Source organism: Oncorhynchus keta, chromosome 35 (assembly GCF_023373465.1).
Source record: "Oncorhynchus keta strain PuntledgeMale-10-30-2019 chromosome 35, Oket_V2, whole genome shotgun sequence".
In the NCBI taxonomy this organism is placed as follows: domain Eukaryota; kingdom Metazoa; phylum Chordata; class Actinopteri; order Salmoniformes; family Salmonidae; genus Oncorhynchus; species Oncorhynchus keta.
Window position 1 is genome coordinate 14,140,716 of NC_068455.1, and position 144,179 is coordinate 14,284,894.

The 144,179-nt window shown below is 45.9% G+C and overlaps 1 protein-coding gene and 1 long non-coding RNA gene across 6 annotated transcripts; both read right to left on the bottom strand.

Annotated features, from left to right (window-relative positions):
- Positions 1–16,708: 16,708 nt before the first annotated feature.
- On the bottom strand, positions 16,709–86,957 carry LOC118381962 (pleckstrin homology domain-containing family H member 1-like). Its single transcript, XM_052496613.1, has 32 exons — positions 86,636–86,957; positions 79,634–79,846; positions 62,781–62,843; positions 61,539–61,688; positions 61,162–61,245; positions 60,886–60,967; positions 59,875–60,476; positions 57,619–57,895; positions 57,302–57,516; positions 56,922–57,131; positions 56,529–56,607; positions 56,116–56,201; positions 55,849–55,996; positions 55,595–55,734; positions 55,258–55,368; positions 54,765–54,851; positions 53,080–53,241; positions 50,478–50,558; positions 50,150–50,329; positions 49,102–49,213; positions 48,573–48,685; positions 36,984–37,160; positions 34,938–35,035; positions 34,618–34,795; positions 33,043–33,198; positions 32,745–32,842; positions 32,510–32,651; positions 32,052–32,197; positions 31,644–31,773; positions 30,561–30,644; positions 23,312–23,458; positions 16,709–19,562 (listed from the first exon to the last, which is right to left on the bottom strand). Exons 2-32 carry the CDS (start codon positions 79,784–79,786, stop codon positions 19,353–19,355), a joined length of 4,701 nt encoding a protein of 1,566 aa, XP_052352573.1. The 5' UTR covers positions 79,787–79,846; positions 86,636–86,957; the 3' UTR covers positions 16,709–19,352.
- LOC127915874 (uncharacterized) lies at positions 19,770–23,292 on the bottom strand. 5 transcript variants are annotated; one of them, XR_008092704.1, is made up of 4 exons: positions 22,611–23,292; positions 21,863–22,372; positions 21,489–21,726; positions 19,770–21,318 (listed from the first exon to the last, which is right to left on the bottom strand). It is a non-coding gene; the product is annotated as an uncharacterized LOC127915874 (long non-coding RNA). The 5 variants fall into 5 exon arrangements; XR_008092703.1 differs by having other exon boundaries at positions 21,863–21,964; positions 22,135–23,292; XR_008092701.1 differs by having other exon boundaries at positions 21,659–21,726; positions 21,863–23,292.
- Positions 86,958–144,179: the final 57,222 nt, after the last annotated feature.

A 144,179-nucleotide genomic window follows, 5' to 3' on the forward strand; every position in this document is an offset into this window, starting at 1 on the left:
GAAGGGATAATGAAATTGTAAACAACACATTCCAAACGAGTTCAGTTGTTTCTCATGATCAAATATGACCTCTTCCTCTGCCAACGTCCTCTTCCTAAACCCATGTCATCCTCTACACGCTCCACCTCACACATAATCTAACATGCCTATACATTTGAGCTTACCTAACCAAAGCCTCGTCGCAAGATGCTCTTACACACACACACACACAACTCTCACCACACACACAGGATATTTCCCCCATGCAGTAAAGATACAAATTGGCTCCCGAGCACAACAAATCACATTGTGATTACTGCACTGGCCTAAACACTCATCATCTTGATACAGTTAACAGAGGGGATGAGGTAGGGAAAGGGGTGTGTGTGTGTGTGTGTGTGTGTGTGTGTGTGTGTGTGTGTGTGTGTGTGTGTGTGTGTGTGTGTGTGTGTGTGTGTGTGTGTGTGTGTGTGTGTGTGTGTGTGTGTGTGTGTGTGTGTGTGTGTGTGTGTGTGTGTGTGTAGGGGTCTGTCTGCATGGTGGGACTGAGAGCTAAATGAAGAGGCTGGATCTTGGCAGGGGCTTACTGTAAAACCTGTGTTCTCCCAGTGTACAGCTCATCCAGAGAAACACACACACACACACTCACACACACACACACACACACACACACTCTCTCACACACACACACACACACTCTCACACAGTGCCAAGGGTTCTTTCTTTGGGTCTTTTTTTGTTGTTGACAGTACTTATGTTTATTTATATTTCTTCATTTCCAGTAGAAACACAAGGTTGGTAATTATCTGAACTTTAGATTTTTGCATCAAAATCAGTTGAAAATATAGGCCTTAGTTTGCCCTCAACATTTTTGCATCACAAATCAAACAAATTGTTTAGGCAATCACATGCCATAAACATGTTATTATGCTTCATCTCAATCTGAACAATCACTGATAATGCACAGTTAGTGGTCTATAGTACACTATCACAGATGCCATAGTTCAGCAAGTTCACTGTCAATTTCTAGCTGAATTCCATGGCTTTGCATACCACCCTGCATCCCATTGCTGGCTTGCGTCTGAAGCTAAGCTGGGTCAGTCCTGATTGTTTTCTAGATGGGAGACCAAATGCTGCTGGAAGTGGTGCTTGAGGGCCAGTAGGAAACATTATTCTCTCTGGTCTAAGGAGATCCTAATGCCCCATGGCAGTGATGGGGACATTGCCCTGCGAAGGGTGCCACTGTCTTTTGGATGGGATGTTAAAATGGTGTCCTGACTCTCTGTGGTCATTATCCCATGGGACTTATCGTAAGAGTAGGGGAGTTAACCCTGGTGTCATGGTTAAACTCACAACCTGGCCACCTAATCACCCCCCTCATATATCACACCTCACCTGGACGTGGTGAGTTTCCCCCTTACTATGTAAAGCACTTTGAGTACCTCAGTTGGTTAAGATCTTGTTAGAGAAGAGCATTGTTTGAGCCAGTTTGCTACAGAAGGAAAATAATCCTGCAGAAACAGGAAATGTTAATTATTATGTGGAACATAATTAATGGAAATGTTTTGTAGGGGTTGATACTAGGCTTGGGCAGTATAGCATATATACCATATGCCAGGGTATTTGCAAATAGCCATGGGATGGTTTTTCAATACCATCAAAAGTATATATATTTTATTTTATGAATATTTGTACCTACTTTTTAAGTAAATACCTGCAGTCAACTTTTGTAATACATTAGGAGATAAAGAAAATTGCGTTCTTCATTTCACCTGTCAAATGATTATCGGTAGTCCCCAGTCACGTGGTGTTTACAAGCACACAACGACGAGAGACCAGAGTCTTCTGAGTCACTCACTGTTGTGCAGCACGTGCCAGATGATCTAGTTACAGTATGGAATTCACAACTAAATATTTGCCAGTTAGCTATCTTATAACTATTAAGTTAATTGTCTAAAATGTGCTAAATGCTCTGCAGTTGTGCATTTGGTTTACTAATTTAGTAGCTAGTTAGCTATCTTGCTAAGTGATTAGCTTCTTCCAAAATCAAGCATTTTTTATTTTTTATTTAACCTTTATTTAACTAGGCAAGTCAGTTAAGAACAAATTCTTATTTACAATGACAGCCTACCAAAAGGCAAAATAGGACAAACACACATCACGATAAGAGAGACAACACAGCACTACATAAAGAGAGACCTAAGACAACAACATAGCAAGGCAGCAACACATGACAACACAGCATGTTAGCAACACAACATGACAACAACTCACTTGGTAACAGCAGAGAATCCCCTCCTGGACTAAGAGCCTTGTTGGTTTATATTTGTTCTGTGTGTGCAGAAAACTGTGAGTAGCATTTTGAGTCACTTGTATAGTTTAGGTCAGAAACTGTACAAAATATTCACAATGCACACGTTAGCATTTAGTTAGCATTCTCTATGGGATGTGACATACATTTGTTAGCATTGCTAACCTTCAGATTGAGAGTATCAGTGGGGTTTAGTTCAGGTATTACCGAATATCCCGGTATGGCAGAAGGTCGGTATGAAGGTAAGATAACCTGGATACGGCCCAAGCCTAGTTGATACATTTTACGTTAGAGCAAATCAAGTTTGAAATTTTAAAATGGAAATGATCAACTTTAGAAGCCTTTTTAAACCTTGAATACACTACAAGTTTGCATGTCCTGCTGATCAAATTGAGATCCTATATCTATACACAGTAGGTCTGGGATTTGCCAGGGACCTCACGATACAATATTATCACAATGCTTAGGTGCCGATACAATATGTATTTTGCGATTCTTACAATTATATGTTTATTGCGATTTGATACTGTGATTTTATTGCAATTTGATGTTCCAAACATATTCCTCGCCATATTTCTGCTGCTCCCTATTTAAAAAGAAGATGTAGAACAAGCTATGAAGGAAGAATACTGGAGTTTTGGTGCAGGCCCAGCCAACTAGTGCAAAAACAATAATGCAATATTGTCAAAATGATACGATATAATATATCGTCCAAAATAATATCCCGTTTTATCTACAGTGCCTTGCAAAAGTATTCACCCCCTTGGCCTTTTTACTATTTTGTTGCATTACAACCTGTAATTTAAATCTATTTTGGGGGGGATTTCATTTAAAGGACATACACAAAACAGTCCAAATTGGTGAAGTGAAATGGAAAATATAACAAAAAAATTAAATAAAAATGTAAAACTGAAAAGTGGTGGGTGCATATGTATTCACCCCCTTTGCTATGAATGTCCTAAATAAGATCTTGTATAACCAACTACATTCAGAAGTCACATAATAAGTTAAATAAAGTCCACCTGTGTGCAATCCAAGTGTCACATGATCTGTCACACGATCTCAGTATATATACAGACCTGTTCTGAAAGGCCCCAGAGTCTGCAACACCACTAAGCAAGAGGCACCACCAAGCAAGTGGCACCATGAAGACCAAGAAGCTCTCCAAACAGGTCAGGGACAAAGTTGTGGAGTACAGATCAGGATTGGGTTATAAAAAATATCAGAAACTTTGAAAATCCCACGGAGCACCATTAAATTCATTATTAAAAAATAGACAAACAACACACCTGTCAAGAGAGGGCTACCCACCAAAACTCAGGACCAGGCAAGGAGGGAATTAATCAGAGAGGCAACAAAGAGACCAAAGATAACCCTGAAGGAGCTGCAAAGCTCCACAGCGGAGATTGGAGTATCTGTCCATAGGACCACTTTAAGCCGTACACTTCATAGATCTAGGCTTTACGGAAGAGAGGCCAGAAAAAGTCAGTTTCTTAAAGAAAAAAATAAGCAAACACGTTTCGTGTTCACCAGAAGGCATGTGGGAGACTCCCCAAACATATGGAAGAAGGTACTCTGGTCAGATTAGACAAAAATGTAGCTTTTTGGCCATCAAGGAAGACGCAATGTCTGGCGCAAACCCAACACCTCTCACCACCCCGAAAACATAATTCCATCACAGTGAAGCATGGTGGTGGTGGCATCATCCCGTGGGGATGTTTTTTTATCGGCAGGGACTGGGAAACTGGCCAGAATTGAAGGAACGATGGATCTCTTCCAGAGATTTAAGACTGCTTATTTTCCAGCAGGACAATGATCCTAAGCATACTGCTAAATCAACACTTGAGTGGTTTAAGGGGAAACATTTATATGTCTTGGAATGGCCTAGTCAATGCCCAGAACTCAATCCAATTGAGAATCTGTGGTATGATTTAAAGATTGCTGTACCAATCCAAATTGAAGGAGCTGGAGCAGTTTTGCCTTGAAGAATGAGCAACAATCCCAGTGGCAATATGTGTCAAGCTTATTGAGACATACCCCAAGAGACTTGCAGCTGTAATTGCTGTAAAAGGTGGCTCTACAAAGTATTGACTTTGGGGGGTGAATAGTTATACACGTTCAAGTTTTCAGTTTTTTTGCCTTATTTCTTGTTTGTTTCACAATACAAAATATTCTGCATCTTCAAAGTAGGCATGTTGTGTAAATCAAATGATACAAACCCCCCCAAAAATCCATTTTAATTCCAGGTTGTAAGGCAACAAAATAGGAAAAATGCCAACGGGGGTGAATACTTTCACAAGCCATTGTAACTGTATCAATCCCCCCCATCACTACTACACAGGTTTAGTCATATACACACGCACACAGGAGCATAAACACTCACAAACACACACAGGAGCATAAACTCTCACAAACACACACAGACAGACGTGGAAACACACGCACACAGGAGCTTAAACACTCACAAACACACACAGACAGACGCGGAAACACGCACACAGGAGCATAAACACTCACAAACACACACAGACAGACGTGGAAACACACGCACACAGGAGCATAAACACTCACAAACACACACAGACAGACGCGGAAACACACGCACACAGGAGTATAAACACTCACAAACACACACAGACAGACGTGGAAACACACGCACACAGGAGCTTAAACACTCACAAACACACACAGACAGACGCGGAAACACACGCACACAGGAGTATAAACACTCACAAACACACACAGACAGACGCGGAAACACGCACACAGGAGCATAAACACTCACAAACACACACAGACAGACGTGGAAACACACGCACACAGGAGCATAAACACTCACAAACACACACAGACAGACGGGAAACACACACACACAGGAGCATAAACACTCACAAACACACGCAGACAGACGTGGAAACACACGCACACAGGAGCTTAAACACTCACAAACACACACAGACAGACGCGAAACACACGCACACAGGAGCATAAACACTCACAAACACACACAGACAGACGCGGAAACACGCACACAGGAGCATAAACTCTCACAAACACACACAGACAGACGCGGAAACACACGCACACAGGAGTATAAACACTCACAAACACACACAGACAGACGCAGAAACACACACACACACACTTTCTACCAGGGTCACTCTCACCTTGCCCCTTGACTACTTAGACTAAGTGCTCAATTAAGCATGGCTTGTTTAACTGATTTCTCTCCCAGGTCTGCTTTGTTTCCATGTATTCTGTATGTATTCCTTCACTTTTCTATTACAACGGAATTCACTAAGATGGTCTCACTGTCTTTTCCCATGTACATTACCGGTACAATTTCTTCTGAATGGAATATATTATTTTAAAAAGCCACAAAGATGAACTACTTTCATTGAATAAGAATTTCACCTCTACTTCCCGATAGTCACATCACCCCAGCACTATATGTCTGCCAATTTTCTAAAATCTGCATAAAGAAAACATGTGGAAATCCCCACCAGTGGTGTTTCCAGCAAAGGACTTGTTGCAGATGAAAATCAGTGTGTGATGAAAGTAGTTTCCATGTACTGAATAAAAATCTAAAGTTCATTGTGTTTTCATCGCAAGCAAGAACAGGTTACACCTGAAGCATGAGGACTTGCAACGAGTGGTGAACTCCATCAACAACTATGCAGAGGATAATGCATTAGTTTTACCAGGACGCCACCCAGGACACAAACACTCTGGTGGAACGCTGCTAACATCTCATGTGACATAAGTAGCAGTGTGGATGACAACAACACTTGATATGTAAAAGCATAAACAACACATATTTTGATTATTTCATTTACCACCAACATGATTCGCACTAATTTTATTAATCTTACATTCTTTATAAAGTGTATTTTTACCTAGAGTTTTTCCTTATTTTAGGCTACTACTTTCACCATTTATGCTTGAAACCTTTGTTTACTACACTACCTTACTCACTCTGATTAGCACATAGACTCACGTGAATCCTTAAAGAGATGGGTGGGACTAAGGCTTAAGACGGTGTGAACAATGAAGTGTAAAAACTGAACTGGAACTTTTCAAGGGCCATTTCTCAAAAGTGGGGTTACTAGTTTATCAACAGTACTTTCCAATTGTCCCTCCAGTTGCAGTGTATGATATACAATTGTGACGCTCTGAGTCTGATACTGGCAATGTTTTGTACTGTACACGCAGTATATGTTTAGTGTATATTAGTCTACTCAGTCTGTATACACCCTGTATTACAGACCTGTGTTTTGTGGCATCCCTCTCTCTCTTATCCCCTCAGGTATGTGTTGCTCCCCAGACCAGTGTTGAGGCAGGGATGGACAACACTGTTCATCTGAGCTTGCCCCTCTCCTCTGCACTCAGTGATGTCCAACCCCCATATACACTCATTGACTCGGTAAGTTCGGTAAATCATGCATAGAACTTCGAGCGACAAGGATTTGAAGTTGTGATTCAGCCCTTCAACTCCATACTAAATCTAGTTCCATCTTCTGTATTTTTCTGTGCTGTCTATAGATTGTGCTGATGTCCCACTGTAAGAACTTGGAGATGTTCACTGGTTCTGAGGGAGGTGACCTGGCCACCAATGGTTCTGAGGGAGGTGACTTGGCCACCAACGGTGCCTAGGACACGTTCCAGCATTACCGCTGTCTGAGCGTGTAATGCTCAGACAGCCAGAGCGTGGTCAAGAACCCCTCCACAGACATCTGCCACAAGAAACATCCTGTCCTCTCAGCAGGAAACATCCTGTCCTCTCGCAAGAGACATCCTGTCTTCTCGTGGGAGACATCCTGTCCGCTAGCAGGAAACATCCTGTCCGCTAACAGGAGACATCCTGTCCTCTCGCAGGAGACATCCTGTTCGCTCGCAGGAGACATCCTGTCCTCTCGTAGGAGACATCCTGTCCTCTCACAGGACCCATACTGTCCGCTCGCAGGAGACATCCTGTCAGCTCGCAGGAGATATCCTGTCAGCTCGCAGGAGACATCCTGTCAGCTTGCAGGAGACATCCTGTCCGCACGCATGACCCATCCTTTGCGCTCGCAGGAGACATCCTTTGCGCTCTCGTCTAGTCTGTGCTCTAGCGGCACTCATCCTCTGCTCGCGGGACCCATCCTCTGCTCGTGGGACCCATCCGCTGCTCGCGGGACCCACCCTCTGCTCGCGGGACCCACCCTCTGCTCGCGGGACCCATCCTCTGCTCGCGGGACCCATCCTCTGCTCGCGGGACCCACCCTCTGCTCGCGGGACCCACCCTCTGCTCGCGGGACCCATCCTCTGCTCACGGGATCCATCCTCTGCTGCGGGACCCACCCTCTGCTCGCGGACCCACCCTCTGCTCGCGGGACCCACCCTGCTCCTCTGCTCGCGGGACCCATCCGCTGCTCACGGGACCCACCCTCTGCTCGCGGGACCCACCCTCTGCTCCTCTGCTCGCGGACCCACCCTCTGCTCGCGGGACCCATCCTCTGCTCGCGGGACCCATCCCTCTGCTCGCCCATCCTCTGCTCGGACCCACCCTCTGCCCACCCTCTGCTCGCGGACCCATCCTCTGCTCGCGGGACCCATCCTCTGGGACCCATCCTCTGCTCGCGGGACCCATCCTCTGCTCGCGGGACCCATCCTCTGCTCCCTCTGCTCGGGACCCATCCTCTGCTCGCGGGACCCACCCTCTGCTCGCGGGACCCATCCTCTGCTCGCGGGACCCATCCTCTGCTCGCGGACCCATCCTCTGCTCGCGGGACCCATCCTCTGCTCGCGGGACCCATCCTCTGCTCGCGGGACCCATCCTCTGCTCGCGGGACCCATCCTCTGCTCGCGGGACCCATCCTCTGCTCGCGGGACCCATCCTCTGCTCGCGGGACCCATCCTCTGCTCGCGGGACCCATCCTCTGTGCTCTCGGCTCAGTGTTTGCTTGCTCAATGATGTTTCATCGTGCTCAATAGAGCCATCTTGTGTGCAATGGACTTTAGAGGCTCATTTGACGCCATAAACAGATCGCAGATACAGATAAGATGATGATATTGTGGATAATATGTTTATTTGTCAAAGGGCAGTCAAGCATCTCACCAGAATAATACCTTGGATATTTATTGGAACAGAGCATCAAGCTCATCACCGTGCACTTTCACCACCCTGTGAAGTTCATCATAACTTATTTTAATCTGTAGCCTAATAAACTGCATGCTTCCTGAATTGTAGTGGGAGGACCACACACCATATCATTGCGTGACTCTAAGTTTACTTCGATATGATCATTATATCAATATCTGCTCATAAAAGTGTTTCCAGCGCCATTCCTCGCATAATTAATTTTACAGACACAAAAAACACCACACCATGTCAAATGAACAAATGATCTGTCGGCATTTACAAAATTCTACCGAAACTTCCTGTTTCCATCACAGCTGTCGCATAAAAACTACGGATGAGAACGAAAGAGAGAACATCCAAGTACACATTCACAAAATGACCCAAAACGTTGTCCCTACAAGTTACAACCACAGACTGGCTGCATTTCCCTCAACTCATTGTAATAAATGTTCCTTGGTAAATGAGACTAGCGATAGTCCAGGCACAGCCTCCCATGTCGAACAATCATAATTATCCTGCTGATTATGCTCCTAACATAACACCGCAATTATCCTTACTGCTCACAGCAACCTAACATGCATGATTGATGGCCTGTGTGTGCATGTGTGTGTGTCTGTGTGTGTGTGTCTGTGTGTGTGCGTTTACTGCTATCTTGAACTATTTAGTGATCACAATAGAGAAGTTTCCTCCTACACACTGCGCGCTCCGCTCCCCCACTCAGTCAGTGACCTAGTTCCATTAATCATGTCATTAAGATAACGTCAGCGGCTGGTCTGTGGGTTGTACATCACAGCACTGACTAAATCTCCACTAGGCCACCCAACCACTCTCTCCTCACACAAACTGCTCATTAACAGGTCCTCATTTATGCGAACATTAAATATCTATCAAATGGCACAATATCTCCTTTGAGACAGATATTAACAACCAATTTACTGCAAAAAATAAATAAATGCTGTAAATCATGACAGACATTTTTTCCCCCAATCAATGACATCAGTATGTCTCACAACCAAGATGGCATGGGTTGGTATTTCTACTTTAAAACATGAAGCATTTCAGCTTTGCCCGTTTTAGCTGGATCTTATACCTACCTGTAAGAACGCTATCAGATCTATTTCAGGAAGCATGGCTTTCATGTGTCCATGCTACACTTGTTCCCATTACACCTCAAGCCTGGTTGCAGTCAACTTTTTTCCCCATTCTAAAATCTAAATGAGGTAGTTTCTGTCAATTACGCTAGGTTACACACGACCAAATGGCCCCCTATTTGTTTGCGTAGTGTACTACTTTTGACCAGGGCCCATGGGACTCAAAAGTAGTGCGCTATATAGAGCTCCACAGTGGAGGTGTCATAATACCCATAAAACCTAGCAGTCAAATAGGGAAATGGTTCCAATAATTTTTTCCATTGTTCACTTAAAATAAGGGCTGTGTTTCGTGTAGTGTTTCCCTGGAGTGAAGTTTTGATAAATATGTAAATCTCTCTCGGACAAGGTGACTTTAATCATTATATTCGCCTCCATTTACTCTCAGATTTGAAAAATGCTAATTAGCATCAAAGTAGACATCATGCAAGACTAGAAATCCCTGCAAGCTCCTGCTCGTCATCTCTAGCTGACACCTTTGCTAACAGGTACTGTTAGCAAAGGTGTCAATTCCAGAATTGTCATTTCTAAGACATTTTGTCAATTTATTCATTACAGAATTTAGCTAATATTAGATAGTTAATCCAGAGATTCTTACCTTTGCCTCGATTCGCAGTCTTGTCCAGATCAGCTTTGCATTTGTAGTGCTAATAGCCACATTAGCAGCTAATTAGCATTTCATTTTTGGGGGTAAATACAGGTGAATTTACTGATAAAAGTCACCTTGTCCCAGACAGTTAACTGGTTATCTAAACATCACGCCAGGGTGAGCCTACTTAAAAAACAGCCCTTAATGTTTCTAAAATCCCCTATGGGAAAAATGAATGGTGGAAAAACGGAACCATTTCCCTGTTTGACCAATAGGTTTTATGGGTATTATGACTCACACTGTGGTACTCTGTAGGGAATAGGGTGCCATTTGGGATGCAACCAGAGTCAACAGAGTAACATGCAATAGAATGGCTGCTTCATAAAGGAAGAACATCAGAAGAATGAATTTACCCACAGAGAGTTAAATGACATAATTTGTATTCTACTTTGTAGTCTGGACAGCTATTTATCTGTAGATTGCATTCACACAATGTGCTGTTTGTTAGACAACCCGTCCCAGAACTATGTTGATGGCTTGTCATACGCCAGTCAGGCTTCATTTTTACCCAGCCACCCACAACCCTACTGACATCTGTCTGTCAAAGAAATTGTTTCAGAAATGTAAATATCTCCTCTTCCTCCCTGAGCCAAAACAACTCCCACTCGACTGTGTGTGACCATTATGAAGGATGTACCTCTCCTCTCTGTCTGAGACACATAGTCTAGCAAAGGGAGCTGGGGGGTTCGGAGGGGGTTGATTTAGAGAAAGAGCCAAGCAGCACCCCTTCCATAATCAACATTACTTCAAACATGAGGTCATCTAAACATCTGTCTACAGCATGTCTGCCGGGAGTTCAATCAAAGCACCCACAAAAACATGTACAATTGTTTCTGGAAATAAATATTAGGCCTAATTCAGCTCTGATTGTAGCAGCCAATCCAATAGCGGGACGGGTCCCGTCTGGAACTGGAAGGAAAGAGAAGGCTCATTTGTAACGACCATCTCTCTCTCTCTGTCAGTTGAACGATCCTCAGACTTCCACCACTCACTCTGTTTATTATATTTATTTCATATTTTATTTTTTACTTCTCTTCTTTATTTAAGCTAAGTGGGATTTATTTGTTAAAATGCCACCTCGTCTTAGGTTTAAAACCAATTAAAATGAACCTCGTTTTAAATGAGGTTCTGACAGTCTACTACACAGACTTCGTCTGGGACGTATCTAATCATACTTAGGGCGTCTGTCTAGTATCAACGCACTCCATTTGCTAGGGAAGGATTGGTTTCCACTAACGGAAAAAAACAAAGGTTATGAAGTTCCATTGTCAGGTTGGAAGGACAAGGAAATACTCAATACTAGAATAACAAAATGGCAGACATATGAGTAGTTATACAATATTCACTTCTGGGGGCACCTTGGGGGCAACATAGCTACTTCTGTTATAACATCAATATTTGAAATGTAACATCAGTATTTCTCACATTATACATTTGCATTACTTCACATCAGATAAAAGTCCATGTAATTTTGCAGTTTGCACATCCACAAAATGATCCTGAACAGTTACACAAACATATACCTATGCTATAGACATTAACTTGGTGTCAATTGTGCAAGCCAAAGTATCAGCTTGAAGAATGAGCAGAACGTTGTAGTGTATCCTCCTCTCTTGTGAAAAGTGAAAGAGTAGGTTATTGCTGCCCCTTTGTGGTGAATTGAAACCATGCCACTTCTAGGTACCAGAACTTTGGCGACAAGGAGTATTTTTAAAACCTCCTACTTCGGGTTGGATATGTCAATGTGTAGTTCATACATCTACGAGCAGAATTACCTCATATTAGCCACGAAATCCCTAGTTTGAAACAACTGTTTTTCTGGAAGCTGTGATGCGCCATTTTCCCTACAGCTCCCTGGCATTTTGAGTTCAACCGATGAGCTTCAGCCCCTCGTCATATGAGCGACAGCTAGCAAAGCACAGATTATGCAATGACCTGGTGCACATATCTGCACGTATGTGACATAATAAGACATTTTATGGGACCACTTTTGGCTCGTGAGCGCTAGTTTCAGAACTACTGGCTAAAAGAACCAGAGAATCCTTTTAAGTCCATCAGCAGCATGGCTCTCTAACCCTGTTCCTGTAGCTCTCTAACCCTGTTCCTGTAGCTCTCTAATCCTGTTCCTGTAGCTCTCTAACCCTGTTCCTGTAGCTCTCTAACCCTGTTCCTGTAGCTCTCTAACCCTGTTCCTGTAGCTCTCTAACCCTGTTCCTGTAGCTCTCTAACCCTGTTCCTGTAGCTCTCTAACCCTGTTCCTGTAGCTTTTCCCTCCAAACCCATTTGTAACTAATCTTATTCAGTGTATCAACCAGTTAATTATTACAATCAGCTGTGCTTATATTAGGGTTGGAGTGAAAACCTACAGGACGGTAGATCTCCAGGAAAACAAGGTTGGAGAGAGCTGATCAACAGTATAGGTGAAACGCAATAATCAACAGTGAAACCCTACACCCCCTCTGAAGAAATAAGATTTCAACATATATCATCAATCTTCATCGTTGAACAGAAATTACGGAATAGAATAAAAACGATATTTCATTGTTTTCTTTGGCGTCACTGTACAAGAAGGATCACATTCACATAATACAGTGCCTTGCAAAAGTATTCATTCCCCTTGGCATTTTCCTATTTTGTAGCATTACAACCTGTAATTTAAATGTATGAAATAATACATTTTTATTTATTTCTGATTATGTTTATTAGAGTCCTGCATATCTATGGGGGCAGATACATACCTGATGTCGCCTCCTCTTGCCTCCATTGAGTGGTCACTTTTTTTCTACCGTATTATTGACGGTATGTTTGTTTATTCCATGCGTAACTCTGTGTTGTTGTATGTGTCGAACTGCTTTGCTTTATCTTGGGCAGGTCGCAGTTGTAAATGAGAACTTGTTCTCAACTAGTCTACCTGGTTAAATAAAGGTGAAATTTAAAAAAATACAGAGTCAACATAATAGACAATCTGTGGGTCTACTATCCCTAGCTAGCTATATATATAAACAGCGGGCACCAGGTCCCCCTGTTACATTAAGTTGTTGGCACAAAACCACCCTATGTGTGGCTAAAAAGGACAACAGGTTTAGGTATGTATCAGGAAAGGGAAATATGACAATAAACATTTGGATGAGAATTACAAACTCTAGCCTTCTCCTTCGCATCTGCAGAAATGATCATTTCTAAACTTTATTCCTGCGCTGCTCTTGGCACTCACGTCTTGACTACAATTTATGTTTTTCCTGATACTGGAATAAATAACTACAATTACTGAAAGTATCATCAACAACATTTCTTTAGCCTAATTATCTACAATGATAGGCCTATCCTATGTAGACTATGGTCAGATTGTGAATTAAACCCTGCCATCCTGGGGGGTCTCAACATTTTGTTAGGGGCCCATTAATAAAGATGTTACTTCAACTGTAAAAATGAATGAACTTTTATTGTGTCACGAACAGAACCAGTCATGATATTGTCATCTGATTGTCAAACAAATCACTTCAAACAATAGGCGACATGGACATGTTCCTCCACTCCAAAAGAATTCCAGCCTCCAAACTGGATGTATACTCTCGCCTAACAACATTCAGCGCATGCAATTTACTGGGCCTGCGTTAATGCATGTGTCTTGCTGACATATTGACCTTGCTACAGACATCTATATTGGTCCACTAATACAGGACTAGTAAAGGACTAGTGCACCACATTTGTAAAAAAATGTATAACTAAATGTATTTCTACGTGAGTGTTTACCAGCATTTGTAACTTGAGTCTGATAATTATCTGTACCAAACAGTTAATACTTGTGGAATACACAAATTGCTGCTTGATAAATGTTTCATTTGATCTTTTAGTAGAAGCTCTTATGCAGAGCAATTTACAGTAGTGAGTGCAGACATTTTCATACTGGTCCCCCGTGGGAATTGAAACCACAAACATAACGTTTCAGGCGACATGCTCTACCAACTGAGCCACATCATCACATCACACCATTGCAAATCACTTGATGTTTCATTGTACTCAATTTCTGTATTGTGCATATTTTTATCTCCATGGTGATAGAAAGTCCACAGGTACAAACCTAGATGCCCAGCCTCTGTACAATACAGTAAGTGGTTTGTAAGGATGGTAAATTAATAATGCACAAAAAGTGTTTTCTATGTTATTTGTTCAAGAAAAATATTTAATTTGATATGGATGTTTTGGGTCTTTTCCCATAAATGTACACCTTTTGATGTAAATGTTTGAGGACAGGGTTAGTTCTTTCTAGATTCCATTACAATGACATCATATAGAAAGACACAGGGCAACAACTCCTACAATTCCAACTATTGAATCCTGTAAGACACTGTTCTTAATTATACAACTACATTTTTTGCCAAAGTGGAGATGCTGACATTTTTTTTACATATCCTGCCTGCAGATGTTTATATAGGACCAGAAAAGACCAAGTTCACTAATTTTGGGCAAACATCTATTATTATTATTTGTATTTAATTCTTCTTTTTCAGGGGTTGCTGCAGCACCTCTACTTCCCGAGGCTATTGTTCTCATGGGCACACAAATCCAGAATAGTGTAGGCCTATGCCATTGCTAAATCAATCTAATGCTTCGAAACCAAATTGGATGCGCATTGGTGTCTAGCTGTAGGCTAGTTGTCTAGTGATATTGTCAACCATCGTCAACTGATTCAGGAAAGAAAACAAATATTGATAGAAAATAATCAAGCTATATAAATGGTTCTACTACTTCTGGTCACGGAGAACACCAGTACCCATGGTGCACCTGAAAAACAACTCAATGAGCGCTCTAAACCGCTGACTGACTTAAGCAAACAATTATAAATCTAATGCATTAGAATAAAGGCAATTTTTAAAATCAAGGATACATGGCAAACAAATGGTGAAACACATGGCAAACACATGGAAACCTACAAAGGAGAATCTATGTGTACAGGAGCTCAGCTGAGACCGAAGTTCAGCGTCTCCACATAGAAATAAATGGTTTAAACCATGACAGAGGTGGGTGTTCATTTCATTTGTAAGCTTTTATTTTCATAATTACCACTGTAAAACATATTTACCATAACATTTTAAACAAATAGAGAATTGGTTAAATTAGCATTATTTTGAGACCCCCCCCAAAAATGTATTTTTGGACTTTTGTTTAGAGGAGCTAATATCTCATTCAGAAGAGCTGAGCCCCCACTGGCTCCCTGTAATTTGCACCTTGCCTATGGCTGAGACTTTCATATTTTTGGTCAAATAGCAGCAATAGTTGCTTTCTCTCAGATATCATACTACCAAAAGGCTAGGGCTCTGACTGCATGTGTGGGTATGGATGTGGGTACACAGACCCGCAAGCCACTGAGCCCACCCCCATCAACGTTGCCCAGCCCTGCTTTAGAGGCAACAAACAATGCAACATACTTTTAAAACACCAGTGTGGGACCTGAAGTCCACATTTTCAAAAGAGAATGTCTGTCTTTGGCAACGTTAGAGTTTCCATGGAAACGGCGGGCTACCTTCACAGGGCTCATAGTCACAGACTATATTATGGCCCCAGACTACTGTGTTTTTGTTCTAGTGCTCTCTCGCTCAACCTCTTCCCAACTTTCTGCTCCCAAGTAGGCTTACACTTGTTGACCTACTGAGTTTTCCAAAAATCACCAGCTCACCTATTTCCTGCTTTGCTGTTAAACAGATAAATAAGTGATGTCCCTTGGTGAATTTATGTTGTGCTGTAATTTGCGAGTTGGAGAGCTTCAAAAACTTAATTTGAATTCACATCAAGCTAAAGCTGTTATTTAACATCTCAGAAGGCTGAAATAGAGATAAACATAAGCAATGTTAAGGAATGGAACGTCAAACAAGCCAAGCTACCCCTCTCTTCAACATTTTTCCTGACGAGCCACTGTGGGGCCTAGGGCAGGGGTCGGCAACCCTGGTCATGTTTTTTGGTTTAACTGACCTGGAAGACCAGGTGTGTTGAATTTAGGCAATCACTGAACTGATCAATTAGCTCGGTTGGTCAGGTGTGGTGCCCAGGTGAGGTGGAACAAAATCCTGCAGGACCTGTGGCACTCCAGGAACAGGGTCGTCTCACCCTGATGTAGTGTAACCAGGCTCAGAGAAGAGACTGTGTCTGTGTAGTGGTGTGATATTAGGAAAGACATGGACAAGGGACTGACCAGCGTCTGCCCTGCCCTAGGGGCTATGATGCACAACAAGTTAGCAGAGTTTCCAATAATGAGTATTTTTGGTCATAATAGAGTAACTACAACAACAGTTGTTGAGTAATCATTAAAAAAAGGAAAGATTTATAGCAATACTGTTGGCAGGAAAATATCTTTACCACTTTGATCTGTTTGGATGAAGCAACATCACACTGGTACATTTGCCAAAGTCTGGGGATAGTTTGTGTGTAAAAATATAACGAGAGAAAGGAACAAGCATATTGTAAGAGCTTTAGTATTCACCAGAATGTTGAGCGTAAATGTTTATAGGTGAAAGCCATGCCAAATACTCTTCTGTATATAATGCACTTTTTTATTTCATTTTAAACACAACACTTCATAACAGCTAAGCACATCGTCTCTAATCTGTTTCATTGAGTTAACATCCCTATTTCACAATTCATACAGCAGTCATACAGCTTTCATACAGCTTTCATACATCTTGCATACAGCATTCATACAGCATTCATACAGCATTCAGACCACATTCATACAGCATTCATACAGCATTCAGACCACTTTCATACAGCTTGCATACAGCATTCATACAGCTTTCATACAGCATTCATACAGCATTCAGACCACATTCATACAGCATTCATACAGCTTTCATACAGCATTCATACAGCATTCATACAGCATTCATACAGCTTTCATACAGCTTTCATACAGCATTCAGACCACATTCATACAGCATTCATACAGCTTTCATACAGCATTCATACAGCTTTCATACAGCATTCATACAGCATTCAGACCACATTCATACAGCATTCAGACCACTTTCATAAACATTCATACAGCTTTCATACAGCATTCATACAGCTTTCATACAACATTCATACAGCTTTCATACAGCATTCATACAGCTTTCATACAGCTTTCATACAGCTTTCCTACAGCGTAAAACTGTCAAGTTCAATTATTCAGCTACTAGAGACAAACAAAGTCAAGGCCATTTTGAACGTTTCAGTTCAACATTTAACAGTTCTGCCAAACAATTTTCAGCATACAAAAAAGCAACAAAATATCAGGAAATTAAATAAATAAGACTTAAATGACCAAGACAGTGGTTTCATCCAAAACAATTCAAGTCACTAATAACATTTGAATAGCTCTAATCATACCAGTCCACTCTTATGTGGCTGGACCTCTCCATTTAAATCAGTCCTACCTGGCTGAATTAACAGTACCTTCCACCGTGTTGTCAAAAAGGCTGGAGGTTAATTCCATTTCAATTCAGTCAATTCTAGAAGTAAACTGAAATTCCCATTTTAAATTCTCTAATTGAAAGGCAATGTGGAAAACTGGATTTGGAATTAACATGGGATTTAAAATTTCAGTATAACTGAATTGAAATGGAATTGATCCCAACCCTGGTTGTCAAGGCAGGTAGTAAATGGAGGAGTAGGAACATGCCACCAAATGAGTTGATACATCTCAGACTACGCCTCATACAGCGGACAGACACATTGTATTCCATCTCTATTCTTCTCTATCAGCTTAAAAAATATTGTTACTCTGTACTTCATAATAAAAGTATGTGGTCAAAATTGTTATAAAACATTGCTTGGTCAGAATGTTACCATTATCAGTACCATAAGTCATAGCGCCTTGCCTCCCACGGGGCACAGACATCAGTTCAACGTCTAGTTTTGATTGACATTTGGTTGTCAACTACCGTGAATTCAACGTGATATTGACAAAAACATTCAACCATGTCATTCGATTTAGTTTAAAAGTTGGTGACTTTTTCCAAATCCAATTAGTTTTCCAATTCAATGTCATCACGTAGATTGTTTGGGGTTAAAATGTAGTGGAAACATTGATTCAACCAGTTTTTACCCAGTGGGCTGTTCCTCCTCAGGCTCTGGCCTGCTGTGATCTATAAGTCAGACATCTTGTTCAATTGCTTGATGAAAAAATCAAGTACAATTTGATGTCAGAGTATAAGTCTAAGTATTTTGTACTAGTTTAATGCAGTGTCTTCCGTCAGATAGCGTCATTCCAACGCGACGGCGTCTCCAGAAGCCAGTCAGGAGAAGGTAGTGAGCAACAACTAGTGCTCTGTAGTCGAATAGATTCCCTCAGAAACCGGTTAACGCCACTTCAAGCCTCCATCGTTTAACGAATACGTAATTCTTCCTAGCTCCATATTAGGTACCAAAGAGCCAGAATAAATTCATAGTCTTTCCTTGATTAACAGCTTTTTTCCCTTTAAAAATGACAGAGGGTATGTGAAATGGCACCCTATTCTTCATGGGCCCTAGTCAAAAGTAGTGCACTATATAGGGAAAAGGGAACCATTTGGGATGCAGAGTATCTGGAAGAGACGAGTGGCAGGGAAGAGTTGAGGCTGTGTGGATAACGGCCAGACAGCCGAGGTCAAGAAGTAGGGTGTGTATTGGTCCTATTTCAAGGCTCAATTGTTTTTCAAATAGCATATTTTTCCTAAATTAAGCACGGACTAAAACTCAAACATTTGAAGAGCGGCATCTTCATATAAAGTGAACCACAAATTATTATATCTTGCATCTCCCATTTCTTCACGGTAAATGTTTTTTTCTTTCAGAAATGAAACGTCCTGTGTATATGGAACAGAATCCACTTCAGGCTAGAGGGGATGAGGATAACATAGAAGAACCACAGCCAATGACAGTGACGTAACATATGTGGAGCAACAGCCTGTAGTAGTTTCTCAGTCCTGGGTCATGTCCAGTAGGGAACACCGTTGCAAAAATGTTTTGAAATGGAAAACAAACATGTATCATTTGACCAGGTCCAGGTATAGATTCTCCATGTTTTCATCTGTTTTCTTCTTTAAGGAGCGTACTGGACACAGCCGTCTTGTCCCGAAGATAAACTGGAGCAAGGGTGTTGATTGTTGCTGCTGTTGTTGTTTGACATATTCACAGTAGAGTGGGACCCTTGGTGGTGTAAGTCATGGAGGGGAAGTGTCTGCTGTCTAAGTTCCACATCTTTGCAGCCCCTGTCCCGGTCCCACGGGGCCCCAGAGGGGAGACGGGTCCTGGGGACTTGTGCTGGGCTATAGGGGGGCCAGGGAGGCTGGGCGTCCAGTAGTTAATGTAGCTGGCCATCAACAGAGTCAACTCCAAGATCTGGGAGGAGGGAGAGAGGAAGGGGCGGGGGGGAGGAGGAGAGGAGGATGAAGGAGAGGAGAAGAGGGAGAGAAGAGTGGAGGGGACGGGGAGAGGAGAGGAGGACGAAGGAGAGGAGAAGAGGGAGAGAAGAGTGGAGGGGACGGGGAGAGGAGAGGAGGATGAAGGAGAGGAGAAGAGGGAGAGAAGAGTGGAGGGGACGGGGAGAGGAGGATGAAGGTGACGAGAAGAGGGAGAGAAGAGTGGAGGGGACGGGGAGAGGAGAGGAGGATGAAGGAGAGGAGAAGAGGGAGAGAAGAGTGGAGGGGACGGGGAGAGGAGAGGAGGATGAAGGAGAGGAGAAGAGGGAGAGAAGAGTGGAGGGGACGGGGAGAGGAGAGGAGGATGAAGGTGACGAGAAGAGGGAGAGAAGAGTGGAGGGGACGGGGAGAGGAGAGGAGGATGAAGGTGACGAGAAGAGGGAGAGAAGAGTGGAGGGGACGGGGAGAGGAGAGGAGGATGAAGGAGAGGAGAAGAGGGAGAGAAGAGTGGACGGGACGGGAAGAAGAGAGGAGGATGAAGGAGACGAGAGAGGACACAGAGTAGGGAGGGGGAAATTGTTTTACCATTTGATATTATTGTATTTCATTAGCTCCTAGGGAGCTGGAGGCCCATTTGCTCACATTTAGAAGTTCAGTTTAAAGCCAATGAGAAAACCATAGAAATGACTTGATAGTGATCTGCCTGACATGAATACAGAGGGACCTTATTAGCATGTCCTACAGTAGTAATGTGACTCTATGCTTCGACCGGGATTCAATCCAACACAGATTAACGACTGGCGGCTCAAGCCAAAACCATCTTTTAAAGTCAATTTCAGTGCACAGGTAACTTATCTGCTTTTTAAAAAAATCCCTCCCTTAGGTTCCTCGGAGGCTGAACACATAAAATAGAGAATCAACCTGCTTTCTACATCAGCCCAAGGAAGAGGGTAACCTTCATATATATATATATATATATACACAGTGCATTCAGAAACTACTGAGACCCCTTGACTACTTCCATATGTTGTTACATTACAGCCTTATTCTGAAATTCATTAAAAAGTTTTTTTCCCTCATCAATCTACGCACAATACCCGATAATGACAAAGCAAAAACAGGTTTAGATTTATTTCCGAAAATGTATAAAAAATATAAAAAATGAAATGAGGTTAACCTTCCTATATGCTCTCAGAGCGACACTGAACTGACAGGTGGACAGAGCCACATAGCAGGAGCTCACCCTTAACTCGTCACCCTGGCTCCCTGATCTGTACAGTAAAATCCTTCATCAACACCACCACCCACCCTTTACTTTTCAGTCTTTGGAAAATCCAGCCAAAGTAACTGTGTGACCTTAACTTAATCCGAGCGCTGACTGAAAGTTGGCAGAGCTGTTGTGGTCCGTGGTGATTATTATCCACTAATAGTTTTCACTGACCATTTGCACTTGGCCAGAGGTAAAGACCACCTACTTTAAACATTTCTATGGCCTTACCTTGGGTTTAGACATAGAGAAGACTATACTTTACCTTGGGTTTAGCCACAGAGAAGACTATACTTTACCTTGGGTTTAGACATAGAGAAGACTATACTTTACCTTGGGTTTAGCCATAGAGAAGACTATACTTTACCTTGGGTTTAGCCACAGAGAAGACTATACTTTACCTTGGGTTTAGCCACAGAGAAGACTATACTTTACCTTGGGTTTAGCCACAGAGAAGACTATACTTTACCTTGGGTTTAGCCACAGAGAAGACTATACTTTACCTTGGGTTTAGCCATAGAGAAGACTATACTTTACCTTGGGTTTAGCCATAGAGAAGACAATACTTTACCTTGGGTTTAGCAATAGAGAAGACAATACTTTACCTTGGGTTTAGCAATAGAGAAGACAATACTTTACCTTGGGTTTAGCCATAGAGAAGACTATACTTTACCTTGGGTTTAGCCATAGAGAAGACAATACTTTACCTTGGGTTTAGCAATAGAGAAGACAATACTTTACCTTGGGTTTAGCAATAGAGAAGACAATACTTTACCTTGGGTTTAGCCATAGAGAAGACTATACTTTACCTTGGGTTTAGCCATAGAGAAGACTATACTTTACCTTGGGTTTAGCCATAGAGAAGACAATACTTTACCTTGGGTTTAGCCATAGAGAAGACTATACTATACCTTGGGTTTAGCCATAGAGAAGACTATACTTTACCTTGGGTTTAGCCATAGAGAAGACAATACTTTACCTTGGGTTTAGCCATAGAGAAGACTATACTTTACCTTGGGTTTAGCAATAGAGAAGACAATACTTTACCTTGGGTTTAGCAATAGAGAAGACAATACTTTACCTTGGGTTTAGCCATAGAGAAGACTATACTTTACCTTGGGTTTTGCCATAGAGAAGACTATACTTTACCTTGGGTTTAGCCATAGAGAAGACAATACTTTACCTTGGGTTTAGCCATAGAGAAGACTATACTTTACCTTGGGTTTAGCCATAGAGAAGACAATACTTTACCTTGGGTTTAGCAATAGAGAAGACAATACTTTACCTTGGGTTTAGCCATAGAGAAGACAATACTTTACCTTGGGTTTAGCAATAGAGAAGACAATACTTTACCTTGGGTTTAGCAATAGAGAAGACAATACTTTACCTTGGGTTTAGCCATAGAGAAGACTATACTTTACCTTGGGTTTTGCCATAGAGAAGACTATACTTTACCTTGGGTTTAGCCATAGAGAAGACAATACTTTACCTTGGGTTTAGCCATAGAGAAGACTATACTTCACCTTGGGTTTAGCCATAGAGAAGACTATACTTTACCTTGGGTTTAGCAATAGAGAAGACAATACTTTACCTTGGGTTTAGCAATAGAGAAGACAATACTTTACCTTGGGTTTAGCCACAGAGAAGACTTTACTTTACCTTGGGTTTAGCCATAGAGAATACTATACTTTACCTTGGGTTTAGCCATAGAGAAGACTATACTTTACCTTGGGTTTAGCCATAGAGAAGACTATACTTTACCTTGGGTTTAGCCATAGAGAAGACTATACTTTACTTTGGGTTTAGCCATAGATAAGACAATACTTTACCTTGGGTTTAGCCATAGAGACGACTATACTTTACCTTGGGTTGAGCCACAGAGAAGACTTTACTTTACCTTGGGTTTAGCCATAGAGAATACTATACTTTACCTTGGGTTTAGCCATAGAGAAGACTATACTTCACCTTGGGTTTAGCCATAGAGAAGACTATACCTTGGGTTTAGCCATAGAGAAGACTATACCTTGGATTTGGGCATAGAGAAGACTGACTATACCTTGGGTTTGGGCATAGAGAAGACTATACCTTGGGTTTGGGCATAGAGAAGACTATACCTTGGGTTTGGGCATAGAGAAGACTATGCCTTGGGTTTGGGCATAGAGAAGACTATACCTTGGGTTTTGGCATAGAGAAGACTATACATTGGGTTTGGGCATAGAGAAGACTATACCTTGGGTTTGGGCATGGAGAAGACTATACCTTGGGTTTGGGCATAGAGAAGACTATACCTTGGGTTTGGGCATGGAGAAGACTATACCTTGGGTTTGGGCATAGAGAAGACTATACCTTGGGTTTGGGCATGGAGAAAACTATACCTTGGGTTTGGGCATAGAGAAGACTATACCTTGGGTTTGGGCATAGAGAAGACTATACCTTGGGTTTGGGCATAGAGAAGACTATACCTTGGGTTTGGGCAATGCGAAGACCAGTTTTTCCACACTCTTCTTCCCTCCACCCTGTTCTTTGGTCTGGCTCACTACCACCATCAGGTCGTCACGGCAACCGCCAAAGGTGATCACTGATTGGTAGGAGTAGGTGACCAGAAGGTGCTGTAAAGGAAAGGATGATTTATTTCAGTAGTTTAAAAGACGTGTGTGAATAGGACACTTTTCACATTACCGTGCCAACCTGAACCAAACTGTGCTGGCTTTGATCATTTCTGTTCACTTTTGGTTTGTTCTGTTCAGTAGTGTCTGTATCATGTCTCTTCCTTTCTTAATAATATAAACAAATATTTTGTTTTTTGTTTTTTTACACTCCAAAAACAAACTTGTACATACAAACAACAACTTACATTCAGACACAAACAAGGACTACGTCCCCTCTGCCCAGACCCGCATGCTCACACCTCCATCTCTAGTGCCTGCTCACACCTCCATCTCTAGTGCCTGTTCACACCTCCATCTCTAGTGCCTGGTCACACCTCCATCTCTAGTGCCTGCTCACACCTCCATCTCTAGTGCCTGGTCACACCTCCATCTCTAGTGCCTGGTCACACCTCCACCCCTAGTGCCTGGTCAAACCTCCATCCCTAGTGCCTGGCCACACCTCCATCCCTAGTGCCTGGTCACACCTCCATCTCTAGTGCCTGGTCACACCTCCATCCCTAGTGCCTGGTCACACCTCCATCTCTAGTGCCTGGTCAAACCTCCACCCCTAGTGCCTGGTCAAACCTCCATCCCTAGTGCCTGGTCACAACTCCATCCCTAGTGCCTGGTCACACCTCCATCCCTAGTGTCTGGTCACACCTCCATCCCTAGTGCCTGGTCAAACCTCCACCCCCAGTGCCTGGTCACACCTCCATCTCTAGTGCCTGGTCAAACCTCCATCCCTAGTGCCTGGCCACACCTCCATCCCTAGTGCCTGGTCACACCTCCATCCCTAGTGCCTGGTCACACCTCCATCTAAAGTGCCTGGTCACACCTCCATCACCAATGCCTGGGCACACCTCCATCACCAGTGCCTGGGCACACCTCCATCCCTAGTGCCTGGTCACACCTCCATCTCTAGTGCCTGGTCAAACCTCCATCCCTAGTGCCTGGTTACACCTCCATCCCTAGTGCCTGGTCACACCTCCATCTCTAGTGCCTGGCCACACCTCCATCCCTAGTGCCTGGCCACACCTCCATCCCTAGTGCCTGGCCACACCTCCATCCCTAGTGCCTGGTCACACCCCCATCCCTAGTGCCTGGTCACACCCTCATCCCTAGTGCCTGGTCACACCTCCATCCCTAGTGCCTGGTCACACCCTCATCCCTAGTGCCTGGTCAAACCTCCACCCCTAGTGCCTGGTCAAACCTCCATCCCTAGTGCCTGGTCACAACTCCATCCCTAGTGCCTGGTCACACCTCCATCCCTAGTGTCTGGTCACACCTCCATCCCTAGTGCCTGGTCACACCTCCATCTCTAGTGCCTGGTCAAACCTCCATCCCTAGTGCCTGGCCACACCTCCATCCCTAGTGCCTGGTCACACCTCCATCCCTAGTGCCTGGTCACACCTCCATCTAAAGTGCCTGGTCAAACCTCCATCCCTAGTGCCTGGCCACACCTCCATCACCAGTGCCTGGGCACACCTCCATCCCTAGTGCCTGGTCACACCTCCATCTCTAGTGCCTGGTCAAACCTCCATCCCTAGTGCCTGGTCACACCTCCATCCCTAGTGCCTGGTCACACCTCCATCCCTAGTGCCTGGTCACACCTCCATCCCTAGTGCCTGGTCACACCTCCATCTCTAGTGCCTGGCCACACCTCCATCCCTAGTGCCTGGCCACACCTCCATCCCTAGTGCCTGGTCACACCTCCATCCCTAGTGCCTGGTCACACCCTCATCCCTAGTGCCTGGTCACACCTCCATCCCTAGTGCCTGGTCACACCTCCATCCCTAGTGCCTGGTCACACCTCCATCCCTAGTGCCTGGTCACACCTCCATCCCTAGTGCCTGGTCACACCCTCATCCCTAGTGCCTGGCCACACCTCCATCCCTAGTGCCTGGCCACACCTCCATCCCTAGTGCCTGGCCACACCTCCATCCCTAGTGCCTGGCCACACCTCCATCCCTAGTGCCTGGCCACACCTCCATCCCTAGTGCCTGGCCACACCTCCATCCCTAGTGCCTGGCCACACCTCCATCCCTAGTGCCTGGCCACACCTCCATCTCTAGTGCCTGGCCACACCTCCATCCCTAGTGCCTGGCCACACCTCCATCCCTAGTGCCTGGTCACACCTCCATCTAAAGTGCCTGGCCACACCTCCATCTCTAGTGCCTGGCCACACCTCCATCCCTAGTGCCTGGCCACACCTCCATCCCTAGTGACTGGCCACACCCCCATCCCTAGTGCCTGGCCACACCCCCATCCCTAGTGCCTGGCCACACCTCCATCCATAGTGCCTGGCCACACCTCCATCCCTAGTGCCTGGCCACACCTCCATCCCTAGTGCCTGGCCACACCTCCATCCCTAGTGCCTGGCCACACCTCCATCTCTAGTGCCTGGCCACACCTCCATCCCTAGTGCATGGCCACACCTCCATCCCTAGTGCCTGGTCACACCTCCATCTAAAGTGCCTGGCCACACCTCCATCTCTAGTGCCTGGCCACACCTCCATCCCTAGTGCCTGGCCACACCTCCATCCCTAGTGCCTGGTCACACCTCCATCTAAAGTGCCTGGCCACACCTCCATCTCTAGTGCCTGGCCACACCTCCATCCCTAGTGCCTGGCCACACCTCCATCCCTAGTGCCTGGCCACACCCCCATCCCTAGTGCCTGGCCACACCTCCATCCCTAGTGCCTGGCCACACCTCCATCCCTAGTGCCTGGCCACACCTCCATCCCTAGTGCCTGGCCACACCTCCATCCCTAGTGCCTGGCCACACCTCCATCTCTAGTGCCTGGCCACACCTCCATCCCTAGTGCCTGGCCACACCTCCATCCCTAGTGCCTGGCCACACCCCATCCCTAGTGCCTGGCCACACCCCCATCCCTAGTGCCTGGCCACACCTCCATCCCTAGTGCCTGGCCACACCTCCATCCCTAGTGCCTGGCCACACCTCCATCCCTAGTGCCTGGCCACACCTCCATCTCTAGTGCCTGGCCACACCTCCATCCCTAGTGCCTGGCCACACCTCCATCCCTAGTGCCTGGCCACACCCCCATCCCTAGTGCCTGGTCACACCCTCATCCCTAGTGCCTGGCCACACCTCCATCCCTAGTGCCTGGCCACACCTCCATCCCTAGTGCCTGGCCACACCTCCATCCCTAGTGCCTGGCCACACCTCCATCCCTAGTGCCTGGTCACACCTCCATCCCTAGTGTCTGGTCACACCTCCATCCCTAGTGCCTGGTCACACCCTCATCCCTAGTGCCTGGCCACACCTCCATCCCTAGTGCCTGGTCACACCCTCATCCCTAGTGCCTGGCCACACCTCCATCCCTAGTGCCTGGCCACACCTCCATCCCTAGTGCCTGGCCACACCTCCATCCCTAGTGCCTGGCCACACCTCCATCCCTAGTGCCTGGCCACACCTCCATCCCTAGTGCCTGGCCACACCTCCATCCCTAGTGCCTGGTCACACCTCCATCCCTAGTGCCTGGCCACACCTCCATCTCTAGTGCCTGGTCACACCTCCATCCCTAGTGCCTGGCCACACCTCCATCCCTAGTGCCTGCATTATTGTTTGCCACTTGGCCTTAAATTGTACCAATTGTTTTTTCTCGGTCGCCCATGTTATTTCAATAAAAAATCATTTGATTTTTCCACTGCGTTAATGACGGCGGACTGATTGACTTCCATGTTTTTTGTAATATGTTTTTTCAAGATGAGTGATGAGAAGAGAATCATCCAGCCCATTGTGTATCTCTCACTACACCCCCATATGCCATGTTTTAAAATATGCAGACAGATTAAAGGTGTGTTTTACATTGTAATACTTCTGACAGCCAACTTTCTAGCTCCACCCACAACTTCTGAACTTCGTAGCATTCCCAGAAAGCATGGCTTATTGAGTCATTATTAGTTTTACACTTGAGACATGACTCTGTCGTTGTTGAATTTGTATCATACATGATACAGGCCACAAGATCCTTGTTTCGGAAATTGGTTTTGTGTTGTTTTCTCAAGAGGCAAATTCAGCAAGAGGCAATGTAGCAGCACAACGTTATTTCTGCGGCTTTATTTCAAATGTTCCTAAGAACTAGTGAATGTATTGGAGCATGAAAAGACACCAAACTAGAAATGACTAGTGTTTTAGGTCTAACTGTGTTTATATCTCAGTCAATGTTTGGATCTCTCTGGGTAGACCCAGACACGGTTTCAAATACGATTTGAAATCTTTCAAATACATGAAGTGTTTGTTCTAGCCTGCCATGAGTGCCAGATGGGCGGGATTTGCACTGTTTGATATTTCTTATTGTTTCCTTTAACCCAAGCAAGGTCAATCAAGTCCCGCTTAAGTATTTGAAATGATTTCAAATATTATATGAACCCGGGTATGAGTGTTAAATCAGAGGTTGGCGTTGACCAGTTTCTGTTACCCGGTGGGGATCTGGTGTTTCAAACATTGTATCAGAAAATCATTCCACACCAGTAGTTCAACAAGTCTCTGTGTCCTGGCCTCAGACTGGTAAAACTAAATCCCAAACCTTAAGTTTGAGTGCTCTGAATCAAATACTTGTTTAACCTGAAAAAAAGAAAAAGAATAAACAAAACAATACAAGTCTGGTTGGATTCTGAGAGGTTGCTGCCTTGGCTTTGATTTTGTTTTCATAATTAGTAATGCTATTGAAATATTCTATTCAGATATCTAGAGCTCACTTCTGATGGCAGTCCCTTGATCACTACTGAATCACTGAAATAAGCCCTCTGCTGGACACATTTAGTACCAGTAATACCACATATTAGTTGGATTTTAGGCCAGCATGCTATGAAACCTTTACATCATCACTTGAACTATGGTAAACGCGCTAAGGAAGCAGACATACAAACAGCTACCTAAACAGACACTTACCATGGTATAGTCAAGCACACACAGTCCATCCTCATTAACAGCTACCTAAACAGACACTTACCATGGTATAGTCAAGCACACACAGTCCATCCTAATTGACAGCTACCTAAACAGACACTTACCATGGTATAGTCAAGCACACACAGTCCATCCTCATTGACAGCTACCTAAACAGACACTTACCATGGTATAGTCAAGCACACACAGTCCATCCTCATTAACAGCTACCTAAACAGACACTTAAAATGGTATAGTCAAGCACACACAGTCCATCCCTCATTAACAGCTACCTAAACAGACACTTACCATGGTATAGTCAAGCACACACAGTCCATCCTCATTAACAGCTACCTAAACAGACACTTACCATGGTATAGTCAAGCACACACAGTCCATCCTCATTGACAGCTACCTAAACAGACACTTACCATGGTATAGTCAAGCACACACAGTCCATCCTCATTAACAGCTACCTAAACAGACACTTACCATGGTATAGTCAAGCACACACAGTCCATCCTCATTAACAGCTACCTAAACAGACACTTACCATGGTATAGTCAAGCACACACAGTCCATCCTCATTAACAGCTACCTAAACAGACACTTACCATGGTATAGTCAAGCCTCATTAACAGCTACCTAAACAGACACAGTCCATCCTCCATCCTAACAGCTACCTAAACAGACACTTACCATGGTATAGTCAAGCACACACAGTCCATCCTCATTGACAGCTACCTAAACAGACACTTACCATGGTATAGTCAAGCACACACAGTCCATCCTCATTGACAGCTACCTAAACAGACACTTAAAATGGTATAGTCAAGCACACACAGTCCATCCTCATTGACAGCTACCTAAACAGACACTTACTTACCATGGTATAGTCAAGCACACACAGTCCATCCTCATTAACAGCTACCTAAACAGACACTTACCATGGTATAGTCAAGCACACACAGTCCATCCTCATTAACAGCTGCCTAAACAGACACTTACCATGGTATAGTCAAGCACACACAGTCCATCCTCATTAACAGCTACCTAAACAGACACTTACCATGGTATAGTCAAGCACACCACAGTCCATCCTCATTGACAGCTACCTAAACAGACACTTACCATGGTATAGTCAAACAGACACACACAGTCCATCCTCATTAACAGCTACCTAAACAGACACTTACCATGGTATAGTCAAGCACACACAGTCCATCCTCATTAACAGCTACCTAAACAGACACTTACCATGGTATAGTCAAGCACACACAGTCCATCCTCATTAACAGCTACCTAAACAGACACTTACCATGGTATAGTCAAGCACACACAGTCCATCCTCATTGACAGCTACCTAAACAGACACTTACCATGGTATAGTCAAGCACACACAGTCCATCCTCATTGACAGCTACCTAAACAGACACTTACCATGGTATAGTCAAGCACACACAGTCCATCCTCATTGACAGCTACCTAAACAGACACTTACCATGGTATAGTCAAGCACACACAGTCCATCCTCATTAACAGCTACCTAAACAGACACTTACCATGGTATAGTCAAGCACACACAGTCCATCCTCATTAACAGCTACCTAAACAGACACTTACCATGGTATAGTCAAGCACACACAGTCCATCCTCATTAACAGCTACCTAAACAGACACTTACCATGGTATAGTCAAGCACACACAGTCCATCCTCATTAACAGCTACCTAAACAGACACTTACCATGGTATAGTCAAGGACACACAGTCCATCCTCATTAACAGCTACCTAAACAGACACTTACCATGGTATAGTCAAGCACACCTAAACAGACACTTACTTACCATGGTATAGTCAAGCACACACAGTCCATCCTCATTAACAGCTACCTAAACAGACACTTACCATGGTATAGTCAAGCACACACAGTCCATCCTCATTAACAGCTACCTAAACAGACACTTACCATGGTATAGTCAAGCACACACAGTCCATCCTCATTAACAGCTACCTAAACAGACACTTACCATGGTATAGTCAAGGACACACAGTCCATCCTCATTAACAGCTACCTAAACAGACACTTACCATGGTATAGTCAAGCACACACAGTCCATCCTCATTAACAGCTACCTAAACAGACACTTACCATGGTATAGTCAAGCACACACAGTCCATCCTCATTGACAGCTAGCCAGACCTGGGACTGCTCTACAGACGACAGGGGTAAAGGCTGCAGACAGAGACAGGGTAGAGGTATGGACTTTTGTAGACACACAGATAATACTAGATACAGGTATATCTGCATTAACATAGGTTTCTATTGGAATGGGGCTCTGCTCTGAGTAAATACTGAAATAGCAGGCCTTTCAAAAGGAAAGAGGATCACAACATCTATTTGATTATAGAGATATCGTCCAAGTCGCTGGAGACACCGAACTCAGATTCAGCTAAAGCTGTAAACATACAGCACCACATACACTCTATACTGGACACTTCTGGTAGAATACAGATTCAGGAAAGCTGTAAACATACAGCACCACATACACTCTATACTGGACACTTCTGGTAGAATACAGATTCAGCTAAAGCTGTAAACATACAGCACCACATACACTCTATACTGGACACTTCTGGTAGAATACAGATTCAGGAAAGCTGTAAACATACAGCACCACATACACTCTATACTGGACACTTCTGGTAGAATACAGATTCAGCTAAAGCTGTAAACATACAGCACCACATACACTCTATACTGGACACTTCTGGTAGAATACAGATTCAGCTAAAGCTGTAAACATACAGCACCACATACACTCTATACTGGACACTTCTGGTAGAATACAGATTCAGCTAAAGCTGTAAACATACAGCACCACATACACTCTATACTGGACACTTCTGGTAGAATACAGATTCAGCTAAAGCTGTAAACATACAGCACCACATACACTCTATACTGGACACTTCTGGTAGAATACAGATTCAGCTAAAGCTGTAAACATACAGCACCACATACACTCTATACTGGTTTTAGAATACAGATTCAGCTAAAGCTGTAAACATACAGCACCACATACACTCTATACTGGACACTTCTGGTAGAATACAGATTCAGCTAAAGCTGTAAACATACAGCACCACATACACTCTATACTGGACACTTCTGGTAGAATACAGATTCAGCTAAGCTGGAATGGTTTTTCAGTCTTGTTCCATTCCCACTAACCTTAGCATGGAAGAGCTTGGCACCGAACAACGGCCACTTCCTAGCAACAGTCAGGTAGATTCTGACACACTCTGAGGCACTGCAGCTGCGCAGGACTGACCACTTAGTGGCCAGACGCTCCGATAGATCTCTGAGGGGAGATAGAGGATCAATTATTAATTTGTAAGTAGTTTATAACTCATTATTGAATAAATAACAGGAGAGCAAATTTAGCTCCCTTTTTGTCAAGTGTGTGTGTGTGGGGGTTTGGGTGTATGTGTGTGTGGGTGTGGGTATGTGGGTGTGGGTGTATGTGTATGTGTATGTGTATGTGTATGTGTGTGTGTGTGTGTGTGTGTGTGTGTGTGTGTGTGTGTGGGTGGGGGAATGTGTGTGTGGGTGTGGGTGTGGGTGTGTTTCCATTATTACCTGAGCTGGTCCATGCTGCAGTCTTGTTTGTAGTGCTTGGGGTAGAAGCGTCCCAGGGCCTGTAGGAGGATTTGTTGGGTTTTGGGCTGAGGAGAGCTGCAGCTAGCAGAGGAGGGGGCTGGACGGTCCAGATCCCCATGCTCCACCTGGGGAGGGAGGGTCATTTGAACTATTTGTTTTATTATACATTTTTCTATTTGTAGTCATTTTTGTCTGACAATTTTAAAAACACACGTGTGCAAAAACAAAATAATAGAACATTACACAATAAGGTGAAAGACCATTGTGGTCACAAACAAACCTTAACATGCAGGTATATCATCTGCTGTTCACACAGCATAACCCAAGACACACACACCTGTACCCCTCATACTGTCCCCGTCAGTCCCCTCCATCCCTCCAGCACCATGTACTACCGTACCCATAATGCCCCTCTCCTCTCCAAAACCACTGCCCACCTGTGCCATGAGAGCAGCCACCTCCAGAGCCAGCTCCTTGTTGACGGGGAAGTGTCCCTGGTGGACCTCGTCATTCACCTGGTAGGCCAGCAGGAGGCGCTCACGCTCTGTCTCTCCTTTAGCCTGGGCCCGGAAACACAACCTACACAACAGACATCACACTGGTCAACGCGTGATGTCAGCAGCTGGTCTTCATCTCTACGGATGGAGTCAACTAAAACAAGGTCAATCCTACCTGCTCTTGTACATCAGACGGACGATGCGTGTGCCCTCGTATTTCCCAGGATGCAGTTCTTTCAGGGCCTGTTCCCACTTGGAGATGACATCACAGATCTGTTGGCAGGGGTGAGAGGTCAGTCAGTTAACAGGCAGACCCTGGTCCCTCGTACATTATTCCCTAATCCATGTTCTGATTCCACTCTTACCCCTCGGTTTACTGTTTTATACTTAGTCACAGGCACTAACACGTGAGGTTGTGTGTGCTGCAATCCATGGCCAGCTACAGTCATGAGCGAGTGTTGGTCCACACGTACTTTGACGCTGGGCTGCAGGCAGTGCTCCAGGTCTCTCCCTGAGGGGTCGTCAGTGAAGAGAGCGAAGCCTGACAGGTGTGGTTTCCTCATGCCCACCCTCTGGGTCAGGGTGCTCAGGAACTCGTCTACTGTGGTGGAGCCATCGAAGCCTACCACCTAAAGGACAGGTAGGACGGGATGGGGGTCACTGAGACATGGCATGAATGACAAGTGTGTGTGACTGTGTGTGACTCTGTGGTTGTGTGTGTGTTTGTGTGCATGCGGATGTGTGATTGTGTGTGTGTGTTTGTGTGCATGCAGATGTGGATGTGTGATTGTGTGGGTATGTGTGTGTGTGTTTGTGTGCATGCGGATGTGTGATTGTGTGTGTGTGTTTGTGTGCATGCGGATGTGTGATTGTGTGGGTATGTGTGTGTGTGTTTGTGTGCATGTGGATGTGTGATTGTGTGTGTGTTTGTGTGCATGCGGATGTGTGATTGTGTGGGTATGTGTGTGTGTGTTTGTGTGCATGCGGATGTGTGATTGTGTGGGTATGTGTGTGTGTGTTTGTGTGCATGCGGATGTGTGATTGTGTGGGTATGTGTGTGTGTGCATGCGGATGTGTGATTGTGTGGGTATGTGTGTGTGTGTTTGTGTGCATGCGGATGTGTGATTGTGTGGGTGTGTGGGTGGAGGAACTATTGAACCCCACCACCTAGGAGACAGGACTGGACAGGAGGGCTCACTGAAAAATGATTACTGAAATGTGTCTGTGTTACCTGGTAGGTGTGTGTCTGTGTTAATTGGTAGGTTAGTGTGTGTGGGTTAACTGGTAGATTAGTGTGTCTGTGTTTTCCCTGGTAGGTGTGTGTCTGTGTTAATTGGTAGGTTAGTGTGTGTGGGTTACCTGGTAGGTTAGTGTGTCTGTGTTACCTGGTAGGTGAGTGCCTGTGTTACCTGGTAGGTTAGTGTGTCTGTGTTACCTGGTAGGTGAGTGTGTGTGGGTTACCTGGTAGGTGTGTCTGTGTTGCCTGGTAGGTGTGTCTGTGTTACTTGGTAAGTTAGTGTGTCTGTGTTACCTGGTAGGTTAGTGTGTCTGTGTTACCTGGTAGGTGAGTGTCTGTGTTACCTGGTAGGTTAGTGTGTCTGTGTTACCTGGTAGGTTAGTGTGTCTGTGTTACCTGGTAGGTGAGTGTCTGTGTTACCTGGTAGGTTAGTGTGTCTGTGTTACTTCATAGGTGAGTGTGTCTGTGTTATCTGGTAGGTGTATGTCTCTGTTACCTGGTAGGTGAGTGAGTGTGGGTTACCTGGTAGGTGAGTGTCTGTGTTACCTGGTAGGTTAGTGTGTCTGTATTACCTGGTAGGTGAGTGTGTGTGTGGGTTACCTGGTAGGTGTGTGTCTGTGTTACCTGGTAGGTGAATGTGTGTGTGGGTTACCTGGTAGGTGAGTGTGTGTGGGGTTACCTGGTAGGTGAGTGTCTGTGTTATCTGGTAGGTGTATGTCTCTGTTACCTGGTAGGTGAGTGAGTGTGGGTTACCTGGTAGGTGAGTGTCTGTGTTACCTGGTAGGTGAATGTGTGCGTACATGTGTGTTACCTGGTAGGTGATGTTCATAAAGTGGACAGGGATGCTGAAGGGTAGTGAGTGGTGGTAAGGGTTCCTCAGCAGGATAGACAGGACCTCCATACGTGATGGTTTTGCCTCTCTCTCTCCATTCTGCAGGGTACGCTCTACAGACCTCTGACAGTACACAGCATACTTCCCCACCTCACTCCTACACACATGGAGACAGAGAGATGAGAAAAAGAGAGAGACAGACATAGACAGTGTGTGTGTGAGAGAGAGAGGGGGGGGGGATCATCATTGTGAAGGTTTGATGTTTTCTGCTCAGGAAAGTAGGGATGGTGTGTGTGTACCTGGGGTCTGCATGACGCTGCAGATACTGTCTGAGGTACCACAGGAAGTGTTGCTGAGGCAGAAAGAGAGCCACACACACAGCCAACAGCTGCCAGCACTGAGGAGAGGACAGACAGACAGACAGACAGACAGACAGACAGACAGACAGACAGACAGACAGACAGACAGACAGACAGACAGACAGACAGACAGAGACAGACAGACAGAGACAGACAGAGACAGACAGACAGACAGACAGACAGACAGAGACAGACAGACAGACAGACAGACAGACAGACAGACAGACAGACAGACAGACAGACAGACAGACAGACAGACAGACAGACAGACAGACAGACAGATCACTACAATGTAAACAATACCTGAGAAAAAAAACTATGACAGGTAACACAATATCCCCTAGATACATCCCTAGATACATCCCTAGATACAAAGTATCTACATCCCTAGATACATCCCTAGATACATCCCTAGATACAAAGTATCTACATCCCTAGATACATCCCTAGATACATCCCTAGATACATCCCTAGATACAAAGTATCTACATCCCTAGATACATCCCTGGATACATCCCTAGATACATCCCTAGATACAAAGTGATAAGTGGGAGGAATAAACAATAACGTTGAACCTCCCTCTTTGCTTCTGAAAGACCAGCTGTTATTGTAGTCATATTACTCGTACCTATTGAATCCTCTCAGATCTCCACAAGTGCTTAGGGGGTAACGACTAGGGGGTAGGGACTGGGTGGTAGGGACTAGGTGGTAGGGGCTAGGGGGTAGGGACTAGGGGGTAGGGACTAGGTGGTAGGGACTAGGTGGTAGGGACTAGGGGGTAGGGACTAGGGGGAAATTTCAGCTTCAGGGCCAGGCTTATACGGACATGAGTGAGGGAGGAGTTGAGGTGTGTAACGTACCTGAGTGAGGGAGGAGTTGAGGTGTGTAACGTACCTGAGTGAGGGAGGAATTGAGGTGTTTAACGTACCTGAGTGAGGGAGGAGTTGAGGTGTTTAACATACCTGAGTGAGGGAGGAGTTGTGTGGTGTGTAACGTACCTGAGTGAGGGAGGAGTTGAGGTGTGTAACGTACCTGAGTGAGGGAGGAGTTGTGTGGTGTGTAACGTACCTGAGTGAGGGAGGAGTTGTGTGGTGTGTAACGTACCTGAGTGAGGGAGGAGTTGTGTGGTGTGTAACGTACCTGAGTGAGGGAGGAGTTGAGGTGTGTAACGTACCTGAGTGAGGGAGGAGTTGTGTGGTGTGTAACGTACCTGAGTGAGGGAGGAGTTGTGTGGTGTGTAACGTACCTGAGTGAGGGAGGAGTTGTGTGGTGTAACGTACCTGAGTGAGGGAGGAGTTGTGGTGTGTAACGTACCTGAGTGAGGGAGGAGTTGAGGTGTTTAAGGTACCTGAGTGAGGGAGGAGTTGTGTGGTGTGTAACGTACCTGAGTGAGGGAGGAGTTGTGTGGTGTGTAACGTACCTGAGTGAGGGAGGAGTTGAGGTGTGTAACGTACCTGAGTGAGGGAGGAGTTGTGTGGTGTGTAACGTACCTGAATGAGGGAGGAGTTGTGTGGTGTGTAACGTACCTGAATGAGGGAGGAGTTGTGTGGTGTGTAACGTACCTGAGTGAGGGAGGAGTTGAGGTGTGTAACGTACCTGAGTGAGGGAGGAGTTGTGTGGTGTGTAACGTACCTGAGTGAGGGAGGAGTTGTGTGGTGTGTAACGTACCTGAGTGAGGGAGGAGTTGTGTGGTGTGTATCGTACCTGAGTGAGGGAGGAGTTGTGTGGTGTGTATCGTACCTGAGTGAGGGAGGAGTTGTGCGGTGTAACGTACCTGAGTGAGGGAGGAGTTGTGTGGTGTGTAACGTACCTGAGTGAGGGAGGAGTTGTGTGGTGTAACGTACCTGAGTGAGGGAGGAGTTGTGTGGTGTATCGTACCTGAGTGAGGGAGGAGTTGTGTGGTGTGTAAGGTACCTGAGTGAGGGAGGAGTTGTGTGGTGTGTATCGTACCTGAGTGAGGGAGGAGTTGTGTGGTGTGTAACGTACCTGAGTGAGGGAGGAGTTGTGTGGTGTGCGGCGGTTGGTCTGTTTAATCAGCTGACAGTACATCTCGTTCTGGAGCTCTGGGTGCGTCAGACACACCTGCAATGCATTCTGGGCCAGGGACATGTGGTAGTCAATGGAGGGAGACTCCACCAGTACGTTGATGAACAGCTGACAGGACTGAAGAAAGGAAGGATGAAAGAGGGAAGGTTTTACCTTTTATTTATTTTTATTTATTTTTTATTTCACCTTTATTTAACAGGTAGGCTAGTTGAGAACAAGTTCTCATTTACAACTGCGACCTGGTCAAGATAAAGCATAGCAGTGTGAACAGACAACACAGAGTTACACATGGAGTAAACAATTAACAAGTCAATAACACAGTAGGAAAAAAAAGAGTCTATATACATTGTGTGCAGAAGGCATGAGGAGGTAGGCGAATAATTACAATTTAGCAGATTAACACTGTAGTGATAAATGATCAGATGGTCATGTACAGGTAGAGATATTGGTGTGCAAAAGAGCAGAAAAGTAAATAAATGTAAACAGTATGGGGATGAGGTAGGTAAATTGGGTGGGCTATTTACCGATAGACTATGTACAGCTGCAGCGATCGGTTAGCTGCTCAGATAGCTGATGTTTGATGTTGGAGAGGGAGATAAAGTCTCCAACTTCAGCGATTTTTGCAATTCGTTCCAGTCACAGGCAGCAGAGAACTGGAACGAAAGGCGGCCAAATGAGGTGTTGGCTTTAGGGATGATCAGTGAGATACACCTGCTGGAGCGCGTGCTACGGGTGGGTGTTGCCATCGTGACCAATGAACTAAGATAAGGCGGAGCTTTACCTAGCATGGACTTGTAGATGACCTGGAGCCAGTGGGTCTGGCGACGAATATGTAGCGAGGGCCAGCCGACTAGAGCATACAGGTCGCAGTGGTGGGTGGTGTAAGGTGCTTTAGTAACAAAACGGATGGCACTGTGATAAACTGCATCCAGTTTGCTGAGTAGAGTATTGGAAGCTATGTTGTAGATGATATCGCCAAAGTCGAGGATCGGTAGGATAGTCAGTTTTACTAGGGTAAGTTTGGCGGCGTGAGTGAAGGAGGCTTTGTTGCGTAATAGAAAGCCGACTCTAGATTTGATTTTCGATTGGAGATGATTTATATGAGTCTGGAAGGAGAGTTTACAGTCTAGCCAGACACCTAGGTACTTATAGATGTCCACATATTCTAGGTCGGAACCATCCAGGGTGGCGATGCTAGTCGGGCGTGCGGGTACAGGCAGCGAACGGTTGAAAAGCATTTGGTTTTACTAGCGTTTAAGAGCAGTTGGAGGCCACGGAAGGAGTGTTGTATGGCATTGAAGCTCGTTTGGAGGTTAGATAGCACAGTGTCCAAGGAAGGGCCGGAAGTATACAGAATGGTGTCGTCTGCGTAGAGGTGGATCAGGGAATCGCCCGCAGCAAGAGCAACATCATTGATATATACAGAGAAAAGAGTCGGCCCGAGAATTTAACCCTGTGGCACCCCCATAGAGACTGCCAGAGGACCGTACAACATGCCCTCCAATTTGACACACTGAACTCTGTCTGCAAAGTAGTTGGTGAACCAGGCAAGGCAGTCATTAGAAAAACCGAGGCAACTGAGTCTGCCGATAAGAATATGGTGATTGACAAAGCCTTGGCCAGGTCGATGAAGACGGCTGCACAGTACTGTCTTTTTCGATGGCGGTTATGATATCGTTTAGTACCTTGAGCGTGGCTGAGGTGCACCCGTGACCGGCTCGGAAACCAGATTGCACAGCGGAGAAGGTACGGTGGGATTCGAGATGGTCAGTGATCTGTTTGTTGACTTTTGCTTTCGAAGACCTTAGATAGGCAGGGCAGGATGGATAATGGTCTGTAACAGTTTGGGTCCAGGGTGTCTCCCCCTTTGAAGAGGGGAATGACTGCGGCAGCTTTCCAATCCTTGGGGATCTCAGACGATATGAAAGAGAGGTTGAACAGGCTGGTAATAGGGGTTGCGACAATGGCGGCGGATAGTTTCAGAAATAGAGGGTCCAGATTGTCAAGCCCAGCTGACTTGTACGGGTCCAGGTTTTGCAGCTCTTTCAGAACATCTGCTACCTGCAATGATCGTGATATATGTTGAGAAACAATAGAAGCAGCATGTTCATGAGGATCAGTTTAAGCAAGGGGCTGATCACTGGTCTTGATCATATGATCACTAGTCATGATCACATAATCACTAGTCTTGATCACATAATCACTAGTCCTGATCACATAATCACTAGTCTTGATCACATGATCACTAGTCTTGATCACACAATCACTAGTCTTGATCACATGATCACTAGTCTTGATCACATAACCACTAGTCTTGATCACATAATCACTCGTTTTGATCACATGATCACTAGTCTTGATCACATAATCACTAGTCCTGATCACATAACCACTAGTCTTGATCACATAATCACTCGTCTTGATCACATGATCACTAGTCTTGATCACATGATCACTAGTCTTGATCACATAATCACTAGTCTAGTCCTGATCACATAACCACTAGTCTTGATCACATAATCACTAGTCTTGATCACATAATCACTAGTCTTGATCACATAATCACTAGTCTTGGTCACATGATCACTAATCTAGTCTTGATCACATAATCACTAGTCTTGTAAGTCGCTCTGGATAAGAGCGTCTGCTAAATGACTTAAATGTAAATGTTTAACGAGCTCAATGTAGTCAATCAGTCTTTAACGAGCTCAATGTAGTCAATCAATCTTTAACAAGCTCAATGTAGTCAATCCATCTTTAACGAGCTCAATGTAGTCAATCAATCTTTAACGAGCTCAATGTAGTCAATCAATCTTTAACGAGCTCAATGTAGTCAATCAATCTTTAACGAGCTCAATGTAGTCAATCCATCTTTAACGAGCTCAATGTAGTCAATCCATCTTTAACGAGCTCAATGTAGTCAATCAATCTTTAACGAGCTCAAGCCATGTCAGTGTTATGCCTGTTTACAACCAGAAGGTGGAGGCCAACATACATAGAGATAGAGTTCCAAGTTGTATTAGTCGTATGTACGGGATACACATGGCATAAACCGTCCAACCAAATGTTTACTTACATGTTTGTTCTTGACAAAACAACAACCATGAGGTATAATAAAAGGTAAGATTATGAACATAAATTAAATTATGTTCGTATTGTAGACCACACCTCAAACAGAGCTATAGTAATGAAAGTCCAGAACTGGCCATTCTGCCGCCCTCCTCATATAAGCAAAATGACGTTGAAAATACATATTTTACCCGAATATTGAAATTAAGTTAATTTTCAGTTCTGAATGAAGGTCCAAAAATACATCATTTATAAAAGTCGATGTTTGAACTAAATCAAGACCGGTCCAGACCGAACAAAATCTTTACCTAAAAATATGTCTATGATTGGTTAAGATTTACATCTGTGGACGTGGAAATCAAGGCCGGTCCGGATTGCAACAAAAAAAGACGTCCAAATGACGTCGCCGTCGGCCTGTGCTTACTGGGGTGGAGCCTACAGTGTCGGCCTGTGCTTACTGGGGTGGAGCCTACAGTGTCGGCCTGTGCTTACTGGGGTGGAGCCTACAGTGTCGGCCTGTGCTTACTGGGGTGGAGCCTACAGTGTCGGCCTGTGCTTACTGGGGTGGAGCCTACAGTGTCGGCCTGTGCTTACTGGGGTGGAGCCTACAGTGTCGGCCTGTGCTTACTGGGGTGGAGCCTACAGTGTCGGCCTGTGCTTACTGGGGTGGAGCCTACAGTGTCGGCCTGTGCTTACTGGGGTGGAGCCTACAGTGTCGGCCTGTGCTTACTGGGGTGGAGCCTAACAGTGTCGGCCTGTGCTTACTGGGGTGGAGCCTACAGTGTCGGCCTGTGCTTACTGGGGTGGAGCCTACAGTGTCGGCCTGTGCTTACTGGGGTGGAGCCTACAGTGTCGGCCTGTGCTTACTGGGGTGGAGCCTACAGTGTCGGCCTGTGCTTACTGGGGTGGAGCCTACAGTGTCGGCCTGTGCTTACTGGGGTGGAGCCTACAGTGTCGGCCTGTGCTTACTGGGGTGGAGCCTACAGTGTCGGCCTGTGCTTACTGGGGTGGGGCCTACAGTGTCGGCCTGTGCTTACTGGGGTGGAGCCTACAGTGTCGGCCTGTGCTGTGGAGCCTACAGTGTCGGCCTGTGCTTACTGGGGTGGAGCCTACAGTGTCGGCCTGTGCTTACTGGGGTGGAGCCTACAGTGTCGGCCTGTGCTTACTGGGGTGGGGCCTACAGTGTCGGCCTGTGCTTACTGGGGTGGAGCCTACAGTGTCGGCTGCAGTGGAATGCAGCCGTTGTTGTGGAATTGTCACTAAGCACTAGCATTTCGCTACACTCGCATTAACATCTGACCAATAAAATGTTATTTGAATGTTATGTGGAATGACTATCGTTTGTTAAACAGAAAACTCCCGGACAGCGGTTATGAGCAGCCTGATGGTCCATTCCATACGGTCCATTTTCCTTTGACCTGTCCATGTTTTACCATGTCAGCTTCTTTATTGGGCACCATTTAGGTTAGGCTATTTGATCGGAGAAACCTGCATGATGTAAAAAGTGTCTGTCTCATTACATTGTCATTACATTATATCTCCAGCCTGTCGGCTACAGAAAAGGCCACATACTCTTTCTACCATATCCTATACCCATATCAAATCAAATCAAATCAAATTTATTTATATAGCCCTTCGTACATCAGCTGATATCTCAAAGTGCTGTACAGAAACCCAGCCTAAAACCCCAAACAGCAAACAATGCAGGTGTAAAAGCACCTATGATTTACATTAGACCATTTTTTTGACAGAACGCTGGTGGAGCGCTGCAGAGATGCACCTCTCCAACAGAACCCTGGAGAGGCACGCTGGGAATGGACAAGCAAAATATTTTGCGCCCCTGCCTGTTTGTTTGTGTTGATTCATGTGTCGGTCAGTTTGACTGGGAAAATGCCACCCTTGTCAATCTGCTGCCGTAGGCAGCCACCTAATCCTAACTAATGGGCGGCCCGGCCCAGCATGCACAAACTTCAGTGTGTTTCCCACTCCCCATCCCATCCCTGTCTTCGTCTCACTCCCCATCCCATCCCTGTCTTCGTCTCACTCCCCATCCCATCCCTGTCTTCGTCTCACTCCCCATCCCATCCCTGTCTTCGTCTCACTCCCCATCCCATCCCTGTCTTCGTCTCACTCCCCCCATCCCATCCCTGTCTCCCCATCCCATCCCTGTCTCTCACTCCCCATCCCATCCCTGTCTTCGTCTCACTCCCCATCCCATCCCTGTCTTCGTCTCACTCCCCATCCCATCCCTGTCTTCGTCTCACTCCCCATCCCATCCCTGTCTTCGTCTCACTCCCCATCCCATCCCTGTCTTCGTCTCACTCCCCATCCCATCCCTGTCTTCGTCTCACTCCCCATCCCATCCCTGTCTTCGTCTCACTCCCCATCCCATCCCTGTCTTCGTCTCACTCCCCATCCCATCCCTGTCTTCGTCTCACTCCCCATCCCATCCCTGTCTTCGTCTCACTCCCCATCCCATCCCTGTCTTCGTCTCACTCCCTGTCCCCGTCCCTGTCTTCGTCTCACTCCCCATCCCATCCCTGTCTTCGTCTCACTCCCCTTCCCATCCCTGTCTTCGTCTCACTCCCCATCCCATCCCTGTCTTCGTCTCACTCCCCATCCCATCCCTGTCTTCGTCTCACTCCCCATCCCATCCCTGTCTTCGTCTCACTCCCCAACCCATCCCTGTCTTTGTCTCACTCCCTGTCCCCGTCTCTGTCTGTCTCACTCCCTGTCTGTCTCACTCCCCATCCCATCCCTGTCTTCGTCTCACTCCCTGTCCCCATCCCTGTCTGTCTCACTCCCCATCCCATCCCTGTCTTTCCCATCCCTTCTTCTCACTCCCTCCCCATCCCTGTCTGTCTCACTCCCCATCCCATCCCTGTCTGTCTCACTCCCCATCCCATCCCTGTCTGTCTCACTCCCCATCCCATCCCTGTCTTTGTCTCACTCCCTGTCCCCGTCCCTGTCTGTCTCCCCATCCCCCATCCCATCCCCATCCCATCTTTTTCTCACTCCCCATCCCATCCCTGTCTTCGTCTCACTCCCCCATGTCCCCGTCCCCATCCCATCCCTGTCTGTCTCACTCCCCATCCCATCCCTGTCTGTCTCACTCCCTGTCCCCGTCCCTGTCTGTCTCCTCCCCATCCCATCCCTGTCTTTGTCTCACTCCCCCTGTCCCTCCCTGTCCCATCCCTGTCTGTCACACTCCCCATCCCATCCCTGTCTTTGTCACCCTGTCCCCCTCCTGTCTCACTTCCCATCCCTGTCTTTGTCTCACTCCCCATCCCATCCCTGTCTGTCTCACTCCCCATCCCATCCCTGTCTGTCTCACTCCCCCCATCCCTGTCTGTCTCATCCCCCTGTCTGTCTCACTCCCTGTCCCATCCCTGTCTTTGTCTCACTCCCTGTCCCCCTGTCTGTCACACTCCCCCATCCCTGTCCATCCCTGTCTGTCTCACTCCCCATCCCCGTCCCTGTCTGTCTCACTCCCCATCCCCCCTGTCTGTCTCACTCCCCATCCATCCCTGTCTGTCTCACTCCCTGTCCCCGTCTGTCACACTCCCCATTCCATCCCTGTCTGTCTCACTCCCTGTCCCCGTCTGTCACACTCCCCATCCCATCCCTGTCTGTCTCACTCCCCATCCCATCCCTGTCTTTGTCTCACTCCCTGTCCCTATCCCTGTTTGTCTCTCCCCCTGTCCCTGTCTGTCTCACTCCCTGTCCCTGTCTGTCTCACTCCCTGTCCCTATCCGTTTGTCTCACTCCCTGTCCCTGTCTCACTCCCCATCCCATCCCTGTCTGTCTCACTCCCTGTCCCCGTCCCTGTCTTCGTCTCACTCCCCATCCCATCCCTGTCTTCGTCTCACTCCCCATCCCATCCCTGTCTTTGTCTCACTCCCTGTCCCCTTCCCTGTCTGTCTCACTCCCTGTCTGTCTCACTCCCCATCCCATCCCTGTCTTCGTCTCTCTCCCTGTCCCCGTCCCTGTCTGTCTCACTCCCTGTCTGTCTCACTCCCCATCCCATCCCTGTCTTCATCTCACTCCCTGTCTCACTCCCTGTCTGTCTCACTCCCCATCCCATCCCTGTCTTCATCTCACTCCCTGTCCCCATCCCTGTCTGTCTCACTCCCCATCCCATCCCTGTCATTGTCTCACTCTCTGTCCCCGTCCCTGTCTGTCACACTCCCCATCCCATCCCTGTCTGTCTCATTTCCCTGTCCCCATCCCTGTCTGTCTCACTCCCTGTCCCATCCCTGTCTGTCTCACTCCCCATCCCATCCCTGCCTTTGTCTCACTCCCTGTCCCCATCCCTGTCTTCGTCTCACTCCCTGTCTCACTCCCTGTCTGTCTCACTCCCTGTCTGTCTCACTCCCCATCCCATCCCTGTCTTCGTCTCACTCCCTGTCCCAGTCCCTGTCTGTCTCACTCCCTGTCTGTCTCACTCCCCATCCCATCCCTGTCTTCGTCTCACTCCCTGTCTCACTCCCTGTCTGTCTCACTCCCCATCCCATCCCTGTCTTCATCTCACTCCCTGTCCCCATCCCTGTCTGTCTCACTCCCCATCCCATCCCTGTCATTGTCTCACTCCCTGTCCCCGTCCCTGTCTGTCACACTCCCCATCCCATCCCTGTCTGTCTCACTCCCTGTCCCCATCCCTGTCTGTCTCACTCCCTGTCCCATCCCTGTCTGTCTCACTCCCCATCCCATCCCTGCCTTTGTCTCACTCCCTGTCCCCATCCCTGTCTCACTCCCATCCCTGTCTGTCTCACCCTGTCCCCATCCCTCTGTCTCACTCCCCATCCCATCCCTGTCTTTGTCTCACTCCCTGTCCCCATCCCTATCCCATCCCTATCTGTCTCACTCCCCATCCCATCCCTGTCTTTGTCTCACTCCCTGTCCCCGTCCCTGTCTGTCACACTCCCCATCCCATCCCTGTCTGTCTCACTCCCTGTTCCCATCCCTGTCTGTCTCACTCCCTGTCCCATCCCTGTCTGTCTCACTCCCCATCCCATCCCTGCCTTTGTCTCACTCCCTGTCCCCGTCTGTCTCACTCCCTGTCCCTATCCCTGTTTGTCTCACTCCCCATCCCATCCCTGCCTTTGTCTCACTCCCTGTCCCTGTCTGTCTCACTCCCTGTCTGTCTCACTCCCCATCCCATCCCTGCCTTTGTCTCACTCCCTGTCCCCGTCTGTCTCACTCCCTGTCCCTATCCCTGTTTGTCTCACTCCCCATCCCATCCCTGCCTTTGTCTCACTCCCTGTCCCCGTCTGTCTCACTCCCTGTCCCTATCCCTGTTTGTCTCACTCCCTGTCCCGGTCTGTCTCACTCCCTGTCCCTATCCCTGTTTGTCTCACTCCCTGTCCCGGTCTGTCTCACTCCCTGTCCCTATCCCTGTTTGTCTCACTCCCTGTCCCCGTCTGTCTCACTCCCTGTCCCTATCCCTGTTTGTCTCACTCTCTGTCCCTGTCTGTCTCACTCCCTGTCCCTATCCCTGTTTGTCTCACTCCCCATCCCATCCCTGCCTTTGTCTCACTCCCTGTCCCTATCCCTGTTTGTCTCACTCCCTGTCCCTGTCTGTCTCACTCCCTGTCCCTGTCTGTCTCACTCCCTGTCCCTATCCATGTTTGTCTCACTCCCTGTCCCGGTCTCACTCCCCATCCCATCCCTGTCTGTCTCACTCCCTGTCCCTGTCACACTCCCCATCCCTGTCTGTCTGTCTCACTCCCTGTCCCTGTCACACTCCCCATCCCTGTCTGTCTGTCTCACTCCCTGTCCCTGTCACACTCCCTGTCCCTGTCTGTCTCACTCCCTGTCCCTGTCACACTTCCCATCCCTGTCTGTCTCACTCCCTGTCACACTCCCCATCCCATCCCTGTCTGTCTCACTCCCAATCCCTGTCTGTCTCACTCCCTGTCCCTGTCACACTTCCCATCCCTGTCTGTCTCACTCCCCATCCCTGTCTGTCTCACTCCCCATCCCTGTCTGTCTCACTCCCTGTCCCTGTCACACTTCCCATCCCTGTCTGTCTCACTCCCTGTCACACTCCCCATCCCATCCCTGTCTGTCTCACTCCCTGTCCCTGTCACACTCCCCATCCCATCCCTGTCTGTCTCACTCCCTGTCCCTGTCTGTCTCACTCCCTTTCCCTGTCCCACCCCCTGTCCCCTGTCTGTCTCACTCCCCATCCCTATCCCTGTCCCTATTCCTGTCACACTCATTATCCCTGTCACACTCTTTATCCCTGTCCCACTCCCTGTCCGTATCCCTGTCACACTCATTATCCCTGTCCCACTCCCTGTCCCACTCCCTATCCCTGTCCCACTCCCTATCCCTGTCCCACTCCCTATCCCTGTCCCACTCCCTGCCCATGTCCCACTCCCTTCCTCTATCCCTGTCCCACTCCCTATCCCTGTCCCACTCCCTATCCCTGTCCTTGTCTCACTCCCTCTCCCTGTCCCACTCCCTGCCCATGTCCCACTCCCTTCCCTGTCCCACTCCCTATCCATGTCCCACTCCTTCCTGTCCCATGCCCCCTCTGTCCCACTCCCTATCACTGTCCCACTTCCTGCCCATGCCCCCCCCACTCCCCACTGTCCCACTCCCTCCCCCCCTCACTGTCCCACTCCCTGCCCATGCCCCCCCCCCTGTCCCACTCCCTATCCCTGTCCCACTCCCTGCCCATGTCCCACTCCCTTCCTCTGTCCCACTCCCCCACTCCCTGCCCATGCCCCCTCCCATGTCCCACTCCCTTCCTCTGTCCCACTCCCTATCCCACTCCCTGCCCATGCCCCCCTCCCCTGTCCCACTCCCTATCACTGTCCCACTCCCTGCCCATGCCCCCCTCCCCTGTCCCACTCCCTTCCTCTGTCCCACTCCCTATCCCTGTCCCACTCCCTATCACTGTCCCACTTGCCCCCTGCCCATGCCCCCCCCCCTGTCCCACTCCCTATCACTGTCCCACTCCCTGCCCATGCCCCCCCCATCTCCCCTGTCCCACTCCCTATCACTGTCCCACTCCCTGCCCATGCCCCCCTGTCCCACTCCCTTCCCTGTCCCACTCCCTGCCCATGTCCCATGGCCCCCTCCTCTGTCCCACTCCCTATCTCCCACTCCCTGCCCATGCCCCCCCCTCCCATGTCCCACTCCCTGCCCATGCCCCCCTCCCCTGTCCCACTCCCTATCACTGTCCCACTCCCTGCCCATGCCCCCCTCCCCCTGTCCCACTCCCTATCCCTGTCCCACTGCCCCCCATCCCCCCTCCCCTGTCCCACTCCCTATCACTGTCCCACTCCCTGCCCATGCCCCCCCTCCCCTGTCCCACTCCCTATCCCCTGCCCCCCTCCCCTGTCCCACTCCCTATCACTGTCCCACTCCCTGCCCATGCCCCCCCCATGTCCCACTCCCTTCCTCTGTCCCTGTCCCACTCCCTGCCCATGCCCCCCTCCCCTGTCCCACTCCCTGCCCATGCCCCCCTGTCCCATGCCCCCCTCCCCTGTCCCACTCCCTTCCTCTGTCCCACTCCCTATCCCACTTCCTGCCCATGCCCCCCCTCCCCTGTCCCACTCCCTACCTATCACTGTCCCACTCCCCTGCCCATGCCCCCCCTCCCATGTCCCACTCCCTTCCTCTGTCCCACTCCCTATCCCACTCCCTGCCCATGCCCCCCTCCCCTGTCCCACTCCCTATCACTGTCCCACTCCCTGCCCATGCCCCCCCCTCCCATGTCCCACTCCCTTCCTCTGTCCCACTCCCTATCCCACTCCTGCCCATGCCCCCCCCACTCCCCTGTCCCAATCCCTATGCCCATGCTGTCCCCTCCCCTATCACTGTGCCCATGCCCCCCCCATGTCCCACTCCCTTCCTCTCTCTGTCCCACTCCCTATCCCACTCCCTGCCCATTCCCCCCAATCCCTGTCCCACTCCCTTCCTCTGTCCCACTCCCTATCCCACTCCCTGCCCATGCCCCCCCCCCTCCCCTGTCCCACTCCCTATCACTGTCCCACTCCCTGCCCATGCCCCCTCCCCTGTCCCACTCCCTATCACTGTCCCACTCCCTGCCCATGCCCCCCTCCCCTGTCCCACTCCCTATCACTGTCCCACTCCCTGCCCATGCCCCCCCCCCTGTCCGAATCCCGCTGTGCTGTCTGTCTGTCCCACTCCCTCATCCGACTATTACATCCACAGAGACGGTCTCTGACCCCCTAACAAGAACAAGGACAAGAGAAACATTATCTCTCTTCCACACTTCTAATGAGCCTCCGAGGCTTTGATCTGTGAGTGGCGGTAGGGTGGAGGGGCATGGAGCACATCCAAGAGGAGAGGGGGGTGATGGACAGAGAAGGGGAAGCCCCTAACAGACAGACAGGCTGGGGGTCTCCGTCAGATCAGCAGACAGGAGAAGAGAAAGACACAGGGATTTGAAGAAATACAATGTAATGAAGTAATGAAGGGACCAACCTTGAAGAGTTTGAGGGCTTCAGTCTGCAGAGCTTCAGAGGGTAGAGTGGTGAGAGGGGAGCGCAGGCCATCTTTACAGAAACATAGAGACTCACTCCTCCACAACGCAGAGTCTGAGAGAAGACAGACAAGACAGACAGACAGACAGACAGACAGACAGACAGACAGACAGACAGACAGACAGACAGACAGACAGACAGACAGACAGACAGACAGACAGACAGACAGACACACACACAGACACACACACACAGATTGACCAGAAACAGACTTACTTGAGCCCAGTCATTAACACTAACTGCAGATTGCAGACTGGATCAAGATATTTCGGTAGTCTGTCCTGGTTAATGTAACATGAAAGAGCTACTGACTGAATCTGAAACCTTATGTAATACAGTATAGCACGTGCTAGACCAGTCTGTTAACCACTAGTCTATCTTCAAGGCATTGCTAGACATTAACCTTCTCAAGTAGTGTACTTGTCTGTGGTGTTGACAGACAGACTGAGTTGAATGATTAGATGACTTACCTGGATCTCCCTCTACGTCTAGGAGGTTCCCGACCAGCTGCTCGTACTCTGTGCCCACCTTGAAGCTGGCACTGCTGCCTGCCGCGACTGTCAGGTGGTACAGCCAGGTGTCCTGTACAGAAAGGATGGAGGAGATAATGGAAACAGGTAAGTCTGTGGGTTGTAACTTACAATTATGGGAAATTAGGGGTGTTTGAATAAGTGTATTTTTAGGGTGCTGTACATTCACTTGCTGCCTATGAGCAGGTAGGTGGGGTGGGGTGGGGGGGTTATGGGTAGTTTAGTTTTAGAGTACTGTACCTTCTCTTGCTTGGTACCTATGAGCAAGTAGGTGAAGGGGTGTATGGGTAGTGCAGTTTTAGAGTTCTGTACCTTCCCTTGCAGTGAGGGGGTATATGGGTAGTGTAGTTTTAGAGTGCTGTACCTTCTCTTGCAGTGAGGGTGTATATGGGTAGTGCAGTTTTAGAGTGCTGTACCTTCCCTTGCAGTGAGGGGGTATATGGGTAGTGTAGTTTTAGAGTGCTGTACCTTCCCTTGCAGTGAGGGGGTATATGGGTAGTGTAGTTTTAGAGTGCTGTACCTTCCCTTGCAGTGAGGGGGTATATGGGTAGTGTAGTTTTAGAGTGCTGTACCTTCTCTTGCAGTGAGGGGGTATATGGGTAGTGTAGTTTAGGGGTGCTGTACCTTCCCTTGCAGTGGGGGGGATATATGGGTAGTGTAGTTTAGGTGTGCTGTACCTTGTCTTGCAGTGAGTGGGTATATGGGTAGTGTAGTTTAGGGGTGCTGTACCTTCCCTTGCAGTGAGGGGGTATATGGGTAGTGTAGTTCAGGGGTGCTGTACCTTGTCTTGCAGTGAGGGGGTATATGGGTAGTGTAGTTTAGGGGTGCTGTACCTTGTCTTGCAGTGAGGGGGTATATGGGTAGTGTAGTTTAGGGTGCTGTACCTTCCTTTGCAGTGAGGGGGTATATGGGTAGTGTAGTTTAGGGGTGCTGTACCTTGTCTTGCAGTGAGGGGGTATATGGGTAGTGTAGTTTACAGGTGCTGTACCTTCTCTTGCTTGGTCCCTATGAGCAGATAGGTGGGGCTCTGCTCTCTGGGGTGGACCACTAGGGTACAGTGAGATGACAAGAAGCCACGCCCACCGGCCTCGTAGTCCTCGTCAGAGTCACATGACCTGTCCACCTCCTCCACCACCGCCTCACGCATCCGCAGCTGGCCTAGGAGGAGCTGAGAGGTGACAAACGCATACAGTATACACACACACACAGTTAGAGTGTGTGTATATAATATAATGATATTCAGTTATACTACAGATAGAGTCTGTCAACAGCAATGACACTGACATAATGAGGGTAAATTTAGGAGGAGTTTAAACCTTGTCATCCTGGTTCCTGTAATAATAGAAGACCTTGTTGACCAGAGAGCACCATACCAGCTTAGAGTGGCCATGCTTCACCTGGAGGAGAGAGACAGTGTGAGAGAAAGAGAAGAGAGAGAGATAGAGAGACAGAGGAGAATGTGTGAGGTTTATAGATTCAATACCACTCAGACTGTATATAATATTTCTAATTTGAACAGCAGGCTGCAGTAGAGAGTGGATGTGTGTGGACTACTGGCTTCGTCTCATGACTCATAATCCGAGCTGTACATCTCTTCATCGGGGTCGAAGGTCAAATATGCAGAGAGAGAGGTAGTGAACCAACTCCATCACTCCAGAGTTCTGAGGTGCATAATGTCATAGTGTAGAGATCAAAGCCTCTTTACAGATAGTTAATCTGTCAGTCAGTCATCACACACCTCTGTGATCTAGGGGTCTCCTAGCCCCAGTCTCAACCATACTGACAGACACACCTCTGTGATCTAGGGGTCTCCTAGCCCCAGTCTCAACCATACTGACAGACACACCTCTGTGATCTAGGGGTCTCCTAGCCCCAGTCTCAACCATACTGACAGACACACCTCTGTGATCAAGGGGTCTCCTAGCCCCAGTCTCAACCATACTGACAGACACACCTCTGTGATCTAGGGGTCTCCTAGCCCCAGTCTCAACCATACTGACAGACACACCTCTGTGATCTAGGGGTCTCCTAGCCCCAGTCTCAACCATACTGACAGACACACCTCTGTGATCTAGGGGTCTCCTAGCCCCAGTCTCAACCATACTGACAGACACACCTCTGTGATCTAGGGGTCTCCTAGCCCCAGTCTCAACCATACTGACAGACAAACCTCTGTGATCTAGGGGTCTCCTAGCCCCAGTCTCAACCATACTGACAGACACACCTCTGTGATCTAGGGGTCTCCTAGCCCCAGTCTCAACCATACTGACAGACACACCTCTGTGATCTAGGGGTCTCCTAGCCCCAGTCTCAACCATACTGACAGACACACCTCTGTGATCTAGGGGTCTCCTAGCCCCAGTCTCAACCATACTGACAGACACACCTCTGTGATCTAGGGGTCTCCTAGCCCCAGTCTCAACCATACTGACAGACACACCTCTGTGATCTAGGGGTCTCCTAGCCCCAGTCTCAACCATACTGACAGACACACCTCTGTGATCTAGGGGTCTCCTAGCCCCAGTCTCAACCATACTGACAGACACACCTCTGTGATCTAGGGGTCTCCTAGCCCCAGTCTCAACCATACTGACAGACACACCTCTGTGATCTAGGGGTCTCCTAGCCCCAGTCTCAACCATACTGACAGACACACCTCTGTGATCTAGGGGTCTCCTAGCCCCAGTCTCAACCATACTGACAGACACAACTCTGTGATCTAGGGGTCTCCTAGCCCCAGTCTCAACCATACTGACAGACACACCTCTGTGATCTAGGGGTCTCCTAGCCCCAGTCTCAACCATACTGACAGACACACCTCTGTGATCTAGGGGTCTCCTAGCCCCAGTCTCAACCACACTGACAGACACACCTCTGTGATCTAGGGGTCTCCTAGCCCCAGTCTCAACCATACTGACAGACAAACCTCTGTGATCTAGGGGTCTCCCATAGCCCCAGTTTCAACCATACTGACAGACACACCTCTGTGATCTAGGGTCTCCTAGCCCCAGTCTCAACCATACTGACAGACACACCTCTGTGATCTAGGGGTCTCCTAGCCCCAGTCTCAACCATACTGACAGACACACCTCTGTGATCTAGGGGTCTCCTAGCCCCAGTCTCAACCATACTGACAGACAAACTTCTGTGATCTAGGGGTCTCCTAGCCCCAGTCTCAACCATACTGACAGATAAACCTCTGTGATCTAGGGGTCTCCTAGCCCTAGTCTCAACCATACTGACAGACACACCTCTGTGATATTATAATATAATAGCCCCAGTCTCAACCATACTGACAAACACACCTCTGTAGAGAAGGGGGGTATCCCTCAAACATCATCATCCCCTGATCAGTAAGGGGTCCTAACTAGCCGTGTCACATCGTGAATTAGCTGTCCAGGAATCTGCCTGAAGTGAAAGCCTTCCACCAATCTGTGACAGTCTCTTTTTCTTACAGTGGGAAGAATGGCTAGTTTAAACTTGACAGTGTCCTAATAAGAAACATATTGTTGATATAATATATATAGGGTAAGAATAGAATAGCTGTATTTTTGTATTGCCTTTGTAATAAGAGTTGTCCTTCCATCAAAAAGGCAACGCCTTTGTGTGTTTTGGGGGCCTGGCGCAGCGGTCTAAGGCACTGCATTGCTGTACTTGAGGCGCCACTACAGACCCGGGTTCGATCCCAGGCTGTGTCACAGCTGGGAGATCCATGAGACGGCTCACAATTTGGCCGAGCTTCGTCCAGGTTAGGGGAGGGTTTGGCCGGCTGGGGTTTCCTTGTCCTATCTCAATCATTATGTGATCAAGATAAGCACTTCTGTACCTCGTCTTGCTAAGGCCAATCACCCTAAACATGTTGTCTGTTTCTCATCTCCATAACCCTCATCTCTTAGGCCCAGTCCAGTGACCCCTGACCTTAGTGAGCCAGCCCCTCACGGTGGGTTTGGCGGTGGTGGTCTCCATGGCGATGGGGCTGCTGGCTTGGACTTTGAAGATGTTCTGTAGAACTCTGATCCAGTCCTCCAAGATGTTGGGAGAGTCAGCCGTCAGGAAGAATGTCTTCTTCTCTGTTATCAACTGATTAGAGCAGGAGAAGATTAGAGCAGGAGAAGATTAGAGCAGGAGAAGATTAGAGCAGGAGAAGATTAGAACAGGAGAAGATTAGAACAGGAGAAGATTAGAGCAGGAGAAGATTAGAGCAGGAGAAGATTAGAGCAGGAGAAGATTAGAACAGGAGAAGATTAGAACAGGAGAAGATTAGAACAGGAGAAGATTAGAACAGGAGAAGATTAGAGCAGGAGAAGATTAGAGCAGGAGAAGATTAGAACAGGAGAAGATTAGAGCAGGAGAAGATTAGAACAGGAGAAGATTAGAACAGGAGAAGATTAGAACAGGAGAAGATTAGAGCAGGAGAATATTAGAGCAGGAGAAGATTAGAGCAGGAGAAGATTAGAGCAGGAGAAGATTAGAACAGGAGAAGATTAGAACAGGAGAAGATTAGAGCAGGAGAAGATTAGAGCAGGAGAAGATTAGAACTCTGAAGATGTAGAACTCTGAGTCCTCCAAGATGTTGGGAGAGTCAGCCGTCAGGAAGAATTATCAACTGATTAGAGCAGGAGAAGATTAGAACAGGAGAAGATTAGAACAGGAGAAGATTAGAGCAGGAGAAGATTAGAACAGGAGAAGATTAGAGCAGGAGAAGATTAGAGCAGGAGAAGATTAGAGCAGGAGAAGATTAGAACAGGAGAAGATTAGAACAGGAGAAGATTAGAACAGGAGAAGATTAGAACAGGAGAAGATTAGAACAGGAGAAGATTAGAACAGGAGAAGATTAGAACAGGAGAAGATTAGAGCAGGAGAAGATTAGAGCAGGAGAAGATTAGAGCAGGAGAAGATTAGAACAGGAGAAGATTAGAACAGGAGAAGATTAGAACAGGAGAAGATTAGAACAGGAGAAGATTAGAACAGGAGAAGATTAGAACAGGAGAAGATTAGAACAGGAGAAGATTAGAACAGGAGAAGATTAGAGCAGGAGAAGATTAGAACAGGAGAAGATTAGAACAGGAGAAGAGAAAAGCAGGGTGAATACATGCCTGTAAAGACAGGCAGGTAGGGACAGACACATGCACGTACGCAAGAACACACACACACTCTGAGTGGGCAGCGATAGCATCCCCAGGTTAGTAGAGATGAGTATCAGCTGCAGAAGACAACATTCCATACCTGACGATCTCTCTTTTTTACCCAGTTTGGTGCTAGGGATGGGAGGGCAGGATGTGTGTGCATGTGTGTGTGCGCGTGTGTGTGTACTGGTAATCCCAGAACCCACAACCAAATGTTGCGTGCGCTAACAAACTACCTAACTCAATTAACTTCTGGGGGTGAAAGTGGCTGAACTAGCAGTAACAGTAGATTAAACCCCTCTTCCCCAGTGGAGGCTACTGAGGTGAGGACGGTACATAATAATGTCCGGAATGGAGTCGTTATCAAGCACATAGAAACCACATGTTTGATGTGTTTGACTCCATTGACTCCATTCCAACCACTATTATGAGCCGTCCTCCCCTCAGCAGCCTCCACTGGTCATCACTGTCACTCACCTGGAAGGTCTGTGCTCCTTCTCCACGGGCGATACGACAGGAAGAGTTCAGCTCCATCTGACCCTGAGGCTTCCGTATCACATCGCTCTGAAAGACCAGGACAAAGACCATAGGAAGGAGTTGGCATTACAGAATAAACCATGGCTCTCCAACCGTGTTCCTGGAGAAATACCCTCCTGTGCATTTTCCAACCAACCCCAGTTGTACTGATTCAGCCATAGACTTAGATAGACATTGCATTACTGTATCGGTCCCATGATGGCATCTGTGAGAGCACGGGCAGCGCCATTGAGCCCATCTCCATTTTGAAGTAGTCCATTTTCTTCTTCTACTACTTCTATGAGTTGGTAAACAAACTGAAAGGTGCGTACTGGCACCTGGTGTGTGTTTTCTGAACAGGTATAAAGCCCAGGGTGGTAATTTCCTGCCACTGTAATAATTCTGTCAGAGAAGACAGTGATCAAGAAGACAGTGACGACTCGTGGAGACTCACCGGAGACTTGTAGTAGAAGATCTCTCCGTTCCTCAGGATGAACCAGCGTCTCTTCCAGGCTTTAACCTGACTGCCCATCTTCAGCAGGTAGCCTGACTTCTCCAGCATCTCCTGTACATGGGGACATGAATCACCATTTTCACTGTCGTGCCAACCTCAACCATACTTTGCTGGCTTGGATAGTTTCTTTTCACATTGTCCTTTACAGCTGCTCAGTACAGCTGAATAGTCCTAGTGAATCTACAGTGACGTAGAAGGGATCCTTGTATCTTATATTCTATTGTGCCTAGTGCATGGTACTGTACTGCACCATATCGTACTGTAAATGGTCACTCACAGGCTCTCGCAGGCTCTCGCAGGAGTATGAAGATGTTCTCTGGACTTTGTGTTCTGGCTCAGAGTAGTCAGATTCCAGGGAGTAGGCGTCAGGAGGGATGGCGTAGTCACTTTCAGAGCTAATGGATGACATGGACACACCTGGAGGGATCAAAGGTCAGAAGTCCAAACAGGAACAGGTCATTCAGGTGATGTTATATTGCACTTTTTAAAGTGAGCAAAAAAAATGAATTAAAGTAAAGTAAACCCTCTCACCCCTCTTGACGGCACGGGGGCTCCCGGGGGTGCTGCCCTTCCTTTCTGGGCCCAGGGTGGAGGTCCTGAGGCTGGCCAGAGAGCCACTGTCATCCTCCGAACCAGAGTCATCATCATGCAGGGGCACACTGCTGATCTGAGTGGCTTTCTGCAGACAGACAGAAGGCACGTTTAGATATTCCTCAGCACATACCACAGTCCATAGGGAGTGGATATGTTATTGTCAGTTGGACACAGTTAAGAGCTGCTGTAGAGTACGGTACTTACCCCTTTCAGTGTGGTATACACGGGTACAGTGATGTTCTTGTAAATCAGGTGAGTGAATGGTCCTGCCGCAGGGTACTGTGGTTTTCCTGCAGAAAACACGAGATGTTTCGGATGCAGCGAGATTTATAATTATAGTCTGTCTTACTGTGTGTAGGTCCTATCCTTTCATCACAGCAGATTAAAAAGCAGGGTTCTGCTCTAACACATCTCTTTAAAGAGCTCCTTAAAGCTTCCCAGATCACACCTGCACAGGTGTTACTTAGCCCCCTCAGATAGGAAGACATCAAAAGGAGTACTGACAGGCTCCATAATGTTCCACCACAGAGGGAGTGATTCCTCGTGAGGAAACAAGGAAGTGCAATTGAGATTTCTCCAGACAGTCCTCTCCAACATCAGCATGGTAGGCAACTCACCTGGACCAGGACCTCTGGCTCCTGTGGTCGTCTCCGATACTGTCATCCCTGACTTGGCCACAGCATAGATACGGCTCTCCTGTAGAGCACATAGATCATTGTGTAAGCATGAGTGTGTGTATGTGTGTTTTATAACATTACTTTGACTGCTCACAACAACAGGAACACACACACACATACACAGATATGAGACTACGGCAAAGAGCACTCCACCAGCTCTCTCTCTCTCTCTCTCTCTCTCTCTCTCTCTCTCTCTCTCTCTCTCTCTCTCTCTCTCTCTCTCTCTCTCTCTCTCTCTCTCTCTCTCTCTCTCTCTCTCTCTCTCTCTCTCTCTCTCTCTCTCTCTCTCTCTCTCTCCATCTCTCTCTCTCTCTCTCTCTCTCTCTCTCTCACCCAGGAGGGGAAGCGGTGCAGAGGCGGGGTGGGGGGTTTCAGAACCTCCGGATCCAGCAGTTCCAGACCCTCAGCCAACCCAACAAACGACACTCCTTCCTGGGGAGGACCCTCTGCCCCCTCTACCACTCCCTCCATACTGTCAGGCAGCCCGTCATCTATATCTGTCTCCACCAGGAAGTGACTGCAGGTGGAGGGAGACGCAAGGCTCTGCAGGGTGCAAAGATGAAAGAAAAGAAGCATTTACTTCAATTGCATCTACACCAACTGAGTGCAGACGGGTACCTTTTATCGTTGTTTATGTGACCGACTGTTGACTTGAAGCACACTCTCACTGTTTCTACACCACAGGATAGAGGTGAGCATGCTCACCCCTTTACCTGGGTGCTGGAAGCAGTCATGATGTCTATGGGGACGTTGAGGTGGTGCAGCCGGTCCACACCTCCAGGTTGGGGCTGACTGGGGACGTTGAGGTGGTGCAGCCGGTCCACACCTCCAGGTTGGGGCTGACTGGGGACGTTGAGGTGGTGCAGCCGGTCCACACCTCCAGGTTGGGGCTGACTGGGGACGTTGAGGTGGTGCAGCCAGTCCACACCTCCAGGTTGGGGCTGACTGGGGACGTTGAGGTGGTGCAGCCGGTCCACACCTCTAGGTTGGGGCTGACTGGGGACGTTGAGGTGGTGCAGCCGGTCCACACCTCCAGGTTGGGGCTGACTGGGGACGTTGAGGTGGTGCAGCCGGTCCACACCTCCAGGTTGGGGCTGACTGGGGACGTTGAGGTGGTGCAGCCGGTCCACACCTCCAGGTTGGGGCTGACTGGGGACGTTGAGGTGGTGCAGCCGGTCCACACCTCCAGGTTGGGGCTGACTGGGGACGTTGAGGTGGTGCAGCCGGTCCACACCTCCAGGCTGGGGCTGACTGTAGTGTTTCTTCAGCAGCTGGATGCTGTCTCGTGGGGTCAGAGGGGTCCGCACCTGTGAGTTCACAAACAAAGATAGATGACATTATTGATTGACATTTGATTGATTGATTGATGAGGCTCAAGTTCAACTAAGTTTACTGACTAATAACATCACGCTCCAGAGCAGCCATCACACATTGGCACAGTCAAACAGTAACAAGAATTGTACGGCTTGTGTACAAATACAAGGAATGGAGAGAGAGTACCATAATTACAGGTGTAGAGGGCCACATTAATATATATATAAACTCAGCAAAAAAAGAAACGGCCCTTTTTCAGGACCCTGTCTTTCAAAGATAATTTGTAAAAATCCAAATAACTTCACAGATCTTCATTGTAAAGGGTTTAAACTCTGTTTCCCAAGCTTGTACAATGAACCATAAACAATTAATGAACAAGCACCTGTGGAACGGTCGTTAAGACACAAACAACTTACAGACGGTAGGCAATTAAGACCACAGTTATGAAAACTTAGGACACTAAAGAGGCCTTTCTACTGACTCTGAAAAACACCAAAAGAAAGATGTCCAGGGTCCCTGCTCATCTGTGTGAATGTGCCTTAGGCATGCTGCAAGGAGGCATGAGGACTGCAGATGTGGCCAGGCCAATAAATTGCAATGTCCGTACTGTGAGACGCCTAAGACAGCGCTACAGGGAGACATAAGCCATTAGACTGCTGAACAATTAATCACCACCGGACAATTTACATTGACCCCCCCACTTGTACACTGCTGCTACTCGCTGTTTATTGTCTATGCATAGTCACTTCACCCCCACCTACATGTACAAATTACCTCAACTAGCCTGTACCCCCACACACTGACTCGGTACCGGTGCCCCCTGTATATAGCCTCGTTATTGTAATTCTTATTGTGTTACTTTTTATTATGACTTTTTATTTTAGTCTACTTGGTAAATATTTTCTAAACACTTCTTGAACTGCACTGTTGATTAAGGGCTTGTAAGTAAGGATTTCACGGTAAAGTCTACACGTGTTATATTCGGCACGTGACACAAAGTTTGATTTGATTTTGATTTGAAACTGGTTTGGGACAAGAAACACGAGCAATGGACATTAGACCGGTGGAAATCTGTCCTTTGGTCTGATGAGTCCAAATTTTGAGATCGTGTCTGTGTTCTTTTGCCAATCTTAATATTTTATTTTTATTGGGCAGTCTGAGATATGGCTTTTTCTTTGCAACTCTACCTAGAAGGCGAGAACGCCAGCATCCCGGAGTCGCCTCTTCACTGTTGACGTTGAGACTGGTGTTTTGCGGGTACTATTTAATGAAGCTGCCAGTTGAGGAATTGTGAGTTGTCTGTTTCTCAAACTAGACACTCTAATGTACTTGTCCTCTTGCTCAGTTGTGCACTGTGGCCTCACACTCATCTTTCTATTCTGGTTAGAACCAGTTTGCGCTGTCTGTGAAGGGACTAGCACAGCATTGTACGAGATCTTCAGTTTCTTGGCAATTTCTCACATGGAATAGCCTTCATTTCTCAGAACAAGAATAGACTGACGAGTTTTAGAAGTTCTTTGTTTCTGGACATTTTGAGCCTCTAATCAAACCCACAAATGCTGATGCTCCAGATACTCAACTAGTCTAAAGAGGGCCAGTTTTATTGCTTCTATAATCAGAACAACAGTTTTCAGCTGTGCTAACATAATTGCAAAAGGGTTTTCTAATGATCAATTAGCCTTTTAAAATTATAAACTTGGATTAGCTAACACAACATGCCATTGGAACACAGGAGTGATGGTTGCTGATAATGGGTCTCTGTACGCCTATGTAGATATTACATTAAAAATCAGCCGTTTCCAGATACAATAGTCATTTACAACATTAACAATGTCTTCACTGTATTTCAGATCAATTTGATGTTATTTTAATGGACAAAAAATGTCCCGTTCCTTCAAAAACAAGGACATTTCTAAGTGACCTCACGGTAGTGTATATATACATAAATACATATACATAGAACTTAACACACCTTGGGTAGGGTCATGCTGGTCCCAGTATGGGAGGGTAGTGCCAGGGGCTGGGTGTGGGTCTGGAAGGGGTGGGAGTTAGATGGAGAGCGGCAGAGGAGAGGGTTTTTGGGGGTGGAGGTGGAGGTAGGGATATCAGGGGTCCTGGGACCCCCGTGTGTTGTTTCACAGGCAGAGGAAGATGAGGAGGAGGAAGAGGAAGAGGAGGAAGAGTGGAGACGTTGGGAGCGGAACCTGCTGTTGAGCTCGTCCGAGGAGTGATCTCTGGGAGTAGCGCTACCTAGTGGTTGGTCCTGGCCTCCAGTGGTTGGAACAGGACTACCAGGTCCAGCGCCAGCCTCACTGCCCTTGCTGCCCAGAGAGGGAGTGTCTGGCAGGGTTACTGTCACAGTGCCGTGGCCTGTTGTGTCTCCTCTGTCTCCTCTGGGTTTACAGGGCTGCTCTGCTCTATCCCCTGGACCTGTCTGTCTCCCCCAGCCTGTCTCCTCCTGGACAGTTGGGGTCCCAGGACAGCATGAGGGGTACAGAGGGCTGGAGGGTACCTGGTGGGTGTTTGTGGAAGGAGAGGTGGGGGGAAGGGGAGATGAAGGCTTCTCCAGGAGAGCTATTGGACAAGAGGGGAAAAAATATAGTCAATGTAGAGACACAACAGCAACCTTTGACAATATAACAACATGTACTGTAGAACATAGGCGCACACTTGACTACTAATCATCTATCACTAATGTGAGAAGGCTCTGATATTATCAAAGTAACATAGACTGTGGTGTGCACCCGGGCTCTATGCTGGGCCCTCTTCATCATCTACATACGACCACTCGTACAGATCCTATGCCACTTCAACCAGACCATTTGCATGACTTTAGGTGGACAACAATTGAAAACTGTGATGACAGTTGATAATGCTGTGACAACAGCTGGCTGGTTGTTAAAATGGAGTTTGGTACTCTCAGAGGGTGAGGTGCTGGGTAGATGAACTAAAGTTCCTGTGGTAGAAGGAGGATCAGGATCACCTTGCAGTTTGTCCTCCAGCATCATAATCTGTTCGGCCTGCTTCAGGTTGGACATTTTCAGCTGCTGGTTCTCAATCTCCATCTGAAATACAGCGCAGAAAGAAGATGACAATTAGTGACAGTTTGGGGTTAACTGTTCTCTTTGTCTTTAACAACTGATCATAAGCTGGGTTTGGGTTTGAGTTGGGCTAATGTAAAGAAAGCTTCATCTTTGACGTGGTTGGTCCCTATAGGATGTATATGTGACAGTAGATAGTGTATCCGAGCTACGCTTACCTCTCGTAGCTTAAACGTAACCCAGTCTTTGATTTTAGCAGCCTTCTCCTCAATGATCTTAGCCTCCTGGGCTCTGACTAAGATCTAGAGGCCAACAAAACACGGTTTATGGTTAGTGACTCATCGTAACCTACAGTACATATTATGAACATGAATGGACATAATAAGGAAAGGGGGATACCTAGTCAGTTGTACAACTGAATGCATTCAACTGCAATGTGTCTTCCATGTTTCTTATCTATGGTTGCATCCTAAATTGTACCATATTCCCTATACAGTGCACTACTTTTGACCAAGGTCCATAGGGCTTTGGTCAAAAGTAGTGCACTATATAGGGGATAGGATACCATTTGGGTCTCACACTATAGCTTCCATACCTGTTTTTCCAGCTGCACCTCTAATCTCTTTACCACTGCATCTTTCTCCTGCACCTGATTGGTCAGGTCCTGGTACCTTCTGAACACTGAGTTCTCTGATTCACTGGGTTGTACGTTTGCATATTTCAGCTTCTCTTCCATGACATGGATCTGTAATACATCATCAACTATGCTCACACTCAAATGTTCACACTCACATGTTCACACTCACACGTTCACACTCACAAGATAGATGGGAATAAATGGACTCTGGAACCATCAGTCGAGCAGGAGACTGAGAGAGAGAGGGGGGAGAGAGGGGGGAGAGAGAGAGAGACAGAGAGAGAGGGGGGAGAGAGAGAGACAGAGAGAGAGAGGGGGAGAGAGAGAGGGGGAGAGAGACAGAGAGAGAGAGGGGGAGAGAGAGAGAGACAGAGAGAGAGAGAGAGAGAGAGAGAGAGAGAGAGAGAGAGAGAGTACACAGAGAGTACACAGCGGCAGAATACCTGACCACTGTGACTGACCCAAAATTAAGGAAAGCTTTGACTATGTACAGACTCAGTGAGCATAGCCTTGCTATTGAGAAAGGCCGCCGTAGGCAGACATGGCTCTCAAGAGAAGACAGGCTATGTGCTCACTGCCCACAAAATGAGGTGGAAACTGAGCTGCACTTCCTAACCTCCTGCCCAATGTATGACCATATTAGAGAGACATATTTCCCCAGATTACACAGATCCACAAAGAATTCGAAAACAAATCCAATTTTGAAAAACTCCCATATCTTTTGGGTGAAATTCCACAGTGTGCCATCACAGCAGCAAGATTTGTGACCTGTTGCCACGAGAAAAGGGCAACCAGTGAAGAACAAACACCATTGTAAATACAACCCATATTTATGCTTATTCATTTTATCTTGTGTCCTTTAACTATTTGTACATTGTATATATATATATATATATATATATAATATGACATTTGTAATGTCTTTACTGTTTTTAAACTTCTGTATGTGTAATGTTTACTGTTAATTTTTGTTGTTTTTCACTTTATATATTCACTTTGTATGTTGTCTACCTCACTTGCTTTGGCAATGTTAACACATGTTTCCCATGCCAATAAAGCCCCTTGAATTGAATTGAGAGAGAGACAGAGAGAGACACAGAGAGCGAGAGACAGACAGAGAGAGAGAGAGAGAGAAAGCTACTGAAGCCTACAGAAGCTGTGATTGTAAAATGTGGTTGGCAGACTGTTACTGTACTGTACCTGTTTCTTAGCCCTCTCAGCCCGTTGGTCAGACTCTGTCACCCTCAGCTCCAACTCCTGCATCTAGGGGACAAAGGGGTTGCCATGGTTACTTATTCCTACGGGTCAGCTGTCTCGGTATGGGGTTGAAGGGGGTCACGGAAAAATCCAGTGTGTGTGTGTCTGCAATGTAGGCTAGCACACAGACTCCTCTGTTAAATCTATAGACTACCATGGTGGACAGACATGTCTCAGACATATTTATGGTCTGACACACACACACACACACACACAGACAGACACACACACACACACACACAGACACACACACAGACACACACACACACACACACACACACACACACACACACACACACACACACACACACACACACACACACACACACACACACACACACACACTAATCCCCCACAACAATAGTTCTTAAGCGTCGTTCCCCTCACAGGAAATTTGAAAGGTGAGTGGCGAGTGACTGTGGGTGGTAGGGGAGGGGGAGAGGGGGTAAAGGAGGGGGAGAGGGGGTAGAGGAAGGGGGAGAGGGGGTAAAGGAGGGGAGAGGGGGTAGAGGAGGGGGAGAGGGGGTAGAGGAGGGGGAGAGGGGGTAAAGGAGGGAGGAGAGGGGGTAGAGGAGGGTGGAGAGGGGGTAGGGAGGGGGAGAGGGGGTAAAGGAGGGAGGAGAAGGGGTAGAGGAGGGGGAGAGGGAGTAGAGGAGGGGGAGAGGGGGTAGAGGAGGGGGAGAGGGGGTAGAGGAGGGGGGAGGGGGTAAAGGAGGGGGAGGGGGTAGAGGAGGGGGAGAGGGGGTAGAGGAGGGGGAGAGGGGGGTAAAGGAGGGAGGAGAGGGGGTAAAGGAGGGAGGAGAGGGGGTAGAGGAGGGTGGAGAGGGGGTAGGGAGGGGGAGAGGGGGTAAAGGAGGGAGGAGAAGGGGTAGAGGGGGAGGGGGAGAGGGAGTAGAGGAGGGGGAGAGGGGGAGAGGAGGTAGGAGAGGGGGAGAGGGGGTAAAGGAGGGGGAGAGGGGGTAGGGGAGGGGGGAACTTTGGTTTGTCAACCTTCTGAGTCCAATTCCACAAAACCCATTCAACTCAGACATTCCTCCTCACAGCATGTAGTCAAACTGAATAATTAATAGTTGAACATTATCAGGCAAGATCATCAGAGGGGTTCCAGGAAAACCATCTGAAACTAAGTTGATCCTATAGTGGAGTAGGGCTAGACATCGCCCTATACTGTGCTGGTGTGTGCGTGTATGTACTGTGTGTGTTACAGACCATAAATATACCTGATACATGTCTATGTACTATGTAGGATGTGGGTCTGTACTAGTCTACAGTACTATGTAGGATGTGAGTCTGTACTAGTCTACAGTACTATGTAGGATGTGAGTCTGTACTAGTCTACAGTACTATGTAGGATGTGAGTCTGTACTAGTCTACAGTACTATGTAGGATGTGAGTCTGTACTAGTCTACAGTACTATGTAGGATGTGAGTCTGTACTAGTCTACAGTACTATGTAGGATGTGAGTCTGTACTAGTCTACAGTACTATGTAGGATGTGAGTCTGTACTAGTCTACAGTACTATGTAGGATGTGAGTCTGTACTAGTCTACAGTACTATGTAGGATGTGAGTCTGTACTAGTCTACAGTACTATGTAGGATGTGAGTCTGTACTAGTCTACAGTACTATGTAGGATGTGAGTCTGTACTAGTCTACAGTACTATGTAGGATGTGAGTCTGTACTAGTCTACAGTACTATGTAGGATGTGAGTCTGTACTAGTCTACAGTACTATGTAGGATGTGAGTCTGTACTAGTCTACAGTACTATGTAGGATGTGAGTCTGTACTAGTCTACAGTACTATGTAGGATGTGAGTCTGTACTAGTCTACAGTACTATGTAGGATGTGAGTCTGTACTAGTCTACAGTACTATGTAGGATGGGAGTCCATGCTAGTCTACAGTACTATGTAGGATGTGAGTCCATGCTAGTCTACAGTACTATGTAGGATGTGAGTCTGTACTAGTCTACAGTACTATGTAGGATGTGAGACTGTACTAGTCTACAGTACTATGTAGGATGTGGGTCTGTACTAGTCTACAGTACTATGTAGGATGTGAGTCTGTACTAGTCTACAGTACTATGTAGGATGTGAGACTGTACTAGTCTACAGTACTATGTAGGATGTGGGTCTGTACTAGTCTACAGTACTATGTAGGATGTGAGTCTGTACTAGTCTACAGTACTATGTAGGATGTGAGTCTGTACTAGTCTACAGTACTATGTAGGATGTGGGTCTGTACTAGTCTACAGTACTATGTAGGATGTGAGTCTGTATTAGTCTACAGTACTATGTAGGATGTGAGTCTGTACTAGTCTACAGTACTATGTAGGATGTGAGTCTGTACTAGTCTACAGTACTATGTAGGATGTGAGACTGTACTAGTCTACAGTACTATGTAGGATGTGAGTCTGTACTAGTCTACAGTACTATGTAGGATGTGAGTCTGTACTAGTCTACAGTACTATGTAGGATGTGAGTCTGTACTAGTCTACAGTACTATGTAGGATGTGAGTCTGTACTAGTCTACAGTACTATGTAGGATGTGAGTCTGTACTAGTCTACAGTACTATGTAGGATGTGAGTCTGTACTAGTCTACAGTACTATGTAGGATGTGAGTCTATGCTAGTCTACAGTACTATGTAGGATGTGGGTCTGTACTAGTCTACAGTACTATGTAGGATGTGAGACTGTACTAGTCTACAGTACTATGTAGGATGGGAGTCTGTACTAGTCTACAGTACTATGTAGGATGTGAGACTGTACTAGTCTACAGTACTATGTAGGATGTGAGTCTGTACTAGTCTACAGTACTATGTAGGATGTGAGTCTGTACTAGTCTACAGTACTATGTAGGATGTGAGTCTGTACTAGTCTACAGTACTATGTAGGATGTGAGTCTGTACTAGTCTACAGTACTATGTAGGATGTGAGTCTGTACTAGTCTACAGTACTATGTAGGATGTGAGTCTGTACTAGTCTACAGTACTATGTAGGATGTGAGTCTGTACTAGTCTACAGTACTATGTAGGATGTGAGTCTGTACTAGTCTACAGTACTATGTAGGATGTGAGTCCATACTAGTCTACAGTACTATGTAGGATGTGAGTCTGTACTAGTCTACAGTACTATGTAGGATGTGAGTCTGTACTAGTCTAAAGTACTATGTAGGATGTGAATCCGTACTAGTCTACAGTACTATGTAGGATGTGAATCCGTACTAGTCTACAGTACTATGTAGGATGTGAATCCGTACTAGTCTAGCAGCCTGATCACTAGAAATAGACTTTGATTTCTGACGTTTGAAAAGGTCCCGAGAACATGGATATATGCCTTTCTTGGCAAAAAAAAAGGAAACAATTGCCCAGCCCTGAGTGCGAGGATGTTGATGATGTCGGAGCCGAAGCATACTGCTCAGACCACTGCCCTACCGCAGATCACAATACCTCCGCAAGCTGTGGAAATGCTTGATGATACTCGATGCCATTTATTTATTATTTTGTTTCAAGCCTTCTTGAATGTCTAGGCTATTAACCTTTGACTTATTTATGTTTTAACCCTGTAACTACGCATAATTAATCCTGTAACTATGCAGAATTATTCCTGTAACTAAACAGAATTAATCCTGTAACTACGCAGAATTAACCCTGTAACTACGGTAACTATGCAGAATTAACCCTGTAACTACGCAGAATTAGCCCTGTAACTAAACAGAATTAATCCTGTAACTACGCAGAATTAACCCTGTAACTACGGTAACTATGCAGAATTAACCCTGTAACTACGCAGAATTAGCCCTGTAACTATGGTAACTACACAGAATTATCCCTGTAACTACGCAGAATTAACCCTGTAACTGCGCAGAATTAACCCTGTAACTATGCATAATTAGCCCTGTAACTACGCAGAATTAACCCTGTAACTGCACAGAATTAACCCTGTAACTATGCATAATTAGCCCTGTAACTACGCAGAATTAACCCTGTAACTATGCAGAATTAATAATATGTTGATTTTTGAAGGGAAACTATGAGATCTTGTTGCGGTCCAGCAAGCCTTCAGTACATTGCAGGATGGGTCTTGCCTGAACCTGTTCATTGCAGCATCTCTGAGTAGAGTTGTTGAGTCTGTCTAAGATTGAATTAAAAGTAGTAATAGTGATGGGGAGGCTCAGAAGCTCCTCTGAAAAGGAAGGCATTGGAAAATCTCTCTTAGACACACACACACACACACACACACACACACACACACACACACACACACACACACACACACACACACACACACACACACACACAGAGGAGAGGAGAGGAGAGGAGAGGAGAGGAGAGGAGAGGAGAGGAGAGGAGAGGAGAGGAGAGGAGAGGAGAGGAGAGGAGAGGAGAAGAGAGAAGAGAAGAGAGGAGAGAGGCATTTCAACCCTCTTCTTTTCTTCTTAGTTTCTTTGTTTCTGTCCTCATTGTTCAGAAGCATTCTACTTCTATTGCTCATAAACTCCAAAGGGCACAGAACAGATTCCTGGAATCCACTCACACCCATTGGTCACTCAGGGTCCATCCATTTTACCAGGGCTCATAGGGCTCTGATCAAAAGTAGTGCACTATGTAGGGAATATGATGCCATGTAGGACACTGCCTCAGTCACTCACGCCTAGAATAACACTGATTAAAGCTAGGGTAGAGATGGGAAACTCAGGGAAGGAGGTTGTTAGTGGTGGTTAGTGGTTGAATGACTCCTCACCTCAAGGTCAAAAGACTTTAGAATGAGTCCAAAGAAAGGTATCACCAAGCCAAGTGGGAGAGGAGTCAGAGGAGTCAGAGGAGTAAACAGAAGTCTTCATTCACCACGTTACTTTAACCTTTAACTGTAGAAACGATTCCTAAGCTTTTTTAGCAAGCCAAGATGACAACTAAGGGCCGTAGGCGGTACTTATAAAATGTAATTTCCATTGAAGTAGCTCGCACATCCAAGTTAGAAAGCAGAGGAGGTCAAATGTTAGAGTTCAGAGGTTATGGGACTGAGACTTGAGCTGTATAAGTTCCTCGAAGGCTGACGGCTGACACAGTACTGTGTGTGTGTCTTTCTATGTGTCTGTGTGTGTGTGTGTGTGTGTGTGTGTGTGTGTGTGTGTGTGTGTGTGTGTGTGTGTGTGTGTGTGTGTGTGTGTGTGTGTGTGTGTGTGTGTGTGTGTGTGTGTGTGTGTGTGTGTGTGTGTGTGTGTGTGTAGGGCTTTGTGCCTGTCTCCAGCCCCCCTGGTTACCACGGGGATCAATAGGTGCTGGCCATGTCATGTATCCAGAAGCTGTTCACTCTGACTGACTTCAGAGTCTGCTTACGGTTGCATTTAACAAGCTGTCATCTTTCACCAAGCTACTCAATTGTAAGAAGATAGTCTAAGATTAATATATTCCTGTAAAATGCTCCGTTTTGAAGTTAATAAGATAAAAATGGCATACCTTTCCCTTTTCAAATTGAGTCTTGTGTTTAGAAGGCAGAGAGGAGTACTAATGCTGTAAGTCTGTGATGACACTTCTCTCCTTTCTGCATTGAGGAATCCAGAAGGGCTGAAAGTATCCAGAGAGGGAGGAGGACCGACAGGGAGATAGTGACAGGCAGGAGAACAGACTGGACGAGAGACAGACATCTCATCCAATAACAGCTGAGCTCAGTGATAGACACCAGTGCTGTTAACACCTGTTAAGATATGAACTGTGAGAACTGCTACAGCTCCATGGTTGAACTGAAACACTGTATGGTTCAAAGAAATGCTGCAGATGAGGTGGTAAACAAGTCAGGCTGCTCAGCTGATTGGTTGATTGGCTGACACACTGTAAATGGTGACATTTTGCAACTAAACTATTACCCAACCAATATAAATTACATAAAACACAACAGAAAAAAGTCTTTGGAGAACCTTAAATGATATCATGGGCAGAAAACCCAAATCAACTCCATAATTCATTGAAGTTGATGGGTCATTTAAAAAATACACTTTTAATATTTCCAATAACTTCAATAACTATTTCACTAGTAAAGTGGAAATGACAACATTAACCAGTGAACCATCATATTTGTGAATAAAATATCTAATAATGAAGAAAAGGGATTGTTGTTTTTAATTTGGCCAAGTTAGTGTGGGAGAGGTGGAAAAACTATTGTTATCCATCACTAATGACAAACCACCAGATATAGACAACCTAGATGGGAAGCTATTGTTATCCATCACTAATGATAAACCACCAGATATAGACAACCTAGATGGGAAGCTATTGTTATCCATCACTAATGATAAACCACCAGATATAGACAACCTAGATGGGAAGCTATTGTTATCCCTAACTAATGATAAACCACCAGATATAGACAACCTAGATGGGAAGCTATTGTTATCCATCACTAATGATAAACCACCAGATATAGACAACCTAGATGGGAAGCTATTGTTATCCATCACTAATGATAAACCACCAGATATAGACAACCTAGATGGGAAGCTATTGTTATCCCTCACTAATGATAAACCACCAGATATAGACAACCTAGATGGGAAACTATTGTTATCCATCACTAATGATAAACCACCAGATATAGACAACCTAGATGGGAAACTATTGTTATCCATCACTAATGATAAACCACCAGATATAGACAACCTAGATGGGAAACTATTGTTATCCATCACTAATGATAAACCACCAGATATAGACAACCTAGATGGGAAACTATTGTTATCCATCACTAATGATAAACCACCAGATATAGACAACCTAGATGGGAAGCTATTGTTATCCATCACTAATGATAAACCACCAGATATAGACAACCTAGATGGGAAGCTATTGTTATCCATCACTAATGATAAACCACCAGATATAGACAACCTAGATGGGAAGCTATTGTTATCCATCACTAATGATAAACCACCAGGTATAGACAACCTAGATGGGAAGCTATTGTTATCCATCACTAATGATAAACCACCAGATATAGACAACCTAGATGGGAAGCTATTGTTATCCATCACTAATGATAAACCACCAGATATAGACAACCTAGATGGGAAGCTATTGTTATCCATCACTAATGATAAACCACCAGATATAGACAACCTAGATGGGAAGCTATTGTTATCCATCACTAATGATAAACCACCAGATATAGACAACCTAGATGGGAAGCTATTGTTATCCATCACTAATGATAAACCACCAGATATAGACAACCTAGATGGGAAGCTATTGTTATCCATCACTAATGATAAACCACCAGATATAGACAACCTAGATGGGAAACTATTGTTATCCATCACTAATGATAAACCACCAGATATAGACAACCTAGATGGGAAGCTATTGTTATCCATCACTAATGATAAACCACCAGATATAGACAACCTAGATGGGAAACTATTGAGAATCGTAGCAGACTGTATTGCCACCTCTATTTTGGTATATCTTTAACCAAAGTCTAAAGGAGTGTGTGTGTCCATAAACATGGAAGGAAGCTAAAGTAATTACACTAAAGTAATTACACTACAAAAAAAAGTAAGAACAGTAAGGCACCCTTTGCTGGCTCTAACAGCCACCCAATCAGTTTGTTGCCTGTTCTCAGTAAACCGATTGAGAGAATTGTGTTTGACCAAATACAATTCTATTTTTCAGAGTACAAGTTAACTACTGACTTTCAGCATGCAAATAGAGAAGGACACTCAACTTGTACTGCACTGACTCATATGACAGATGATTGGTTAAAATACATGGATAATTAGATGATAGTTGGAGCTGTATTGTTAGATTTCAACGCAGCCTTTAATATTATTGATCATAAATTGTTATTGCAGAAACTCACTTGCTATGGCTTTACATCACCTGACATCACGTGGTTTCAGAACCCAGAGAGCTGTTCTTCAATGGAAACTTTTCTAACATCCGATATGTACAGTTCGGTGTCCCTCGGGGCGGTTGCCTTGGGCCGTTACTCTTCTCTATTTTTACAAATGATTCGCCACTGGTCTTACACATAGCTAGAATGACTATGTATGCAGATGATTCCACTCTACATGTCAGCAACTCAAAGCCAGTGTGCTCACTGAAATTCTAAATAAGGAGGTAACCCTAGCATTTTATTTGGTTCAAAACATTCTCAAAGACTCTAACACACAGACACACTAACACACAGACACTCTAACACACAGACACTCCAACACACAGACACTCTAAAACACAGACACTCTAAAACACAGACACTCTAACACACAGACACACTAACACACAGACACTCTAATACACAGACACACTAACACACAGACACTCTAACACACAGACACACTAACACACAGACACTCTAATACACAGACACACTAACACACAGACACTCTAACACACAGACACTCTAACACACAGACACTCTTAACACACAGACACTCTAAAACACAGACACTCTAACACACAGACACTCTAACACACAGACACTCTAACACACAGACACACTAACACACAGACACACTAACACACAGACACACTAACACACAGACACTCTAACACACAGACACTCTAACACACAGACACTCTAACACACATTGTTTTGTTGTACTGTCCTTGCCGATCAGTGTTTTGTTACTTGTCATGTTTTGTTTTTTTGTGTGACCCAGGAAGAGTACCTGATACTTCTGCAAAAGCTAATAGGGATCCAAATAAAGAAATAACGAAATAAACATACTAATATCTGACAACTCTGAGTTGTTAAACCTGAAAATGCAGCTAGCAATAATACACAGGCAGCTAAGCATCCTCCCATGACTTTGTACCTGCATTCTACACCTTTTTGCAGAGCCTAAGAAATCTGCTGCTGGTCAGCAGGGTAGCCATACTGCTGTACTGTCTTACGGTAATTAGAGAGGGGGTGGGAGAGAAAGAGAGAGAGATATAGTCCTTTCTCTCTAATCTTCCAGTCTAACAGCTTATTTCACAGCTTCCAGCGCCCCTTGCCCTGTCCTCATTCTATGGTTGAAGGCTCAACACGCTTCCTTACAATATTATGCAGTGCACTCAAAGACAGAAGCCTCATTGACAAGAGTTAATCTCATTATGTCCTCAGGGTAATGCTTAAAGAAGATATGAATCTCATTATGTCCTCAGGGTCAGGGTCAGGCTTAAAGAAGATATGAATCTCATTATGTCCTCAGGGTCAGGCTTAAAGAAGATATGAATCTCATTATGTCCTCAGGGTCAGGCTTAAAGAAGATATTAATCTCATTATGTCCTCAGGGTCAGGCTTAAAGAAGATATTAATCTCATTATGTCCTCAGGGTCAGGCTTAAAGAAGATATTAATCTCATTATGTCCTCAGGGTCAGGCTTAAAGAAGATATTAATCTCATTATGTCCTCAGGGTCAGGCTTAAAGAAGATATTCATCTCATTATGTCCTCAGGGTCAGGCTTAAAGAAGATATTAATCTCATTATGTCCGCAGGGTCAGGCTTTAGGAAGATATGAATCTCATTATGTGCTCAGGGTCAGGCTTAAAGAAGATATGCATCTCATGGTCCTCTGTAGCTCAGTTAGTAGAACATGGTCCTCTGTAGCTCAGTTAGTAGAACATGGTCCTCTGTAGCTCAGTTAGTAGAACATGGTCCTCTGTAGCTCAGTTAGTAGAACATGGTCCTCTGTAGCTCAGCTAGTAGAACATGGTCCTCTGTAGCTCAGTTAGTGGTGCATGGCGCTTACAACGCCAGGATATTGGGTTTGATTCCCGGGACCACCCATACATAAAATGCATGCATGCATGATTTTAAGTCGCTATGGATAAAAGTGTATCCTAAATGGCATATATTATATCTATATTATAAACAGGGTGGTTCAGGCACTGAATGCTGATTGGCTAACACACCACGGATATGACAAAACATTTATTTTTACTGCTCTAATTACATTGGTAACCAGGTTATAATAGCAATAACGGCACCTCAGGGGTTTGTGGTATATGGCCAATATACCACGACTAAGGGCTGTTTCCAGGCACTCCACGTTGCGTCGTACATAAGAACATCCCTTAGCTGTGGTATATTGGCCAAATACCACACCTCCTCGTGCCTCATTTCTTAATTATACCATGACAGTGCTCCGTACCAAAGCAATGCAAAGATAATGATGGTTTTATTATGAGCAGTGAAAACTCAATATATACAATTGAAATCGGAAGTTTACATACACTTAGATTAGAGATTAGAGTTTTTCAACCACTCCACAAATGTATTGTTAACGAACTATAGTTTTGGCAAGTCAGTTAGGACGTAAGTAATTTTTCAAACAATTGTTTACAGACAGATTATTTCACTTATTTCACTTGTATCACAATTCCAGTGGGTCAGAAGTTTCCATACACTAAGTTGACTGAGCTTTTAAACAGCTTGGAGAAATACAGAAAATGATGTCATGGCTTTAGAAGCTTCTGATAGGCTAATTGACATCATTTGAGTTAATTGGATGTGTACCTGTGGATGTATTTCAAGGCCTACCTTCAAACTCAATGTCTCTTTGCTTGACATCCTGGGAAAATCAAAAGAAATCAGAACTGCACATGGGGACAAAGATTGTACTTTTTGGAGAAATGTCCTCTGGTCTGATGAAACAAACATAGAACTGTTTGACCATAATGACCATTGTTATATTCAGAGGAAAAAGGGGGAGCTTACAAGCCGAAGAACACCATCCCATCCGTGAAGTACGGGGGTGGCAGCATCATGTTGTGGGGGTGCTTTGCTGCAAGAGGAACTGGTGCACTTCACAAAATAGATGAGGTAGGAATATTGTGTGAATATATTGAAGCAAAATCTCCAGACATCAGTCAGGAAGTTAAAGCTTGGTCGCAAATGGGTCTTCAAAATGGACAATGACCCCAAACATACTTCCAAAGTTGTTGCAAAATGGCTTAAGGACAACAAAGTCAAGGTATTGGAGTGGCTTGCACAAAGCCCTGACCTCAATCCTATAGATATTTGTGGCCAGAACTGAAAAGGCGTGTACGAGCAAGGAGGCCTACAATCCTGACTCAGTTACACCAGCTCTGTCTGGAGGAATGGGCCAAAATTCACTCAACTTACTGTGGGAAGCTTGTGGAAGGCTACGCGATACGTTTGACCCAAGTTAAACAATTTATGGGAATGTGATGAAAGAAATAAAAGCTGAAAGAAATCATTCTCTCTACTATTATTCTGACATTTCACATTCTTAAAATAAAGTGGTGATCCTAACTGACCTAAGACAGGGAATTTGTACTAGGATTTAAATGTCAGGAATTGTGAAAAACTGAGTTTAAATGTATTTGGCTAAGGTGAATGTAAACTTCCGAATTCAACTGTATATGTAGCAGCTAGCAAGAAGCAGTCCCTGAACAAAGTGAGTTTCATTTGGTTGACATTTGGTTGCTTACTAACAACATTACTCTGAACATTATTAGAATGTTTTGGAACAAACATGACATCCTGACAACGCCAACAGAAAGCTTTAATGTCATGTTACAATTCATCATTCTAAGAATTATCCCTCGTAAATGTTGCTATACTGTTCCTGGAACTATTTTAGAAGGTTCTCTCTCAGAACACATAGCGTAGAGAAACTGGACAAATCTAGCTTACACACACACACACCTGTATTTTCACTCAGGCACTCATTCACACGAGTCAGTAGTTTCTCTGCTTTAGTGCAGGGCTGTCTGCCAAGGACCAGACAGTTAACCATTTGTTGCAACACAGAGGTCAGTGCAGCATGACTGACAGAGTCTATAAGCAGAACAGGGGAAACAACAAAAGGGAGGAGAAGACGGATAGGAGGAGGGAGGTTTTAGGTGTCCATTCACAGGTAGTCTTTTATGTCAGTGGAATAAGCCAAAGATAATGATGTTCCTAAACCGGCCTACTGTTCCTAAACCAGCTTACTGTTCCTAAACCAGCCTACTGTTCTACTAAACCAGCCTACTGTTCCTAAACCAGCCTACTGTTCCTAAACCAGCCTACTGTTCCTAAACCAGCCTACTGTTCTACTAAACCAGCCTACTGTTCCTAAACCAGCCTACTGTTCCTAAACCAGCTTACTGTTCCTAAACCAGCCTACTGTTCCTAAACCAGCCTACTGTTCCTAAACCAGCCTAAAACCAGCCTACTGTTCCTAAACCAGCCTACTGTTCCTAAACCAGCTTACTGTTCCTAAACCAGCCTACTGTTCTACTAAACCAGCCTACTGTTCCTAAACCAGCCTACTGTTCCTAAACCAGCCTACTGTTCCTAAACCAGCCTACTGTTCCTAAACCAGCCTACTGTTCCTAAACCAGCTTACTGTTCCTAAACCAGCCTACTGTTCTACTAAACCAGCCTACTGTTCCTAAACCAGCCTACTGTTCCTAAACCAGCCTACTGTTCCAGAACCAGCCTACTGTTCTACTAAACCAGCCTACTGTTCATAAACCAGCTTACTGGTCCTAAACTAGCCTACTGTTCTACTAAACCAGCCTACTGTTCCTAAACCAGCCTACTGTTCCTAAACCAGCCTACTGTTCCTAAACCAGCCTACTGTTCCTAAACCGGCCTACTGTTCCTAAACCAGCTTACTGTTCCTAAACCAGCCTACTGTTCCTAAACCAGTTTACTGTTCCTAAACCAGTCTACTGTTCTACTAAACCAGCCTACTGTTCCTAAACCAGCCTACTGTTCCTAAACCAGCCTACTGTTCCAGAACCAGCCTACTGTTCTACTAAACCAGCCTACTGTTCATAAACCATCTTACTGGTCCTAAACTAGCCTACTGTTCTACTAAACCAGCCTACTGTTCCTAAACCAGCCTACTGTTCCTAAACCAGCCTACTGTTCCAGAACCAGCCTACTGTTCTACTAAACCAGCCTACTGTTCCTAAACCAGCCTACTGTTCCTAAACCAGACTACTGTTCCTAAACCAGCCTACTGTTCTACTAAACCAGCCTACTGTTCCTAAACCAGCCTACTGTTCCTAAACCAGTCTACTGTTCCTAAACCAGTTACTGTTCCTAAACCAGCCTACTGTTCCTAAACTAGCCTACTGTTCTATTAAACCAGCCTACTGGTCTACTAAACCAGCCTACTGTTCCTAAACCAGCCTACTGTTCTATTAAACCAGCCTACTGTTCCTAAACCAGACTACTGTTCCTAAACCAGCCTACTGTTCTACTAAACCAGCCTACTGTTCCTAAACCAGCCTACTGTTCCTAAACCAGTCTACTGTTCCTAAACCAGTTACTGTTCCTAAACCAGCCTACTGTTCCTAAACTAGCCTACTGTTCTATTAAACCAGCCTACTGGTCTACTAAACCAGCCTACTGTTCCTAAACCAGCCTACTGTTCTATTAAACCAGCCTACTGTTCCTAAACCAGCCTACTGTTCCTAAACCAGCCTACTGTTCCAAAAACCAGCCTACTGTTCTACTAAACCAGCCTACTGTTCCTAAACCAGCCTACTGTTCTATTAAACCAGCCTACTGTTCTATTAAACCAGCCTACTGGTCTACTAAACCAGCCTACTGTTTCTAAACCAGCCTACTGTTCTATTAAACCAGCCTACTGGTCTACTAAACCAGCCTACTGTTTCTAAACCAGTCTACTGTTCTATTAAACCAGCCTACTGGTCTATTAAACCAGCCTACTGGTCTACTAAACCAGCCTACTGTTTCTAAACCAGCCTACTGTTTCTAAACCAGCCTATTTTTCAATTAAACCAGCCTACTGGTCTATTAAACCAGCCTACTGGTCTACTAAACCAGCCTACTGGTCTAATAAACCAGCCTACTGTTTCTAAACCAGCCTACTGTTCTATTAAACCAGCCTATTTTTCAATTAAACCAGCCTACTGTTCTATTAAACCAGCCTACTGGTCTACTAAACCAGCCTACTGGTCTACTAAACCAGCCTACTGGTCTACTAAACCAGCCTATTTTTCAATTAAACCAGCCTACTGTTCTATTAAACCAGCCTATTTTTCAATTAAACCAGCCTACTGTTCTATTAAACCAGCCTATTTTTCAATTAAACCAGCCTACTGTTCTATTAAACCAGCCTACTGGTCTATTAAACCAGCCTACTGTTCTATTAAACCAGCCTACTGGTCTACTAAACCAGCCTACTGTTTCTAAACCAGCCTACTGTTCTATTAAACCAGCCTATTTTTCAATTAAACCAGCCTACTGGTCTACTAAACCAGCCTACTGTTCTATTAAACCAGCCTACTCTTCCTAAACCAGCCGACTGTTCTACTAGATCAGCACAGAGAATTAACACCATAGCATAACCAGTTCCCACACTGTGTGGGTCTGTTGGATGTAAAACGGTGAATAACGCAATACAGTTCATTCATGCACACCAAATCAATGTAGGTCAAAACACACAGTGGCAAGGCTGCTCCATGTGTGGAATAATTAATCCCACATTTTTATGATTTGTGATGCTAAAATAGATTTGCACTACAGTTCTTACCTTCCCCTTGCACCAGTGGTTTCTTAATCCTGGTCCTGGGAACCTAAAGAGGTTCACATTTGTGTTTTTGCCCTAGCACTACACACCTGATTCCACTAGTCACTGGTTTGATAATTTTTATTTATTTAATTTCACCTTTATTTAACCAGGTTGGCAAGTTGAGAACAAGTTGTCATTTACAATCAAATCAAATCAAATCAAATGTTTATTTGTCACATACACATGGTTAGCAGATGTTAATGCGAGTGTAGCGAAATGCTTGTGCTTCTAGTTCCGACAATGCAGTGATAACCAACAAGTAATCTAACTAACAATTCCAAAACTACTGTCTTATACACAGTGTAAGGGGATAAAGAATATGTACATAAGGATATATGAATGAGTGATGGTACAGAGCAGCATACAGTAGATGGTATCGAGTACAGTATATACATATGAGATGAGTATGTAGACAAAGTAAACAAAGTGGCATAGTTAAAGTGGCTAGTGATACATGTATTACATAAGGATGCAGTCGATGATGTAGAGTACAGTATATACGTATGCATATGAGATGAATAATGTAGGGTAAGTAACATTATATAAGGTAGCATTGTTTAAAGTGGCTAGTGATATATTTACATCATTTCCCATCAATCCCATTATTAAAGTGGCTGGAGTTGGGTCAGTGTCAATGACAGTGTGTTGGCAGCAGCCACTCAATGTTAGTGGTGGCTGTTTAACAGTCTGATGGCCTTGAGATAGAAGCTGTTTTTCAGTCTCTCGGTCCCAGCTTTGATGCACCTGTACTGACCTCGCCTTCTGGATGATAGCGGGGTGAACAGGCAGTGGTTCGGTGGTTGATGTCCTTGATGATCTTTATGGCCTTCCTGTAACATCGGGTGGTGTAGGTGTCCTGGAGGGCAGGTAGTTTGCCCCGGTGATGCGTTGTGCAGACCTCACTACCCTCTGGAGAGCCTTACGGTTGAGGGCGGAGCAGTTGCCGTACCAGGCGGTGATACAGCCCGCCAGGATGCTCTCGATTGTGCATCTGTAGAAGTTTGTGAGTGCTTTTGGTGACAAGCCGAATTTCTTCAGCCTCCTGAGGTTGAAGAGGCGCTGCTGCGCCTTCTTCACGACGCTGTCAGTGTGAGTGGACCAATTCAGTTTGTCTGTGATGTGTATGCCGAGGAACTTAAAACTTGCTACCCTCTCCACTACTGTTCCATCGATGTGGATAGGGGGGTGTTCCCTCTGCTGTTTCCTGAAGTCCACAATCATCTCCTTAGTTTTGTTGACGTTGAGTGTGAGGTTATTTTCCTGACACTCCGAGGGCCCTCACCTCCTCCCTGTAGGCCGTCTCGTCGTTGTTGGTAATCAAGCCTACCACTGTTGTGTCGTCCGCAAACTTGATGATTGAGTTGGAGGCGTGCGTGGCCACGCAGTCGTGGGTGAACAGGGAGTACAGGAGAGGGCTCAGAACGCACCCTTGTGGGGCCCCCGTGTTGAGGATCAGCGGGGAGGAGATGTTGTTGCCTACCCTCACCACCTGGGGGCGGCCCGTCAGGAAGTCCAGTACCCAGTTGCACAGGGCGGGGTCGAGACCCAGGGTCTCGAGCTTGATGACGAGCTTGGAGGGTACTATGGTGTTGAATGCCGAGCTGTAGTCGATGAACAGCATTCTCACATAGGTATTCCTCTTGTCCAGGTGGGTTAGGGCAGTGTGCAGTGTGGTTGAGATTGCAAGATTGAGGGGGCCAAGATAAAGCAAAGCAAAGTAGTTCGAAACGTACAACGACACAGAGTTACACATGGAATAAAACAAACATACAGTCAATAATACAGTAGAAAAATAAGTCTATATACAATGTGAGCAAATGAGGTGAGATAAGGGAGGTAAAGGCAAAAGAAAGGCCATGGTGGCGAAGTAAATTCAATATAGCAAGTAAAACACTGGAATGGTAGATTTGCAGTGGAAGAATGTGCAAAGTAGAGATGAAATAATGGGGTGCAAAGGAGAAAAATACAAATTAAAAATACAGTAGGGGAAGAGGTAGTTGTTTGGGCTAAATTATAGATGGGCTAATAATAATGACTTGATTAGTGTGTGTAGAGCTAGGTAAAAAATGAAATACGTGTTTCTTTGTGTCCCCAGGACCAGATGAAGAAACACTGCCTTAGACAGTACAAAGTAGCACATGACGTTGATGCCCACAACTTCAAGTCAACATTCAAAAAATGTTGCGTGAAGGTTGTGTGTTCGCTGGGACTTTTCCCTTAGATAGTACTACTTTACCCATGATGCCCCCCTCTCTCCCTCACCTTCTCGGCCAGCAGCTCTCGGATCTTCCCCGCCTGCAGACGAAACCTGAGCAGCTGCATCTCCAGGGCAACATAACGCTTCTGCCAATCCACGCTACCCGCTCCTACTACGGAGCCTGCACCCGCCCTGCCACTCTCCAAGACGTCTGCCATGTTGACCGCACCGCTGCCCGACAGATGGACCCTGTCGCCTGGTAACCGACTGACCCGGATCTGCAGAGCAACACACACAGTCAGAGCCAGAGCAGGAGCCAGAGCAGGAGCCAGAGCAGGAGCCAGAGCAGGAGCCAGGCCGCGGGAACAGAGCAGCAAAAAGTTACAATACGTGTGTCAGTTTTTGTACGTTTTTTTTTATCAAGTGAAAACAAGTAAAAACCCTTTGAAGATCTTAGAAGGGAAATAGTGTTTAATAGTGTCCCCACTTCACTTCCCATGACTCAGTGGGACAATGTGAGAAAAACAAACACTCACCACTCAGAGAGGACTTCATGATGACACAGTTAAATACATGTTTCCTCTCTCACTACACACACAGCAGGCCAGGCTCTGCTTTTTAACCAAATAACTCCTAACCCAGTCCATGTGCCCCACCCCCAGCATCGGTCCCCCATCAAGATCTCCCTAGCTTTGGATTATGTGTTGCCGAGGCATAGCCAAGCCATGCAATGCCTGGATGCCACCCCCATCCCCAACCCCAGCCCCCAACACAGCTTTCCCCAGCCCAGCCCAGCCAGGCAATCCCTTCTTAATTACAGGGCAGAAGTGAAACAGGATCCAAGCCAGCACAATAGTGTCTTTCTGCATGACAGTCCCATCACGGATGTGGAGGCTGGAGGGGGGCTGTGTTTGTGAGTTATAGCTTAGCTAGCTAAACAAAGACAGGGGAAATGAATGTGTGAGAGTTAGTGAATGGATAGAGCTCTGAATGTGGGGCGCTCAACTTATTTTTACCTGAGAGAAAGGGATCAGAGATTGACTAGTTGTCATTTTCTCAGACGAGATGGATATTCTCACATGTTTTATTCACAAAGGCTCAAATGTGAATTCAATGGGAGACAGTTGATTACAGTAACTAAGAGTGAATGTATAGCTCATCTATTAGAATTGTTGTAGTGGTGTCTAAAGACAGACGGACTAGACAGACAAGACAGTCAGCCAGGCAGATAAACAGCCAGCAAGCCAGTCAGTCAGTCATACAGCCTGTCAGCTAGACAAACAGCCAGACAGCCAGTCAGTCAGTCAGACAGCCAAAAAGCCAAAAAGTCAGCCAGCCATCCAACTAGCCAGACAGACAAACAGCCAACCAACCAACCAGTCAGTCAACTAACCAGCTAGCCAGCCAGACAAACAACTAGCCAGACAACCAGCCAGCCAGACAAACAGAAAGCCAGTCAGTCATCCAGCCTGCCAGCTAGACAAACAGACAGACAGCCATCCAGTCAGCCAATCAGCGAGCCAGTCAGACAAACTGCCAGCCACCTGTCCAGACAAACAGCCCAACTATCCAACCAGACAAACAGCTAGCCACACAAACAGCCAACCAGTTAGCCCGTCAGCCAGCTAGACAAACAGCCAGCAAGCCAGTCAACCAGACACCCAGACCAACTACCAGCCAGCCAAAGATATAGCCATGGTCCTCCACTGTCAGCAGCAGTACAGCAGACGGTCAAAGCTCAAAGACCCAGCGGCTATAACTGAGCCATGTCTCTCTGTACTCTCTACAATTAGCCTGCTCATAAATACAGGGCTAGCACCAGCTAGCAGGCTAATTACAGAAGCCATACATCCAGAGGTTCTTCTGGCCGACCACAAGGCCCAGACCCTGGCTCCATTCTCTATCTGGAGTTTGAGGTTTAGGAGAACCAGCTAGGCAGAGGCAAACTGGGGGTGTGAGGAAGGAGAGGTCAGCCCAAAGCAGACAGCCATGCTCGGCCCCGCCAGGCTAGCCTTGCGCAGCCCTGTTACTGTAAACTCAGATAGCTAAGGCCAAACCAGGCCAACCCTTCTATGGTAGCTAGCTTAGATCAACTGCTATGGTAGTCTATTCAGTCTGACCAGTCCAAAGTATGGTGTAGTAGATCAGGGTGTGACTAGGGGTTATTCTAGTTTATTATTCCTATGTTGTGTTCTAGTTTATATTTTCTATGTTGGTGTTTTGTATGATTCCCAATTAGAGGCAGCTGGTAATCGTTGCCTCTAATTGGGGATCATATTTATGTAGCTATTTTTCCCACCTGTGTTTGTGGGATATTGTTTTGTGTTTGTGCATGTGCACCACATAGTCATGTTTAGTTGTTTGTTTATTGGTATATTTTTGTTTTGCTGAAGTTTCACTTGGAAATAAATATGTGGAACTCAACATCCGCTGCGCCTTGGTCCCGTTCTTACGACAACCGTGACAAATACCTGGTGTAACATAATTACATCAGTTATTTATTTGTATTAACTGTGGAGTAACACACTTGTGATGCAAAAGATTGTCCAAACACCTACTATGTCTGTAGTTATAAATATACATGAATACACATTAAGCAGGCCAAGGGTCTATAACAGCTGTAGCCAGGGTAGGACCACCTATCTTCCTCTCCTGTCTCCTCCTCTTGTCCCCTCTTCTCTCCTCTCCTCCACCTTTCCTTTCCTCTCTCCCTCTCTTCTCCTCTCCTCTTCTCTCCTCCTCTCCTCTCTACCTCTAGTGGAAGCTGAGTGTGCAGACAGGGTAGTCTAATGACAGGCTCTCTGTAAACTGACCACACTCATTATCAGTCTCTGCCATAAATACAGACCAGGACATTCCTCAGTGCTGAGGTGTAAACATACTATCCCATCACTACACACACACACACACACACACACACACACACACACACACACACACACACACACACACACACACACACACACACACACACACACACACACACACACACACACACACACACACACACACACACACACACACACAGACCTGTCTCGCCTCAACAATGCAACAGGAGATGAGAGAGCAGGACTGTGCTGTGGGGAACGTGTGTTACCCTCTAGTACAAATCTAATCCGCAGCTCCGCCAGACAGTAAAGAGAGACCTATACGCTCTCAGAAAATAAGGCTTCCAAAAGGGTTCTTCAGCTGTCCCCATAGGAGCACTCTTTTTGGTTCCAGGTAAAACCCTTTTTGGTTCCAGGTAGAACTCTTTTTTTTTGGTTCCAGGTACAATGTTTCTCCTATGGGGACAGTCGAAGAACCCTTTTAGGTTCTAGGTAGCACCTTTTTATCCTAACAGTGTAGGAGCACATGCATCTATCAAAAGCTCAACATCAAAGGGCTACCCAGACCCCTCTTTTACGCTGCTGCTACTCTCTGTTTATTATCTATACACAGTCACTTTAACTCTTCATGTACATATTACCTCAATTACCTCAACTAACCGGTGCCCCCGCACATTGACTCTGTACCGGTACCCCCTGTATATAGCCTCCACATTGACTCTGTACCGGTACCCCCTGTATATAGTCTCCACATTGACTCTGTACCGGTACCCCCTGTATATAGTCTCCACATTGACTCTGTACCGGTACCCCCTGTATATAGCCTCCACATTGACTCTGTACCGGTACCCCCTGTATATAGCCTCCACATTGACTCTGTACCGGTACCCCCTGTATATAGCCTCCACATTGACTCTGTACCGGTACCCCCTGTATATAGCCTCCACATTGACTCTGTACCGGTACCCCTGTATATAGCCTCCACATTGACTCTGTACCGGTACCCCTGTATATAGCCTCCACATTGACTCTGTACCGGTACCCCCTGTATATAGCCTCCACATTGACTCTGTTCCGGTACCCCCTGTATATAGTCTCCACATTGACTCTGTTCCGGTACCCCTGTATATAGCCTCCACATTGACTCTGTACCGGTACCCCTGTATATAGCCTCCACATTGACTCTGTACCGGTACCCCCTGTATATAGCCTCCACATTGATTCTGTACCGGTACCCCCTGTATATAGTCTCCACATTGACTCTGTACCGGTACCCCCTGTATATAGCCTCCACATTGACTCTGTACCGGTACCCCCTGTATATAGCCTCCACATTGACTCTGTACCGGTACCCCCTGTATATAGCCTCCACATTGACTCTGTACCGGTACCCCCTGTATATAGCCTCCACATTGACTCTGTTCCCTGGTACCCCCTGTATATAGCCTCCACATTGACTCTGTACCGGTACCCCCTGTATATAGTCTCCACATTGACTCTGTACCGGTACCCCCTGTATATAGTCTCCACATTGACTCTGTACCGGTACCCCTGTATATAGTCTCCACATTGACTCTGTTCCGGTACCCCTGTATATAGTCTCCACATTGACTCTGTACCGGTACCCCCTGTATATAGTCTCCACATTGACTCTGTACCGGTACCCCTGTATATAGTCTCCACATTGACTCTGTACCGGTACCCCTGTATATAGCCTCCACATTGACTCTGTACCGGTACCCCCTGTATATAGTCTCGACATTGACTCTGTACCGGTACCCCCTGTATATAGCCTCCACATTGACTCTGTACCGGTACCCCCTGTATATAGCCTCCACATGGACTCTGTACCTGTACCCCCTGTATATAGTCTCCACATTGACTCTGTACCGGTACCCCTGTATATAGCCTCCACATTGACTCTGTACCGGTACCCCCTGTATATAGTCTCCACATTGACTCTGTACCGGTACCCCCTGTATATAGTCTCCACATTGACTCTGTACCGGTACCCCCTGTATATAGTCTCCACATTGACTCTGTTCCGGTACCCCCTGTATATAGTCTCCACATTGACTCTGTACCGGTACCCCCTGTATATAGTCTCCACATTGACTCTGTACCGGTACCCCCTGTATATAGCCTCCACATTGACTCTGTACCGGTACCCCCTGTATGTAGCCATGCTATTGTTATTTTACTGCTGCAGTTTAATTATTTGTTACTTTTATTTTCTATTTTTTACATATCTATTTTTTACTTAACACTTGTTTTTTCTTAAAACTTCTTAAAGTATTGTTGGTTAAGGGCTTGTAAGCATTTCACTGGAAGGTCTGTATCTGTTGTGTTCTGTGCATGTGACAAATACAGTTAGATTTTGTTTGATATTTTCAAAACTCCAATAAAAAGACTGCATAATTCTGAATTGGCCTATAACTGGAAATCTGCAATGTTTTGTATTCTGTCTGTAGGGGCTGTAGAATACATATTTAGAGTTTGGCACTGGGTATTCAGAACTAGCTTGAAAAGAAAAAGAGGGCAGACAGGCAGGTAGCTTAGTGGTCAGAGCGTTGGGCCAGTAACCGAAAGGTTGTAAGATTCAATCCCTGAGCTGACAAGAGAAAAATCTGTTGTTCTGAACAAGGCAGTTAACCCACTGTTCCTAGGCCGTTATTGTAAATAATTGTATTATGTTTTATTCTAATTCTTAACTGACTTGCCTAGTTAAATAAAGGTTAAATAAAAAATATAAAAAATATATATATCATCATGGTTTGGTTTATGACCCATGTCATAACTAAAACCCTATGATTTACAACTCGCATCAAATAGATGCTACCGTATTAGGCTGTCGTTTTGTCACTAAAGCACCTTATACCACCCACCACTGCGACTTGTATGCTCTAGTCGGCTGGCCCTCACTACATATTCGTCGCCAGACCCACTGGCTCCAGGTCATTTACAAGTCCATGCTAGGTAAAGCTCCGCCTTATCTCAGTTCACTGGTCACGATGGCAACACCCATCCGTAGCACGCGCTCCAGCAGGTGTATCTCACTGATCATCCCTAAAGCCAACACCTCATTTGGCCGCCTTTCGTTCCAGTACTCTGCTGCCTGTGACTGGAACGAATTGCAAAAATCGCTGAAGTTGGAGACTTTTATCTCCCTCACCAACTTCAAACATCAGCTATCCGAGCAGCTAACCGATCGCTGCAGCTGTACATAGTCTATAGGTAAATAGCTCACCCTTTTTCACCTGCCTCATTCCCATACTGTTTTTATACTGTTTTTATTTATTTACTTTTCTGCTCTTTTGCACACCAATATCACCAATATCTCTACCTGTACATGCCCATCTGATCATTTATCACTCCAGTGTTAATCTGCAAAATTGTATTATTCGCCTACCTCCTCATGCCTTTTGCACACATTGTATATAGATTGCCCATTTTTTTCTACTGTGTTATTGACTTGCTAATTGTTTACTCCATGTGTAACTCTGTTGTCCGTTCACACTGCTATGCTTTATCTTGGCCAGGTCGCAGTTGCAAATGAGAACTTGTTCTCAACTAGCCTACCTGGTTAAATAAAGGTGAAATAAAATAAAAAATAAAAATCATTGTAAATGTGTTCTTAACTGACATGCCTAGTTAAATATAGGCTACATTTAAAAATGTTTTTAAAAATGCACCACGTTCCAATTCAGCTGGCTGCAACAGCTGAATTCCCAACACTCAACAGAGTGCCCTTAGATAACACCTGGGCTGTTTATCCATTTGTATCAGCATTATAATGGAAGTGATACAGCCAGCCCCCCTCAAAAAAGTTGAAAGGTTTATCACTTTGAGGTCATCCGATCCAATGACATTTCTGTTTCAGATAACAGTTTGCAACACATCTTCTTTATTTCTTCTTCTGGTTTAGCAAGACAAGGTCTACATTTCACCCGCATTACTGGTCACAACGCTCAATGGACTAGACGCCACCGTGAAAAAACGTCGACAGCAAATAAACAATGTGGTTTCAATCGTAAACTCATCCAGCTCCAATCCTAGACTCGTGTTGCACTTCTCTTAGCAGACTACATACTGTAGGCTAGAGAATAATCATAATAACTAGCCAATGTCCCTGTGATGACACAAATCAAAGCAGAGGACTATTAGCCTAGGCTACAATCTGAAAAAGAAAAACACGTATGCGTTCCTGGTTATAGCGGAACTATTTCAAATACCTCTTACCTTGTGATGTTGTAGTCTCTCTCTCTCGCGCTTTCCTCGCGTAGTAAAGTGGCCCGGTAAATCACATCACGGCTCTCGGCTGCTATTCTCATTAACTTTCTGACTGTAGCCTGTTCCTACTATTCCTCTTCTGTCAACGTTTCATGCTGTAGTATCGTCCTGTATAACCCCGGTTCCCCGTGTTTCTCGTGCTCGTAGAGAGAGGTCAGGAGACAGTGCCTCCTTGACGTGGATCCCCATTCCCTAGGTTTATCCCTAATTCCTATTAAAGGGCCAAATGCAGGATCACATTTCGCCGGGAATCAAACCCGCTGGTGTCGGGACTATGGTAGGAACTGCACAGGATATTGCATCAGAGCTATGTGTTACATTTCTTATTACTATAGTATAAACATAATGTGAAGACTAAACGTTGTACACATTAGCCTAGTAACCTGAATTATGAAATAAATCAGACTATTGTTTTTCTTTGTACTTGTTTTATAAATATTCTCTGTCCTGTGTGTTTCCAGAATCTCTAGACATAAGAAAGTATTTTTTTCTTGAGTGTCCAATTCTAGTTCTATCCTTAATTCTGTTTATTCAGAAGCAATGGACTTTCTACCACTAAATTTTACGAGAATGAAAAGTTGTTACAGCGTGGTGTGAGAGTTTGCAACTATTAATGAATCATTAGCCAGGCTGTAAAAGTTTTGTGAGGGGATAATTAGGCTGGTTTCAGACTGGGGTTTCTGCCTTCTAAACACTACTACATTCCACCTCAGCGTCAGATTCACACAGTAGCCTACTATACATGGACTCTACGAGCTTCAGTAGATGTTATCATCATATTTAACCTTTATTTAACTAGGCAAGTCAGTTAAGAACAAATTCTTATTTACAACGATGGCCTGCCCCAGCCAAACGCAGACGATGCTGGGCGAATTGTGCGCCGCCCTATGGGACTCCCAATCACAGACGGATGTGATACAGCCTGGATTCAAACCAGGGACTTTAGTGACACCTCTTGCACTGAGATGCAGTGCCTTAGACAACTGCACCACTCAGGAGATAGTTACCCAACATAAACAGTTTGAGATATGTCTGATTTGAGATATTCCCATCCTGTCAGTGACCAGGCTAGAGCACTGATAGAACTCCAGATATCTGGAATATGTTATTGTGTCTGTGCATTTACATTGTTGCATTGCATGTGTGATACACCCCCAAAAATAATTGACCGTTTTGGTGACAGAGTGGAATAAACAAATGCCTGAAGCTGTGCTACTGTAAAATACAAAATTAAAAACAGGATGGCGCACACACACACAAACCGAAACAAACACACACACCGACACACACACCGACACACACACACACCTACACACATGCCGACACACACACCGACCAGCACGCCGACACACACACACACACACACACACACCGACACACCGACACGCACACAGACACACACACACACACACACACAGGCCCTGATCGATCGTCAAAGCATTACATGGTCACCCAAACACACACAAAAAAATGTAAAGTACCAGTCAAAAGTTTGGACACACGTACTCATTCAAGGGCTTTTCTTATTTTTACTATTTTCTATATTGTAGAAAATAGTGAAGACATCAGAGCTATGAAATAAGACATATGGAATCATGTAGTAACCAACCAGTGTTAAACAAATCAAAATATATTTAAATTCTTCAAAGTAGTCACCCTTTGCCTTGATGACAGCTTTGCACAGTCTTGGAATTCTCTCAACCAGCTTCATGAGGTAGTCACCTGGAATGCATTTCAATTAATGGGTGTGCCTTGTTAAAAGTTCATTTGTGGAATTTCTTTCCTTCTTAATGCGTTTGAGCCAATCCGTTGTGTTGTGACAAGTTAGGGGGGGTATACGGCCATATTTGGTAAAATACCAAGTCCATATTATGACAAGAACAGCTCAGATTTTTTTTTTTTTAACCTTTATTTAACTAGGCAAGTCAGTTACTAAGAACAAATTATTATTTTCAATGACAGCCTAGGAACAGTGGGTTAACTGCCTGTTCAGGGGCAGAACGACAGATGTGTACCTTGTCGGCTCGGGGATTTGAACTTGCAACCTTCTGGTTACTAGTCCAATGCTCTAACCACTAGGATACCCTGCTGCCCCGGCAGATGAATGAAGAGAAATGACAGTCTATCATAACTTGAAATTTCAAGAACTTTAAAAGTTTCTTCAAGTGCAGTCGCAAAAACCATCAAGCGCTATGATGAAACTGGCCCTCATGAGGACCGCCACAGGAAACGAAGACCCAGAGTTACCTCTGCTGCAGAGGATAAATTAATTAGAGTTACCAGCCTAAGAAATTGCAGCCCAAATAAATGCTTCACAGAGTTCAAGTAACAGACACATCTCAACGTCAAAAGTTCAGAGGAGACTGCGTGAATCAGGCCTTCCTGGTTGAATTGCTGCAAAGAAACCACTACTAAAGGACACCAATAAGAAGAAGAGACTTGCTTGGGCCAAGAAACACGAGCAATGGACATCAGACCAGTGGAAATCTGTCCTTTGGTCTGATGAGTCCAAATTTGAGATTTTTGGTTCCAACTGACTTGTCTTTGTGAGATGCAGAGTAGGTGAATGGATGATCTCTGCATGTGTGGTTACCACCATGCAGCATGGAGGAGGAGGTGTGATGGTTTGGGGGTGCTTTGCTAGTGACACTGTCAGTGATTTATTTATAATTCAAGACACACTTAACCAGCATGGCTACCACAGAATTCTGCAGTGATACGTCATCACATCTGGTTTGGGCTTAGTGGAACTATCATTTCTTTTTCAACAGGACAATGACCCAAAACACACCTCCAGGCTGTGTAAGGGCTATTTGACCAAGAAGGAGAGTGATGGAGTGCTGCATCAGATGACCTGGCCTCCACAATCACCCGGCTGCAATCCATTTGAGATGGTTTGGGATGAGTTGTACCGCAGAGCGAAGGAAAGCAGCCAACAAGTGCTCAAGTGCTCAGCATATGTGGTAACTCCTTCAAGACGGTTAGAAAAGCATTCCAGGTGATGCTGGTTGAGAGAATGCCAAGAGTGTGCAAAGCTGTCATCAAGGCAAAGGGTGGCAACTTTGAAGAATCTCAAATATAAAATATATTTCATTTTGTTTGGCACTTTTTTGGCTACTACATGATTCCATATGTGTTATTTCATAGTTGATGTCTTCACTATTATTCTACAATGTAGAAAATAGTACAAATTAAGAAAAACCCTTGAATGAGTAGGTGTGTCCAAACTTTTGACTGGTACTGTATGTAACACAAATATAAAGTCCTGATAAACTACTCTCTCCCCTCAGATGTGGACATATACTGGACCAGTACCTCAGCTGTGGACATATACTGGACCAGGACCAGTACCTCAGCTGTGGACATATACTGGACCAGGACCAGTACCTCAGCTGTGGACATATACTGGACCAGGACCAGTACCTCAGCTGTGGACATATACTGGACCAGAACCAGTACCTCAGCTGTGGACATATACTGGACCAGGAGCAGTACCTCAGCTGTGGACATATACTGGGACCAGGCTTGAAGATAGAACAGTAAACTATTTCCACACTGCTGAGGAGAGCAGGCTGTACAGCAGAGCACCCCTTAATACAGACAATGCCCACTGATAGTTGAACTGAATTACACGGTTTAATGTTGGAGTAATTTCATTGGTCATCAACACCAGTGACCCGGATTGAAAGAAAATTGTGATTGGCCACTACATGGTGCAATATTGGAGCACCTAACATTGCCTCGCCTTGTCTGTACAACATTGGCTGACATTGGCTCATCCATTTCACCGTTCTATGTGTTTACTAATTGTTTGAAGACTGAAGAGCTTTTCTTAGTTAGGCCAACAGATATTTATTTTATTCCCTCCTCTGATGTCCTATAATCCAGTATAATCCAGACATTTGGCCAGGCAGAATGGAACCACAGAGTGAGAGAGAGAGAGAGAGAGAGAGAGAGAGAGAGAGAGAGAGAGAGAGAGGAGTTGAACAACATGATGGAAAGGCACTATTAAAAAGAAAATAAAACAAATCCCATTTCAACAGCAGCAACATGAGAGAGGACGACACATCTAAAAATGAGAGAACAAGAGAAAGATAGAGAGAAGGAGAGAAATAAAGAGAGATACAAAGAGAGAAAGAGAGAAGGACAGGAATATAAGAACATCATTTGGCTGAGGAGACAATAGAAAGTGTTCATAAATGATGTTATTTTCCTTCTTACTGTAAGACAAGGTCATTAGCTTACCACTACTCTTCTCCTCCTCCTCTTTTTCTCTGTCGTTCCACTCCTCTCCTCCCTCTTCCTAGTAACTCTGTGTGTGGTCTGTTTGGCTGTGGTGTTGGGCTGGTGCTGACAAAGCAGACACCTACTGGATGGGTGAAGGCCAGCTCACTCTATGTCCTCCTCCTGCATTCTAACACTCTTACACACAATATGTATCATATATTATAATAGTATAGTAATGCAGTTGAAGTCGGAAGTTTACATACACCTTAGCCAAATAAATTTCACAATTCCTGACATTTAATCCGAGTACAAATTCCTTGTCTTAGGTCAGTTAGGATCACAACTTTATTTTAAGAATGTGAAATGTCAGAATAATAGTAGAGAGAATGATTTATTTCAGCTTTTACTTCTTTCATCACATTCTCAGTGGGTCGGAAGTTTACATACACTCAATTAGCATTTGGTAGCATTGCCTTTAAATTGTTTAACTTGGGTCAAACGTTTCGGGTAGCCTTCCACAATAAGTGGAAGTAGCCTTCCACAGGTTTGTTTTTGGTAGCCTTCAACAGGTTTGTTTTGGGTAGCCTTCCACAGGTTTGTTTTGGGTAGCCTTCCACAGGTTTGTTTTGGGTAGCCTTCCACAGGTTTGTTTTGGGTAGCCTTCAAACAGGTTTGTTTTGGGTAGCCTTCTACGGGTTTGTTTTGGGTAGCCTTCCACGGGTGTGTTTTGGGTAGCCTTCCACAGGTTTGTTTTGGGTAGCCTTCCACAGGTTTGTTTTGGGTAGCCTTCCACAGGTTTGTTTTGGGTAGCCTTCCACAGGTGTGTTTTGGGTAGCCTTCCACAGGTGTGTTTTGGGTAGCCTTCCACAGGTTTGTTTTGGGTAGCCTTCCACAGGTTTGTAGACATCCTTGCTCGCACATCCTTTTTCAGTTCTGCCCACACATTTTCTATAGGATTGAGGTCAGGGCTTTGTGATGGCCACTCCAATACCTTGACTTTGTTGTGCTTAAGCCATTTTGCCACCACAACTTTGGAAGTATGTTTGGGGTCATTGTCAATTTGGATGACCCATTTGCGACCAAGCTTTAACTTCCTGACTGATGTCTTGAGCTGTTGCTTCAATATATCCACAAAATTGTCCTCCCTCATGATGCAATCTATTATGTGAAGTGCACCAGTCCCTCCTGCAGCAAAGCACCCCCGTGCTTTACAGATGGGATGATGTTCTTCGGCTTGCAAGCCTCCCACTTTTTCCTCCGAATATAACAATGGTCATTATGGCCAAGCAGTTCTATTTTTGTTTCATCAGACCCGAAGACATTTCTCCAAAAAGTATGATCTTTGTCCCCATGTGCAGTTGCAAACCGTAGTCTGGCTTTTATATGGTGGATTTGGAGCAATGGATTCTTCCTTGCTGAGTGGCCTTTCAGGTTATGTCTATATAGGACTCGTTTTACTGTGGAAATAGATACTTTTGTACCGGTTTCCTCCAGCATCTTCACAAGGTCCTTTGCTGTTGTTCTGGGATTGATTTGTACTTTTCGCACCACAGTACGTTCATCTCTAAGAGACAGAAGGTGTTTCCTTCCTGAGCGGTATGATGGCTGCGTGGTCCCATGTTGTTTATACTTGCGTACTATTGTTTGTACAGATGAACGTGGTACCAAGATGGCGTAGCAGTCAGACGTCTTGTCGTGTCGTGTCCCTTGTATATATCGTTTTTTTTAAACATGTTTTTCTTCGCATATCTTTTAAAACATTTTGCTAAACCTCAACATTTAAATACTCTCCTGCAACCCGCCTCACCCAATGTAGAGTGGATCTGCTTTTTTCTAAAGTATTTATATATACTTCGGATCCGGAACCCCTCAACTGAAGCTAGCCAGCTAACTACCAGCTATCAGTCAGCAAACCATTGCTAGCGGTCATCAGCTAACCTTTAGCTCGGAAAGCTCTCGCCAGTTCGAACAACGCGACTCTAACCAGAGCATAACGGACCTCTTTTTTTTATCCCCGGATTCCCACCGCAAACAGAACATTTTCAGCTGGATCTTCACAACTAGCTAACTAGCTAACCGCAAGCCCAGCCAGATATCCTGTGCTACCACCGAAGCATACTCCTGGGCTACAATATCCGGGACCACGACCGGTCTATCGATGTCACCGCATGAAGAGGCATAAACAGACTCACCCCATCGCAACGTCCCCCAAAGGCTAACTTTCTAGCCCTTGTTATCTGCTTGCTTGCTAATTCGGCCTGCTAACTGCTAGCTTGTTTAGCCCCGGTCCGATAACTGCTAGCTTGTTTAGCCCCGGCCTACTAACTGTTAGCTTGTTAGCACAGGCCTGCTAAAAGTCTGAATCGCCGCGTCCGCAGCCAGCCCAACCACTCACTGGACCCATATTTACTTTCAATCTCTTTTCGATTTTTAATTCGATTATACCTTCCGGTAACCTGCCTCACCCAATGTGATACGGAATCGCTATTCTTTTTAATTTTTATAACACATTCAAGAACCTCCAGAAGCTAACCAGCTAACTAGCTACAAGCTATTTAGTCATTGTTAGCCACTGCTAGCGGCTTTTACCTTCTGCACAGCCAGCCAGTTTTTTTTACCTGGATAATACTCGCCAGTCTAGCTTCCCTGCCCCATCCACCTCTGCCCCTTGGACACTGATCACTTAGCTACATAGCTGATGCATGCTGGACTGTCCATTAATCACGGTACTCCATTCTGCTTGTTTATGTTTTATCTGTCAGCCCCAGCCGCACTCAGGCTCTGTGTATAGTTAATCCGACCCTCCCTGCCTAGTCAACGCCATTTTACCTGCTGTTGTTGTGCTAGCTGATTAGCTGTTGTTGTCTCACCTACTGTTTTAGCTTGCTCTCCCAATTCAACACCTGTGATTACTGTATGCCTCGCTGTATGTCTCTGTCAAATGTCAATATGCCTTGTATACTGTTGTTCAGGTTAGTTATCATTGTTTGAGTTTACAATGGAGCCCCTAGTTCCACTCTTCATACCCCTGATACCTCCTTTGTCCCACCTCCCACACATGCGGTGACCTCACCCATTACAACCAGCATGTCCAGAGATACAACCTCTCTCATCATCACCCAGTGCCTGGGCTTACCTCCGCTGTACCCGCACCCCACCATACCCCTGTCTGCGCATTATGCCCTGAATATATTCTACCATGCCCAGAAATCTGCTCCTTTTATTCTCTGTCCCCAACACTCTAGGCGACCAGTTTTGATAGCCTTTAGCCGCACCCTCATACTACTCCTCCTCTGTTCAGCGGGTGATGTGGAGGTAAACCCAGGCCCTGCATGCCCCCAGGCACCGTCATTTGTTGACTGTGTATGTACTGTATGTCACATAAACACTAATTTCAGGAGAGGCTTCAATTTAATTGGGTGTTTGTGTATATGTGTGTGTGTGTGTGTGTGTTTGTTTGTGTATGTTCTTGTTTGTGTGACTACAGTAGGTGACTCGTACTGCGTTCTTGATGATTGCAGTATAAAGAAAGATGCTTATCTTGTGGATTCGCTATGTGAGGAGGACTGACCATGCAGCCAACACGTTTACACTCTGGTGGTCTGCGCTGACCTGTGTGTGTGTGTGTGTGTGTGTGTGTGTGTGTGTGTGTGTGTGTGTGTGTGTGTGTGTGTGTGTGTGTGTGTGTGTGTGTGTGTGTGTGTGTGTGTGTGTGTGTGTGTGTGTGTGTGTGTGTGTGTGTGTGTGTGTGTGGGTGTGTTACGTCCTGACCTTAGTTTCTTTTTTATGTCTCTGTTTTAGTTTGATCAGGGCGTGAGTTGGGGTGGGCATTCTATGTTTTGTATTCTAGGTTTTGTATTTCTGTGTTTGGCCTGGTATGGTTCCCAATCAGAGGCAGCTGTCAATTGTTGTCTCTGATTGAGAACCATACTGAGGCGGCCTGTTTTCCCACTATGATTTGGGGGGTAGTTGTTTTCTGTGTCTGTGTTTTACCATACAGAACTGTTTCGGTTTTTATTTATTTCTGTTGTTCTTGTGTAGTCAGTGTTCGGTTATATTTCATTAAAATATGGACACTTACCACGCTGCGCATTGGTCCGATCTTTCCTACTCCTCCTCAGAAGAGGAGGAAAACCGTGTGTGTGTGTGTGTGTGTGTTTACCTCAACCATCCACAGCTGATCCAGGGACCACTGGCCACAATTGTTGAGTAGTGTTTTCTATCCTGCCTGACTCTGTGAAAGTAGCCACGTTCACAGCATGCTGTCATCAAGCCACAGACAGACAGACATAATCTGTGAAACTTTCCACGTCCACAGCATGCTGTCATCAAGCCGCAGACAGACAGATAGAATCTGTGAATGTAGCCACGTTCACAGCATGCTGTCATCAAGCCGCAGACAGACAGACAGACAGACAGACAGACAGACAGACAGACAGACAGACAGACAGACAGACAGACAGACAGACACTGAGGCTGTTACAGAACAAGACGTCTACAGTATCAGTTTTGAAGGAACTCAGTTGGTTTAAGTGTGGCGCTAGCAATGACAAGAATGTGGGTTTAATTCACATACAGTCACATACATACAATAAACCATTTTTATCCATTTACAAGTCACTTTATAATTGTAGAATGAAATTGTAAAAAGAAGGAAGCTAATCCTACATATTGTAGTGGGGTATTCTTCTTATTCTCCCTCTGGTGCACCAACCCAAATCATGGTGTTGTTTGCTGACTGACAAAACAGATTGAAGGAGGTGAATGAAAACATACGATTGCAGCCACTAGGAGATCTCAATCACTCATGGTGTTTCCCTCAGTCAAAACAGACGGTGTGTTTGTGTGTGTGTGTGTCAAGCAGCGCAGCAGCACTGCAGACAGACGAGATCTGTCCATACACAAGACACTGTCTGTTTACATTGGGAAATACCACAGGGAAATCAACCGAAAGAAAAGAATGGCAGAGAGTAACAGACAGAGAGAAATGGGGGAGAGAGAATGGGGTAGATGGGTAGAGGGGGAAGTGAGAGAGGGAAAGAAAGAGGGTGAGAGAGGGAGAGAGAGTAAGAGAGAGAGAGAGAGAGAGAGAGAGAGAGAGAGAGAGAGAGAGAGAGAGAGAGAGAGAGAGAGAGAGAGAGAGAGTGTGTTAGTGTGGGGGGTGTGTTGGTTGGTGGGTGTGGGTGGGTGGGTGGCTGTCTGGGTGTGTGAGTGAGTGGGTGTGTGTGTGTGAGAGCGCACCTTTGTAAACAGAACAAGTAGAGAAAGTGAGGATAGATGAGTAGGGTGGTTGCAAGCAGCATATGTGGCCATGAGACATGATACTCTGATGGCCTTTAAAAGTGGTTGAACCACCGAAAGTATGAGCTAGACAACCAACCATTACAGTACAGTATGAAGTCACTCCATCCAGCCTCTCCTCTCCTCAGGCGGATGCTAGCTGTAACCCTGGCTGTTGCACTACTGACCAGGTGTCAGGACTCAGAGCGAGATGGAGACTGTTGATGTCACTGTTAATGTCTGGTTGTTTTTGTTTTGTTTAATTCTCTTTGTTGGTTTTTGTCGAGGTTGTTATGTTTTTTTTTCACTCACTTTGGCAATGTAAACACGTTTTCCATGCCAATGAAGCCACTTTGAATTGATTTGACAGGGATAAAGATAGAAAGAGAAGGAGAGAAAGAGTGAGAGAGAGAGAGAGAGAGAGAGAGAGAGAGAGAGAGAGAGAGAGAGAGAGAGAGAGAGGAGAGAGAGAGAAACAGAGAGAGAGATCTAGAGAGAGACAGAGATGGAGAGATAGAGAAGGAGAGAGAGAATGCTGCAGAGACAGATGATAAGATCCTGTGGGCCAACAGATAGTGGTATCCCTGTTGGATAGCTGCTGCTTGAGACATGATCTGATAGATACAGAGACAAGATGAAGGTCACAGATAACCTCAGCAAATGGCTGTGTGTGTGACACCAAACTGTCTTTTGTTGTTATCAGAGGAAGGAAGGTCCTTCATGTCTTCTCTACTTCCATGGGACAGGGAACCTGAGAGCCAGGTCCAGCTTGTAAAAAACAAGCCTCACACACTCCCTCGCTCTCCCCTCCTAGAGTTCTAAGGTTGAAGGGTTGTAGGGTTGAACGGTTGAAGGGTTGTAGGGTTGTAGGGTTGTAGGGTTGTAGAATTGAAGGGTTGTAGGATTGAAGGGATGTAGAGTTGAAGGGTTGAAGGGTTGTAGAGTTGAACGGTTGAAGGGTTGGAGGGTTGTAGGGATGTAGGGTTGAAGGGTTGCAGACTTGAAGGGTTGTAGGGTTGCAGGGTTGCAGGGTTGCATGGTTGCAGGGTTGTAGGGTTGAGGTATTGAAGGGTTTAAGGGTGGAAGGGTTGAATGGTTGTAGGATTGAAGGGTTGCAGGGTTGAAGGCTTGTAGGGTTCAAAGGTTGAAGAGTTGAAGGGTTGAACGGTTGTAGGGTTGAAGGGTTCTAGGGTTGAAGGGTTTAAGGGTTGAAGGGTTGTAGGCTTGAAGGGTTGAAGGGTTGTAGTATTGGAGGGTTGTAGGGTTGAAGGGTTGTAGGGTTGAAGGGTTGTAGGATTGAAGGATTGCAGGGTTGAAGGGTTGTAGGGTTCAAAGGTTGAAGAGTTGAACGGGTGCAGGCTTGAAATATTCGAGGGTTGAAGGGTTGTAGGGTTGTAGGGTTGAAGGCTTATAGGGTTGTAGGGTTGAAGGAGCTGGATGGGGACCCTATTTATTTTATGTAAGTAAAATTAGAACCACCAAACCAAAAACCTGATAATGAATTTCTATGATTTCTGTAAGTACAGAAATTGTTAACTGGGAAATGATTATTCCACTAGTCAGTGACAACTGAGTGAATTTTGTAAATTGTGAAAGGAACTATATGAGATTATTACAGAATTATAGACACTATGTCCTGGGTTTTTCCTATGATCTATGTAGAAGAACCCCTTACAGTATTATAGACATTATGTCCTGGGATTTCCTTTGATCTGCGTTGAATAACCCCTTACAGTATTAGAGACACTATGACCTGGGATTTCTTATTACCTATGTAGAATTTCCCCTTAGAGTATTATCAAATCAAATCAAATGTTATTTATATAGCCCTTCATACATCAGCTGATATCTCAAAGTGCTGTACAGAAACCCAGCCTAAAACCCCAAACAGCAAGCAATGCAGGTGTTGAAGCACGGTGGCTAGGAAAAACTCCCTAGAAAGGCCAAAACCTAGGAAGAAACCTAGAGAGGAACCAGGCTATGTGGGGTGGCCAGTCCTCTTCTGGCTGTGCCGGGTGGAGATTATAACACAACATGGCCAAGATGTTCAAATGTTCATAAATGACCAGCATAGTCAAATAATAGTAAGGCAGAACAGTTGAAACTGGAGCAGCAGCATGGCCAGGTGGACTGGGGACAGCAAGGAGTCATCATGTCAGGTAGTCCTGGGGCATGGTCCTAGGGCTCAGGTCCTAGAGAACGCACACTTAGATTCACACAGGACACCGAATAGGACAGGAGAAGTACTCCAGATATAACAAACTGACCCTAGCCCCCCGACACAAACTACTGCAGCATAAATACTGGAGGCTGAGATAGGAGGGGTCAGGAGTCACTGTGGCCCCATCCGATGACACCCCCGGACAGGGCCAAACAGGAAGGATATAACCCCACCCACTTTGCCAAAGCACAGCCCCCACACCACTAGAGGGATATCTTCAACCACCAACTTACCATCCTGAGACAAGGCTGAGTATAGCCCACAAAGATCTCCGCCACGGCACAACCCAAGGGGGGGGGCGCCAACCCAGACAGGATGACCACAACAGTGAATCAACCCACTCAAGTGACGCACCCCCTGCAGGGACGGCATGAGAGAGCCCCAGTAAGCCAGTGACTCAGCCCCTGTAATAGGGTTAGAGGCAGAGAATCCCAGTGGAAAGAGGGGAACTGGCCAGGCAGAGACAGCAAGGGCGGTTCGTTGCTCCAGAGCCTTTCCGTTCACCTTCCCACTCCTGGGCCAGACTACACTCAATCATATGACCCACTGAAGAGATGAGTCTTCAGTAAAGACTTAAAGGTTGAGACCGAGTTTGCGTCTCTGACATGGGTAGGCAGACCGTTCCATAAAAATGGAGCTCTATAGGAGAAAGCCCTGCCTCCAGCTGTTTGCTTAGAAATTCTAGGGACAATTTGGAGGCCTCGTCTTGTGACCGTAGCGTACGTGTAGGTATGTACGGCAGGACCAAATCAGAGAGATAGGTAGGAGCAAGCCCATGTAATGCTTTGTAGGTTAGCAGTAAAACCTTGAAATCAGCCCTTGCTTTGACAGGAAGTCAGTGTAGAGAGGCTAGCACTGGAGTAATATGATCATGGATGAATTTTTCTGCATCATTTTTGGACAGAAAGTTTCTGATTTTTGCAATATTACGTAGATGGAAAAAAGCTGTCCTCGAAATGGTCTCGATATGTTCTTCAAAAGAGAGATCAGGGTCCAGAGTAACGCCGAGGTCCTTCACAGTTTTATTTGAGACGACTGTACAACCATTAACCTGAAGGGGACTAGGGTTCCAATCTGGGAACTCCCCCCCACGTTCAGCTGGAAGGTGGCGCATGGAACGCAAAAATATTCCTAAAAATATTTAACCTCCACACATTAACAAGTCCAATGGCTCAAATGAAAGATAAACAAGTTGTTTATCTACCCAGCAAGTCATATTTCTAAAATGTTTTACGGCGAAAACATAGCACATATTTATGTCAAACCACCACCGCAGACATAGCTAATTTGCATAGCCAAGTAGGAAAAAATATGCAATCAACAAACGCAGGATTAAAAGAAAAATCATTTCACTAACCTTTTGAAATCTTTATCAGATGACGGTAATATAACATGTTACACAGTACATTCATTTTTTTTCAATAATCTGCAATATATATCCATAAATATCTGTTTACAATGACGCATCGTTCAAAAAAATGCTACTAAAATGTCAGGAGAAATGACGATAGCTCCGGCAGATAACGTCAGCTAACAAGGAATACACATCATAAACTTAGACTAAATATGCATGTTCTACATATGTATAGGAAGATACACTTCTTCTAAATGCAATCGCTGTGTTACATTTATTTTTAACGTTACAGGTTGCGTTCACTAGGCTATACTAGGAGTCGGCGCTCCAAAAGTAGCATTCTGGCTCCTCTATCTTGGAGTCCACAGAAACCCAAATTTACCACATAAATATTCCCTTACCTTTGCTGTTCTTCCATCAAAAGACCTGGAAGGGATTATACTTACCAAAACAGCGTTTAGTTTTCAAGTCTGCGTCTTTCGGTTCTCAAAAATGACACTTTTCGGTCTAAATGTAGCTAAAAGTCAAGTGGATGCGCACCAAAACGTCGAACTTACATATTATATGTCGAGTAAACTTGTCAAACTAACTTCATAATCAAGCTTTAACATGTTATAAAGGTGTACAGCAATCGTGAGAACGAACAGAAACACAGGCACCGTTCAATCGATCTTGGAAAAAAGACAGGACTTGACAAGAGCGCACATAATAGTGACCGGTTTTTTCGAGTGACCGAGAGCTTTCGGCATGCTCAAACTCTCGCGAGCGCGCGATTCTCACACTGAGAAGCCCCATTGAAAGCTGAGATCGCGCTGAACACGTTGGGACTGTTCCCAGAGCTGTAACTGTTTGGGAAGGGTGTTTGCGATGACGTCAAAGTTGGGCCAACTTTTCTGATGACAAGAGATAGTTTGGGAGAATGCATGCTCTGAGAGTTCTGCTTTACATAGAGACTAAATTTAAACGGTTTTAGAAGCTTTAGAGTGTTTTCTATTCGATAATATTTTTTATATGCATATATTAGCAACTTTTGAGAAAAATTTATCCTGTTTAATAAGGGCACCAAATTCCTCCAGTAGGGGCAGTAAATAGCCCTAGCCCCAACAGGTTTTAAGATTAATGGTCAGATTCAACAGAAGATCTCTTTGTTTCTTGGGACAAGCATCTCTGTTTTGTCCGAGTTTAATAGTAGAAAGTTTGCAGCCATCCCACTTCCTTATGTCTGAAACACATGCTTCTAGCGAGGGCAATTTTGGGGCTTCACCATGTTTCATTGAAATGTACAGCTGTGTGTCATCCGCATAGCAGTGAAAGTTAACATTATGTTTTCGAATAACATCCCCAAGAGGTAAAATGTATAGTGAAAACAATAGTGGTCCTAAAACAGAACCTTGAGGAACACCGAAATTTACAGTTGATTTGTCAGAGGACAAACCATTCACAGAGACAAACTGATATCTTTCCGACAGATAAGATCTAAACCAGGCCAGAACATGTCCGTGTAGACCAATTTGGGTTTGAAATCTCTCCAAAAGAATGTGGTGATCGATGGTATCAAAAGCAGCACTAAGGTCTAGGAGCACGAGGACAGATGCAGAGCCTCGGTCCGATGCCATTAAAATGTCATTTACCACCTTCACAAGTGCCGTCTCAGTGCTATGATGGGGTCTAAAACCAGACTGAAGCATTTCGTATACATTGTTTGTCTTCAGGAAGGCAGTGAGTTGCTGCGCAACAGCCTTTTCTAAAAATTTTGAGAGGAATGGAAGATTCAATATAGGCCGATAGTTTTTTATATTTTCTGGGTCAAGGTTTGGCTTTTTCAAGAGAGGCTTTATTACTGCCACTTTTAGTGAGTTTGATACACATCCAGTGGATAGAGAGCCGTTTAATATGTTCAACATAGGAGGGCCAAGCACAGGAAGCAGCTCTTTCAGTAGTTTAGTTGGAATAGAGTCCGGTATGCAGCTTGAAGGTTTAGAGGCCATGATTATTTTCATCATTGTGTCAAGAGATATAGTACTAAAACACTTGAGCGTCTCTCTTGATCCTAGGTCCTGGCATAGTTGTGCAGACTCAGGACAACTGAGGTTTGGAGGAATACGCAGGTTTAAAGAGGAGTCCGTAATTTGCTTTCTAATAATCATAATCTTTTCCTCAAAGAAGTTCATGAATTTATCACTGCTAAAGTCATCCTCTCTTGGGGAATGCTGCTTTTTAGTTAGCTTTGCTACAGTATCAAAAAGGAATTTCGGATTGTTCTTATTTTCCTCAATTAAGTTAGAAAAATAGGATGATCGAGCAGCAGTAAGGGCTCTTCGGTACTGCACGGTACTGTCTTTCCAAGCTAGTCGGAAGACTTCCAGTTTGGTGTGGCGCCATTTCCGTTCCAATTTTCTGGAAGCTTGCTTCAGAGCTCGGGTATTTTCTGTGTACCAGGGAGCTAGTTTCTTATGAGAAATGTTTTTAGTTTTTAGGGGTGCAACTGCATCTAGGGTATTGCGCAAGGTTAAATCGAGATCCTCAGTTCGGTGGTTAACTGATTTTTGTCCTCTGGCGTCCTTGGGTAGGCAGAGGGAGTCTGGAAGGGCATCAAGGAATCTTTGTGTTGTCTGTGAATTTATAGCACGACTTTTGATGCTCCTTGGTTGGGGTCTGAGCAGATTATTTGTTGCAATTGCAAACGTAATAAAATGGTGGTCCGATAGTCCAGGATTATGAGGAAAAACATTAAGATCGACAACATTTATTCCATGGGACAAAACTAGGTCCAGCGTATGACTGTGACAGTGAGTGGGTCCAGAGACATATTGGACAAAACCCACTGAGTCGATGATGGCTCCGAAAGCCTTTTGGAGTGGGTCTGTGGACTTTTCCATGTGAATATTAAAGTCACCAAAGATTAGAATATTATCTGCTATGACTACAAGGTCCGATAGGAATTCAGGGAACTCAGTGAGAAATGCTTTATATGGCCCAGGAGGCCTGTAAACAGTAGCTATAAAAAGTGATTATAGACACTATGTCCTGGGATGTCCTATTACCTATGTAGAATTTCTCCTTACAGTTTTATAGACACTATGTCCTGGGATGTCCTATTACCTATGTAGAATTTCCCCTTACAGTATTATCCTCTCTTGGGTAGGGGGCAGTATTTTCACATCCGGATGAATTAGCGTGTCCAAAGTAAACTGCCTGTTACTCAGGCCCAGAAGTTAGAATATGCATATAATTGGGATGGAAAACACTATACAGTTTCAAAAACCGTTAAAATCATGTCTGTGAGTATAGCAGAACTGATATGGCAGGCAAAACCCTGAGGACAAACCATCTAAAAAATAAAAAAATTCAGCCTACCACTATTTTCAATGGCTGTCACTTTTATTATAAGGCGAAAACCTCCCAGATTGCAGTTCCTATGGCTTCCACTAGATGTCAACAGTCTTTATAAAGAGTTTCAGGCTGGTTTTTGGAAAAATGTGCCAGAAATTGTAGTTTTTCCTAGGTGGCTCCCATTTTGTCTGTAGTGTTTCCAAGCGCGTGAATGAGAGCGCGTTCTTTGGTATTTTTATCCAGTAAAGACAATAACGATTCTCCGTCTTAAATTGTATAGTTTATTTACATATTAGGATACCTAAGGTTTGATTATCAACTTTGTTTGACTTGTTTGGAAAAGTTTATTAGTAACGTTTGGGATTCATTTTGTATGCATTTTGATGAAGGGAAACTGGGTGGATTATTGACCTAAACGTGCCAGCTAAACTGAGTTTTTATGGATATAAAGAAGGACATTATCGAACAAAAGGACCATTTGTGATGTATCTGGGACCTTTTGGAGTGCCAACAGAAGAAGATCATCAAAGGTAAGGCATTTATTATATCGCCATTTCTGACTTTCGTGTCGCACCTGCCAAGTTGAAATATGTTTTTCATGGTTTGGTATGCGGGGCGCTGTCCTCAGATAATCGCATGGTGTGCTTTCGCCGTAAAGCCTTTTTGAAATCTGACACAGCGGCTGGATTAACAAGATGTTAAACTTAATTTTAATGTATTACACTTGTGAATTTAAGAAAGTTAAATATTTATAATTCTGTGGTTTGAATTTTGCGCCCTGCAATTTCACCGGATGTTGGCGAGGTGGGACAATACCGTCCCACCTGCCCATATTATAGACATTATGTCCTGGGATTTCCTATGATCTATGTAGAATAACCCCTTACAGTATTATAGACCTTATGTCCTGGGATTTCCTATTATCTATGTAGAAGAACCCTTACAGTATTATAGACACTATGTCCTGGAGTTTCCTATGATCTATGTAGAATAACCCCTTATATTATTATAGACACTATGTCTTGGGATTTTCTATTATCTATGTAGAAGAACCCTTATAGTTGTCATGACATTGGCCTGGGGGTAGGTTTATGACAGTCATAAATACCTCTTTCCCCCTTGTTCCTCTCTCTACCCTACTGAGGTTACATTTGGAAAACCCTTAGTTAACATAGAGATTCTGGGAACATCAGTAGGTGGGGGAAATTAACTATATTCTGGTAATCCGAACAATTGAACATATGCGGCGGTACTTAATGAATATGATGTCAGTTCGGTTGTCATCTGAGACATTCTCATCAATGATAAGATGACATAAACTCTACAGTGGAAAGTCTACACATCAGAGTTATCGGATTCACATGGAATTGTTGTTCAATTTAAATGTTGGAATATTACATTATTTGTGATGGGATGAAATGTGATTTTAGCTTCTAAAATGTGAGATGTGGGTTTTCATAAGAGAGGGCTGCTCAATCAGTGGCCCGCCCTGTGAAGGGGCATGGGCTATTAAACTTTTCAAACGCCCTCCTCTCCCTTCCTATATAAGCCCTTGACGACAATAGAACCTCCTGTTCCGATGATGTGAGGACGACGGTCCGATGTCAGTATGGTTCAGATAATAACTACAGAACGAAGCCAACATCAGCGTGAGCTTAGTTGCGAATGATATGAACTTTGAACTTTTATTCACTACAGAAGTGATACCTCCTAGCCGTTGAGTTAGCAACAGCCGCTGCAAACGCAGGTTAGGAAGGAACAGACAGAGTATCCCATCTATCACACAACGACGCTACTACAGCTAATCCAATTGACCTCCAGAGACATTCTTCAAAGGACTTGGTTTGGCAACATGGCCTTCCATCTACCACCAACCTACTGAAGCGCAGCTCAGGGTAAATATTTATTGCATTTTCCTTTTCCAAATGGGCGGTAATTTAGAATGCATCAGATACTGTATTTACGATAGCACAGCTTCTCCCTGTGTGCCTCAGTCTTCCCGCTCTTTCACTCAAACCCAGCCCTTTTCCTTTGTGTAACAAGCTGTCAGATCTGTTCCGCCCACTAGGGACGTTTTCCTTTATGACGTAATTTGTAATCAAGTTATGATTAATTGTGTGTATGTGTAATTCTGTGTCATTTTAGTTAGGTATTGTCACGCCTTGGTCTTAGTGTTTTGTGTTTTCGTTGATTGTTTGGTCAGGCCAGGGTGTGACATGGGTTTGTTTTGTTGTATTTCGTATTGGGGTTTTGTGGTTATTGGGATTGCGGCTGAGTAGGGGTGTTGTATGGGCTTGGCTGCCTGAGGCGGTTCTCAATCAGAGTCAGGTGATTCTCGTTGCCTCTGATTGGGAACCGTATTTAGGTAGCCTGGGTTTCGCTTTGTATTTTCATGTCTCTGTGTAGTGTTCACCAGATAGGCTGTAATAGGTTTCACGTTCCGTTCGTTGTTTTTGGATTTATTAGTTATTTCATGTATCATTCCGTTTTTCTTCATTAAAGACATGAGTAACCACCACGCTGCATTTCGGTCCGACTCTCTTTCTACAAACGAAGAACGCCGTTACAGGTATTTAGTAAATGAATAATTAAACCCAACTTTGTATTGCTGATTCAACTTGTTAGCCAGGGTTTGTGCAGATAAAATCATTTACAACTTTCAGATGAGACTGAATTAAGATGAAGATTAATATTGACTGCTATTGATGTAAAATATTACTAGGTCTTTAAGAGTTTTTTCGGAAGATAACAGCTCTATAAATATTATTTTGTGTTGCCCGACTCTCTAGTTAATTAAATTTAGATGATTAGCTCAATCAGGTAATATTAATGACGGAGAAATTATTTTATAGAATAGCATGTCATATCATTTAATCCGGCATAGCCAAAGACACGACAACATACACACCAATGCAGACAGATTGATTTGTCAGGTAGCTGCCACACACACACACACACACACACACACACACACACACACACACACACACACACACACACACACACACACACACACACACACACACACACACACACACACACACACACACACACACACACACACACACACACACACACACACACACAAACCACCACCAGGGGAGCAAAAACATCCTCAAAGCATCACGTATACATCTGGAAGACAGCTGCCCAACCAACTGAAGGGTGTGTGTTTGTGAGTGAGAGCACACTCGTGCCTGCGTGCATGTGTGTGTATGGATTGAAATGGGCCATAGCAGAGCCCGGGTGAAAGGAGAGAGGACTGGGCCCATACCACTGATCACCAGACCCCTGACTCCCCGGTAGCATCATCAGTCATTGAGACCAGGAGGAAGGTAGAGAGGTCAGAGGTCAGGGCATGTATACGGGTCAGGGGGAAGCATTCGATCATACATCTCTCTGGACCATGGAGATTCCACATTCCACACACCTGTGTAGGCTACAGAGAACTAGGATGGGGTTGACATGGGCAGGAACGAGAATATTCCATTATGATTAGATTATTGTTCCATTCCCTTTTCTTTATTAGAATTGCAAACGATAGGGAGATAAAATGTAATATTATTTTGAACTGCAAGTACTGATTATTCTAAAGTGCATTTCACAGTACACTTTAGATCTCTATACAAAAGGAGCCACATGCTTTGACTGAGAACACATTACTCTGTGTGCTTCGGGTCACAGTCATCATCTGTTTGTCAGTGTAAAACCAGGCAGAGCGTTGCCACTCTTACAACAAGGGGAGAATCTCAATTGCGTTTTCTTTATTCCTTGCGTCCTCATGCCTCATGTCCTTATCTAAACTCATTGGATGAGAACATCAGAGGTTCCGCCCCTCTGAACTTCTCAATCAATGGGTTTTGAGAAGGAGGCAAGGAGAGAGGATGTGAGAAATCAAGGAAATGAGATTCTCCCCCAGTAACTATGACAGTTTAAATAAGTGAGGCTGTAGTACAGTCTCTGTCCAGCAGGGAACACTTGTGCTCCGTCTGTCTCTTTCTCAGGAGCTTGAGAAGGGAACCTCCTCTAGGTCTCCATCCTAGGAAGAAACTATAGTTACACACACACACACACACACACACACACACACACACACACACACACACACACACACACACACACACACACACACACACACACACACACACACACACACACACACACACACACACACACACACACACACACACACAGCCCAATAACTTAACTCCAGTTCTCCTAATCAGCTCATTAGGATCAAATCAATAGCCCTGATGACAGGGCTCTTAAACCAGACAGTCCTTAACCAAGACCTGAACAAAACGGCCTTCTTAAACCATGGTCTCACAGCAGATAGGCCCGGTGTCAAGGGTCGGGGGATGACCCTGGTGGGTGGGGAGGCTCTGCCTGAGAGAGGGTCATTTCCATACAGGATGTATCCCAGTGTTTAATTCCAAAGGCTTAGACCTTTCTCTTTCCATCTATGCGGGCCGCACCCGTGTCTCACTGGGCCATGGCTCCGGCGGAACCGCTCTCACTTGGGGCCAAAGCCAGGCTACCGGTACTTTTCAGCTGGCATATAGCCTACATCATAACAATGGCTAACTGTGAACTTATCACCTTTTCACAAATACACTGTTTTGATTGTGCAGAGGTTGTTGATCCTGTACTTCACACATCCTCACTGTCAGCTCTATCTATAGAAACACCATATACTGTACTTAGTATAACATAAGGGTGGATACACTGATGGAACACTGGTGTTACTGTCAAAAAAACATTATTTTTTTTCTCTTTCGTTTTACAGTATCCTCCTGATTGGTTTCAATCCAGTATCTTCTGTTTCTCACTCTTTATTTTACCACTGTATTTCATAGCCTGTGCCTCCTCCCTTCCTCATCCTCTTCCTCCCTTCTTCCTCTCTGAGGAAGAATACCTGAAAACAAGCCCCTGGGACCTAGACTGTCAACCAATCACTAACCCGTATGGGTAGCTGAGAGGCCAAACCCCTGGGACCTAGACTGTCAACCAATCACTAACCCGTATGGGTAGCTGAGAGGCCAAACCCCTGGGACCTAGACTGTCAACCAATCACTAACCCGTATGGGTAGCTGAGAGGCCTAGCCCCTGGGACCTAGACTGTCAACCAATCACTAACCCGTATGGGTAGCTGAGAGGCCTAGCCCCTGGGACCTAGACTGTCAACCAATCACTAACCCGTATGGGTAGCTGAGAGGCCTAGCCCCTGGGACCTAGACTGTCAACCAATCACTAACCCGTATGGGTAGCTGAGAGGCCTAGCCCCTGGGACCTAGACTGTCAACCAATCACTAACCCGTATGGGTAGCTGAGAGGCCTAGCCCCTGGGACCTAGACTGTCAACCAATCACTAACCCGTATGGGTAGCTGAGAGGCCAAGCCCCTGGGTCCTATACTATCAACCAATCACTAACCCGTATGGGTAGCTGAGAGGCCAAGCCCCTGGGTCCAATACTGTCAACCAATCACTAACCCGTATGGGTAGCTGAGAGGCCAAGCCCCTGGGACCTATGTGAGAGAAAATGCTGTTCATTGAGTGAAAACGAGAGAGAGAAGCAGGGTTGAGGAGGACAAAAAAAGGGACAGAAAGAAGGAAAGAAGGCTCATTTTGTGGAATGGTTTGTACCCTGGCGAGATGGGTTTGTGTTATGTGTGTGTGGAGAGAGATGTTTTATGTGGAGAGAGGTGTGTTATGGGGAGAGAGATGTGTGTTGTGTTATGGAGAGAGAGGTGGGTTATGTATGCACACATGACTGTAAGTCGCTTTGGATAAAAGCGTCTGCTAAATGGCATATATTATTATTATTATTATTATTATTATATTATTATGTGGAGAGAGGTGGGTTATGGGGAGAGAGGTGTGTTATGTGGAGAGAGGTGTGTTATGGGGAAAGAGGTGGGTTATGTAGAGAGAGGTGTGTTATGGGGAGAGAGGTGGGTTATGTAGAGAGAGGTGTGTTATGGGGAGAGAGGTGGGTTATGTGGAGAGAGGTGGGTTATGGGGAAAGAGGTGTGTGGTGTGTTATGGGGAGAGAGTTATGTTATGTGGAGAGAGGTGTGTTATGTGGAGAGAGGTGTGTTATGGGAAAAGAGGTGTGTGGTGTGTTATGGGGAGAGAGTTATGTTATGTGGAGAGAGGTGTGTTATGGGGAGAGAGGTGGGTTGTGGGGAGAGAGGTGGGTTGTGGGGAGAGAGGTGTGTTATGGGGAGAGAGGTGTGTTGTGTGGAGAGAGGTGTGTTGTGGGGAGAGAGGTGTGTTATGGGGAGAGAGGTGTGTTATGGGGAGAGAGGTGTGTTGTGGGGAGAGAGGTGGGTTGTGGGGAGAGAGGTGTGTTATGTGGAGAGAGGTGTGTTATGGGGAGAGAGGTGTGTTATGGGGAGAGAGGTGGGTTGTGGGGAGAGAGGTGTGTTGTGGGGAGAGAGGTGTGTTATGTGGAGAGAGGTGTGTTGTGGGGAGAGAGGTGTGTTATGTGGAGAGAGGTGTGTTGTGGGGAGAGAGGTGTCTTGTGGGGAGAGAGGTGGGTTGTGGGGAGAGAGGTGTGTTGTGGGGAGAGAGGTGTGTTATGTGGAGAGAGGTGTGTTGTGGGGAGAGAGGTGTGTTATGTGGAGAGAGGTGTGTTGTGGGGAGAGAGGTGTGTTGTGGGGAGAGAGGTGGGTTGTGGGGAGAGAGGTGTGTTATGGGGAGAGAGGTGTGTGGTGTGTTATGTGGAGAGAGATGTGTGGTGTGTTATGTGGAGAGAGATGTGTGGTTTGTTATGTGGAGAGAGGTGTGTTATGGGGAGAGAGATGTGTTATGGTGTCACGGTCGTCATACGGAGGAGACCAAGGCGCAGCGTGGTAAGGGCACATTCTTCTTTATTGAAAGAAAGAACACTGAACAAACTATACAAAACAACAAAACGCGCTGCTAATATGACAAGTGCAGAACAGGCAACTAAACATAGAATAAGAACCCACAAACTACCCAAGGAATATAGCTACCTAAATATGGTCCCCAATCAGAGACAACGATAAACAGCTGCCTCTGATTGAGAACCAATTCAGGCAACCATAGACATACAAACACTTAGACTTACAAAAACCCCTAGACAATACAAAAACTAAACAAACCACCCTCGTCACACCCTGACCTGTGTGTGCGTGTGTGTATGTATGTATGTATGTATGTATGTATGTATGTATGTATGTATGTATGTATGTATGTATGTATGTATGTATGTATGTATGTATGTATGTATGTATGTATGTGTGTGTGTAGTACCTAAAAAATCATACTGAAGTAACAGTAAAGATACCTTAACAGAAAAGGGTAAAAGTGAAAGTCAACCAGTAAAATACTACTTGAGGAAAGGTCTAAAAGTATTTGTTTTTAAATATACTTAAGTATCAAAAGTAAGTCTAATTGCAAAAATATACTTAAATATCAAAAGTAAAAGTATTTTTTTTACTTAAGTACAATACTGTGTGTGGGTGTGTCCACTACAGAGTGTGCAGTGTGTTCACGTGTCAAGCATCTTGTAAGAGCATCTGTTTGAATCTGTAAGACAAGTCAAGTCAAATCAAGTCAAGTGCTATTTGTCATATGCATTGGATACACATGGTGTACACAGTACATTGACATGCTTACATGCAGGTTCAACTCCCAATGTGACAATAATAGGAATACAAGTAAAGGTAGATTTTGAATACAAAATTAATTGAATAAAATAGCGTGTGTGTTGTCGCCAGACATACCAAGGCATTCTGTATCCTCTCCCGGCCCGATACCTAGAAACAGACAGAGAACGAGGATATAACTACACCTTCGTCTGCACTCTCAACAATAACATCTAAACCATTTCTCAGACCTCTGTGTCACCTCAGTTCACAATGCTGTAGCAAGCCGTTGAGACTACTTGATGATACTTGATGGTAGTAGCGAGTCCTTTTAAAAATTATTTTGTTTAAAGGCGTCCCCAAACCATAGCCCTAACCGTAACCACGTGGAATTAATGCGTCAAAATAGACATTCATCCCATAATCATTTTTTTTTTCCAGAGGGGGAAACTATGAGATCTTGTTGCCTCTGCAGGAGGCAGTTTCCATGAGTATATAAGGTTTAGAGACACCCTACTCCTCTCCTCCCTCCCTCCATCTCAAGACACCTGTACATGTATCAACCAACAGATTTCTCAGAGCCCTGTCACTCACCGCACCCACATCCCAGGGGGCTGTGTAGGGGACAGAAGGGAGGGTGGAGAGAGGAGCAGCCTTCACAGACACCACTCTGCACCCCAGACATAAACAAGGCTGACAAATGGGCCTCAGTATCAGGTGTCTCAGTAGAACATTTAGAAGTAACGAGACAATGAGACACAGAATGCCCCTATTTACCCCTAACCCTTTACCATTAAAACCAGAGAAACCCCTATCTACCCATAACCCTTTACCATTAAAACCAGAGAAACCCCTATCTACCCATAACCCTTTACCATTAAAACCAGAGAAACCCCTATCTACCCATAACCCTTTACCATTAAAACCAGAGAAACCCCTATCTACTCCTAACCCTTTACCATTAAAACCAGAGAAACCCTTATCTACCCATAATCCTTTACCATTAAAACCAGAGAAACCCCTATCTACTCCTAACCCTTTACCATTAAAACCAGAGAAACCCCTATGTACCCATAACCCTTTACCATTAAAACCAGAGAAACCCCTATCTACCCATAACCCTTTACCATTAAAACCAGAGAAACCCCTATCTACTCCTAACCCTTTACCATTAAAACCAGAGAAACCCTTATCTACCCATAACCCTTTACCATTAAAACCAGAGAAACCCCTATCTACTCCTAACCCTTTACCATTAAAACCAGATAAACCCCTATCTACCCATAACCCTTTACCATTAAAACCAGAGAAACCCCTATCAACCCATAACCCTTTACCATTAAAACCCTTATCTACTCCTAACCCTTTACCATTAAAACCAGAGAAACCCCTATCTACCCCTAACCCTTTACCATTAAAACCAGAGAAACCCCTATCTACTCCTAACCTTTTACCATTAAAACCAGAGAAACCCCTATCTACCCATAACCCTTTACCATTAAAACCAGAGAAACCCCTATCTACCCATAACCCATAACCCATAACCCTTTACCATTAAAACCAGAGAAACCCCTATCTACCCATAACCCTTTACCATTAAAACCAGAGAAACCCCTATCTACCCATAACCCATAACCCTTTACCATTAAAACCAGAGAAACCCCACCTACTCATTCCATGGATTTTCTTTATTTTTACTATTGTCACGACTTCTGCCGAAGTCGTTGCCTCTCCTTGTTCGGGCGGTGCTCGGCGTTTGACGTCACCGGTCTTCTAGCCATCATTGATCCTTTTTTCATTTTCCATTGGTTTTGTCTTGTCTTCCCACACACCTGTTTTCAATCCCATTCATTGCCTGTTGTGTATTTAACCCTCTGTTTCCCCTCATGTCTTTGTCAGAGATTGTTTATTGTCAGTGTAGTGTTGTTGTATAGGTGCGCGTCGGGTCTTCGTACCCATATTTTGTTTATGTTCTTTTCCTGTTTAGTGTTATGGAGCATGTTACTAGGACATTATTAAAAGACTCCATTTTACACTCCGTTTGGCTCTCCTGCGCCTGACTTCCCTGCCACCTATACACATATGCCTGACAGAATCTCTGACCAATATATATGAAGTCAGCAGGAGAAGACACTATACCCATGGACCTGGAGGAACGCGTTCAGGAACAAGCGAGGGAGCTTGACTGTATCATCTCCGTCATGGAGCACATTGTCCAGAAAATGGATGGCTGGGAGAGACAGGGAGTTTCTCCAGCTCCACCACCACCACAACCGAATCTCCCGTGAACGATTTTCCCTCTCCGGAATCGAGGATCCATTTATCCCTACCCACGGGATACAACGGAGATACTGCCGGCTGCCAGGGTTCCTCCTCAAGCTAAACTTATATCTAGCCACGGCCTCCCCAGTACCATCTGACCATGAGAAGAGTTATGCCCTCGTCTCATGCCTCACCGGGAAAGCCCTGGAATGGGCCAGCGCTGTGTGTAGAAGGGAGGATGCGGCGTTGGACCATTTTGAGGAGTTCACCCGCCAGTTCCGGATAGTATTCGATCACCCACTTGAAGGCAAAGCAGCGGGTGAGCTCCTCTATCATCTGAGGCAGGAGACGAGGAGTGCACAGGATTTTGCTTTGGAGTTTAGGACCTTGGCTGCCGGCGCTGGATGGAGCGACAGGGCCCTGATCGACCATTACCGTTCTAGTCTACGCGAGGACGTCCGTCGGGAGCTGGCCTGTAGAGACACCACCCTCACCTTCGACCAGCTGGTGGACATGACCATCAAGTTGAACAACATGCTGGATACTCGTGGACGTCTAGATCGGGGTCTGGTTGTTCCATCCTCCCGCACCCTCTCTCCCGAACCTATGGAATTGGGAGGGATGGTGCGCAGGGAGACTGGAGGGGGTTCCCGCTCGAGCACCATTCATGGTCGCAGAGGGCACACTGCTGGTCGGTGCCGGGTTGGTTCCTCTGGGAATAGAGAGGGCAGGCAGGGCATTCTGGCGTCACCCCAGGTGAGTAGGCACCATTCTCATCCAGAGCCCTCTGCTGCACTAATGTTTGTCTCTGTCTCTTTTCCTGATTTTTCACTGCATTTCCAGTATAAGGCACTAGTTGATTCAGGTGCGGCTGGGAATTTCATTAATAAAAGTCTAGCTCATAGTTTAGGGATCCCTATTATTCCTGTGGATATGCCTATCCCTATTCATGCCTTAGATAGTCAACCATTAGGGTCAGGGTTTATCAGGGAGCTTACCGCACCTTTGTGTATGATAACGCAGGAGGGTCACAAGGAGAAGATTAGTCTTATTGATTCGCCTGCGTATTCTGTGGTGCTAGGCCTACCCTGGTTAGTTTGTCATAACCCCACTGTTTCTTGGCCACAGAGGTGGTAGGTGTTTAGGGGTTTCTGTTGGTGCTACTATGGTGGAAAGTCCAGACCAGGTCTCCACCGTGCGCATTCCCCCCGAATATGCCGATTTGGCTCTCACCTTCTGTAAAAAGGTGACTCAATTACCACCCCATCGAGGGGGGGATTGTGCGATAGATCTCCTGGTAGACGCTGCATATCCCAAGAGTCACGTGTATCCCCTTTCGCAAGCGGAGACGGAGGCTATGGAGACATATGTCTCTGAATCCCTGCATCAGGGGTTCATTCAGCCATCCATTTCACCCGTCTCCTCGAGTTTCTTTTTTGTGAAGAAAAAGGATGGCGGTTTACGCCCGTGCGTTGATTATCGAGGTCTTAATAAAATCACAGTGAAATATAGTTGTGAATAGTTACCCGCTACCTCTGATCAATACGGTTATTGAGTTAATGCACGGGGCACGTTTTTTCACAAAATTGGATCTCAGGAGTGCGTACAATCTGGTGCGTATTAAGAAGGGTGATGAGTGGAAGACGGCATTTAGCACTACCTCAGGTCATTATGAGTACCTGGTCATGCCATATGGGTTGATGAATGCTCCATCAGTTTTCCTATCATTTGTAGATGAGATCTTCAGGGACCTGCACGGGCAGGGTGTAGTGGTGTATATCGATGATATTCTGATATACTCTGCTACACGCGCCGAGCATGTGTCCCTGGTGCGCAGGGTGCTTGGTCGCCTGTTGGAGCATGATCTATATGTCAAGGCTGAGAAATGCTTGTTTTTCCAACAATCCATCTCCTTCCTAGGGCATCGGATTTCCACTTCAGGAGTGGAGATGGAGAGCGACCGCATTACAGCCATGCGTAATTGGCCGACTCCAACCACGGTAAAGGAGTTGCAGCGTTTTTTGGGGTTTTCCAATTACTACCGGAGGTTTATCCGGGGTTTTGGTCAGGTGGCAGCTCCCATTACCTCACTGCTAAAGGGGGGCCCGGTGCGCTTGCAGTGGTCGGCTGAGGCGAACAGGGCTTTTGAGCACCTGAAGACTCTGTTTACCTCGGTGCCTGTGCTGGCTCATCCGGATCACTCTTTGCCATTCATAGTGGAGGTGGATGCATCCGAAGCTGGGATAGGAGCAGTGCTCTCTCAGCGTTTGGGTACGCCACTGAAGCTTCGCCCCTGTGCTTTCTTTTCGAAGAAGCTCTGCCCAGCGGAGCGAAACTATGATGTGGGGAACCGAGAGCTGTTAGCTGTCGTAGAAGCCTTGAAGGTGTGGAGGCATTGGCTTGAGGGGGCTAAACACCCTTTTCTCATCTGGACTGACCACCGCAATCTGGAGTACATCCGGCAGGCGAAGAGATTGAATCCTCGCCAGGCAAGGTGGGCCATGTTTTTCACTCGTTTTGTGTTTACTCTTTCTTACAGACCAGGCTCCCAGAACGTTAAGGCAGACGCATTGTCTCGGCTGTATGACACAGAGGAGCGGTCCATGGATCCCACTCCCATACTCCCAGCTTCGTGTCTAGTGGCGCCGGTAGTGTGGGAGCAGGACGCGGACATTGAGCGGGCGTCACGTGCAGAGCCAACTCTCCCCGTGAGTGTCCAGCTGGTCGTCTGTACGTTCCGTCTGCTGTCCGCGACCGATTGATATATTGGGCTCACACGTCACCCTCCTCTGGTCATCCTGGGATAGGTCGGACGATGTGCTGTGTTGAAGGAAGGTACCGGTGGCCCACTTTAGCTAAGGATGTAAGGATTTATGTTTCTTCCTGTTCGGTGTGCGCTCAGTGCAAGGCTCCTAGACACCTGCCCAGAGGTAGGCTACAACCTCTACCCGTTCCTCAACGGCCATGGTCGCACCTGTCGGTGGATTTTTTTGACTGATCTTCCACCTTCACAGGGTTACACCACGATCCTGGTCGTTGTGGATCGGTTTTCAAAGTCCTGTCGTCTCCTCCCTTTGCCTGGTCTCCCTACGGCCTTACAAACTGCAGAGGCCCTGTTTACACACATTTTCCGGCACTATGGGGTGCCTGAGGATATAGTGTCTGACTGGGGTCCCCAGTTCACATCAAGGGTCTGGAAGGCGTTCATGGAGCGTCTGGGGATCTCGGTTAGTCTTACCTCAGGTTTTCACCCCGAGAGTAATGGGCAGGTGGAGAGTTAACCAGGATGTGGGTAGGTTTTTGCGGTCTTATTGCCAGGATCGGCCGGGGGAGTGGGCGAAGTTTGTGCCCTGGGCAGAGATGGCTCAGAACTCGCTACGTCACTCCTCCACTAACCTTACCCTAATAAACATTGAAAGGGAGTATCAGCCGGTTCTGGCTCCTTGGCATCAGAGCCAGACCGAGGCTCCTGCGGTGGACAATTGGTTTCGGCAGAGGAAACCTGAGGAAACCTGGGAGGCAGCCCACGTCCACCTTCAGCGTGCCATAAGGCGCCAGAAAATTGGCGCAGACCGAGGCCCCAGTGTTCCTACCAGGGGACAGGGTCTGGCTCTCGACCCGAAACCTTCCCCTTCGCCTGCTCTGCCGGAAGCTGGGTCCGCGGTTTGTGGGGCCGTTTAAAGTCCTGAGGAGAGTGAACAAGGTATGTTATAGGTTACAACTACCCACTCATTACCGTATTAATCCCTCGTTCCATGTGTCTCTCCTCAGGCCGATGGTGGCTGGCCCGCTCCAGGAGGCTGAAGTGCGTGATGTTCCTCCGCCTCCTCTAGACATTGAGGGGGTTCCGGCGTACTCTGTTCGATCCATTTTGGATTCGAGACGTCGGGCGAGGGGCCTTCAGTACCTCGTGGACTGGGAGGGGTACGGGCCGGAGGAGAGATGCTGGGTTCCGGTGGAGGACGTGTTAGATCCTTCCATGTTATCAGAATTCCACCGTCTCCATCCGGATCGCCCTGCACCTCACCCTCCGGGTCGTCCCCGAGGCTGGTGTCGACGCGCAGCTGGAGCCGCGCGTCAGGGGGGGGGGGTATTGTCACGACTTCTGCCGAAGTCGTTGCCTCTCCTTGTTCGGGCGGTGCTCGGCGTTTGACGTCACCGGTCTTCTAGCCATCATTGAGCCTTTTTTCATTTTCCATTGGTTTTGTCTTGTCTTCCCACACACCTGTTTTCAATCCCATTCATTGACTGTTGTGTATTTAACCCTCTGTTTCCCCTCATGTCTTTGTCAGAGATTGTTTATTGTCAGTGTAGTGTTTGTTGTATAGGTGCGCGTCGGGTCTTCGTACCCATATTTTGTTTATGTTCTTTTCCTGTTTAGTGTTATGGAGCATGTTACTAGGACATTATTAAAAGACTCCATTTTACACTCCGTTTGGCTCTCCTGCGCCTGACTTCCCTGCCACCTATACACATATGCCTGACAACTATTTTCTACATTGTGGAATAGTAGTGAAGATACAAACACTATGAAATAGCACATATGGAATCATGTCGTAACTAGTTCTTCAAAATAGCCACCCTTTGCATTGATGACAGCTTTGCACACTCTTCACATTCTCTCAACCAGCTTCATGACCTGGAATGCATTTCAATTAACAGGTGTGCCTTGTTAAAAGTTAATTTCTGGAATTGATTTCCTTCTAAATGCGTTTCAGCCAATCCGTTGTGTTGTGACATGGTAGTGGTGGTATACAGAAGAAAGCCCTAATTTGGTAAAAGACCAAGTCTATATTATGGCATGAACAGCTCAAATAAGCAAAGAGACACAACAGTCCATCATTACTTTAAGACATGAAGGTCAGTCAATAGGGAAAATTTCAAGAACTTTGAAAGTTTCTTCAAGTGCAGTCGCAAAAACCATCAAACACTATGATGAAACTGGCTCTCGTGAGGACCGCCACAGGAATGGAAGACCCAGAGTTACCTCTGCTGCAGAGGATAAGTTCATTAGAGTTACCAGCCTTCAGAAATTGCAGCCCAAATAAATGCTTCACAGAGTTCAAGTAACAGACACATCTCAACATGAACTGTTCAGAGGAGACTATGTGAATCAGGCCTTCCTGGTTGAATTGCTGCAAAGAAACCACTAAAGGACACCAATAAGAAGAAGAGACTTGCTTGGGCCAAGAAACACGAGCAACGGACATCAGACCAGTGGAAATCTGCCCTTTGGTCTGATGAGTGCAAATGTGAGATTTTTGGTTCCAACCACCGTGTCTTTGTGAGACGCAGAGTAGGTGACTGGATGATCTCTGCATGTGTGTTTCCCACAGTGAAGCATGGAGGAGGAGGTGTGATGTGTGGGGGTGCTTTTCTGGTGACACGGTCAGTGATTTATTTAGAATTCAAGGAGCACCTAACCAGCATGGCTACCACAGAATTCTGCAGCTGTACGCCATCACATCTGGCTGGGCTTAGTGGGACTATCATTTGTTTTTCAACATGACAATGACTCAACACACCCCCAGGCTGTGTAAGGGCTATTTGACCAAGAAGGATAGTGATGGAGTGCTGCATCAGATAACCTGGCCTCCACAATCACCCGATCTCAACCCAATTGAGATGATTAGGGATGAGTTGGACTGAAGAGTGAATGAAAGCAGCCAACAAGTGCTCAGCATATGTGGGAACTCCTTCAAGACTGTTGGAAAAGTATTCCAGGGGATGCTGGTTGAGAGAATGCCAAGAGTGTGCAAAGCTGTCATCAAGGCAAAGGGTGGCTACTTTGAAGAATCTAAAATCTAAAATATATTGGTTACTACATGATTCAACATGTTATTTCATAGTTTTGATTTCTTCACTAGTATTCTACAATGTAGAACATAGTCAAATAAAGAAAAACCCTTGAATGAGGAGGTGTCCACACTTTTGACTGGTATTGTATGTTTGCTTTATTATCATTGTAGGGACCAAAACCCCTCAAGCTCACCCCTAAAGCTAACCATAACCCTAAACCTAACCCTAATTCCTAAGACTAAACCTAACCGCTAACCCTAATTCTAAACCTAACCCTGACGCCTAAACCTAAAATAGCCTTTGCACTTTTGGGGGCTGGCGAAATGTCCCCACTTGTCCAAATTGTACCTGCTTTAATGTAGTTTCTTAAAGATCAATCAGAAAGGCTGCTCTGAATGCTCATTTAACTTCATCAAGAAAGCATAAAATCAATAACTTTGTTTCCTATTCTACGGGCTTAGTAGCCAGGTTGATGCCAGCTGCCCGGCAACCTGTCATCAGCATCTGGCTCCGCGGAGCATTTCTCATAGATGAGGTCATGCCCCAAACTATTTAGTAATATTCAATATTGCATTCTGTCTCTGTTGTTCATTCAGTTAAGCCTGTACTCGATTTAACTACTGTTGTGAGGACTTCTGGTCCCAAGAATATTGAAGCCAAACACACACACACGCTGACACACACACACTGACATACAGAAGGTTTCACAGTTGTGAAACTAACCTATGAAGGACATGCTAGAGTCAGAGTTCACATTGAGACAGGAAGTTAAGGGTGAGAGGGAGCTGGGTTGGCCAGGATGAAGCACGAGGAGCCAATTGTCCATGTTATCCTGTTTCAGTCGGAGCGTCTGGTAAATGCACAATAGTCTTAACAGGAAACACACCACTAACATATGGTCGAGGCCACTGAGTCCACGCTGATGTGTCTCTGGAAAGTTTGAAGTGGCCAAAGGCTAAAGTTGCACAAGTGGGTAAAGCACTCTCACTGGGTAAAGCAAGAATACGATCATATAGCCAGTGTGTATACAGCGGATGTGTGTGTTTGTGTGTGTTCTGTGTTCTCTCCCATTATGGGAGCCATATGGTCATTCACTGCCCCTCCCTCTCTGTAATCTATCCAATCACTGCCCCTCCCTCTCTGTACTCTATCCAGTTACTAGCACAACAACTCTCAATACCAGCACATTGGTAAATATTTACAGTTTGGGCACAGAATAAAAAAGAGGGGGAAGAGAAGAAAAGAGAGGAGGGGAGAAAGAGAAGAAAAGAGAGGGGGGGAAAGAGAAGAAAAGAGAGGGGAGAGAAAGAGAAGAAAAGAGAGGAGGGGAGAAAGAGAAGAAAAGAGAGGAGGGGAAAGAGAAGAAAAGTAAAGAGAGGGGGCAAAAGAGAAGAAAAGAGAGGAGGGAGAAAGAGAAGAAAATAGAGGAGGGGAGAAAGAGAAGAAAATAGAGGAGGGGAAAGAAGAAAAGAGAGGGGGAGAAAGAGAAGAAAAGAGAGGGGGAAAGAGAAGAAAAGAGAGGGGGAAAGAGAAGAAAAGAGAGGGGCGAAAGAGAAGAAAAGAGAGGGGGGGAAAGAAGAAAAGAGAGGGGGAGAAAGAGAAGAAAAGAGAGGAGGGGAAAGAGAAGAAAAGAGAGGAGGGGCGAAAGAGAAGAAAATAAAAGAGAGGGGGCAAAAGAGAAGAAAAAAAGAGGAGGGCGAAAGAGAAGAAAATAAAAGAGAGGGGGAGAAAGAGAAGAAAAGAGAGGAGGGGAGAAAGAGAAGAAAAGAGAGGGGGGGAGAAAGAGAAGAAAAGAGAGGAGGGGAAAGAGAAGAAGAGAGGAGGGGCGAAAGAGAAGAAATGAAAAGAGGGGGAAAAAGAGAAGAAAAGAGAGGAGGGGAGAAAGAGAAAGAGAAGAAAAGAGAGGGGGAGAAAGAGAAGAAAAGAGAGGGGGAGAAAGAGAAGAAAAGAGAGGGGGGGAAAGAGAAGAAAAGAGAGGGGAGAGAAAGAGAAGAAAAGAGAGGGGGGGAAGAGAAGAAAAGAGAGGAGGGGCGAAAGAGAAGAAAAGAAAAGAGAGGGGGAAAGAGAAGAAAAGAGAGGGGGAGAAAGAGAAGAAAAGAGAGGGGGGAAAGAGAAGAAAAGAGAGGGGCAAAAGAGAAGAAAAGAGAGGAGGGGAGAAAGAGAATACATTTTTTAATTTTATTTCACCTTTATTTAACCAGGTAGGCTAGTTGAGAACAAGTTCTCATTTGCAACTGCGACCTGGCCAAGATAAAGCATAGCAATGTGAACAGACAACACAGAGTTACACATGGAATAAACAATTAACAAGTCAATAACACAGTAGAAAAAAATGGGCAGTCTATATACAATGTGTGCAAAAGGCATGAGGAGGTAGGCGAATAATACAATTTTGCAGATTAACACTGGAGTGATAAATGATCAGATGGTCATGTACAGGTAGAGATATTGGTGTGCAAAAGAGCAGAAAAGTAAATAACTAAAAAACAATATAAAAACAGTATGGGAATGAGGTAGGTGAAAATGGGTGGGCTATTTACCAATAGACTATGTACAGCTGCAGCGATCGGTTAGCTGCTCAGATAGCTGATGTTTGAAGTTGGTGAGGGAGATAAAAGTCTCCAACTTCAGCTATTTTTGCAGTTCGTTCCAGTCACAGGCAGCAGAGTACTGGAATGAAAGGCGGCCAAATGAGGTGTTGGCTTTAGGGATGATCAGTGAGATACACCTGCTGGAGCGCGTGCTACGGATGGGTGTTGCCATCGTGACCAGTGAACTGAGATAAGGCGGAGCTTTACCTAGCATGGACTTGTAGATGACCTGGAGCCAGTGGCTCTGGTGACGAATATGTAGTGAGGGCCAGCCGACTAGAGCATACAAGTCGCAGTGGTGGGTGGTATAAGGTGCTTTAGTGACAAAACGGATGGCACTGTGATAGACTGCATCCAGTTTGCTGAGTAGAGTGTTGGAAGCCATTTTGTAGATGACATCGCCGAAGTCGAGGATCGGTAGGATAGTCAGTTTTACTAGGGTAAGCTTGGCGGCGTGAGTGAAGGAGGCTTTGTTGCGGAATAGAAAGCCGACTCTTGATTTGATTTCCGATTGGAGATGTTTGATGTCTGGAAGGAGAGTTTGTAGTCTAGCCAGACACCTAGGTACTTATAGATGTCCACATATTCAAGGCCGGAACCATCCAGGGTGGTGATGCTAGTCGGGCATGCGGGTGCAGGCAGCGATCGGTTGAAAAGCATGCATTTGGTTTTACTCGCGTTTAAGAGCAGTTGGAGGCCACGGAAGGAGTGCTGTATGGCATTGAAGCTCGTTTGGAGGTTAGATAGCACAGTGTCCAATGACGGGCCGAAAGTATATAGAATGGTGTCGTCTGCGTAGAGGTGGATCAGGGAATCGCCCGCAGCAAGAACAACATCATTGATATATACAGAGAAAAGAGTCGGCCCGAGAATTGAACCCTGTGGCACCCCCATAGAGACTGCCAGAGGACCGGACAGCATGCCCTCCGATTTGACACACTGAACTCTGTCTGCAAAGTAATTGGTGAACCAGGCAAGGCAGTCATCCGAAAAACCGAGGCTATTGAGTCTGCCGATAAGAATATGGTGATTGACAGAGTCGAAAGCCTTGGCGAGGTCGATGAAGACGGCTGCACAGTACTGTCTTTTATTACATTTACATTACATTTAAGTCATTTAGCAGACGCTCTTATCCAGAGCGACTTACACATTTTATCGATGGCGGTTATGATATCGTTTAGTACCTTGAGTGTGGCTGAGGTGCACCCGTGACCGGCTCGGAAACCAGATTGCACAGCGGAGAAGGTACGGTGGGATTCGAGATGGTCAGTGACCTGTTTGTTGACTTGGCTTTCGAAGACCTTAGATAGGCAGGGCAGGATGGATATAGGTCTATAACAGTTTGGGTCCAGGGTGTCTCCCCTTTGAAGAGGGGATGACTGCGGCAGCTTTCCAATCCTTGGGGATCTCAGACGATATGAAAGAGAGGTTGAACAGGCTGGTAATAGGAGTTGCGACAATGGCGGCAGATAGTTTCAGAAATAGAGGGTCCAGATTGTCAAGCCCAGCTGATTTGTACGGGTCCAGGTTTTGCAGCTCTTTCAGAACATCTGCTATCTGGATTTGGGTAAAGGAGAACCTGGAGAGGCTTGGGCGAGGAGCTGCGCGGGGGGGGCGGAGCTGTTGGCCGAGGTTGGAGTAGCCAGGCGGAAGGCATGGCCAGCCGTTGAGAAGTGCTTATTGAAGTTTTCGATAATCATGGATTTATCGGTGGAGACCGCGTTACCTAGCCTCAATGCAGTGGCCAGCTGGGAGGAGGTGCTCTTGTTCTCCATGGACTTCACAGTGTCCCAGAACTTTTTGGAGTTGGAGCTACAGGATGCAAACTTCTGCCTGAAGAAGCTGGCCTTAGCTTTCCTGACTGACTGCGTGTATTGGTTCCTGACTTCCCTGAAAAGTTGCATATCACGGGGGCTATTCGATGCTATTGCAGTCCGCCACAGGATGTTTTTGTGCTGGTCGAGGGCAGTCAGGTCTGGAGTGAACCAAGGGATGTATCTGTTCTTGGTTCTGCATTTTTTGAACGGAGCATGCTTATCTAAAATGGTGAGGAAGTTACTTTTAAAGAATGACCAGGCATCCTCAACTGACGGGATGAGGTCAATGTCCTTCCAGGATACCCGGGCCAGGACGATTAGAAAGGCCTGCTCACAGAAGTGTTTTAGGGAGCGTTTGACAGTGATGAGGGGTGGTCGTTTGACTGCGGCCAGGAGAGAATCAGAACAGAGATGGCAGGCCAGGAGAGAATCAGAACAGAGATGGCAGGCCAGGGAGAATCAGAACAGAGATGGCAGGCCAGGAGAGAATCAGAACAGAGATGGCAGGCCAGGGGAGAATCAGAACAGAGATGGCAGGCCAGGGGAGAATCAGAACAGATATGGCAGGCCAGGAGAGAATCAGAACAGAGATGGCAGGCCAGGGGAGAATCAGAACAGAGATGGCAGGCCAGGGAGAATCAGAACAGAGATGGCAGGCCAGGGAGAATCAGAACAGAGATGGCAGGCCAGGGAGAATTAGAACAGAGATGGCAGGCCAGGGGAGAATCAGAACAGAGATGGCAGGCCAGGGGAGAATTAGAACAGATATGGCAGGCCAGGGGAGAATTAGAACAGAGATGGCAGGCCAGGGAGAATCAGAACAGAGATGGCAGGCCAGGGGAGAATCAGAACAGAGATGGCAGGCCAGGGAGAATCAGAACAGATATGGCAGGCCAGGGAGAATCAGAACAGATATGGCAGGCCAGGGGAGAATCAGAACAGATATGGCAGGCCAGGGAGAATCAGAACAGATATGGAAGGCCAGGGAGAATCAGAACAGATATGGCAGGCCAGGGAGAATCAGAACAGATATGGCAGGCCAGGGAGAATCATAACAGATATGGCAGGCCAGGGAGAATCATAACAGATATGGCAGGCCAGGGGAGAATCATAACAGATATGGCAGGCCAGGGGAGAATCAGAACAGAGATGGCAGGCCAGGGGAGAATCAGAACAGATATGGCAGGCCAGGGGAGAATCAGAACAGATATGGCAGGCCAGGGGAGAATCAGAACAGATATGGCAGGCCAGGGGAGAATCAGAACAGAGATGGCAGGCCAGGGGAGAATCAGAACAGAGATGGCAGGCCAGGGGAGAATCAGAACAGAGATGGCAGGCCAGGGGAGAATCAGAACAGAGATGGCAGGCCAGGGGAGAATCAGAACAGAGATGGCAGGCCAGGGGAGAATTAGAACAGATATGGCAGGCCAGGGGAGAATCAGAACAGAGATGGCAGGCCAGGGGAGAATCAGAACAGATATGGCAGGCCAGGGGAGAATCAGAACAGATATGGCAGGCCAGGGGAGAATTAGAACAGATATGGCAGGCCAGGGGAGAATCAGAACAGATATGGCAGGCCAGGGGAGAATCAGAACAGATACGGCAGGCCAGGGGAGAATCAGAACAGATACGGCAGGCCAGGGGAGAATCAGAACAGATACGGCAGGCCAGGGGAGAATCAGAACAGATACGGCAGGCCAGGGGAGAATCAGAACAGATACGGCAGGCCAGGGGAGAATCAGAACAGATATGGCAGGCCAGGGAGAATCAGAACAGAGATGGCAGGCCAGGAGAGAATCAGAACAGATATGGCAGGCCAGGGGAGAATCAGAACAGATATGGCAGGCCAGGGGAGAATCAGAACAGATATGGCAGGCCAGGGGAGAATCAGAACAGATATGGCAGGCCAGGGGAGAATCAGAACAGATATGGCAGGCCAGGGGAGAATTAGAACAGAGATGGCAGGCCAGGGGAGAATCAGAACAGATATGGCAGGCCAGGGGAGAATCAGAACAGATATGGCAGGCCAGGGGAGAATCAGAACAGATATGGCAGGCCAGGGGAGAATTAGAACAGATATGGCAGGCCAGGGGAGAATCAGGACAGATATGGCAGGCCAGGAGAGAATTAGAACAGAGATGGCAGGCCAGGAGAGAATCAGAACAGATATGGCAGGCCAGGAGAGAATCAGAACAGATACGGCAGGCCAGGAGAGAATCAGAACAGATACGGCAGGCCAGGGGAGAATCAGAACAGATATGGCAGGCCAGGGGAGAATCAGAACAGAGATGGCAGGCCAGGAGAGAATCAGAACAGATATGGCAGGCCAGGGGAGAATCAGAACAGAGATGGCAGGCCAGGGGAGAATCAGAACAGATATGGCAGGCCAGGAGAGAATCAGAACAGATATGGCAGGCCAGGGGAGAATCAGAACAGAGATGGCAGGCCAGGAGAGAATCAGAACAGATATGGCAGGCCAGGGGAGAATCAGAACAGAGATGGCAGGCCAGGGGAGAATCAGAACAGATATGGCAGGCCAGGAGAGAATCAGAACAGATATGGCAGGCCAGGGGAGAATCAGAACAGAGATGGCAGGCCAGGGAGAATCAGAACAGAGATGGCAGGCCAGGGGAGAATCAGAACAGATATGGCAGGCCAGGGAGAATCAGAACAGAGATGGCAGGCCAGGGGAGAATCAGAACAGATATGGCAGGCCAGGGAGAATCAGAACAGATATGGCAGGCCAGGAGAGAATCAGAACAGATATGGCAGGCCAGGGGAGAATCAGAACAGAGATGGCAGGCCAGGGAGAATCAGAACAGATATGGCAGGCCAGGAGAGAATCAGAACAGATATGGCAGGCCAGGGGAGAATCAGAACAGAGATGGCAGGCCAGGGGAGAATCAGAACAGATATGCCAGGCCAGGAGAGAATCAGAACAGATATGGCAGGCCAGGGGAGAATCAGAACAGATATGGCAGGCCAGGAGAGAATCAGAACAGATATGGCAGGCCAGGGGAGAATCAGAACAGAGATGGCAGGCCAGGGGAGAATCAGAACAGAGATGGCAGGCCAGGGGAGAATCAGAACAGATATGCCAGGCCAGGAGAGAATCAGAACAGATATGGCAGGCCAGGGAGAATCAGAACAGATATGGCAGGCCAGGAGAGAATCAGAACAGATATGGCAGGCCAGGGGAGAATCAGAACAGAGATGGCAGGCCAGGGAGAATCAGAACAGAGATGGCAGGCCAGGGGAGAATCAGAACAGATATGGCAGGCCAGGAGAGAATCAGAACAGATATGGCAGGCCAGGGGAGAATCAGAACAGAGATGGCAGGCCAGGGGAGAATCAGAACAGAGATGGCAGGCCAGGGGAGAATCAGAACAGATATGGCAGGCCAGGGGAGAATCAGAACAGAGATGGCAGGCCAGGGAGAATCAGAACAGATATGGCAGGCCAGGGGAGAATCAGAACAGATATGGCAGGCCAGGAGAGAATCAGAACAGATATGGCAGGCCAGGGGAGAATCAGAACAGAGATGGCAGGCCAGGGGAGAATCAGAACAGATATGGCAGGCCAGGAGAGAATCAGAACAGATATGGCAGGCCAGGGGAGAATCAGAACAGAGATGGCAGGCCAGGGGAGAATCAGAACAGATATGGCAGGCCAGGAGAGAATCAGAACAGATATGGCAGGCCAGGAGAGAATTAGAACAGATATGGCAGGCCAGGAGAGAATTAGAACAGATATGGCAGGCCAGGGGAGAATCAGAACAGATATGGCAGGCCAGGAGAGAATCAGAACAGATATGGCAGGCCAGGGGAGAATCAGAACAGAGATGGCAGGCCAGGAGAGAATCAGAACAGATATGGCAGGCCAGGGGAGAATCAGAACAGATATGGCAGGCCAGGAGAGAATCAGAACAGAGATGGCAGGCCAGGGGAGAATCAGAACAGAGATGGCAGGCCAGGAGAGAATCAGAACAGATATGGCAGGCCAGGGGAGAATCAGAACAGATATGGCAGGCCAGGGGAGAATTAGAACAGAGATGGCAGGCCAGGGGAGAATCAGAACAGAGATGGCAGGCCAGGGGAGAATTAGAACAGAGATGGCAGGCCAGGAGAGAATTAGAACAGAGATGGCAGGCCAGGGGAGAATTAGAACAGAGATGGCAGGCCAGGAGAGAATCAGAACAGATATGGCAGGCCAGGGGAGAATCAGAACAGATATGGCAGGCCAGGGGAGAATTAGAACAGAGATGGCAGGCCAGGGGAGAATCAGAACAGATATGGGAGGTCAGGGGAGAATCAGAACAGATATGGCAGGCCAGGAGAGAATTAGAACAGAGATGGCATTCAGGACTCGTAAATCATTGGATCAGAGAGTCTGCTCCAGATGTTGATGCTCTGCTCCAGATGTTGATGCTCTGCTCCAGATGTTGATGTTCTGCTCCAGATGTTGATGCTCTGCTCCAGATGTTGATGCTCTGCTCCAGATGTTGATGCTCTGCTCCAGATGTTGATGCTCTGCTCCAGATGTTGATGCTCTGCTCCAGATGTTGATGCTCTGCTCCAGATGTTGATGCTCACCTCCAGATGTTGATGCTCACCTCCAGGTGTTAATGTTCTGCTCCAGATGTTGATGCTCTGCTCCAGATGTTGATGTTCTGCTCCAGATGTTGATGCTCTGCTCCAGATGTTAATGCTCTGCTCCAGATGTTAATGTTCTGCTCCAGATGTTGATGCTCTGCTCCAGATGTTGATGCTCTGCTCCAGATGTTGATGCTCTGCTCCAGATGTTGATGCTCTGCTCCAGATGTTAATGTTCTGCTCCAGATGTTGATGCTCTGCTCCAGATGTTGATGCTCTGCTCCAGATGTTGATGCTCTGCTCCAGATGTTGATGCTCTGCTCCAGATGTTAATGTTCTGCTCCAGATGTTGATGCTCTGCTCCAGATGTTGATGCTCTGCTCCAGATGTTGATGCTCTGGTCCAGATGTTGATGCTCTGCTCCAGATGTTGATGCTCTGCTCCAGATGTTGATGCTCTGCTCCAGATGTTGATGCTCTGCTCCAGATGTTGATGCTCTGCTCCAGATGTTGATGCTCTGCTCCAGATGTTGATGCTCTGCTCCAGATGTTAATGTTCTGCTCCAGATGTTGATGCTCTGCTCCAGATGTTGATGCTCTGCTCCAGATGTTGATGCTCTGCTCCAGATGTTGATGCTTTGCTCCATATGTTGATGATGGGGAGGATACCATCTAACCCCTTTCCCAAATTTCCAAGAGTGTGCACACGCACGGACTCAAGCACACACAACGAGAGAGAGAGAGAGAGAGAGAGAGAGAGAGAGAGAGAGAGAGAGAGAGAGAGAGACACAAAGTTAGAGGGGGAGGGAGAGAGGGAGAGACAAAGTGAGAGGGGGAGGGAGAGAGAGAGAGAGAGAGACAAAGTGAGAGGGGGAGGGAGAGAGAGAGAGAGAGAGACAAAGTGAGAGGGGGAGGGAGAGAGAGAGAGAGTGACAAAGTGAGAGGGGGAGGGAGAGGGAGAGAGTTACAAAGTGAGAGGGGGAGGGAGAGAGAGAGAGAGAAAACAGTGACAAAGTGAGAGGGGGAGGGAGAGAGAGAGAGAGAGAAAAATAGTGACAAAGAGAGAGGGGGAGGGAGAGAGAGAGAGAGAGAAAAACAGTGACAAAGTGAGAGGGGGAGGGAGAGAGAGAGAGAAAGAGAGAGAGAGAAAGAGAGAGAGAGAGAAAGAGAGAGAGAGAAAGAGAGAGAGAGCATAGAACAATCGGTGTGAATGCCTACACCTCATCCTACCTGACATCATATATCCTACACCTCATCCTCCCTGACATCATATATCCTACACCTCATCCTCCCTGACATCATATATCCTTTACTTAATCCTACTTGACATCATATATCCTACACCTCATCCTACCTGACATCATATATCCTACACCTCATCCTACCTGACATCATATATCCTACACCTCATCCTACCTGACATCATATATCCTACACCTCATCCTCCCTGACATCATATATCCTACACCTCATCCTCCCTGACATCATATATCCTACACCTCATCCTCCCTGACATCATATATCCTACACCTCATCCTACCTGACATCATATATCCTACACCTCATCCTCCCTGACATCATATATCCTACACCTCATCCTACCTGACATCATATATCCTACACCTCATCCTCCCTGACATCATATATCCTACACCTCATCCTCCCTGACATCATATATCCTACACCTCATCCTCCCTGACATCATATATCCTACACCTCATCCTCCCTGACATCATATATCCTACACCTCATCCTCCCTGACATCATATATCCTACACCTCATCCTCCCTGACATCATATATCCTACACCTCATCCTCCCTGACATCATATATCCTACACCTCATCCTCCCTGACATCATATATCCTACACCTAATCCTCCCTGACATCATATATCCTACACCTCATCCTCCCTGACATCATATATCCTACACCTCATCCTCCCTGACATCATATATCCTACACCTCATCCTCCCTGACATCATATATCCTACACCTCATCCTCCCTGACATCATATATCCTACACCTCATCCTCCCTGACATCATATATCCTTTACTTAATCCTACTTGACATCATATATCCTACACCTCATCCTCCCTGACATCATATATCCTACACCTCATCCTACCTGACATCATATATCCTACACCTCATCCTCCCTGACATCATATATCCTACACCTCATTCTACCTGACATCATCCTGAAGTTTGTGAGTCAGCACTAGACTGAGATGGGGCGGCAGGTAGCCTAGTGGTTGGAGCATTGGACTAGTAATCGGAAGGTTGCAAGATTGAATCCCCAAGCTGACAAGGTAAACAATCTGTCGTTCTGCCCCTGAACAGGCAGTTAACCCGCTGTTATAATATAATATAATATATAATATAATATAATAATAATTGCCTAATAAAGTAAAATAAAAATGTATGATGACAAGAGAGGTTATAAAAGACATATGTCACAGTAAAACTTCTAATATGTGTTGTGTTAGAAATGTAAATGTATTATCTCCATCATTTAACATGTTTCGTCAGGCTGTATAAAATAAAAGTTTATGTTAAGACTCATAACTTATTTTTGCTTGTCTAAATGTTTACTATATTCATTTGATAAAAGACTAAACATAATTGGGAATTTTTGTCAAATTATATGATTTTTCTCATATTTCAGAATAGAAAACAACCCAATAACCCTGTGTACAACATCCAGTCAATAACAACAACCATATTGTAAACAATCTCATTATGCACACATCCCAATCCATTCATTCCAGATTGATAGTCCTCTGAAAAACTTTACTAGAGTGATTATATTACCCAATAACACACCACCACCAGAGAAGAGACATAACAACTGAAGATTAACAGTGCTTGTTTTTATGAGTCTTATACTCAACTTCCTGTAAAGTGACTGAAGTCACTCCATTGTCCTGAATCTAAATCTAACTCTATGAGTTAAGGCTGAGACCACTCATTCACTCCGCCCTTTTAACTATGTTGATTAACAACAAACTCTGTCCGAGCGTAGCCAGGCGACGGGTCCAGCACGCTCTCCAACCTGAAGAGCAGCACGTATGTAGGAAACGACTCGGGTCGGGGAGAAATCACATCCATCTATGGGGAATAGACCAAAATAAACCTCTCTATTCTTTCATATCGGGCCTTGTATAAATAAGATATCACCGCAGGCAACCTGCACCATGGGAGAAGGCCAATCCAGTCCTGTAAACATCAACCAACAAGTTCTGGAAGTGCGGGCTGGGATAGCTCTCAGGAGGGGAGAGACGAAAGGAGGAGGAGGAGGATGAGGGGGAGGGGGAAGGAGGAAGGGGGAGAGAGGGGAAGGAGGAGGAGGGGGGAGAGGGAGTAGTTGGGAGTGGGTAGTGGGGAGGTTGGAAGCAGATTATGGGGGGGTAGGGAGGGAGGAGGAAGGGGAACAAGGAGGGGAGCTGTGAGAGGAGAAGGGAAAGGAGCTGGAAGCAGGGCAGGGAGCAGGGGGAGAATGGAGGAGAGGGCAGAAGGGGAGCAGGGAGGACATGGGAGTAAGGGGAGAGGAGAGCAGGGATGGGAATTTCTGTACTGGACTTTGTAAATAAATAACTTTTCATAGAGGATTATATGTCCACACACAGCCCTCTCTCCTCCCCCCTCTTCTCTTCCTCCCCCTCCTCTCCTCTTCCCTCCTCTTCTCTACCTTCCCCCTCCTCTTCTGTTCCTCCTCTCCACCTCCCCCCCTCCCTCCTTCCCTCCCTCCCCCCTCCCTCCCTCCTTCCCTCCCTCATCTGCATCCCCTCCTACTCTCCTATGAAAATAAACAGAGCCAGGTCAGAAATAGCTCAGTTTAAGCACCACTACAGGAAATTATCTAGGCTTGTTGGTATAATTTCGGACATTATTTTCTTAACATTTTCATTTTAGTTAGCCCAAGCCTCAGACCCATTCAACAACCTCCTCTGCCCAGCCCCCTTCAGCTTACCCCGAGGTTTGCTGCCAAACCTAGTTCACGTTCAAGAAATATTAAGTGACATACAGTACAATATACAACAAGTAGTAGTGAGTTATACTGAACCACTGAGACCTTTAGAGTAGCTACAGAATCAACAACATGTTGCAAGAGGGTTTAATGAACCTCATAACAGGCTAGCTTGTTGTTTTCCAGTAGTTTGTTTTGACCGGTTTATGTCATTAACAGGTTCCCAGAGGAAGTGGTGTGGAGGACTATTTAAACCCACTTAGTCTGGCCCTTCCCGTAATGTAATGTAACCTTCGCAGACTAACCGAACATGGGAGACCAAACCAGACTGTGCTATGAGGGGTAAAAATGCTCTGGGCATGGGCCTGAGTGGTCCAGGTGGAATTTGGTTTCTGGTCCTGCATCATAGGAAACAAAGCTTCAGCTGTTGTTGTGATTTCACCAGTTTACATGTTCATGGCTGCTGTGTAAACACACTTTAACCCCGGTTGAGTGTGGGTAGCACTATTGTTTTGCACTAACCTGGTCCCAGATCTGTTTGTGCTGCCTTGCCAACTCTGATGCGGACATTGACATGCAAAATAGCCAAACACTAGGAGTTGTCAAGACAACGTAAACAGATGTAGAACCAGAATGGTGTTGCACCAGGAGACAGAGCAGGGAAAGAGATGAGGGAGACGAGGGATACACAGAGCTCCTGCTGTCACCAGAAACATATTTTAGAACAGCAAACTCTTCAACCGGCTGATTCTGTCTCTCTCACTCTATAACCCTGAGTTGCAAGACTTACTTGGGTCTGAGAATAGGAAGACTGATGACATCACAGTACGGTTGTCTTTGGGCTGTACGGTTGTCTGTACGGTTGTCATTGGAGCAATACAACAGCAGCAGTGATGCTCTGTGGTGTCTTTCCATTTACTTCAGGATGAAAGGCCCTTGTTACAGTTTGTGCACACAGCTGACTGCTGTGTGGGCGTGCTGCGTTAAGCCTCTGTGCTGCTCTGAGCTGTGCTTGCATTTATACATTATGTACATAAACAGTCAGAGACATCACCGAGTGGGGAACATCTCACCTCTTCTTCTTGTTCCACATACAGTACAGCAGCATCAGCACTCTCTGTGTGCCTTGAAACCGCTCTGGTTTCAGAGGCACATACAGGAACTCTGATGGGTGAGATGGGCAGGTGTCTGCTGCAAAGGACACCAGATACACTTGGAACATCCTACACCCAACTTCCTGTCCCCACTTCTGGTTGACACACACACACACACACACACACACATTCACACACATGCATGCAGGCACACACACACACACACGCACACAATCCCTTTAACAGTCGATTTGAGGGAACACTCAGTGTTTAGCACCAATGGTTAGGCTTCAGTTTGATGTTTATTGGGAGAAATCTTGCCCTGGAGGCAGATCTGAGTGATTTCCACTAGAAGGGCCAGCTGCAAAGTACACAATTATTTCATATATATTTATGAAATTAGTTTTTTTAGTCTTAATTTAAGGTTAGGCATAAGGTTTAAGGCATAAGGTTAGCAGTGTGGTTAGGGTAAGGTATAAGGTTAGCAGTGTGGTTAAGGTCAGGGTTATTTTTAAAATCAGATTTTATTACTTTGTGGTGGTCCCAGGTGGTAACTCCCTGGCAGAGCTCACCAATACATGAGTCATCCCAATAAATGCCAACCTGCTGTAAGGCTGGGTAATAGATTTAGGTTATTGTACTTCCCCTTACCTAATTAAAGCCTGTGGTCCTATATATCATATCGTATGTTGGTCGTTGCTGCTGTACAATGTAGGTCAGCAGTATGTTTAGCAGCAGTGGTTACTGGATAAGAGATTTCATTTATTGTACTTCCCCTTACCTAATTTTGGCCTGTGGTGCCATAACACCAATATTACCCAAATTTACTGATCACTTCATCTCATTAATATGCAGATGATATTTTACTATATCTAGACAATGTATCTCAATCGCTCCCAAACACATTGCAGATCATAAAAAAATTCAGCTTCATATCAAGTTATAAAATCAGCCCTACTGCCTCTCTGACATTTCCAGAGGGAAAGATGTAGGAGGACTGTCCGTACCAAACTTTAAATTGTATTTCCAGGCACTAGCATTTTGCCTCATCCTAAACGGGTTTAGACCTAATTGATCTGCCCCTTAGCTGAGTATAGAGATAAATATGATGTCTCCTATTGCCCTGGAAGAGGTGGTCTTCACTGATATATCCCTTAAACAATGTAATATGATGTCTCCTATTGCCCTGGAAGAGGTGGTCTTCACTGATATATCAAATCAAATCAAATCAAATTTATTTATATAGCCCTTCGTACAATCAGCTGATATCTCAAAGTGCTGAACAGAAACCCAGCCTAAAACCAAAACAGCAAACAATGCAGGTGTCAAAAATGCACGGTGGCTAGGAAAACTCCCTAGCATCCCAAAACCTAGGAAGAAACCTAGAGAGGAACCGGGCTATGTGGGGTGGCCAGTCCTCTTCTGGTTTTGGACATTCCAAGATTATAACAGAACATGACCAAGATGTGTCAAATGTTCATAAAGTGACCAGCATGGTCAAATATGCTAAGGCAGAACAGTTTAAACTGGAGCAGGCACAGTCATGGGGACTGGGGACAGCATAGGTTGGGGTTATCTTCATGTAGGTATTCCTGATTGGATTTATTTGTTTCTATACCTGTAACCTTCCTCTGATAAAGAAGAAGGAGTTGAAACTGGAGTTGGGAGCAAAAAAATAGGCCAGGTGGACTGGGGACAGCAAGGAGTTTAGCCTCATGTTATTTTACAGGTACCAACCATGGGACATGGTCCTATGGCCCACATGTCCATCTCATAAGTGGAGAGAGAAAAGAGCTTCTATTTTCCACACTGATGTGAGGAGAGAATTAGAGAACTTCCCTGTGACATGCCTAGATTCACACAGGACAGGAAAGGACAGTGAAGTACTTGATATAACAAACTGACCCTGTTCCCCGACAATAAACTTTTTGATGATTATAGCATAAATTACAGGCTGAGACAGGAGGGGTCAGGATCATTTATCATCACTGTGGCCCCATCCCTGGAGCTCCTCCAGGGCTTAAACAGGAAGGATATAACCCCACCACTTTGCCAAAGCACCCTGTCCCACACCAATAGAGGTCATATCTTCAACCACCAACTTACCATCCTGAGACAAGGATCTAGTATAGCCCACATTTAAGATAAACAATCTACCACAACCCCATTTGATTAATTCAACTTTAACCAGGCCGAACACAACAGTGAATCAACCCACACCAGGTGACGCACCCCCAGGGACGGCACGAGAGAGCCCCAGCAAGCCAGTGACTCAGCCCCCATAACCAGGGTTAGAGGCAGAGAATCCCAGCTTTTGAAAGCTGTTTGTAACCCGTTGCCAGGCAGAGACAGCAAGGGCGGTTCGTTGTAGAGCCTGTTCCGTTCTTTAATTCCCACTCCTGGGCACAGACAAAACAACAAACAGAATGACCCACATATATCCCTAAACAATGTAATATGATGTCTCCTATTGCCCTGGAAGAGGTGGTCTTCACTGATATATCCCTTAAACAATGTAATATGATGTCTCCTATTGCCCTGGAAGAGGTGGTCTTCACTGATATATCCCTTAAACAATATAAACTACGCTTTGGTCCAATTATTGCTCGAACAATTTCTATTTGCCGCAAAATTGAAAAGCAATGTAACTGGGAATCAAAATGGCCTGCCCAGAATCCAATGTTTCACAATAATGCCTTTCGATCTGGAAAGCTGCCTTTTGCATCCCCCCAGTCGTCCCAGTCGTCCAAATGTGGAATCCGTACCCTTACCAAGGTTTTGGACATTCCAAGATTTGAAAGATACTGTACATACACATTGTAAATATAAAAAAAGGAGTTGCCAATGTAGGTCAGCTATGCTACCGAAACATCCAATAATGGTTTGGGGTGGATGGGGACTGAGGGGAGAATAGGTTGGGGTTATCTTCGTATGTATTTATTTGATTGATTTGATTTATTTGTTTCTATACCTGTAACCTTCCTCTGATAAAGAAGAAGGACAAAATGGAATAAAAAGTTGGTCACAAAAAAATAGCTTCTGGTCCCATGTGTCATATCGTATGTGGGTCGCTACTGTTTGTTTAGCTGCAGTGGGTAAGAGATGTAGGTTATTTTACTTCACTTCGGAAACCAACCATGTCTATCTAATTAAAGCTTATGGCCCCACATGTATCATCTCATAAGTGGGTCTGAAGAAATTTGGGGGGCTTCTAGCTTCTATTTTCCACACTGATGTGATGGAGCAGGAAGTGACATCACTTCCTGTGACATGCCTCGATGCAACCACAGGAAACTGAGAGTGAGCCTTGTTTACGGCTGTGTTCCCCGAGCAATGTGAGTTTTTGATGATTATAGCTTTACAGCTATCATTGTGTCAATCATTTATCATCAATGTCTGATGCTTCCTGGAGCTCCTCCAGGGCTTAGAATTGATTGATACATTACCATCGAAACAGCATCCCTGTCCCAGACAATGGGTCAAGAAATGGAAGGGTAAGTTATATTGAGCAGAGAGATCTATATCTGAATGTAGGCATACATTTAAGATAAACAATCTACCACACCCCCATTTGATTAATTCAACTTTAACCTACCAACACCATCACCCACTGTCACAGGACACCATCACTCCCATATCTCAAGGCGGTTCAACTTACAATGTCACTATGCGCAACGTACCCCATACCCAGGGTTAGTTGTGCCATGAGACCACTGCTTTTGATAAGCTGTTTGTAACTTCCGTTGTTAGAAGGAGACCAAGGTGCGGCGTGGTAAGTGTTCATGATTCTTTAATTACTCAGAACACCAAACAAAAACAACAAACAGAATAACGAACATCACATTCTGCAGAGCTAACCAAAAACAAGATCCCACAAACACCAAAAGGAGAATGACAACTTATATGTGATCCCCAATCAGAGACAACGATAAACAGCTGCCTCTGATTGGGAACCACACTCGGCAAAAAACAAGGAAAAATAAAACATAGAAATAAATAAGCTAGAATGCCCACCCTAGTCACACCCTGGCCTAACCAAAATAGAGAATAAAAGCCTCTCTATGGCCAGGGTGTGACAGAGGTGCGGACAAAGGTGCGGACTCCGGACGCAAAACCTGACTCTAAAGGGGAGGGTCCAGGAGGGAATCTCTTCACGGCGGAAGGCTCCGGTGCAGGACGTAGACCCCCCTCCACCCGCAGATCCCTTCGCTTTGGTGGCAGCCCTGGTGCATGGATCTTCACTGGAGGAACCGGACCGCAGATCATCGCCGGAGGAACCAGGACAAAAACACAGAGAGACTAGGGAGTACTGTTGGTCTACAGGACAGAAACACAGAGTGACTAGGGAGTACTGTTGGCCTACAGGACAGAAACACAGAGTGACCAGGGAGTACTGTTGGCCTACACGACAGAAACACAGAGTGACTAGGGAGTACTGTTGGCCTACAGGACAGAAACACAGAGTGACTAGGGAGTACTGTTGGCCTACAGGACAGAAACACAGAGTGACCAGGGAGTACTGTTGGCCTACAGGACAGAAACACAGAGTGACTAGGGAGTACTGTTGGCCTACAGGACATAAATACAAAGTGACTAGGGAGTACTGTTGGCCTACAGGACATAAACACAGAGTGACTAGGGAGTAATGTTGGCCTACAGGACAGAAACACAAAGCGACTAGGGAGTACTGTTGGCGTACAGGACATAAACACAGAGTGGCACAGGAGTACTGTTGGCCTACAGGACAAAAACACAGAGTGACTAGGGAGTACTGTTGGCCTACAGGACATAAACACAAAGTGACTAGGGAGTACTGTTGGCCTACAGGACATAAACACAAAGTGACTAGGGAGTACTGTTGGCCTACAGGACATAAACACAAAGTGACTAGCGAGTAATGTTGGCCTACAGGACAGAAACACAAAGCGACTAGGGAGTACTGTTGGCCTACAGGACATAAACACAGAGTGGCACAGGAGTACTGTTGGCCTACAGGACAAAAACACAGAGTGACTAGGGAGTACTGTTGGTCTACAGGACAGAAACACAGAGTGACTAGGGATTACTGTTGGCCTACAGGACAGAAACACAGAGTGACTAGGGAGTACTGTTGGCCTACAGGACAGAAACACAGAGTGACTAGGGAGTACTGTTGGCCTACAGGACAGAAACACAGAGTGACTAGGGAGTACTGTTGGCCTACAGGACAGAAACACAGAGTGACTAGGGAGTACTGTTGGCCTACAGGACAGAAACACAGAGTGACTAGGGAGTACTGTTGGCCTACAGGACAGAAACACAGAGTGACTAGGGAGTACTGTTGGCCTACAGGACATAAACACAAAGTGACTAGGGAGTACTGTTGGCCTACAGGACAGAAACACAGAGTGACTAGGGAGTACTGCTGGCCTACAGGACAGAAACACAGAAGTGACTAGGGAGTACTGTTGGCGTAGAGGACATAAACACAGAGTGGCACAGGAGTACTGTTGGCCTACAGGACAAAAACACAGAGTGACTAGGGAGTACTGTTGGCCTACAGGACATAAACACAAAGTGACTAGGGAGTACTGTTGGCCTACAGGACATAAACACAAAGTGACTAGGGAGTACTGTTGGCCTACAGGACATAAACACAAAGTGACTAGCGAGTAATGTTGGCCTACAGGACAGAAACACAAAGCGACTAGGGAGTACTGTTGGCCTACAGGACATAAACACAGAGTGGCACAGGAGTACTGTTGGCCTACAGGACAAAAACACAGAGTGACTAGGGAGTACTGTTGGTCTACAGGACAGAAACACAGAGTGACTAGGGAGTACTGTTGGCCTACAGGACAGAAACACAGAATGACTAGGGAGTACTGTTGGCCTACAGGACATAAACACAAAGTGACTAGGGAGTACTGTTGGCCTACAGGACAGAAACACAGAGTGATTAGGGAGTACTGTTGGCCTACAGGACAGAAACACAGAGTGACTAGGGAGTACTGTTGGCCTACAGGACAGAAACACAGAGTGACTAGGGAGTACTGTTGGCCTACAGGACAGAAACACAAAGTGACTAGGGAGTACTGTTGGCCTACAGGACAGAAACACAGAGTGACTAGGGAGTACTGTTGGCCTACAGGACAGAAACACAGAGTGACTAGGGAGTACTGTTGGCCTACAGGACATAAACACAGAGTGACTAGGGAGTACTGTTGGCCTACAGGACAGAAACACAAAGTGACTAGGGAGTACTGTTGGCCTACAGGACAGAAACACAGAGTGACTAGGGAGTACTGTTGGCCTACAGGACAGAAACACAGAGTGACTAGGGAGTACTGTTGGCCTACAGGACATAAACACAGAGTGACTAGGGAGTAATGTTGGCCTACAGGACAGAAACACAAAGCGACTAGGGAGTACTGTTGGCGTACAGGACAGAAACACAGAGTGGCACAGGAGTACTGTTGGCCTACAGGACAAAACACAGAGTGACTAGGGAGTACTGTTGGCCTACAGGACATAAACACAAAGTGACTAGGGAGTACTGTTGGCCTACAGGACATAAACACAAAGTGACTAGGGAGTACTGTTGGCCTACAGGACATAAACACAGAGTGACTAGGGAGTAATGTTGGCCTACAGGACAGAAACACAAAGCGACTAGGGAGTACTGTTGGCCTACAGGACATAAACACAGAGTGACAAAGGAGTACTGTTGGCCTACAGGACAGAAACACAGAGTGACTAGGGAGTACTGTTGGCCTACAGGACAGAAACACAGAATGACTAGGGAGTACTGTTGGCCTACAGGACATAAACACAAAGTGACTAGGGAGTACTGTTGGCCTACAGGACAGAAACACAGAGTGACTAGGAGTACTGTTGGCCTACAGGACATAAACACAAAGTGACTAGGGAGTACTGTTGGCCTACAGGACATAAACACAGAGTGACTAGGGAGTACTGTTGGCCTACAGGACAGAAACACAAAGTGACTAGGGAGTACTGTTGGCCTACAGGACAGAAACACAGAGTGACTAGGGAGTACTGTTGGCCTACAGGACAGAAACACAGAGTGACTAGGGAGTACTGTTGGCCTACAGGACAGAAACACAAAGTGACTAGGGAGTACTGTTGGCCTACAGGACAGAAACACAGAGTGACTAGGGAGTACTGTTGGCCTACAGGACAGAAACACAGAGTGACTAGGGAGTAATGTTGGCCTACAGGACAGAAACACAAAGCGACTAGGGAGTACTGTTGGCATACAGGACATAAACACAGAGTGGCACAGGAGTACTGTTGGCCTACAGGACAAAAACACAGAGTGACTAGGGAGTACTGTTGGCCTACAGGACATAAACACAAAGTGACTAGGGAGTACTGTTGGCCTACAGGACATAAACAAACACAAAGTGACTAGGGAGTACTGTTGGCCTACAGGACATAAACACAGAGTGACTAGGAGTACTGTTGGCCTACAGGACATAAACACAGAGTGACTAGGAGTAATGTTGGCCTACAGGACAGAAACACAGAGTGACTAGGGAGTACTGTTGGCCTACAGGACAGAAACACAGAAGTGACTAGGGAGTACTGTTGGCCTACAGGACAGAAACACAGAGTGACTAGGGAGTACTGTTGGCCTACAGGACATAAATACAAAGTGACTAGGGAGTACTGTTGGCCTACAGGACATAAACACAGAGTGACTAGGGAGTACTGTTGGCCTACAGGACAGAAACACAGAGTGACTAGGGATTACTGTTGGCCTACAGGACAGAAACACAGAGTGACTAGGGAGTACTGTTGGCCTACAGGACAGAAACACAGAGTGACTAGGGAGTACTGTTGGCCTACAGGACAGAAACACAAAGTGACTAGGGAGTACTGTTGGCCTACAGGACAGAAACACAGAGTGACTAGGGAGTACTGTTGGCCTACAGGACATAAATACAAAGTGACTAGGGAGTACTGTTGGCCTACAGGACATAAACACAGAGTGACTAGGGAGTACTGTTGGCCTACAGGACAGAAACACAAAGCGACTAGGGATTACTGTTGGCCTACAGGACAGAAACACAGAGTGACTAGGGAGTACTGTTGGCCTACAGGACAGAAACACAGAGTGACTAGGGAGTACTGTTGGCCTACAGGACAGAAACACAGAGTGACTAGGGATTACTGTTGGCCTACAGGACAGAAACACAGAGTGACTAGGGAGTACTGTTGGCCTACAGGACAGAAACACAGAGTGACTAGGGAGTACTGTTGGCCTACAGGACAGAAACACAAAGTGACTAGGGAGTACTGTTGGCCTACAGGACAGAAACACAGAGTGACTAGGGAGTACTGTTGGCCTACAGGACATAAACACAGAGTGACTAGGGAGTACTGTTGGCCTACAGGACAGAAACACAGAGTGACTAGGGAGTACTGTTGGCCTACAGGACAGAAACACAGAGTGACTAGGGAGTACTGTTGGCCTACAGGACAGAAACACAGAGTGACTAGGGAGTACTGTTGGCCTACAGGACAGAAACACAAAGTGACTAGGGAGTACTGTTGGCCTACAGGACAGAAACACAGAGTGACTAGGGAGTACTGTTGGCCTACAGGACAGAAACACAGAGTGACTAGGGATTACTGTTGGCCTACAGGACAGAAACACAGAGTGACTAGGGAGTAATGTTGGCCTACAGGACAGAAACACAGAGTGACTAGGGAGTACTGTTGGCCTACAGGACAGAAACACAAAGAGCCAACAGAGAGAGGGTTGTGAAACGGTGTGTTTTACACTTTAGGACTGAGAGGAGTACCATGTAGGTTCACTGTTTGGATGAGCCAGGTACAGTTGTTTCAGTCAACAAGGTAACAGACACACACGCACGCACGCACGCACGCACGCACGCACGCACGCACGCACGCACACACACACACACGCACACACACACACACACACACACACACACACACACACACACACACACACACACACACACACACACACACACACACACACACACACACACACATGAACAGGAGAAAGTGCCCTGGTTGGAAAGTACCAAGATACCACCTCCTACAAAGGGGAAATTATATAGACCTCAGACTGTGTTGATATGACCTGACATTCATAGTGGCATTGTCTAATCTTTCTGGGTTTGGCCTATAACGAATCTGAGATCAAATACAAAGACAAGGATATGGATAAAATACTTTGATTTGAGTTTTGTGTTTGTGTGTTTGATACAGTTACATATCGGGATATTATTGTTGAATATACATTGATTCGGATCGTTTTGACAATGGCGTAGTATTATCTTTGTTGGCTGTACCTGCACCAAAACGTCAGTATTTTTCATTCATAGCTTGTTCTCGTCTTCGTATTAAATCGGGAGCCAATTTTTTTCAGCCCTTTTATTTCCATGACTGATAAAAGTTGTTTCTCATGTCTCTGTTGTCCCTCTGCAGTAGAGACATGGTGAGCAATACGTTTGGAACATCGAATCACAATTAAATGCAATACATATAGAATCGTGAGAATCACGTGTCGGCACCTAAGTATCGTGATAATATATTTTTGCGACGTCTCTGGCGATTCTTAGCCCTGCTCTGTGTGTAAAATAATCTATCAAAAAATAAATCAAGTAAGTTATCAAGTAACAAAGCATAATTTAATAAGTTCCATTCAAGTCTTTTAAACACAATATATCAATGTTCCACTTCCTTGTTCTAGTTTCAGGTTCAACTTCCATGGTCTAGTTCCATGATCCAGTTCCTGAGAACCTTTGTTCTTTAGCTCACAGATGACTCATGACTCACAGAAAGAGTACTCATAGTACCTACCAAAAGCAACATAGAAGGTCACTGTGCCACCTTTCTCTGATAGCACAGCCAGGCCACATGAGGACACAGTGGGAAGGGTGTCAAAAAACAAAGTCTGGACTTGAAGCCCCTGACGGCCCACAGGGTGATGTTGCCCCTCTCACTCTCTCTGTCTCAATTCAATTCAATTCAATTCAATTCAAGGGCTTTATTGGCATGGGAAACATGTGTTAACATTGCCAAAGCAAGTGAGGTAGACAACATAGAAAGTGAATATATAAAGTGAAAAACAACAAAAATTAACAGTAAACATTACACATACAGAAGTTTCAAAACAGTAAAGACATTACAAATGTCATATTATATATATATATATACAGTGTTTTAACTATGTACAGATGGTTAAAGGACACAAGATAAAATAAATAAGCATAAATATGGGTTGTATTTACAATGGTGTTTGTTCTTCACTGGTTGCCCTTTTTTCGTGGCAACAGGTCACAAATCTTGCTGCTGTGATGGCACACTGTGGAATTTCACCCAGTAGATATGGGAGTTTTTCAAAATTGGATTTGTTTTCAAATTCTTTGTGGATCTGTGTAATCTGAGGGAAATATGTCTCTCTAATATGGTCATACATTGGGAAGGAGGTTAGGAAGTGCAGCTCAGTTTCCACCTCATTTTGTGGGCAGTGAGCACATAGCCTGTCTTCTCTTGAGAGCCATGTCTGCCTACGGCGGCCTTTCTCAATAGCAAGGCTATGCTCACTGAGTCTGTACATAGTCAAAGCTTTCCTTAATTTTGGGTCAGTCACAGTGGTCAGGTATTCTGCCGCTGTGTACTCTCTGTGTAGGGCCAATTAGCATTCTAGTTTGCTCTGTTTTTTTGTTAATTCTTTCCAATGTGTTAAGTAATTATCTTTTTGTTTTCTCATGATTTGGTTGGGTCTAATTGTGCTGTTGTCCTGGGGCTCTGTCGGGTGTTTTTGTGTTTGTGAACAGAGCCCCAGCTTAGGGGACTCTTCTCCAGGTTCATCTCTCTGTAGGTGATGGCTTTGTTATGGAAGGTTTGTGAATCGCTTCCTTTTAGGTGGTTGTAGAATCTAACAGCTCTTATCTGGATTTTGATAATTAGTGGGTATCGGCCTAATTCTGCTCTGCATGCATTATTTGGTGTTTTACGTTGTACACAGAGGATATTTTTGCAGAATTCTGCGTGCAGAGTCTCAATTTGATGTTTGTCCCATTTTGTGAAGTCTTGGTTGGTGAGCGGACCCCAGACCTCACAACCATAAAGGGCAATGGGCCCTATGACTGATTCAAGTATTTTTAGCCAAATCCTAATTGGTATGTTGAAATGTATGTTTCTTTTGATGGCATAGAATGCCCTTCTTGCCTTGTCTCTCAGATCGTTCACAGCTTTGTGGAAGTTACCTGTGGCGCTGATGTTTACGCCAAGGTATGTATAGTTTTTTCTGTGCTCTAGGGCAACAGTGTCCAGATGGAATTTGTATTTGTGGT

Excerpts from the sequence above, each read along its gene's own strand:
- LOC118381962 (XM_052496613.1), bottom strand. The coding sequence starts at position 79,786 with ATGGCAGACGTCTTGGAGAGTGGCAGGGCGGGTGCAGGCTCCGTAGTA. Across the intron at positions 53,242-54,764 it reads AAGGAGCACAGACCTTCCAG|TTGATAACAGAGAAGAAGAC; the intron begins GTGAGTGACAGT and ends TGCTCTAATCAG. Across the intron at positions 19,563-23,311 it reads TCGCATTGCCCAAACCCAAG|ATCTTGGAGTTGACTCTGTT; the intron begins GTATAGTCTTCT and ends CCCTCCTCCCAG.